Source organism: Gobio gobio (assembly GCF_949357685.1).
Source record: "Gobio gobio genome assembly, chromosome: 12".
NCBI classification, from domain to species: domain Eukaryota; kingdom Metazoa; phylum Chordata; class Actinopteri; order Cypriniformes; family Gobionidae; genus Gobio; species Gobio gobio.
In genome coordinates, this window is record NC_137105.1 from 7,725,863 (window position 1) to 7,866,944 (window position 141,082).

General features: G+C 40.0%; 13 protein-coding genes across 15 annotated transcripts; 1 reads left to right on the forward strand and 12 right to left on the reverse strand.

Annotated features, from left to right (window-relative positions):
- The first annotated feature begins 2,297 nt into the window (after positions 1-2,297).
- bmf2 (BCL2 modifying factor 2) lies at positions 2,298-8,637 on the forward strand. Its single transcript, XM_079831049.1, has 4 exons — positions 2,298-2,443; positions 4,103-4,446; positions 5,834-6,036; positions 7,829-8,637. The coding sequence occupies exons 2-4, from the start codon at positions 4,125-4,127 to the stop codon at positions 7,928-7,930; spliced, it is 627 nt and encodes a 208-aa protein (XP_079687175.1). The 5' UTR covers positions 2,298-2,443; positions 4,103-4,124; the 3' UTR covers positions 7,931-8,637.
- Positions 8,638-11,945: 3,308 nt separating this feature from the next.
- flvcr2b (FLVCR choline and putative heme transporter 2b) lies at positions 11,946-49,750 on the reverse strand. Of its 2 annotated transcripts, XM_079831656.1 has the most exons (11): positions 48,874-49,747; positions 40,729-40,870; positions 32,140-32,280; positions 29,687-29,754; positions 29,358-29,461; positions 27,150-27,260; positions 26,946-27,051; positions 23,738-23,849; positions 22,485-22,540; positions 13,102-13,212; positions 11,946-12,596 (listed from the first exon to the last, which is right to left on the reverse strand). In XM_079831656.1, exons 1-10 carry the CDS (start codon positions 49,420-49,422, stop codon positions 13,144-13,146), a joined length of 1,458 nt encoding a protein of 485 aa, XP_079687782.1. In that variant the 5' UTR covers positions 49,423-49,747; the 3' UTR covers positions 11,946-12,596; positions 13,102-13,143. The 2 variants fall into 2 exon arrangements, with proteins under 2 accessions (XP_079687782.1, XP_079687783.1); XM_079831657.1 differs by lacking the exon at positions 13,102-13,212 and having other exon boundaries at positions 48,874-49,750.
- Positions 49,751-52,567: 2,817 nt separating this feature from the next.
- Positions 52,568-53,554, reverse strand: LOC307134552 (trace amine-associated receptor 13c-like; the record flags this gene model as incomplete). Its single annotated transcript, XM_079830362.1, has 1 exon — positions 52,568-53,554. The coding sequence occupies one exon, from the start codon at positions 53,552-53,554 to the stop codon at positions 52,568-52,570; it is 987 nt and encodes a 328-aa protein (XP_079686488.1).
- A 7,660-nt stretch (positions 53,555-61,214) lies between these two features.
- Positions 61,215-62,198, reverse strand: LOC307134932 (trace amine-associated receptor 13c-like; the record flags this gene model as incomplete). Its single annotated transcript, XM_079831022.1, has 1 exon — positions 61,215-62,198. One exon carries the CDS (start codon positions 62,196-62,198, stop codon positions 61,215-61,217), a length of 984 nt encoding a protein of 327 aa, XP_079687148.1.
- Positions 62,199-66,028: 3,830 nt separating this feature from the next.
- LOC307135354 (trace amine-associated receptor 13c-like) lies at positions 66,029-67,012 on the reverse strand (the record flags this gene model as incomplete). Its single annotated transcript, XM_079831706.1, has 1 exon — positions 66,029-67,012. The coding sequence occupies one exon, from the start codon at positions 67,010-67,012 to the stop codon at positions 66,029-66,031; it is 984 nt and encodes a 327-aa protein (XP_079687832.1).
- A 3,666-nt stretch (positions 67,013-70,678) lies between these two features.
- Positions 70,679-71,662, reverse strand: LOC307134556 (trace amine-associated receptor 13c-like; the record flags this gene model as incomplete). Its single annotated transcript, XM_079830366.1, has 1 exon — positions 70,679-71,662. One exon carries the CDS (start codon positions 71,660-71,662, stop codon positions 70,679-70,681), a length of 984 nt encoding a protein of 327 aa, XP_079686492.1.
- A 10,954-nt stretch (positions 71,663-82,616) lies between these two features.
- LOC307134615 (trace amine-associated receptor 13c-like) lies at positions 82,617-83,600 on the reverse strand (the record flags this gene model as incomplete). The annotated part of the gene is made up of 1 exon (XM_079830496.1): positions 82,617-83,600. One exon carries the CDS (start codon positions 83,598-83,600, stop codon positions 82,617-82,619), a length of 984 nt encoding a protein of 327 aa, XP_079686622.1.
- Positions 83,601-93,734: 10,134 nt separating this feature from the next.
- On the reverse strand, positions 93,735-94,730 carry LOC307134614 (trace amine-associated receptor 13c-like; the record flags this gene model as incomplete). Its single annotated transcript, XM_079830495.1, has 1 exon — positions 93,735-94,730. The coding sequence occupies one exon, from the start codon at positions 94,728-94,730 to the stop codon at positions 93,735-93,737; it is 996 nt and encodes a 331-aa protein (XP_079686621.1).
- Positions 94,731-98,226: 3,496 nt separating this feature from the next.
- Positions 98,227-100,681, reverse strand: LOC307135642 (zona pellucida sperm-binding protein 4-like; the record flags this gene model as incomplete). Its single annotated transcript, XM_079832215.1, has 6 exons — positions 98,227-98,325; positions 98,717-98,864; positions 98,934-99,126; positions 99,213-99,370; positions 99,458-99,568; positions 100,668-100,681. The coding sequence occupies 6 exons, from the start codon at positions 100,679-100,681 to the stop codon at positions 98,227-98,229; spliced, it is 723 nt and encodes a 240-aa protein (XP_079688341.1).
- Positions 100,682-102,329: 1,648 nt separating this feature from the next.
- On the reverse strand, positions 102,330-114,856 carry stx7l (syntaxin 7-like). 2 transcript variants are annotated; one of them, XM_079830497.1, is made up of 11 exons: positions 114,549-114,617; positions 113,611-113,718; positions 112,697-112,766; positions 112,489-112,579; positions 112,044-112,181; positions 110,499-110,551; positions 109,159-109,215; positions 108,382-108,478; positions 106,954-107,026; positions 105,876-105,958; positions 102,731-105,444 (listed from the first exon to the last, which is right to left on the reverse strand). In XM_079830497.1, the coding sequence occupies exons 2-11, from the start codon at positions 113,687-113,689 to the stop codon at positions 105,349-105,351; spliced, it is 837 nt and encodes a 278-aa protein (XP_079686623.1). In that variant the 5' UTR covers positions 113,690-113,718; positions 114,549-114,617; the 3' UTR covers positions 102,731-105,348. The 2 variants fall into 2 exon arrangements, with proteins under 2 accessions (XP_079686624.1, XP_079686623.1); XM_079830498.1 differs by lacking the exon at positions 109,159-109,215 and having other exon boundaries at positions 102,330-105,444; positions 114,549-114,856.
- Positions 114,857-116,975: 2,119 nt separating this feature from the next.
- Positions 116,976-117,735, reverse strand: taar15 (trace amine associated receptor 15; the record flags this gene model as incomplete). Its single annotated transcript, XM_079832216.1, is given in 2 exon segments — positions 116,976-117,432; positions 117,434-117,735. Coding segments are annotated over 2 exon segments (759 nt in total).
- Positions 117,736-121,760: 4,025 nt separating this feature from the next.
- Positions 121,761-122,786, reverse strand: LOC307134550 (trace amine-associated receptor 13c-like; the record flags this gene model as incomplete). The annotated part of the gene is made up of 1 exon (XM_079830360.1): positions 121,761-122,786. The coding sequence occupies one exon, from the start codon at positions 122,784-122,786 to the stop codon at positions 121,761-121,763; it is 1,026 nt and encodes a 341-aa protein (XP_079686486.1).
- A 12,817-nt stretch (positions 122,787-135,603) lies between these two features.
- LOC307134554 (trace amine-associated receptor 13c-like) lies at positions 135,604-136,617 on the reverse strand (the record flags this gene model as incomplete). Its single annotated transcript, XM_079830364.1, has 1 exon — positions 135,604-136,617. One exon carries the CDS (start codon positions 136,615-136,617, stop codon positions 135,604-135,606), a length of 1,014 nt encoding a protein of 337 aa, XP_079686490.1.
- Positions 136,618-141,082: the final 4,465 nt, after the last annotated feature.

A 141,082-nucleotide genomic window follows, 5' to 3' on the forward strand; every position in this document is an offset into this window, starting at 1 on the left:
CACACTTCAAAACAACAACTTCCTTTCATGACAATCAGCACATTCTTCAGAGTTTTCCAGAACAGTAATTAATCTTTAAATTAGCCATTGCAATCTCACGGTTGAGTAGCGCAGCAACAGTGTGTGTAGGAATGCTGAGCCCAACGGCTGTCGGAAAGGATGATGTCATCGCTAGCGGGCGAGAACAGGAAGACTGTAATATTCAGGTGACTCACTGCCCGTTTAGAACAAGCGCACTTGAACTGTGCACTTGAATTCTGGCTTAGGCAGAAAATATGCATGCACAAAAATGTGGAAAATGGAAAAGCGTACAAATCGATCACAATGGATCCTAATAACTTGTAAGTTAGTGTTTTTGCCCACTACAAAACAACAAACTTTCCTGTGGATGGCATGGACAATTTGGAGACAAATATTCCTCATATTCAGAAAATGTTCTCTATTGGTGGGATACAACATGACTTCCTTTACATTTGTGTTTAAGTAATAGTGCGTACAAAAAATGCAAATTGCACAATGCACATGCTGTTCTTTCTTACTTTCATGAAAACATGAAAGGTGAATATATTCCCAGCCAACATTTTTGATGGGCTGTCACTTGGGAGAAATTTGTCCATCGGCTCCACGTTGGCCCCATGTATGTTAGCCAATAGGGGCACATGATGGATCCATATAAGAGGGGACCCTTTAGATGTTCATTATATGGGCTCACCTGGGTCCCATATGGGCGCTAATAATGGTGCCAAGGTGGGCTACACACAAAAACTTTATGGGGCCCACATGGAAATGTTGGCTGGAATACTGCTGTCTGATATTCATTTTAATGTATTTATTGTTTTCAGCTGTGCCTATTAATAGATAGTAGAATGTTTGCTTAAAAAGTTGAGTCTGCTATTTGTTATTTATCTGTATATAATTATGTTGTGGCATTAAAATCCCAGGCTAAAAATGGGCCCCACTCAGGCCCTATATATATATATATATATACACTACACTGCCAAAAGTATTGGGACACCCCTCCAAATTCAGGTGTTTTAATCACTTCCATGGCCACAGGTGTATAAAATCAAGCACCTAGGCATGGTCGCTCTCAGGAGCTCAGTGAATTCAATCGTGGTACCGTAATAGGCTGCCACCTGTGCCGAGCAGCTGCATCCAAGCCTTACATCACCAAGTGCAATGCAAAGTGTGGGATGCAGTGGGGTAAAGCACGCCGCCACTGGACTCTAGAGCAGCAGAGACGTGTTCTCTGGAGTGGCCAATCACACTTCTCTGTCTGGCAATCCGATGGACGAGTCTGGGTTTGGCAGTTGCCAGGAGAACGTGGTGACTGCATTGTGCCAAGTGTAAAGTTTGGTGGAGGGGGGGAATATGGTGTAGGGATGTCATTAAAGTTCATGTGCATGTAAAGGCAGGCGTCCCAAAACTTTTGACAATATAGTGTATACTGGGTCCTCTGGATGATGCATTATCATGTTTACTGTAATTACCTTGTCAATTCATAATAAAAAAGCCATGTTTGCAGTTGTGCCACGCTGACATACAAATTGCTGGACGAAAGTTTTTAAATTATCTCAATAGCTTTAAAACTACTGATATTTATTAAATGTTTATATGAAAGGTTTCAAAACTAAAATGATACCATAGTATTTAGTTTTTACTTTTTTATTATGAAGACACCATTTTAAATAGTTTCTTAGTCTGTCAATAGTTTCTGACAGTTGCACTGCCTGACATTTTAGGGATTTAAGATAACAAAACACAAAATAATATGTATTATTTAAATGTACTAAAAATGTATTCAAACTAAATAGGTTTTTAATAGACTAAAGATAATAAGTGTATTATTTATATTTTAGATAACTTGCAAAAGGCAGACATTTTATTTTACGCATCTATAAGTCCTCCAAAAATAATCTATCGCTGTTAAGCATCTGCAGTAATATAATGAAATAGCCTACTTGCAATTTTCCATTTGGTGACAAAAAAGGCTGTCAATGGAAGGATGCTTTTCACTCATTCTGATTAGTTTAAAGCACTTTAAAGTTATTCAATAAATACAACACCAAAAGCGCCATTAACACGGTTTCTTTTAACACAACCACTAATCTTAACAGTTTGAATTGTTTAATCTGAAATAAAATTGTTCGTAGGCTACATTGACAGAGTCAACACACAAACCCTAAACTGACCTTTTCCCTCGGGCACCAACAAACACCGACTCCCGCCTCTTAGACTAATTATCATATCATGTTATGTCAGCGGAGATGGGCGGGACTGCCGGCGCGCTCGTGTCCAATACAAACAACTCGAGCGGAGGAGCAGAATGAAAACGGAGCGAGTCCCTGTTAGTAAATACAGGCAGCGTGAAGACGGAATAAAAGAGCGCTGACATAAAAAGCGGAATAAAAACATCACTGACAGACACATTCAAGCTCTGGCGGTGAGTGTCTCCTGTTTCTGACTCATTTGCTCCAGTTTCATTCTGTAGTTTTGGATTTCTGCGGTTTACTCTATTGAAATTAGTGAAGTGACTGTTTTTGTCAGTAAAAACAAAGTTTCAGTGTTTTGATCTGTGAAAGAAGGTGTTAAATTACGGAATAAAGATCATAATCCACTGAAGTACGATATTCTGATTCAGATTTAAAAATCTGAAATATCAAAAGAGGGTTTCATGATGTGATGTTTTTACGATATGCATTACTTTATGGTATATGTGTTATTTTGCTTTGTATTCCCTGCTGAAACAACACATTAGCCCAGTCTAAAATGGTTTTCTAAGTAGTAGAGTAATTTACGATGGTCTTCAATGGCTTTCAAGCTGGTCTGACAAGTGACCAGCCCCCCCCCCCCCCCCCACACACACACACACCCCACCCCCCCTTTTGGAAATAAGATTTCCATTGATGTATTGTTGGTCAGGATAGGACAATATTTGGCCGAGATATAACTATTTGAAGAAAAAAAAAAAAACCAAAATATTGTCCAAATTAAATATTTCCAAATGATTGTCTTTAAAGTTGTCCAAATGAAGTCCTTAGCAAGGCATATTACTACTAATAATGATTTATTTAGATAATTTTGACCCATACAATGTATTGTTGTATTGTAATGTAATGTATTGATTGCCACAAATATACCCGTGCGACTTATGACTGGTTTTGTGGTCCTGGGTCACATAGAATAATCAATCTATTAACGCAATTATACTTCAGAAAATGTAATATATACTCATAATGTGGGAAACACATTATGCTTAGTCAGTGTGACCAATTTCACTGTAACTGCATCTGTACTGTAACTCTCAGACTTCATAAACTGACTTGTTATGATGGTACATTTGAAATGTATTGTTTTCTGGGAAAACTCTTTTGAACACAGGCCGGAAACTTCCGCTCATTTGTATGAGGCTCCTTTGAAATGTTGCCATATGACGTTTTGGTGGTTTTGTTCGTGACCAGCTTATCTCAAGTCATCATCTCACTGCACTTTGATGCCAGAAGTTGCACTTACGTGCTGATCTACTGTGTGATCTTAAAGATGCATTGTTAAACCAAATAAAATGCATGTAATAACTAAAACCTATTTAGATCAGTCGTGGTTGGTTGTTCTTGTGAATGTGGGTGATAGTCAGTGTTTGCATAAGGCCAAGTGTTCCTAAAATGCTCTGGATAGAGAGAGGAAAAACAATGCTAAATGCAAATGATAAAAGCCTTAGATAATATGATAAATGTACACGGATTGGGATAGACAATACATAAACTTATCAACTTTTAAAAGGGGCGGATAAATCGCCATTTTGTTTCATGTGTTTATGTCCTGTGCGTCCTATTCAATTTTGGGACATATTCATCTGTCCCAAAGTAGTAACCCAACAAATAAAGATTATATTTAAATGTTTGATTGCTTACTTTTGTAGCACATTAACATTTTTGCCATTGTGTTTGGTCACCACTTAATGTAAAATATGGGCTCTGAAGCAAAGCCACTGCACTAGAAAAACAGGAAAAGGCCCGGTGTCTCATATTATAAAACACCAAAAATATAAACAGCATGTGAATTGTCACAGTTGCACAGAGTGACAGTCTGTGGTATATTTCAGGACAGTTTTGCTGACTCCGCCGATGGATGATGAGGAGGAGGAACAGCTTCCTCGCTGCTGTGAAACACCACTAAGAAACAAGAGCTCAGAGAACAGAGACGCCCACCGTCGAGCGGTTAACAGACACAGACGCTTTGAAGACAGATCCACACAGACAGTGAGCTCTGTCCTGAATTCAGTGAGAGACCGAGATATGGCGCCGTTCCAGGGTTCAGGGAGAGACGCATCATCTCCCTGCGGAGCTGTGGAAGCCAGGACTGCATTTAGGGCTCACTGTGGATCCAGGGGCCTTGCGTCACTTACTATGGCCTCTGGGGCTCCAGGGCCAAGAGCACTTTTTTATGGTAGGGACACACAATATGCATCATATCCATGGTTATGAGGTTGTGTTATGGACAAACACAAATTTAAACTTGTCCACACTAGAGCCAGACAGTTTATTAAAGGGCCCATTATTATTAAATAATTATAAAAAATATATATAATTATAATTATTTAATTTTTAATACATTTTATTATTATTTTATTATTATTAAATAATAATAATAAAACATATATATATAATTTTTGTTATTTTATTTGTAATAAATTGTATTTGTATTATTATTTTATTATTATTAAATAATAAAAAAATATATATAATTATTTTATTTTTAATAAATAGTATTATTATTTTATTATTATTAAATTATATATATATATATATATATATATATATATATATATATATATATATAATTATTATAATTTTATTTTTAATACATTTTATTATTATTTTATTATTATTAAATAATAATAAAAAAAATATATATAATTATTATTATTTTATTTTTAATAAATTGTATTATTATTTTATTATTATTAAATTATATATATATATATATATATATATATATATATATATATAATTATTATAATTTTATTTTTAATACATTTTATTATTATTTTATTATTATTAAATAATAATAATAAAAATATATATATATATAATTATTCTTATTTTATTTTTAATAAATTGTATTTGTATTATTATTTTATTATTATTAAATAAAAAATATATATATATATATAATTATTCTTATTTTATTTTTAATAAATTGTATTATTATTATTTTACTATTAATAAATAATAATAATAATAATAAAAAAATATATAATTATTCTTATTTTATTTTTAATAAATTGTATTATTATTATTTTACTATTAATAAATAATAATAATAATAATAATAATAAAAAATATATATTTATTCTTATTTTATTTTTAATAAATTGTATTATTATTTTATTATTATTAAATTATATATATATATATATATATATATATATATATATATATATATATATATATATATATATATATATATATATATATATATATATATATAATTATTATTATTATTTTATTTTTATACATTTTATTATTATTTTATTATTATTAAATAATAAATAAATTATATATATATATATATATATATATATATATATATATATATATATATATATATATATATATATATATATATATATATATATATATATATATATATATATATATATATATATATATATATATAATAGCATTTTCAGTGATCATTTTATGTACTGACCATGGATCGCATGTTAAATTAGGTTGAAACTGAAGCTAAAAATTAAACCAAAGTACTAAACTGTATTAAAGTTTTTGATTTTCATAAATTATATAACATTAATATTTTTTATATCTTCCAGGAAATGCTGGATTCCGTGCACACTTCCCCGCACTGTTCGAACCTGTCCCGCATGGCGCACAAAACGGCGAAGAAAGGGAGGCTGACGAAGGGAGACCAGAAGAAAAAGAAGACGAGCGTGATATGGGAATTAGCGTGGAGATTCAGATCGGGCGTAAATTGCGTGAAATGGGGGATCAGTTTCAGCAGGAGCATCTTCAGCTGGTAAGACTGATTTCAGATCAGACTAGTTAGTTTCCTCTCCTCAAGGCTGATGTGAATCGAAAGAGTTTCACAGAGATGGCGGTTTCATTGCAGTGGTTTCTGTCACAATGTGCAATGACACCATCGTCTGTTGTTATTTCAATGCTGCATATGCAAATGCTCAGAGGCAGCAATGACATCATTATTGGTTTGCTCATCCTGTTTACTCAAGTTCTCTTAGATTTTATCAAATGTTTATTTACTTAAAATGAGGAATACATACATACAGTATACCAATAACCTTTCAGTAAATGAAGTTTAATCACTAGATGATGTATAGCAAACTTATTTATAAAGGCTGCATGACTATTGAAAAGATTATTATTTGGTTTTAATTAAGGTTTGCGGTAAAATCACGGGGAAAGGTTTATAATTAAACTTTTTATTATATAATTTTGAAAAGTGCCACATCTTCTCATGTAAATATGCCAATTGGAGGATTTATTACAGTAGATGTATTTGAAAAAAAAGTCAACATCAGATGAAGATGAACGTGGTCTTGTTCAATAATATGTGGCTTTTGGTAGAGGTAAACATTTTCCATGTGTGTGACTAAGTTAACATTTATCTAAAGTGACTTTTACATTTATAAGAGAGGCATATTGACTCACACCCTCTAATCTACATGATTGTTAACAGAGATAAGGGTTTGAAAGTCGTGTCCAGCATCTACCCAGGCCGTCTGTAGTTTGTGTGTGAGCCCAGAAAGAGGATGTGTAGTGTGTTTATACTGCAGGCTAATTTTAGACTGACTAAAAACTCCACGTCAGCAGACATGTGACCACAATCTCAAATGTAACACCTTCTTTAGTAACACTCTGTGTGTGTTAAACGCTGAGCCGCTACAACTGAGATGAGTTTTAATGAACATGCAGATTATAGATTTATAGACCACGGAAATCTGCCGTCATGCGCTCAGAAACAATCAAAATCTGAAATTTCATGTTCTCACACATGGCCTAAGGGCGGTTGAATAATTTAAACACTTGAAAAGATGACAATCCAATTAAGAATAAATGGGTCAGAATAATTTAAATAAGTTCATCCATGCTAACTCTTTTACATCTAAAATGCCTTCAGTAAGAGCGGTCGCTTATGCAACATACTGCAATAGTCAAGGCTGAACTACAACACCCACCTACAACACAGATGGCCTGACAGCGGATTGGCTGCTTTAACTGTCCATCAGGGGGATTAAGAGGGAAGGGGAGGAGTCTGAAGTGAAGCTTGAGTCCAAAGCGCCATCTCATGGCAGATACCTGCCATTAAAAAACAAACATGAAATCAAGATTGACCCTATTTACATTCTTAAAGGGAAAGTTCACACAGAAATGAAAATGTAGTCACCATTTACTCACCCTCAAGTTGTTCCAAACCTGTATGAGTTTCTTTCTTCTGTTGAACACAAAAGAAGATATTTTAAAGAAGGTTGATAACTAACCAGTCAGTTGACGGCACCCATTTACTTTTTTTCCTACTATGGAAGTCAATGGGTGCCGTCAACTTATTGTGCAGTCTTTATTTAAACGACTTTGCTTTTTGGCTGACAGAGAAAATTCAGTAATTGATGTAAGCAATGCGGGAAATATGTCACATTATTAAAGTAAAATGGGTTGTGAATGTCAATTCATGTGGACTTTATTTATAATAAAACGGCTAGTTTCATAATAACGACTCTCCTGAATGCAATATCTTTCATCTACGACAGAAATTTCACCTGATAATTAATTATTTTTGCTTTATTTTTGTGCAGTTCACTCACAGGGGCCAGTTTGGTTTGTTCCAGCTAGCGACGTCGATCTACAACTTCCTTTTTCCTCGAGAAGGAGCCCAAAATGCAAGAGCCCAGAGATGAGAGGCCACAGCTCTCCTGTTCAGGACCCGAATGAGTTTTACACCGTAAGATGTGCGCAGATCTGGATTTATGTGGCTCAAAAACTATTGTGGAAAGAAGGTTGCCGCTGGTCAGAGACTTCCCTCCTTTTCCCGAAGAAGCCATTCTCAAAATGGAGCATTGGAGTAAATTTTCTGCAGGTTGCATATCAATATAAAGATGTTAATATTCTGCCTTATGTTTTCCAAACATACGTTCACGAGCGGATCTCAGCGCAGTGGATGCCTTAATAAAACCCCTCAGAAGGAACAACTGCTTTAATAGGCAACAAGCTGTGAGAATACTCAAGGTCCACGCATAGGTTTGAGTATTTGTGCTGACTTTAATACACCTTCTGAACTCTGACGCATCCCAGAACCGAATCGCGATCTTTCCCTGCCGTTGTATCACGGATGGTGCTTGATTCACTGCTGTTATCAGTGTTATTGGGACAGAGTTGAAGGACAGAACAGACGTGACGATACGTAATCCAGAAGCCAGTAACACGCTTCAGAAAGAACTGAAAAAGTTGTGTTCAAATGCAGAAAAACAACTTGAACATCAGGTTTTACTACCTGTATATCAATAATGAGCCATTTTTTGAGAACAACAAGGAGACAGATATGGTTTTTTGTGATTTTAAAATGCGGAAAAGCATCATGTTTTCTCATTAAGAGAGAATGTACCACAAAAAAAAAAAAAATTCAATTTACAAAGATTTTACCTTTCTGAAATATTAGTTTGCCTTAATTAATTAATTCTGCTGTCATACATCACAGACATCGCATAATGAAATGTTTTCTCTCAGGCACTGAAGTATTACTTTAGATATCAGTGTTTAAAGCATCTTTTTAGTAATTGGTGATTATCAAAATGTGCTCAGAGAGCAATACACCAAATCAACCTGTACAGTTCAACTCAAAGCGATAAATACAATCAATAATATCTTAACAAATACACAAGTTACCTAATGAGAACCTATCAAAGTTCTAGGAAGAGCTGTGTTGGTGTGTATATCTCAATCAATAGTTATTATAAAGAGTTTTTTATTACTGTAAATGTCTTAAGAGGGGAAAGTGTTCTATGGATAGCAAAAATATGCTTTAATTAGAGGGATAGTTCGCCCTAAAAGTAATATTACGTCATCATTTACTCACCCTCATTTTCATTCTGAACATTCCTGTGTCATTATTGCTAAATGTTATAGATAAATCGCCAGGGCGGCGCCATTTTAATTTTGCTGCGACTAAAAACAAGGCTGTAAGTAAAGACGATTCCATAAAACATTTTTAAAAGTTGAGAGTTTTAAAAATGACATCGTTTCATCCGCGTAAAAGTCTATACAACGTCGGTTTGTATATGATGACATATTTTGCATTTTTAAGTGAACTGTCCCTTTAAGGATGAGGACAATAATGAACTCAGATGTTCGATTTAAAGCGGCGCTGCGCAGACCGATCGGGACATCATCTAAGTATCGCGAGAGCGATTCGAAAACGTATGCTTTCGAATCGCTCTCGCGGCACTTTGATGTCAGTCTGCGCAGCGCCGCTTCAAATCGAACGCGCTAGTAGATTTGTACAGAAACGTCCAATGAGACGGCCAGATCGCATCACGTGACTGGCTCATGATCTGGCGCTTTAAATGAATATTTAAGAGTTTGTATATGATGTGCGATAAAGGTGGACAATTTATTTTCCATATATATTTGTAAACCCATATTGTAAAGTGAAATTAATATAAATATGAGATTAATAATTTAAGTTATAAAAATAGATATCGTTCCATTGCTGGTTTTCTTAAAACGCTTTCTTTTGTGGTACAATCTACTGAGGTGCCTGTACTTTGCGGTTTACAATTTTACATGGTTTGCTTGTGCATTATCGATAGATTTTTATAACGTAATGTCGTCAGTATCGTGTTAGAGACCATGAAGACGGTGTGAATATAACACAAGCTGTCCGAGTCCACAAATCCACATGATTCCTCTGCACTTGCTCCGATTTCAGACCATTTTATTTCCTCACCACATTCCACGGAGGTGATGTTCCAGTGCTGTGATGTACTATTCTCGTCCCGTTGTTCTTCTGACAGGTGTGCCTCAAATGCTCGTGTGTTGGTAACGATGACACTTGCAGACAATCAAACAGCTGAAGGTGCCTTAGATAGAACAGCAGGCCAACGATGAGGACTTGATGTTACCAATACCATCACGCTGGGCTTCAGTCACGAGCACCCAAACAAACACGTGAACACATATTGCAGTTGGATGATGAATAAACACCTCCACACAAACCACAGAGCTCAAACAGACTATCAAGAGAACAGGCTGCTACTGCTGCCTCATTTATCTGAAATGCCCTTTCAAATGCACTTGTCTCTGAAAAAAATTAAAAAATGTTACGCTGTTTTTACTTTGTTTGGAATGTGTACGGGACGTTATTGCTGGTTCTTTTTTTTTAATTTTGCTACTTAAAATAATTATACAGTTTGATAAATATATGAAATGCTGTTATAAAATTGTGAAATAAGATGTCTTTTTTACATACAGTATATTATAAATGCTGTCATACAAATGCTGACACCTTTTCTGCTACGTTTACTGCATTAAAATATTTATGGATACTCATTTGAGAGTTCTATTTGTGATTTATATATATATTTATATACACACCTGGCACCTGCATAACATTGGCCACTTTCCTAATATTGTGTTGGTCCCCCTTTTGCTGCCAAAACAGCCCTGACCCGTCGAGGCATGGACTCCACTAGACCCCTGATTCTGAAGGTGTGCTGTGGTATCTGGCACCAAGATGTTAGCAGCAGATCCTTAAAGGGTCATGAAACCCCCTGTTTCAGCAGCAGTCAGTTCTCACCACAGTTTTGAAAAATGCTATAAAGGTTGGCGTGGTTTAGCGGCTGAGTGGAGGGGATGAGGGGAGACTGACATCAACGCCTTCTGATTCATACAATTTTATTTCGCTCTCATTAAAAGCATCAAAGCTTCCCACAAATACATGCTGCAAATGACCATTAAAGGGGTGATGAATTGAGAAATCAACTTTCCCTTGAGCTTTTGATAAATAAAAGGTCATGGTAATATAAGAATATCCTGTAAGTTTCAGAGCTGAAAACTTCCTTGTTAGTCAAAGAAGAGTTTTATTGACACCAGGCCCAGAAAAGATTTTGCGGGCCCTGGCTTTGGGCTGGGCGATTCATTCTGGTTGCCGGTGTTACAATATATTCGGTTCCTGAAATATTTGGTTCCAGTGGGTGGTGTTTTCATGAATATTCATAAGTTTCCCGTGCTATGGGCGTGTCCTTGAGACTACGCGCAAATCAATGGAACAGAAAATATTAGCACACACTCCGATTAATTATTATTTCAAAATAGTAAAAAAAGTTTAATAAAAAGTGTTTCATAATAAACAACAACTGTGCAACAGTTTCAAAACAACTCATAGTTTGATAAATCGTCAGAGCTGTTTTGCCTGATTGACTGCAGACATTCAGATAGCCTAATGCAGAGCAAATATGAGCGAATAGCTGGTGAGGCTAGCTTCTTTTAACTCTTTGATCTGTTTGGCCTTTTTTTTTTTATGTGTGAGGATTTAAAATTAATTTGAATAGTTTCCTTGTGCTATAGTTGTCATTCAGTGATACACGACTGAAATTAATCTCCTGCATGGGCACCCTGACTGGTCTACGGCTATGCAGCCCCATACGCAACAAACTGCGATGCACTGTGTATTCTGACACCTTTCTATCAGAACCAGCATTAACTTCTTGAGCAGTCTGAGCTACAGTAGCTTGTCTGCTGGATCAGACCACACGTGCATAATGAGCCTTGGCCGCCCATGACCCTGCCGCCGGTTCACCACTGTTCCTTCCTTGGAGCACTTTTGATAGATCCTGACCACTGCAGACCGGGAACACCCCACAAGAGCTGTGGTTTTGGAGATGGACATTTTAAAAATAAAACAAATATAACAGAAATGTGCTTTAGGTGTTAGAGTTGTTTTATTCATTACAGTTTGTTCAAATTAACTTAGTAGGGTCAAAATACAAACCAACTGTATAAAAATACCCGAAACAGTTATTCAGTACATCCTAACTCATAGATGGAAACCAACATTGCATATTCAACTGTGTTGAGCTTCGGTTTCTATTTGGAAACGGATTCGGTTTCTATTAAGTACAAACAATACTGAAACATTCCACAGTCCAATAGGTTTCATTGTAGAATATTTAGAAGTTTCCATAAAAAAATCATTGCGAGACAAAAATGTTAACAATAATTTAAATCAAAAACTGATAGTTTAAAATTAGAACATGTCCTAATGAGATGATTAGTGATCAATTAAACACAAATGATCACAGCAAATGAACAAACAAACACACACTTGATCAATCCCTGGCTGTTATAGACGTTTGACACAATGCAAATAAACACACAAACACACACACATAATACATCCTGATTCAAATGTCACAAAATAACTTTTCGGTTTCAAAATTCATCTGGTTACAAACTATAAAAAGATAAACAGTGACAAAAAAAAGCTACACAATCCACTTCATGATCACATTAGAGTTTGGCTTCAAAAGCTTGTGCTGGTGATGTTGTTGTGCTGGTTTCCAAATGGCCCTACAAACACAAAACACATCATTAGTAATAGATATCACAGTGAAGCGGCGCCCCCTGATGGCATCAAACCAGTTTCATGCACACATCCCCTGGAGGACAGTTAGTGTGTTAGTGGATTAAATGAAGGTTAAATGTTAGTACAGACAACAACCAAACTAGTTACACACACACACACACACACACACACACACACACACACACACACACACACACACACACACACACACACACACACACACACACACACACACACACACACACACACACACACACACACACACACACACACACACACACACACACACACACACACACACACACACACACACACACACACACACACACACACACACACACACACACAGCTCAAGGGCGAAGCATTCACATAGAGCAGACAAAAAACACTGAGAATCAAAAGCACATCTGAATCACTTTACAAGGGATATTTAAAATGAATCTCATTGAGTGTGATCATTGAGCGGCTGATCACATGTGCCGCCCATACCTGAACCACAGTGCACAATAAAATCAGGCAGTGATTGATTGGTCACATGTGTGTGGAGGGGAAGAGAGATGTTCCACTGTGAACCGGAACCTCTGTCTTGCCCAACGCTGCCTGTAGACACATACACACACAGATCTGTGAACACGAATAGATTTGAACAGATATGAAACTACAAGAAAGAACAGGAGGAGCAGAAATTGGAGAACAAACAAGGTTGAGTTACAAAAAAAACCCCTGTTCAGAATCAGGATGAGTGGAAAACAGAATGGGATAAATGGAAAATTGGAAAGAGAAAAAAGGATGAGTAGAAAAAGTGGGATGAGATGAGTGGAAGTTGTGAACATAAGCAGAAAGAGGATGGGATGAGTGGAAAGAGAATTTCACTACCACTCAAAAGTAAAAAAATAAAACCTTTTATTTGGCAAGGATGCATTCAATTGATCAAAAGTGACAGTAAAGACATCTATAATTTTACAGAAGATATTTATTTCAAATAAATGCTGCTCTTTTGAACTTCCTATTTATCAGAGAATCCTGAAAAAATGTATCACAGTATCCACAAAAATATTAAGCAGCACAACTATTTTGAACATTGATAATAATTAGAAATGTTTCTTAATAATCATGTTAGAATGATTTCTGAAGGATCATGTGACACTGAAAATTCAGCTTGGACGTCACAGGAATAAATTTCATTATAAAAATAGAAAACAGTTATTGTAAACTGCAATAATATTTCACAATATTACTGTATTTTTGATCAAATAAATGCAGCCTTGGTGAGCAGAAGAGACTACTATTGAAAACATAAAAAAAAAAAACCTCACAGACCCCAAACTTTTGAACAGTAGTGTTGTTAAAAAGGCCCATTGGGACTTGTATTTTGAAAGTTGTGTCTGAGAGACTTGCTCTGGCAATCAGCCAATGTCAGAGCGCACTGTCTGAGCAGCAGACACTTTGCTCCGCCCATCTCCAGCAGGTGGCATTGATTAATGTTAGTGAATAGCTCAGCATGGCATGAGTGTTTCAAACAGACTCTGTGCTTGCTTCACCTTTGATGTGTGCGTATATAGTATGAAGTAAGTTGATTTATGTACTTACTATGAAGTCTATGTTAACTGTTTGATGAACTGAGTTTATTATGTTTGGTTGATATCCCTTGTTTAAATGATACTTTCCATTGAAGTAATGATTCATTTGTGTTCATGTATTCACATGATGGTGCTTTAAATGTTTCTGTTACCTCTCAATACATTTATCTAGTTGATTAATTGTTTCTGTTATGTTATATTGATTATGTATTGTATGCTTTGTTTTAGACCACACACATAGACAAACATATGGAACCAGCAATGTGCTGGAAATAAAGAGCAAAGAAATTGAACCCCTATTGCTTCTTCATGTCTCTAACCGGACATCAGTGGTGAACTAGTCCCCAACTGGCAACCCCAAACTGATTGAAATTAACAGTTTACTATATGGTCCTTCGAGCCGGAGCCAGAGTTTTCCACAGTTATGGAGAAGCAACCATCAGCTGAAGTCCTTGAGCGGCCCAGGAGACAATCATCTCTTCCAGCACACTTGCAGGATTATGACTTGACTGGTTATAACCTACCTGAACCCTTAACACCACCCAGCTATTCCCGAAATTCACCTTGTGCTCCATCAGCCGAAGAGGATGCCAGCATGGAGACCCCACAGGCAGCAGCATATCATGGTGATTATCACAGTCCACAACGATGGTTTACCACAGATCGGTGGGACCAGCATGTGGAAGCACTACGTGAGGAAAATGCTGATTTAAGGAAACTCCATAGTGACCTGATTACCACAGTTCAGCAGCTGAAGGAGGAAAGAGATGATTTCAAGCAGGTCAACAGTAAGTTCACGTCACAGATGTCTCAACTACAAGCAGAGGTAAAACAGTTGTTAAGTTGGCAAACTCAGCAGCCACAACTCCCTCAAAGATTAACTTCACTTCCTGTACCCGGTCCATCAAAGACCCTAGACCGCCCTAAACCAGTACCAGCCCCACGGAGGCCAAAAGTAACGGGCCCGGGGTCGAATCCAAGCGATGCACAAGCCTCTCATGATACATCACAATGTAGTAGCTCAGTGGAAAGTTGGGGAAGCTCTGAGGATTCAAGCAGTCAAGAAAGTATTTTCTCTTCTGTCGATGATGGCATGAGAAACCTGCACCTGAGCTCAACCAGGCAACAAAAGGTTAACCCCGGTCCACCAACTGGAAGAACGATTAGTAGGAGGCAGGATGGGGGACATGAAGCCAACATGGTTCCGAGAAGTCATGTCCGATCTCCGCCTCAACAATCTTCCTCCAGAAAACAGCATAAGCTATCATCTAAGAGTAGGAGAAGGCACCACCACTCTCCAAGTTCATTGGTTGACCAAGAAAGAGTATATCGTGGACCTACTCCTACGATTCCCGACCTGATTCACCCAAACCCCAGAGAGTTTGCAAGGCTTAAGATTGCTTTGGAAAACATTCTGCCAGCTGATACCACAGAGCGCTTCAAATTCCATATTCTGCTAGAACATCTGAAGCTTGAGGAAGCACAGCTAATTGCTGAATCATACAGCAGTTCACGTCATCCTTATACCCACACCATGGATGCCCTCAATAAGCAGTATGGCCAGCCACATCAATTGGCGTTACAGCGCATAGTGGAATTGATGGAGGGACCGAGCATCAACACTGGAGACATCAAAACTTTCCGGATGTTTGCTCTGAGGGTGAGATCCTTGGTGGGAATGTTGCGACAATTAGGTAAACCTGGCAAAGTGGAATTAAGATGTGGATCTCATGTGTCCAGACTACTGAGTAAATTGCCACATGATCTGCGAAGCAGTTTCAGAAGATTCATCTATCCCTTGAATGTGAAGATTCCTAACCTCCTTGACTTCTCAGACTGGTTAGAATATGAAATCCAAGTGCAAGAAGATTCCACAAGATATACAAGCCGCTCCGGTAGAGGGTACTCAACCAGATCATCTTGGGACCCACCAAGGAAGGTAAACCCATTCCACAAAGGGACCGAAGTCCTACTCAGCACTGAGAAATACCCTTCTGCACCTCCATCACCTGTCACAGTTAAGACCACAATGGCAAATCCTTACTGTCCTTACTGTGATAACAACAAACACTCTTTGAATAACTGCGCCAATTTCTCTCAACTCTCCAAATCTCAGAGGCAAAATTGGATAAAGGGGCACAACAGATGCTGGCGCTGTGGACGGGGCCATAGATCATCAGAGTGTAACCTCAAGATGCGCTGCAAATCATGTAATGGCCGCCACTTGCTTGTTCTTCATGAGGTTAATGTAAGGAACAAGGACAAAGTAGTGGAAGGAGAGGATTCATCTGCAAACCCTATCATGGGGGAGGCCGCCAACGATGTATTATTCATTGACAAGCCCCTAGGAAGTCAGAAGGTACTGTTGAAAATGTGTAAAGTCATTCTGAGAAATGGAGATCGATCCATAAATGCTTATGCCATTCTTGATGATGGCTCAGAAAGGAGCATCTTGTTGCACGCTGCAGCTAACCAGCTGAAATTGAAAGGGAAGCCAGAGGACCTGCCCCTGCGCACAGTCAGGCAAGAGTTAAAGGTCCTGCATGGGGCGGCTGTTTCCTTCAACCTTTCACCAGCCTGTCAACCAAACAAGGTATATCCAATCAGTGGAGCTTTCACTGCATCAGAGCTGGGGCTTGGAGTACATTGTCATCCTGTTAAGGCTCTACGGGAAAGGTACCGTCACCTTAAAGGACTTCCCCTCCAAAACATTGAAGCAGCTCATCCAGTTTTGCTCATTGGATCAGACTGCCCTCATTTAATTACCCCAGTTGAACCGGTTCGCTTGGGACCACCAGGTGGTCCTGCTGCAATTAGAACTCTCCTTGGATGGACTTTACAAGGACCAGTTCAAGCTTTGCAACATCGCTTCACAGAGCAGCAATGTCTGTTCACAAGTTTGTCACCTTCTGCTACTTTGCATGAACAAGTCGAAAGACTCTGGCAAATGGATGTCCTTCCATGGAGGGATGCGAAGACGAGTACTCGATCAGTACAAGACCAGCAGTCACTAAAATTGCTGGAACAAAAAACGATCAGAGTTGAAGTCGATGGGATTCAGCGATATGCTACCCCACTGCTCAGAGTTAAAAATATGCCCCCTCTTCATGCACCTAAAGCAGCAGTAATGCCTCATCTTAGAAGCCTAGAGCGTCGCCTCAGTAAGTCTGTTGATCAAGCAGCTATCTACCAGGCTGAAATTAAACGACTGGAGCAGGCGGGTTACATTGCTGAACTACAGTCAGGAGCAGAAGACACTCCAGTGAGTTGGTATATCCCACACCATATGGTTGAACATAACGGGAAACATAGGGTGGTTTTCAATTGTTCATTCCAGTTCCAAGGAAACAATCTTAATGAACTGCTACTTCCAGGACCTACTCTGACTTCCTCGTTACTGGCTGTGCTACTAAGATTCAGAGAACATTCAATCGCCATCAGCAGCGACATTAAAGGAATGTTCCACCAGATAAGACTCCTTCCCGAAGATCGACCCCTTCTCCGTTTCTTATGGAGAGATCAAGAAAGAGAAGTGCAGCCCAGAGTCTATGAATGGCAAGTCCTTCCCTTTGGGACCACTAGTAGTCCATGTTGCGCTGTCTTTGCTTTGCAAAAGAATGTCCTGGACAACAGTCAGCCTGGTGAAAAGGTACATGATGCTGTACACAAGGCATTTTATGTCGACAATTACCTGCAAAGTCTGCCCTCTGTAGATGAAGCAAGGCACATGGTAGACCAGTTGCAGAGTGTCTTGGCAAAAGGAGGATTTGAACTTAGGCAATGGGCCAGTAATGCACCTTCCACCATCAGTCACTTACCAGTGGCATCCAGGTCTGACAGTGCTGAGCAATGGATCGCCATGGGTAATGTTTCAAATCATGAATCAGTGCTTGGACTCCAGTGGAACTGTCAAAATGATACCTTGTCATATAAGCTCCGTGCTATAGAGTGCCATAAAGTTACGATGTGTAACATCTATAAAGTGATCGCCAGCCAATATGATCCTCTTGGGTACATCATCCCATACATCACACGTGCCAAGGTAATAGTGCAGCGACTATGGGACAAAAAGAGAGATTGGGATGATCCCATGTTACCTGAGGATTTAGTGAATGCTTGGAACAGATGGGCAGAGGAGCTCGGTAATCTACAAACGATAGTTTTATCCAGATGCTATTGCAGTGCACCAAAGGATGATGTATCCAGCCAACGAGATATCCATATCTTCTGTGACGCGTCAGAGTCAGCTTATGGGTCGGTCGCTTATCTTCGAACAGAAGACCAGCAGGGAGAAGTGGAAGTCACATTCATTGTGGCCAGATCAAGAGTGGCTCCCAAAAAACGTCTGTCAATCCCTCGTCTAGAACTATCCGCAGCCCTAACAGGTGCCCAGTTGGCCAGGATCCTGCAGAATGAACTGACTTTGCCCATTCGACAAGTTTTCCTTTGGACTGATTCCACCACAGTTTTAACTTGGATTAAATCAGAATCCTGTCGTTTCAAGGTTTTCGTTGGTACACGAGTTACTGAGATTCAGGAGCTTACCAGCCACTGTGAATGGCGCTATGTGGACTCCGATAGTAACCCGGCAGATGATATCACCAGAGGTAAAAGGCTGGCAGAACTAGGGCCACAAAGTCGATGGAATACAGGGCCACCATTCATTCATCTCTCACCTGACCAGTGGCCGGTTACACCCACATCCTCTCTTATTGACAGTGATGAACTAAGAAACTCTACATTCTGTGGTCTGATGAATACTGCACGTCGCTTGTCCATACCAGATCCAAGCAAGTTTCTGACCTTTCAAGAGTTACTGACAGCCACTGCAGAATCTCTCAAGGAAAATGGGGCCAATCTCTCAGCTGAAGACTTTCGACGGGCTGAAATAGCTATCTTTCAGCAAGCTCAATGGGAAAGCTTTCCCTCCGATGTGACACAGCTGACAGCGGGAAAACAACTGCATAACCACAGTCGACTCCTTAGCCTCGCTCCTGAACTTGACTCTGCAAATCAACTCCTTAAGATAGGAGGGCGCCTTCGTCGTTGTGAAGAGATTGAGCCTGAGTTTATGCATCCTATTGTGCTTGACCCCCATCATCCTATCACTCCTAATTCGCTCCTTATGGGGCGGCCTGATTCGTCCCTTCCTCAAGTGATATACCCTCAAAGTGAACTATTGAGTCGACGTAGGTGGCGTCATAGCCAAGTCCTAGCAGATCACTTTTGGAAGCGGTTTATCAAGTTTTATTTGCCTGGTCTTCAGACTCGTAGCAAGTGGCAGGTAGAGTCACCCGATATAAAGGTGGGAACTACAGTTATGATTGTGGACCCTCAATTCACCAGGGCCCTGTGGCCCATTGGGCAGATCTCTCAAGTATTCCCTGGGGTGGATAACAGAATCAGGACTGTTGAAGTGAGAATTAAGGACAAGTTTTATGTGCGACCTGTGGCTAAGGTGATACAGCTACCTGAGATTCCAGACTAAAATTGGACTTTGACCTTTTTATAATGGGCAGATTTCCTCAGTCTTTAGAAATCTGGGGGCGGCTGTTAAAAAGGCCCATTGGGACTTGTATTTTGAAAGTTGTGTCTGAGAGACTTGCTCTGGCAATCAGCCAATGTCAGAGCGCACTGTCTGAGCAGCAGACACTTTGCTCCGCCCATCTCCAGCAGGTGGCATTGATTAATGTTAGTGAATAGCTCAGCATGGCATGAGTGTTTCAAACAGACTCTGTGCTTGCTTCACCTTTGATGTGTGCGTATATAGTATGAAGTAAGTTGATTTATGTACTTACTATGAAGTCTATGTTAACTGTTTGATGAACTGAGTTTATTATGTTTGGTTGATATCCCTTGTTTAAATGATACTTTCCATTGAAGTAATGATTCATTTGTGTTCATGTATTCACATGATGGTGCTTTAAATGTTTCTGTTACCTCTCAATACATTTATCTAGTTGATTAATTGTTTCTGTTATGTTATATTGATTATGTATTGTATGCTTTGTTTTAGACCACACACATAGACAAACATATGGAACCAGCAATGTGCTGGAAATAAAGAGCAAAGAAATTGAACCCCTATTGCTTCTTCATGTCTCTAACCGGACATCAGTGGTGAACTAGTCCCCAACTGGCAACCCCAAACTGATTGAAATTAACAGTTTACTATAAGTGTATATTAGAGGAAAGAGGGAATGAGATGAGTGGGAAAGCAAAACTGGATATTTGGAAATTGGAGTGTGAATGGGATGCGTGGAACAAGGGAACGTGATGTAGCGTGTAACGATGAGCATGAGTGATAGGGAAGAACAGGATGGAATGTGTCTATAGGGCTGGTATTTCCCACATATCATCCAATCACAGCGCTGGAATGTCAATAAAATAAAAAGTTCAAAGCGTGACAGAAGCTGCCGGACCGCAGACCCTCGCAGATACTGCTGTGAACCTTTGAAACAAAAGCTAACAAACCAAAACGACCATGTAGTCCACCGAGCGAAATGACTGGAGTTCAGGTTAAAAACACAACAACACAGAAACATGAGGAAGAAACAACAGGAGAGTCATTTTCTCTAGTATCTGCAAGACATGTTAGTGGTTGTTCTGCTGCATCAATCAAATCACATTTCAGAAAACACAAAACTTATTACTGGATAAGAAGGTCAAGTAAACCTTAAAGGGATAGTTCACCCAAAAATGAAAATTAGCCCATAATTTACTCACCCTCAAGTCACCCTAGGTGTATATGACATTCTTCTTTCAGACGAATAAAATCGAATAAAAACGAGTTATATTACAAAAGTCCAGGCTAATCCAAGCATTAGAATTGGATTTATAGTTGCTCTGTTTTTGAAGTCCATAAAAAGTGCATCTGCCCATCAAATAACTGCTCCATGCGGCTCTGGGGTGTTAATAAAGGCCTTCTGAAGCGAATCGATGCATTTGTGATAGAAACATATCCATATTTAAAACTTTATAAAGTAAACTTTCGGCCGACCGCCTTCCCTGTTCAATTTTGAAAAATCGGAAAAAGACTAACGCGACCAGGTCGGCTCGTCATGACGTCACGTACGCATCTTGAGTTTCACTTTCAACATTCAACACTTTTCCACGGAAGCCGGTTGGCCGAGAGTTTACTTGATAAAGTTTTAAATATGGATATTTTTCTTACACAAACGCGTCGATTCGCTTCAGAAGGTCTTTATTAACACCCCGGAGCCGCGTGGAGCACGTTTTTTGACGGACAGATGCACTTTTCATGGACTTCAAAAACAGAGCAACTATTACTGCTATTTTAAATGCTTGGATTAGCCTGGACTTTTGTAATATACCTACGATTTTATTCATCTGAAAGAAAAATGTCATATACACCTCGGATGACTTGAGGGCGAGTAAATTATGGGCTAATTTTCATTTTTGGGTGAACTATCCCTTTAAAGGAACACTACACTTTTTTTGAAAATAGGCTCATTTTCCAACTCCCCTAGAGTTAAACAGTTGAGTTTTACCGTTTTCGAATCCATTCAGCCGGGTCTCCGGGTCTGACGGTAGAACTTTTAGCATAGCTTAGCATAGATCTTTGAATCTGATTAGACCGTTAGCATCTCGCTCCAAAAATGAACAAAGAGTTTCGATATTTTTCCTATTTAAAACTTGACTCTTCTGTAGTTACATTGTGTACTAAGACCGACGGAAAATGAAAAGTTGCGATTTTCTAGGCCAATGTGGCTAGGAACTATACTCTCAAGCGTAGATATTACGCAGCGCCTGAAAAGGCTAACTTCCGTCAACATAACCAACGTCACAACCTGCTTGCACATTTTCAGGCGCTGCGTAATATCATTGCGCCGGTACGGGAGCAAAGTTCCTTGATTATTATGCAGGAATGAGAGTATAATTCCAAGCCATATCGACCTTTTCATTTTCCGTCGGTCTTAGTACACGATGTACCTACAGAAAAGTAAAGTTTTCAATGGGAAAAATATCCAAACTTTAGTCATTTTTTTGAGCGAGATGCTAACGGTCTAATCAGATTTAATGATCTATGCTAAGCTATGCTAAAAGTGCTACTGCCAGACCCAGAGATTCAAAAACAGTAAAACTCAACTGTTGAACTCTAGGGGAGTTAGAAAAGGAGCCTATTTAAAAAAAAAAAGTGGAGTGTTCCTTTAATCTGCTTTCTATCATAAAAATATATATCATATAATGTTATTCTGCTCATGTTGCGGAGGAGACATGGAGGGCAGGTGTAATTGCGTAACTGTTTTGCAGGTTTGGATTGATACTTACAGCTGCCAGTGCTTGCTGGTTTGCCAACTGCCTGCGCAGATCTGACTTAATACAGGCTGAGATAAAGAACAGAAACACAAGACACACATTATGATGGCTTTAACATTCACAGACTATCTACTGAGATGACTGATGCAACCTGTGAGCTCTAGTCTATTCAATCAGTATTTGAATTGTGAATATCAATGGATTTATAACAAATAATCTTTCGATTAAGTTTTCGATTTTTTTTATGATAACGTAACTGCCATAGCCACACCCAACTTATTCACATTTTATCATTCATGGTATTCATTTAGTACCATGTTTACTAAACATGTTAGTTATTCTTGTTTATCTTTTTGTTAGTAAAATATTTGATTACACCTGTGTCTTCCTTGTGCTGACTTTCAGATAAATCAGCTGACCAACTCCCTCCAGTTTACATTCCTTCTTAATGGTTGAACAGCCTCCTGTTGTGAGTGTTCTCATACTGCCAAGGGAAAAGTCCTTGACTGGTGCCCCGAATTAAGAAGGCTGGAAGTGGTCATCGGATTTACTCCATAACCACACCTGACGTGTGATCCAAAAATCACAACATCAACCGTAACGTGAGTACCAATCACTACATAGCTGGCATTTATTCCATATAAAATCACTACACTTTGCACTTCTAAACGTCAATGTTATATAAAAGGACTATATAATTTCTCCACATGAACTCTTATTGCCTGGAAAATGTGTTGAATATTAACTAGGAAGTCATAACTGCAGAGAAGATTACTCTTGTAATTAATGAGTTGTATAATTTTATAACATTTAAAACATGACAATTTGCTATGTCTTGAGAACACAGTTCAATCATTTGATTAAGATCTACCTTCATTTGTTAAGTGTTTTTTACATGTAAAACTCACTATTTAATGGGAAAGGCGAGTCACTGAATAAATACAGAGATCCGGTTCTATTTTTGTACACTGTTTTGGCACAGTTACAGCCAAAATCCTTCAAAGTCTCTTATTCTATATTTTGTTTTTTTCTGTGTTTAATAGCTCATACATTAACTGAAACATCAGAGGACACCGCAGCTTTCATAATGTCACTCATGCAGCATGAACAATGTTTTCCAAGAAGCATTATCATCACCAGGAAAAAAAACGTTTGAATGCAACTATAGTTCATGGGACCAAAGTAAAAAATTCAACGTTTCACAACTCAATACTGGAATAAAGAGGAACAACTAGTCAGGTAGACGAGCAGTGAGTGATCTGCACCTGTAATGAAGGTTCCTATCAGCAGGAAGGCACATAGGAAGAGATTTCCAGCCAGCGTATTGAACGAGTCCATTATTTTCCCCATACAGATCGTAAATATGATCCCAAATACCTGCAGTAAGAAACACAATGTTCATTAAGGTTGTTGGTAACTCCATATAAACTCAAAAAAAAAAAAAAAAAGACAACTGGAGCCTTTTATAAAGAGTTTATCAAACGGATAGTTCTGGTCCTTGCTGCTGATTGGTCAATACACGTGTTTTATTTACCACAAAGCATTACTATGACCGATTCACAGAAAATATCTGTGCATCACTCTTAAGCCGGGCTCAGACTACAGGAGTTTTAGGCCGAATTATCCCTGATTTACTACTCCCGACATTAGTGAAGAAAATCTTGTCTATGACCCTGGGGTCAGGTTTATGTTTTGTTTAGTTGTCTTTTCATTCCTATGAGCTTGTTTGTTGTGCTTCAGTTCAGTTTAGCCTTGATTTATTCCTAGTTATTCTCCTTAGTTACTGATTACGTTCAGCTGTCAATCATTGTTTTGTTCTGTTCCTTGTCGGTTAATGTTGTTGCTTAAAGGCACAATATGTAAGATTTTTGGATTAAAGAGCACCTATTGTGAAAAATTCACTTTTACATGGTGTTTGAACACTAATTCGTGCTGGCAGTGTGTGTACACAACCACCCTATAATGGTAAAAATCCACCCACACCTTTTTTTTAATCCCCATAAATCATAAACACTGTCTCAGAACAAACCGTTCGCAGATTCCTGGCAAAGTGACGTCACATTTCACAGGCCCCGCCCGCGAGTGTTGATGGACACTGATAGACCCCGCCCTCAGAGAGCTGTACAAAGTCGGCCATGTTTATCTCCTCGCCAGAGCATTAACAGCAGCATTCAAGTAAGAAATGTGTGTAGCAAAGCTACTAAAGTTATTCAGTCAAGAGCAGTGAGTGATTTTCTGTTTATCTCTTGTTGTTTGATTCAGATTAACAACAGATATAGCAGTAGGTACTGTACATTACACTGCTTTCACTTTAATACACAGATCTAATATACACACGGGATTTCTGTACTTGCTGCATACGTGCACAGACATAACCAACTGTTTTCATGTGAACTTTGTGTGTTTCTGACATAACCTTGTGTGTATTTGACAGTTTAATCGCAATAACACATGAAAGTCTAGTAGTTTATTACTCCCAGAAGCACATCCAGCTCTCTGTGCGCATGCGTCAGGTGTGTGTGCTCAAGTAGAGAGTGATAAGGCTTTAAAACGCATGCAGATGATAATATTTCATGAGGATGAAGAACTGCAATGTCACGTAAGCGTGTCCGAGATAGAGATGATCATAACCAAACAGATGTATCATGTTTCAGTTTTCATTCGCATATTCAGGAGCTGTGAAGGCTCCGCCCTCTGGGGTGGGGAATAGCAGCTCATTTGCATTTAAAGGAGACACACACAAAACAGCTCATTTTTATCAAACCCAAAAATTGCCATTTCCAAAATGGTATATTCAATTATCTGTTGGGAATTTGATTTGAAACTTCACAGACACAATCTGGGGACACCGGAGACTTATATTACATCTTGTAAAAAGGGGCATTATAGGTGCCCTTAAAAATATCCAAAAACCACTAGAACAATGTTATATATTTTGTTGATTTGAGTACTTACATTATCCAAAATGTTTCCAAGAATGTTTAAATCCAGAGAAATAAGCAATTTTAACCAGGACACAGATCGTGTCCGTGTGTCGTCTATCAATGACATCATACCCGCGTTACCCTTGATTTCCGAAACCATGGAAACAGCAAAGACGCTTTAATATATTATGCGTTTCATTAGACAGGTGAGCAACTGTTTGTATACATTCATCGACATAAAACAAATCATTGTTATAGCTCAACCCAGTTAGTCTTATTGTCTAAATCTAATTTTCTTGATTTACAGCGAGTACCATGTTTTACCATGACTAATATCGATCTAACTTACTGGAGTGTGCAACAAGTGTCTCATAGCAGCTGCTGAGCAAACGCACAGAGTATCATTATAACAACTTTCAACACACTCAAATGTATCTAATATGATAAAACGAAGCGGAAGCGCTCATCTGTGACATAACAAAAGCTCAGCGAAATCCAGGAGTCATCAAGCTACGCCTTTGTTTTGAATAAGCGACCTCTAGTGGCGAAAATTACATATTGTGCCTTTAAGTGTTGTTAACGTGTTTATTCTCCTGTTTAATTCTGTTTGTGGATTAAAGACTATTTGAGTGTATTCCTGACTCCTTTGTGTTGGATTCAACCATGCAAACCCTGACAGAATAACCAACCCTACATTTTTTTTAAATTGAATGGTTTTCAAATCTTTGTATTGCGAACATTTTTGAGATTTGAGAGAAGACAATCTGTAAAAATTCTCCTTACGTGCATGATGCAACCCGATTTCATAATTGGTTAGGATTTCAAAACTTCTGTGGTCTGAGCCCGGCTTTAGCAACATAATACACATAGAACAGTTTTGACAGCATATATTTTTTGTTTATGTATTTCAGCAAAAGTAACCGTTTATTGTTTATTTAATTAAGTATAATTGACCCCTGCGGACCTTATGTCTCCGTCATTCACCTTGAAAGAGTTCAAGAGTTCACAAGAGTCATTATTACTCACCCTCTGTCGTTCCAAACCCATAAGACTTTAATTTATCTTTGGAACACAAATGAGGATCTGTCCCTTCATTGACAGTCTCTACTACGACTGTCAAGCCCCAGAAAGGTATTAAAGACATCATAAATGTAATCCATGTGACTCCAGTGGTTTAACCTCAATTTTATAAAGCACCTCTAGTGCACTGTTTGGCAAAAACACTTTATTTACAAAATATATTAAGCTCCAACCCACGGTCACGAGTTGTGTTGTGTTGACGTTGTTACGTGAATGCAGTTGGAGATTAATATTTTGTAAATAAAGTGGTACATTTTATTTATTTATTTAAAAAAAAGTTGTTTTGCGCAAACAAAGCACTCGCATCACTTCATAAAATTGAGGTTAAATCACTGGAGTCACATGGATTACTTTAATTCATTTATGGGTAAACTAATCCTTTAATTTAGATTTTCTTCTGTAATTCATATGGATATTTATTTGGCTAGCGTAGTCTTTTAAAAAAAATATATATATATCACACATATACCTGTGCAGAGCAGTTCAAAAGTCCTGAAGACGTCCCCTCAGACTCTGGGTAAGTCAATTCGACTGCAAACTCAAAACCGAGGGGAAGATAACCCGTCATGAAGAACCTGCGTCAGAAGCACACAAACAAAAAGGTTTTAAAAGTGAGAAAATCTTTTTTCATCTGGCCATGCACAGCATGAACAACAATAAAATCTTCTCATACCCGAGGGTTCCCGCTGTGATAAAGACCACCCACAGGTGACCCAAATCCAAGGTAAAAGCATAAACCACCATACCCACAAGGGACATCAGATACACAGCTAGAGTGGTTTGTCTGTGGAGACATCACAAAACAGAGACATGGGACACAGGTCAAATCTTTCATCTGGATCCAACATGTCCTAGTATGACTGAACAAGTCTGATCATATTATTTATAGCAGCTGTAAATACATGTAGGTCCAGAAATACCCTTTCAGCTGCTTTAGAAAATAGCATCTGCTAAATATCTGGGTGCTTCTTAAACTATGTGCACTTTTTACAAAATGTTTAGTTGTCTAAAAGTTTTTAGTGATTAGTAATTAGTGAACCAAAAAATGTATATATGCGTCACAAATTATATACATTTTTCACATAATAAAATGTGAAATAATTTATGATTGGTTCCGTGTTCATTCGTTTTTTTATTTAATATTGAAAGTTGAAAAATTGCTCATTTATTCGTTTTTTTATTTTTATTTATTTAAAAACGAGAATTTGGCTTGACTTTATATTTTTAGGTTCAGGGGTAGAAAATGGATAAATGCCTTGAATATTTGATACCCACATGGGAATCAAATGCTGGACGGATTCTTTGACACAAATCATGCTGGGGAGGGACTAGAAAGGGTTTTCTTTTCTATAGGCATAGGCAACAACCTACGTGCCAGAGAAATATTAACTGATTATTTCAGAAATATTAATGTAGGCTACCTCGCATCTGAGGCCCCGTCCACACGAAGCCAGAGCTTTCCCAATCTGATCTTTTGTCCCCTCGTTTCAAGAAATATCTGTGTACACATGAGAGCACTGAAACCGACTCTAAACGATGTAGTATACATGCCAGGCCAGTATGTGGCGCTGTAATTCTGCCACAGAAATACACTAAAAACGGAGAAGAAGAGTTGTGGCTAGAAGGGGTACAGCAATGGTAGGAAGTGAGGCAAAAACTCACAATAAAATAACAATAAATAAATGTGCTACTTACCAGATGTGTTTTATTAACGCATACACCTACCCCAACCCTAAACCTACCCTTACAATAATGCAAATAGAGTAATTAAATGACGCAATATTGATGTGCGTATGCCCAGTGCCCATTGTTGTATCCCATCTAGTCTTTCCCATGTGGGACGTGGTGTGATGACATCACTGTTTCACAAAATATACGGATTGGCTGTACACACGAAAACACAAGGGTGTCGTTTTCAGATTTATCCACTCTGGGACCCGGTTTAAAAAATATCGGTTTCATGCTCCCGAAACGCCAGATCTGTGTGGACGAAACGCTGATACGGTACAACATTTTTACGTATACAGCTAAACGTGTCTCCGTGTGGACGGGCCAAATTAATAGAATTCTTAATAGAATTCTGTTTTTTTTTATTTTTATCAGGGTTTCCACAAAAATATGAAGCAGCATAACTGTTTTCAACAACAACAATAATAATAGTAAGAAATGTTTCCTGAGCAGCAAATCATTATATTAGAATGATTTCTGAAGGGTCATGTGACACTAAAGGCTGGAGTAATTCAATATTGCATTACAGGAATAAATTACATTTTAAAATCTATTCAAATAGAAAAGTTATTTTAAATTGTAATAATATTTCACAATATAGCTTTTTTTTGTATAGCAGTATTTTTGATCAAATAAATCCAGCCTTGGTGAGCAGAAGAGACTTCTTTCCAAAACATTAAAAACGCTTACTGACCCCAACATTTTGAATGGTTGTGTATATAAAAGGCATTTAAAAAAAAAAAGTAAAACTGTTCTAAATTAATTCCAGTGACACGAAACGGCGTGAAGTTGAAGATACGCCCATTATTGTATTATTAATCGGATAGTTCAGTTCAGTAGTGTGAGTGTGGTACATGGTGGTAAGTGAGAACAAAGCTGAGTAAAAGAAACATTACAATGCCCAGGAGGGGAAGACATGCTGCGAGGGGTCAAATGCACTTAGACAAAAAGTCACTGAGGTCTAGGTTCATGGGTCAAAGAGGCAAACACCTGGAAAAACACACTTAACCAAAGCATATGAACAGACTCACAGGGGGGAAGAACTCAATAACACACTTATCTTCAAGGAAGAATGAAGACAAATGTTTATCGAGCACTGTCACTGCCTGAATGACATTTCGAGATTTGTTAGGATTAAAGTCCAGCTGCTTACTTATATGTCTTAGATCGGTCTAACCAGATTCCACAGATGAGGGAACCCACCATGCCAGAGATCACAATGGTGAGGCCGATCCTGCCGGCGTTCACCTCCTCTCCCTGTTAAAACCAGAGCAAACTTATAAACATATTCTCTGTTTAACCACAATATGTCAGACTAAGATCAGTTTTCTGGATTAACAAATAAAAGTAGAAATGAAAACACACAAACACGAACTTCCACCAATAATGACGTTAAAAATCACTGGAATCACTTCAGTTATGTAAATTGAGTGTAGGTCACAGGCTCTCATGATTGGTTGGACAGGCCCTAGAGGGACTTACAGGATAGTGTTCAATGATCATTCGGTTGAGAAGCGTACTGACAGCATAGAAACAGCCAACATTCAGCCCTGAGGACAGACAGAGGTCAAAAACATAAAAAAAAAAGCATTTTAAAAAGCAGAAAAATGAAAATCTTCACACTATTGATTTGATGTGTATCTACTTTAAAGGATTAGTTCACCCAAAAATGAAAATTATGTCATTAATTACTCACCCTCATGTTGTTCGACACCCGTAAGACCTCCGTTCATCTTCGGAACACAAATGAAGATATTTTTGTTGAAAGCTGATGGCTGAGAAAGGCTTCAGATAGGCCTCCATTGGCATTCAGTACATTTACACTCCCAAGACCCATAAAAGGCACTTAAAACGTCGTTACAAAGTCCATCTCACCACAGTGACTCTACAATAATTTTACGATAAGACGACAATAGTTTTTGTGCGCAAAAAAAAATCTAAATAACACCTTAATCCAACTTGTATTGTCTTCCGTGTGTGTGCCTCCACGACGCATGCGCGAGAATATGACGTAGCGCCGGGGTTCGGGAATACATGAAATGCACACTTTAACCCCATTTTGAGAACTACGCCGAGACCTAAAGCAGGATCAATGTAGAATTCAACAGCTTAGATACGCGCGTCTTCCTCTGCTTGTTAACAAATCGCTTCTGGGTCATGTGTCCGAACGCCGGATCTGCGTCATATTCTCACGCATTCGTCGTGGAGGCACACACGGAAGACAAGAACAAGTTGGATAAAGGTGTTATTTAGATTTTTTTTTGCGCACAAAAACTATTGTCGTTGCATCGTAAAATTATTGTAGAGTCACTGTGGTGAGATGGACTTTGTAACGACGTTTTAAGTGCCTTTTATGGGTCTTGGGAGTGTAAATGTACTGAATGCCAATGGAGGCCTATCTGAAGCCTTTCTCAGCCATCAGCTTTCAACTAAAATATCTTCATTTGTGTTCCGAATATGAACGGAGGACTTACGGGTGTCGAACAACATGAGGGTGAGTAATTAATGACAGAATTTTCATTTTTGGGTGAACTAACCCTTTAAGCAATAAATGTCATGCTGTAAAGACATAAAGAGCTCTGCATTCCTGCAGGATTATTTCTGTCAATGTTCAGCCAGGTTAAATGCAGCTACAGTCTTCCCGTGCCATTCTTACACAGGCGTGTGTGTGTGCAGATGGATCATAAACTCAGTGTACAACGGTAATGTAGTGTATGCTCACCATGAAAGCAAAGCGATGATAATTAATTCTGTTCAGAACTAGCTTTTTAATTATTATTATTTTTTTTTTTTAATTGACTAGCTGAAATTGATCTTCATTCCATCACAAGCTAAACATAAGTATATAAATCAATCAACCAATCAATCAAATATATAAATAATATATTTATATAAAATATCATTCAAGTTTTTTAATGTTTCATCAAGACGTCTCACACTCAGAGGCTGCATTTATCGGATCAAAAATACTGTTAAAAAAACAACATTAATAATGTGGAATAATTTGTATATATTTTAATATATTCCTGTGATGCAAAACTGAATTTTCAGCATCATTACTCCAGTCTTCTGAGTCACGTGACCCTTCAGAAATCATTCTAACATGCTGATTTGCTGCTCAAGAAACATTTCTTATTATTATCAATTTTGAAAAGTCGTGCTGGTTAATATTTTTGTGGAAACGGTGATACATTGTCTTCAAAAGTACTCTTTGATGAATTTATTTGAACATTATGAAAGTCTTTACAGTCACTTTTGATCAATTTAATGTGTACTTGCTGAATAAAAGTATTCATTTCTTTCTTTCAAAAAAAAGGGGGGGGGGGGGCTTATTGGCTGCAAACCTTTGAATGGTAAGTGTATGTATATATCACTTTTTATATTTGGGTATCACAATGTATATTTGGGCTTAAATATATGAATATATGCAATCTAGCTTTCTGGTTTGGGAGTAGCAGGTTTAAGGAAAACAACTGGTGCAATAACTATTTTTCTGGCCCATTACTGCCTTTTTAGCACCAGCACCTTGCTTACAATATTCTGGTCCCTATGTATGGATTGAGTCCCTTTAATGTAAGACTATGGAATTACGCCTTTAATGGACTATGGACTATGAAAAGTTGTGCCTTTTTTTCCATTTTATAGTGCACCATGTGACTATGATTATAAATAACAGCACATGCATGATCTGAGGAATCTCAGTAGCAGGACAAATTATGTGCAGAAGTTTAATAATTAGTGTTAGGAGCATGTTCGAATCACAAACCCTGAGTATGAGCAACAGAAATAGAGATGCTTACTTTAGCAAACAGCACTGACTATATAACTGTTAATGTTCACAGCAACAAACTATGACTGTGTTTAGATGGCAGCGAGCATAATGAACCCCAGTTCGAGGTCCTGAATGGCTCCGTTGTGCGCAGAGTGACATTTACCGTAAGTGATGACGAGGAGGATGAAGGCTTTGTTGCGGAGCAGCCTGACGATGGAGGCTGTATACGAGTAGCTCTCTGGAGAGATCTGCCGAGCCGAGGCCTGAGCGTGGGTGGGAGGGATCTCCGGACGCTCCTCAAACACTGAAATGAGCATAAAAACACAAACTCGCCCAATCACCAAAAATCACTGTATTTTCAGGCAATCCAATGCACTGTAAACCCTGACACTCAAAATATTTTACATGTAGTAGATCAGCACTGATCTGAGTCCAAAATATCACTAAAATCTAATTTGTTATTATCCTTTAATTAAAAAAACAGGGACAATACATTTTTGAATGTTTTTGTTGTTGCTGTTGTTGTGGGCTCCCTATATTATTATTAAAATGAATAATTATTATGATTTAGTTTGATTATTAGGATTTTTGGTCTGGATTTAATACAATTCAACACACCCGCAAAAAAAAAAAAAAAAAAAAAAACTAAGAACAGTTAACAGTAACCATTGTAAATAACAAGCAGTTCAAAACAATATTATAACATGACTTGACAAAAACACAATACAAAAACAAAACAACATAAATATGATAAATAAAACTATTTAACAAATATTTTAACATTTCATAATTTTATTTAGTATTTAAATTTTCACAAGTTTACACTATATATTATTTCTTTCTTTTTTTTTACCTCAAATGTTTTGTTACGTTTGTGCTTGAAATTTTAGCATTTTAGGCTTTTTTATAGTTAAGATGTGTGTAGTGTAATCACTGCTTTGTGACTGCAGAACTTTTGGGGACTAAACAATCCCGTACCCTGTTGAGTTGTTTGTTGACATACACACAGTATTACTTTAATTTAACATGAATGGATAGTATGTTACTCCCTTGAAAGCGATAACGATGTTTCTTTTGATATTTGACGATAATGGCGCTCTGCTCTCGGTTAAGTTCTTCATGAAGTAGTAGCGGCGCGTGCGGCGTATCTCACAGCGCCATCTGCTGGTGAAAATAATCACTACACAATTGCTCCTATAACCAGCAGCTGCTGTGTGTTTTTTTGCAATATATCTGCGGGTTGTTTTGAACGAGCTGTAAAACGGGGACATTTCCGGGGACAGCTCCAGTCCAGGAATTACGAGATGAGTTGAGTATGTTACGAGCACCTCCCGACAATTTTTAAACATGTTAAAGATTTTCACCAGCGTATAGGCTGTCCCCTATTGCCATATCATACACAACTATGTCACATAGGCTAGATTGATGAGTATTATTATTAGGCTATAGCTCAGTGCAATCATACAGCCAGAGGCGTAGCAAGCTTTTCAAAAGTGTGGGGGATGGATGTGGTTTGTTTGTTAACAATAAAAACGATGAATACAATGACAGAAGGGTACAAAAGGTATAACATACAAGATATATAATATATATATTATACATACCTCGTTTTTTTTAACCACGGTGTTCGGTTGGGTTCTGATGGCTAGTCACATCAGTTTTTTGCTATTCTATTCTTAGGTGACGGGGACAGAAAGAGGTTGAGGAGAAAAAAAATGCTATTTTTTTATTTTACTTAAAAGACTTGAAAAACCTTACTTAAACTTAAAACTTTACTTAAAAAAAACATTGTACACATTCCTAGTGAATAGTATAATATATAATAAATATACATAAAGATTTACACTGGCAGCTCAAAGCTGTACAGCAGCATTTAAGTATGACATTTAATGAATAAATGTAAAAATAAAACACTACATAGACTTCACTATAAAATATACATTGATTCTTATTAAAGCTAATGTATTAATGTTTTTTCAGTCAAGAACAGAGCAATTTTCTATGTCTTTTGTAGTTTTATTAACATTAACATCCCCATAGTAGGAAATAATATGAAGTCAATGGCTACCATCAACTGTCTGGTATTCAACTGTCTGTGTTCAACAGAAGAAATGAATACAGGTTTGGAACAACATTAGAGTGAGTAAATAATGACATAATTTTAGAGGTGAACTGTCCCTTTAAGGACAGCGTGTTCTCCAAAGGCTGCGCTGCTGTCAATGTAAGACGTGCATCTAATATACAGACACACACAAATTTACTTTCACTTTACAAATTACCGACTGTGTTTATGTTAACCTTGTGTGTATTTGACAGTATTAGCGCAGTAAGACTACTTAGTCCAGTAATCAAGTTAAGTGCGCGCGCTCTGCGCGTTAAAATGGTGCATAAGCACGCGAATAACCGGCAAGGCTTTAAAACGCATGCAAATAATGAACTTTCGTGATTGTGAATAACTATAGTGTTCCGTGATTATAACTCTCTGACACCAGCATTGCAAGCGTGTCTAGCACTGTGTATAGTGATTTAATATTTGCTCATATCAGCGCGTAGACTATGCACACTGCAAAAAAAACAAAACCAAAAACATTGCGAATTGACCCGTGAATGCCATACCGAACGGTTTAATATTATAATGAGAATTGTGGCATCCCGAAAGCGTTTGTGCAAAACTGCGGGAAACTGCAGAAAAAGTGTGGGTGTTGAACCCTCTCACCAGGAAAAGTGTGGGTGTTAAAACACCCACATCCCCCACGGGTGCGACGCCCCTGCGCGTGCGCATACACTGTCACACACGCACTCTCTCTCTCTCGTAGTTGTTTCTGTTGAAAGGAAATGCTGCTGTTCTCTGCTTTTCAACAAATCATTTGCACTCAAATCATTTTTTCTTTCTTTTCTTATCCGAAGCTATAGGTGCAACATTAAAAGCTCCGGTCTCGGTGTTTAGCGTGAAAGCTCACGTGATAGGACTAGGGGTAAAACCAGTACTGATTACCAGGGCCCCAAGAGGAGAGAGGGCCCTTGAAAAGTCGGGAATATATTTTATATAACTAGGTTGAGGAATATGGGGGCCCACCAGGACTGCTTATGCATAGGGCCTGGGATCTTGTGCTACGCCCGCAGCCGCCCACCATGCAGTACAGCCGTGTTGTGTAACAGCTGCTGTACTTGACTCGTAGAGATGACATTTTCAACTAAATTACTGATCTACCCGCATTGTCACTATATGATAATTGAAATGAGTTTTCTCCAGAGCGGCTGTACAGCCGAATCAAATTCTGTTGCATTATTTACACTGAGAAGCTGCTTTGAAACAATCAGCATTGTAAAAATCGCTACATAAATAAAGGTGACTTGACTTGACAATATCTCACGACCTCCCGAGTGTCCAAACTCGCACAGAGTACGTCCGCCTTAAGATACACTCTATCTGGGCAAAATGTAAGACAAAAAAAATGGCAATCCAATGCACTGTAAACGCTGAGGCTCAAAATATTTAACTGGTTTATAGGACAAACTTAAACTAAACAAATTAGCTCAGTCAAATTAACTTTTATGAGTATTTAGCACTTTATTTTTCTTTCAATATAAATATGAACAGATGCATCAATATGGGTGCAATAACAGTTTAATTTATGATTTTCAATCAGGTTTTAGAAGATCTAATAAAGAAAGTAAATTGATGGAGGTAAAATTTGTGGATCTCCAAAAAGCTTTTGACACAGTGAATCATTCAATATTGCTAAATAAATGAAGTGTTATGGGTTTTTCAAGTATGGTCATAGCCTGGTTGAACTCTAATTTAACTGGGAGATTTCAAAGGGTAGAAATTGATGGTATAATCTCTGAGGAAACAATTATTAATAATGGAGTTCCTCTGGGAAGTGTCTTAGGCCCCCTTTTATTTCTCTTATACATAAATGACATGCAAGCTGTTTGTGACTGTAATTTGTTTCTATATGCTGATGGCTCGGCCTTACTGGTTTCAGAACAGGATGTTGGCAAAAGTCAAGTGATATTAGGTGAGGAGCTTTGCAAAGTAAGAGACTGGCTCTCGGAAAAAAACAAACTCTTATTGCATTTAGGTAAAACTCAATCAATATTATTTGGATCTAAAAGTAAACTGAACAAAGCTCCTAACTTATCTATCAAGGTAGGGGACTGTGCATTATCAAATAGAACCACTGTTAATTATCTTGGATGTCCTCTTGACAATGATTTAAGTGGTGCAAGTTAGGACAACATTTCTTGCAAGATGTGGTATTTTTTTTAATAAGCAAAATTAAAAATGACTTGCATCACGTCTAGTGCAATGCCATTTTGAGTATGCTTGTATTTCTTGGATGTCTGATTTGTCTTGTGCATGCATGGCTGGACAAGTTACAGAAATCTCAAAATAAATTGATAAGGTTGGTTTTAGGTTTTAGTAGTTTTACACATATTACTCACCCCCATCTCATCCAAGATGTTCATGTCTTTCTTTCTTCAGTCGAAAAGAAATTAAGTTTGTTGAGGAAAACATTCCAGGATTTTTCTCCACATAATGAACTTCTATGGCAACCAAAATGTTGAAGGTCCAAATCAATGCAGTTTCAAAGGAAGGGCTTCAGAGGCTCTGCGCGATCCCAGACGAGGAATTATCTAACGAAACCATCGGTCATTAAAGAAAAGAAAAAAGAACATACTTTTTAACCTCAATTGCTCATCTTGCGCTGATCTGCGGCTCGCCATGGATTGTGTAATCACGTCGAAAACGTCACGCTAGACGTAGGCAGAAGTACCGCCCCTGTGTTTACAAAGTGCACAAGCGAAAACTAATACAAACGCCCTCCAGCAAAAAGGTAAAACAACGATGTCGGACGATTTTGAAGTTGAAGATGGAGTGTATTAAAGGGCGTTTGTATTAGTCCTCACATGTTCGCTTGGGGCGGTACTTCCGCCTACGTCTAGCATGACCTTTCCAGCGTGATTAAGCAATCACTGGCGAGCCGCAGAGCAGCGCAAGATGAGCAATTTATGACCGATGGTTTCGCTAAATAAGAACCTTTTCCTCGTCTGGGATCGCGCAGAGCCTCTGAAGCCCTTCCTTTGAAACTGCATTGATTTGGACCTTCAACATTTTGGTTTTTCTCAATTATGTGGAGAAAAATCCTGGAATGTTTTCCTCAAAAAACTTATTTTCTTTTCAACTGAAGAAAGAAAGACATGAACATCTTGGATGAGATGGGGGTGAGTAAAATATCAGAATTTTCATTTTGAAGTGAACTCATCCTTTAAGTGGTTACCTATAGAAAGCAGAGTTGTACACCTTAAATTATAGATGGTACACAAGCTAATTAATAAAAGAGCTCCTACATACTTTAATATATATTTTTCTAGGGAATGTGAGAAACATTGTTATAATACTAGGTAGAGTCTAATGGATATCACATTATCATTTTAAAACAAAGTATGGTCGTAGATCTTTCGAATACCCAGGAGCACAAGAGTGGAATAAGTTGCCTCTAGATGTAAAGAGTATGTCAAATATGATTGGATTTAGTATGAAAGTTAAAAGTTGGCTATAAGATAGGTTGTTTTAATGATGAATTTGTATTAGTATTTTTGGGTGGATGATAGAAAATTTTGGAAATGTCTGTTTGTAATGTTGTGTTGTAATCATAATAGTATGCAATGCCTTTATAACCTGTCACCAGGAGTGAAGTTGTGCTTTACAGCAAGAACCACAATGGAAACAAGTTTTGTTTAAACTTTATTGTGCTATCCTTGACAAATGAGTGTATTTTCAGTCTAATAAATCAAATCAAATCTAAAATGTATTCGGGTTTACAGTGTACATTGGAAAAAATTAATCTAAGAAGCAGAGTTTTTGACACAAAGCTAATAGGTTTGCTAATTTAGATAGTTTAAGAAGAAGAGACGATAAAGAAAAACTGCTTAGTTTCTAAAAGGATGAAATAAAGGTCAGTTGTGTCTACGTGTTAAAGCGAATGAATTGACCATGTTATGTGACATCTGGGAATGTTTGTGTTTGAGTAAAAATTTAGCCTGCTGTCCCCAAAACTGCAGGTGACTGAACTCTGTCATATTTGCTTTATCAAACATGCACAAGATATTAAGAACTGCAGGACTATTAGACAGAAACACTAGAATCTGCTGGGCTTGTTCTTTTCTAAAGAATTAAATAACAAACCCAGCTAAACTGTTTATTTTAAGGGAAATTAAGAGAACAGTTAAACTAAAAATAAAATGTACGTCATCATAACTCTCCATCATGTTGTTGCAGGTTGAATGAGTTTATTTTCTACCATGGGACACAAAAGGGAATGTTATCAGAATACCCCAGGTGTTTATTGATATAAAATACAAAAAAGGAAGGGAGCTCCAAAAATTACAAAAAGCACCATATGATGACTTAACAGATAGACTTTGAATATAGTGCACAAGCCATAAGGGAAATTAAATTTGTAATGTTACATTTGTTGAACTTTTAACAGGCCATAACATTTTCTAAAAGGCCTCTTTTTTTGTTCCATGGAAAAGTCATACATGTTTAGAATGACAGGGCGAGTATGCTTTTGGCATGCAAATATCTTGCGATTTTCAACATTTTTGCTTTTGAGAACAGAACTGAATGCACGTGAGTGTTGCTCATAATGTGACAGGAGGTTTTGTGGTCATGTCAAGGTTAAAATGGGCAGCTCAGCATTTAAACGGCTGAAACAAAGAGCATAAAGACCGAGCAAAATATGTTGGAAGCGAAAGAAAAAAAAAAACTCATTTCCCCTTCAGTCATTTGTGCTAAAGGTCAGATAATAATCAAGCACTAGCATCTACACTCTTACAAGCAGACTAACAACATAACAGACACATTGATAATCGATATAGTATGTATAGAAGCTATTAACAAATTTGTGTTTTTGTACATTCAGGAAGAACACAGCAAGACTCAACAAAAAGAGGAACAGACACACACTAAAAGAGAGTCAAATACCAACACACCAACCTAGTGAGCGATCTTGCAGCCTCCTACCTACATAGGCATCTGCCTTCTAAGATAGCATAATCTTCACTAAAACTCTCTATATAGGCAGCAACTCCCCACACACTTTTTTTTAATCAAGTTTGATTTTAGCATTTAAGCAAGATAGTTGCACAATACTCAAGCTATTATTTTCAATCAACATTTGGATTACTTGCTATCTTGGATTTATGTTTCACTGATTTCATCATAATGCATTCTGGGATTGTCTTTTCTGTGAAGGACACATGCATTATTTTGGCCAAAAGAAGATATAATGCATCATTATTAAAGGGTTAATTCAACCAAAAAAGAAAATTCTGTCATCATTTACTCGCCCTCTTGTCTTTCCAAACCCAAAACACATTTGTTCACCTTTAGAACACAAATTAAGATTTTCTTTTATAAAACCTGAGTGATTCCTGTCCCCAGGGCCGTAACCACCATATACACTATTGCCAAAAGTTTTGGGACACCCCTCCAAATCATTGAATTCAGGTGTTCCAATTACTTCTATGGCCACGGGTGCATAAATCAAGCACTAGGCATGCAGACGCTTCTACAAACATTTGTGAAAGAATGGGTCGCTCTCAGGAACTCAGTGAACTCAAGTGTGGTACTGTGATAGGTTGCCACCTGTGCAATAAGTCCATTGGTGAAATTTCCTCACTCACTACTAAATATTTCACGGTCAACTGTTTGTGGTATTATAACAAAGTGGAAGCAATTGACCGTTCGCAAAGACCCGCCTCCTTTAGTTACTGCTGCTATGTCCGACAAGCAATGGCGCTCTCCCATCACACACACGTTCACACGTAGAGAAAATGCATAGTGGAGCAGAGGACACTGACACCACGCCGACAGACAGGACAGAGCAAATTACTTTTGATATGAAACAAAGACTCAACTTTAAAATTGTGTCAATTTAAACAATATACAACACTTTGTGGCTCTTTAATGTGTCGTGACCGCTGTAGCGCCTCAGTTAAAGCTGCTCGTAAAACTTCTAGTTCATTGATAAGCATCAAATAAACATGAATGAACACTAAAAGAAACGTTGTTTCAACCGCGGAAAGAAGTCAGTACACACCGTTTTTCAAGTTCAAGAACACCGACGTTAATGTACTACAACTCCTGACTGCTTTGTCGGACAAAAACGGCAGATGCGGCGATGTGATTGGTCAGATCGCCTGTCAATCAAACTTAGGCAAAGGGTGAATTGGGAACAACAGCAACTCAGCCACAAAGTGGTAGGCCACGTAAAATCACAGAGCAGGGTCAGTGCATGCTGAGGCGCACAGCGTGCAGAAGTCGCCAACTTTCTGCAGAGTCAATAGATACAGACCTGCAAACTTCGTGTGGCCTTTAGGCTCAAGAACAGTGTGTAGAAAGCTTCATGGAATGGAAAGTCTCTTCTGATGAACAGACTTAAATGATGAATGAGAGTTTTGGGGGAATAGACTTTTTAATAGAAGGACAGAAATCTCTCAGATTAATTAAAAATATTCATGTTTCGAAGATGAACAAAAGTCCTATAGGTTTGGAACGACATGAGTGTGAGGAACTGATGGCAGAACTTAAAATTTTTTGTGAGCTCTCCCTTTCATTTCTATATCTTTTGGAACAATTTTCATGTCAGAAACCCGTTTTAAAACACTGCCTCAGTTAGCAGCTCACTGCTTTTGAATAGAACAATATAGTGACATTAGTATAACTAACATTTGCACTTACCAATGACAACCAAAGCAAAGAGGAATGTGGCCACACTGGCTGTTATGTAGAACATGACTCTGATGCGAGCCGCTAACTCGTCCAGATCGTCCACATTTGGAACCAGTATTGGTGGAACGAGGAAGCCAATGGCAATCCCCAACTAAAAAACACAAACATCTGTGAGGTTCAAAACGAAGCAGCACATGGCACACATACTGAACACAAGTATATAACTGCAGCACTTCCTTGTAAAATTGCACTCGCTAGCAAGAGCCTTGTTCCACTTAGGACTGAGGATTCTGTCATGCAATTACATGGTTGCACATTAAGCATCACTCAATCATCCTGCGCTCATTCTCCATTTTTCTTGGCTTAAAACAGAGGTTTTCAAACTGGGTTTCAGGGACCCATGGAAAAGTTTAATCTTTAGAGGAAAATAGTGTGAACAATGTAAAAAAAAATATAGTATATATAATGTCTGTGAAATCTACGTATGAACGTTATCACAGATTCACCAATAACTTTCGTACTAAAATGTATTTTAAATTTACAAAACATGTACAAACAATTAAAACCATATGTATTGTTTCCCAGCCTTTTTTTTTTTGCCACAACACAATATTATAAAAAAATATGACAAAATTACACAAACATGTATGGTTTCAAATGGCATATTAAAACGAAATATTATTATTTAATGTGAAACTTGAGCTTAAGTCAGATAGGAACAAAAGAAGGTCATATAGGTAGCTACTTGATGTTGTTGGTGATGATGATAAAAAACATATACATACATATCGTCCCTGTCAAGCTGAAACCTCTTTTTTTATTTATTAAAAACTGTCGTCGAAGTTGGTATTGGCTTTATACATGATCAGACACTTGCATTTGTCATGGTAATATTAACATTTTATGAAAATCAAGCTCAAATGGAGTTAAGGGGTTTTTGACCAGCGAATGAAAGATAATTTGTACACTGTAAAAAAATGCTCTTCTTATTTAATATTTTTTTTCTTGTTTCAAGTACAAATGTCTAAAAATTATTAAATCAAGATGCATTTACTAGATAAGTAAAACGACATAAGATATTTTTTCTTGTTTTCTTGAAAATAAAATCAAGATGAAGTGAATTTTTGCTTAAAACAAGCAAAATGATCTGCCAATGGGGTGAGAAAAATAATCTTGTTTCTGATTGAAATCTTGTTTCTTGTTTCTGTCCCAAACAGAAATAAGATTATTTTTCTCACCCCATTGGCAGATCATTTTGCTTGTTTTAAGCAAAAACTCACTTCATTTGGATTTTTTCCCCCAGAAAACAGGAAAAAATATCTTATGTCATTTTACTTATCTAGTAAATGCATCTTGATTCAATAATTTTTAGATGCTTGGACTTGAAACAAGAAAAAAATACTAAATAAGAAGAGCATTTTTTGCAGTGTATGTGACTGGAACAGACGCATCTTAGGCATTACGTTTTCATCAAAAGTAACAAAAGATGCAAAAGATGGAGCGCTATGCAAACAGGATATTTAAAACAGTATATTTGCTTCAACTAGACAACAAATACTAGCTTAAGATTTTTCTCCGCTGTTCAAATACAAACAACTTTAGCCTTGGAGTTTCTTGAGTAAAGAAAAAGCTGTACTTACTCAAACATCAGTTCTTTATTTACCCTTGCATTGCAAACAAGCAGAGATCTCCGACTGTGTGCGGCACATCATTCTAAATGGAGGCGGATGGAGTTATGAGGTTACTCACAACCTTTTTTTAATGCTTTTTATTGGTTAAATATTTGTAAAACCCACATACAGACGTAAGTGATGACCAATAGCATTCATTTTAGGAATGCGCCGATATGAAAATGTTGGCTAATACCGATATTTCTTTATATTTGAAAGCTAATAATATAATTTTTGAGACCTTGATTTCACCATTACAAGCATGTCCCAAGCACTTCAACATAAATCAAACCAATACAGTAGGCCTACAGTAGCCTGGTTTGAACCAGTGTAAGTTCTAGAATTAATCTTACACTCCTATGGCCAACTTTCTTTATTAAAAGAAAATCTATTGCATTACAAATAAATAAATAATACAAAAAAAGTTATTGGACAACAGTTCATAATCCAAATGCATGTGCCATGGATAAATAAAATATCCTATGCTTGCACGGACATTAGGCCTAATTAAATTATTTTAATTAAACCATATTGTTGATGAAAATGATACAAGAAAAATAAAAGTGCTAGCTATTATTAATAATGCATCAGTGTTTTTGAAAAAGAAACATCTAAAATTAATATTAGGCTACAGTTTCAAATGACAGCATTGCGTGCACTGAAGCTGAAGAGCTGAATGAACACCGAGAAAATTAAGAGCTTTGCTTGCTGTCTAATTAACTCAACCAAATGCATCCTATATGAGATTAATAAGACATGTATGCAACATAAACATATTACAACTTATATCTGCACAAAATGATGCAAATGAATGCACAAATAAACTTGTACTAAAGTTAAAGGTCCCATGGCATGGCATTTTTCTATTATTTTATAGTGTTTCCTGAGGTGTACTTATATTGTTAGTATGATTTTTACATCATAAAATGTCATAATTTAGAAATAAAAGGCATTTTGTCTATACTGCTGTTTGCCCTGTGGCTGAATGCCCTGTTTCAAGAGGCGTGTCTGCTGTGAGACTTCAGTAAAAACGCCCACTGTTGTGATTGGCTGACATCTTTGCATTTGAAATGAGCGGAGGGGGCGTGGTTTAACGAGGTCTATGACGCACGAGCTGCTGCCAGAGAGACGGATGGACCTGAGTTCACTTCTCATCAGTTCTCTCAGCATGTCTCAGTTCAGGGTGAACTGTTGTAGTTACTAGAATATACTTCAGGTTATTAGTTTATTTCTAGTCGGAGGGGCTGTCACTCATGTCAGAAAGTTAGTAACTTTAGTAAATTATGGATCAGCGCTGACTCGAGACGCGAACCGTTTAGAACGATTCAGTCCGATTTGGTGAACTGGTTCGGTTCACTAAAAAGAACCGATTCAAAAGAATGATTCGTTCGCGAACCGGACATCACGGAGACGAACGATTGCTAACAAAGTTATTTATAGTAACTACTGAGTTATGAGAGCGCTGTCTGTCAGCGCGAGTTTATTGTGTTTGTATCTGAGAGTTCTGAATAAACACGAGTTCCAGTCACACCGAGTCCGTCTTCATCATTATTCTACCAACTTTGTAACACATGCAATATACCATTACAGCTGTCGAGATGAACGAGTTAGTAAGTTTGATTAAAGCAGTATTTCTAGATGTTCCAATCAAATGAAAAGCGTCAGTGACGCGCATTGAGTAACTTACACAGCGCAAACAAAGACACAACAGCAGTAATCGAATGTAATCCAGTTTATTGTGGGGAAAGCTGGCTAGCCTAGCCGGATACCCTCACGCTTACCCCCCTTCTGCTTAATCTCACGCCGCGTTTGGTGCCTCCGCTGTGGGCCAGATGCAGTACTGGGGGTCGGGGATGTTGGAGGCCGAGCTTCGGCGTGCGTTAGGTTTATCTCTAAAGATGTGGCTCTGCCGATGTTGAGCAGAAACTCCCGACTGTACGAGGACGCGACGAGGACGTACAAAAACACTGACTCACAAGATAGAAAACACCGTTCTGTCGGGAGAGAGAGAAGCCGCAGCGTGTGCACGAATAATAAATAATTAGCTACACATAAGAAATCACTGATCACAGATCAGAAGGAACTGAAAAAAGACTTCTGTTTTCATTTGTACATCCAAACACTGAGAAACTGCCAGCATTCACTCGTTCACAAGCAATGATCTCTGGAGCGTTTGCATGGGCGTGCCAGATTCTCTGGGTGGAGGAAAGGGAGGTAACCGTTCCTGCTTGGACGTCAAACCAGGAGACTTCAGGATTGGCTCGTCTGGCCTGTCATTTTCTCAAAGGCAGAGAAAGACAGCCAGAACTCGGGTTTACACCGATCAACATTTCTATCCACTTGGGGACAATATTCAGGCTAGGGGAACTCATATTAATGTTGAAATACCTCATAAAATGAAAATTTCATGCCATGGGACCTTTAAGAGCTAGTCAGAATGTGTAACTCCTGTAGTGGATGTGCTCTTCCCGTAACAACACGCTGAAACAAGGCAACTAAACCCAAATAATTCACAATGTTTTATTACTATATTGTTCTCTAATATTATGTAATATGGCAGTCCCAATCATAGTTATTGTCGTGCATTGCTTTTTTAGCTGTATGCACTGGATCTGAAGATGATCACCGGCGTGTTTTATACCACTTTAATTCTTAACCAAATGCATCCTATATGAGATAAATCAGATATACACAAAATAAACACAATATTACAACTTAAATTTGCACAAAACAAAAAGCTGCGAAATGCACACGCAAACTTATAGTCATGAAGGTGTAACTCCACTGTGGATGCGCTCAAAGCATGCAGAAACACGGGCGTACAAAGGATTCACAATATTCTTTTACAGTAGCGTTTTCATTTTAATTATATGTGGTATATATAACAGACTTGCGCTGAACATGTTGCAATTAACTGTGAATTCCATTAAGTGATTCCAATAGTATTTCAAGCAATTCAAACTATCAAACTGTGCACATCTGAAGGAAATAATCCATTGTTTATCAGTTTTAATATATATTGGCCAAATTTTCTTACTGGGTCAATAAGGATAACATCAAAAATGATCATATATTGGCCAATACCAATATGGTGGTCAATATATCGTGCATCCCCATTTAACTTTATAAAACAAAATATGATGAAATATAGAGATACTCGGGGTCCGTTCTTCGTACCTCGCTAACTCAGTTAGCTGGATTTGATTGTTGACGATTTGGCATGATCTTGGATTGTTTGGTTCTTCGACGCTCATCCTGGACTTAAGGTCCTTAAGCTTAAACCTGCTCACGAGCAGCTTATTTCATGTAAACAGGATTAGATTGCATCTTTTTAAGTGCCGTTGATACTTAAAATTTGTTCCATTCACTGATATTTTATAACAAGAGTTCCTTACTGAGCCTGGGGCAATAATAATAAAAAAAATAAAAAAATAACATGTATTTGAAAATAATATTGTGTATAATACTATAGACACAGCCACTTGATTAAGAGATTTATTTGTGATGGAATAATTACTTTATAATTTTATTGGAGGTTTACACACACATGTTGTACTGTTAATCTGAGCCGTGCATTAATTTTAGTGATGACAGATATTATGGGAGTGGCTTGATGCAGCAGGAGATGCAGAGAACTTGATCTTGACCCTTAAAGGGATAGTTCTAGGGCTGCAACGACGCGTCGACGTCGTCGATGACGTCGACTACGAAAATACGTCGACGTGCGTGAAATGCGTCGACGCGTCAGCGGCACATTATTTACGTTCTCGAATGGAACAGAAGATCTAGAATAATGGCAGCTTCTGCTCCCGGGCATAGTGAAAATGATCATTTATCATATAAAGCCAGACCGCGACATTCAAAAGTGTGGGAGTACTTTAAACAGAAGCTGAGTAAAACTGTGCTTTGTTCGCTCTGTAACGCCGGTTTCACACTGCGCGCGTGGAGAGCGGGAGCTTTCACACTGCAGTCAGTGTTGCCAAGACCGCTTTTTTCCGCGGAATTGGGCTAACGTTACTTCTACACTGTTGCCGCGGGCTGTGTCTCATGTCCGCGGGTTGAAGCAAAAAAACACACATATTTAACCCCCCGAACGCGATGTTTACCAGAGAACCTCCCCGAAACGCGATTGGGCTTGTTTTGGGCTAGTTTTGAGCAGGTTTTGAGTAACGATTGGGTGGGTTTTGTTGTGTAAACCTGGCAACCCTGCTGCCAGTGTTCTCTCGAGCAGCTAAACCGTGGCGCGTGTATTGCAACAGACGGTCACATTTTCCTGGGTTCTTCTCCGACCCCAGTACGTCTCTTGCTTTTATTTATTATGGGCTGCATATATCTCCTGTTAATGCGACCTGGTTCCGCTCTGTCCCAAACACATATGCATAATAACATGCTGTATATAGGTAGTTTACATGATTAAAGTAACATTAAAGTTAAGATATGCCTCTAGCTTTAATCATTTAAATGTGTCTTTGAAGTTTGGGCAAAAACTTCTGGCAGCTTTAGTCGTTGTTTATGCACATGTATTTTCAAAATAGACGACTAGTTATACATTAACACTATGCTGAAAGCTCCTGTATGTGAACCTTTTGCAGAAAGTGCATTTTCGTTTACTATTGACACAAATCAATAAGTAAATCATACTCAACTACTATAGTAAACAACTTTTCCTAATTAGGCCTACTCTGTATACATTTTATGATGAATAGTATCATTATATATTATGTTTAAAAAGCTTCTTTTGTTCATATATTTCATTATAAAATGGCATACTATGTACACTACCCTTCCTGAAATACAATTAATATTGTCATCATTCATTGATTTCATGTTAAAATAATATACAAATTCACTACCCTCTTTGAAATACAATAATCAGTAAAAAAGAATAATAAGATTAATCTGGAAAAATAATCGTTAGATTAGTCGACTAATCGAAAAAATAATCGTTAGATTAGTCGACAGAAAAAATTATCGTTAGTTGCAGCTCTAGATAGTTCACCCAAAAAATTATTTTAGCCCATACTTTACTCACCCTCAAGTCATCCTAGGTGTATATGATATTATTCTTTCAGATGAATAAAATCGGAGTTATATTACAAAAGTCCAGGCTAATCCAAGCATTAGAATTTGATTTATAGTTGCTCTGTTTTTGAAGTCCATAAAAAGTGCATCTGCCCATCAAATAACTGCTCCACGCGGCTCTGGGGTGTTAATAAATGCCGAAAGTTTACTTGATAAAGTTTTAAATATGGATATTTTTCTGACACAAACGCATCGATTCGCTTCAGAAGGCCTTTATTAACACCCCAGAGCCGCGTGGAGCAGTTATTTGACGGGCAGATGCACTTTTTATGAACTTCAAAAACAGAGCAACTATAAATCCAATTCTAATGCTTGGATTAGCCTGGACTTTTGTAATATTACTCAGATTTTATTCATCTGAAAGAATAATATCATATACACCTAGGATGACTTGAGGGTGAGTTAATTATGGGCTAATTTTCATTTTTGGGTGAACTATCTTTAATACTGTCACGTAACAAATCTGCTTCGAATTGAATTAAAAATTAAATTACAACATTGAAATAAAATGTAAAGGGTGTACAATAAAATTGTGAATATAAATAATTGGGAATCATCATCAAAACAGTGCAAATTTCATTTATCTATTATAACTTTTATGTTGGTTTGGTCGTTTGGCTGTTTCTTTATAAAGGTCCAGAAATTAGTTTTTTCTTTTTTTGATTTGTCAAGTGTTTTTTGCCAGGTCAGGTGGCTTTTTTAATTATATGATGTCATTACGTTGCTGTCTTGACACCAGCCAATCGCTGCATTGCTGATCGTGGTTTCGAGTATCGATGCGTCTGCCCTCTTCAGTGAACACAAGAACGCGCAGTGATATTAGATCATTTAATCCAGATATTTTAATCCAATCCGCAAATTCGTTCGGAGAACCAAATTAGCCAGAGGTCAGTTATCACGATTAAAAGATCTGGGATCTGTCAAATCATCTCAGATGTATTAAGCGAGGTACGAAGAATGGACCATTGGTTTCAACCAGACAGCAATGATACATTCTTATTTGTAGCATTTATTTTTGGATCATTTTCCATGGCACATCTGACAACTAGTATATACGAAAATATATAGTTGCCTTTTACATTTTAGTAAGAGGATCATCTGAAGGTCAGTGGCATTACAAGTTTGAAAACTCCTTGCTGATATGACACAAAGACTCAATTTAGACACAAATGAGAAAAATTAACTTGGCACAAACATTGGCTCAACCAATCACGAGAGATTGGGGGCGGGACTATCTGTTTGCCGACCAATTGCAAATGGGGCGTGTTCAGGATACCTGTGTGGAAACAGTCATTATTTTTGTAGTTACGTTTAATGCCTCAAGCGACGCAGAAATTACATACTTCCGCTTTAATTTTCACAGTTAAATGAGCAATGATATTATTATTCTTTTGAAACCCACCTGATTTCCGAAGACACCGATGGAGCACGCAGTCGACACCTCATCCGATCCGAACCACACCGATGCGATGCGCGAGGGCATCCCGAGTATAAACACCTGAGCCACGGAGCACGTGAACTGACCCAAAAAAGTCACGGGAAAAAGGTCAGGTCTCGCGCTGGCCACCTTGATCCACGTGCCCGCGCAATTCAGAGCCGCGGCCACGAGCGCGATGACCCTCAGACCTTTTTTATCCAAGAGCCACGACACGGGGAAAATGAGAGGAATGTACGCCAACATGTAAATCATGGACATCCAGTCAATGGTGAAAGAGTTCACGCTGTAGAAGCGCATGAAGATATTGTTGATGATTCCGTATTGGATCCATTGATACGAGTTACACAGCGAATATGAGCTGAATAAACACACTATGATCCATCTCTTTTTATATAAACGCGTTTCCGGCATGGGGTTATGATGTTCAATGCCCACCCCATCGTTCACGGCTGTTTTGGAGAAATATGTATTATCATTCACCTCTCCGTCCACTGACTTTGATTCATCTCCCATTTTCACTCGATTCAACCGCGTTCAGAACTTTTTCGAGTCTAAAATATTCATTCATTCAAGTTGAATTACAAATGTCATGTTGAGGAGACGCCGGTCAATCTGCTGGACCTCAATGCGCTACTATAAGTCATGTCAAACTGTTCTAATTTAATACTTACTTGACATGACATACTAATGATATATCACCTGAGTTTAAATACTCGTGGATAAACTTCCCATAATACTTCGATGTTCATCCGCTGCTCGGATAGCCTATAATAAAGTATCCGGCTCCCGCACCAGAAACTCTATCAACATTCGTTGAAAGTTTCGCCACCGTGATGAAGCTTCTGACGTAGAAGAATAACTGACTAGACGAGAAACTACAAACGATTGAAATGCCAGAAGGGGGCGGGGCTTAACTGTAATGCAGTTGTGTCGGTCATGTGACATTCCTGAGCGAGACCAGTAGAACAACTTAATTAGCCAAAATATACTTTCTTTCTTATTGTAAATAACACACACACACACACACACACACACACACACACACACACACACACACACACACACACACACACACACACACACACACACACACACACACACACACACACACACACACACACACACACACACACACACACACAATATTATTAGTGCTGTCAAACCGATTATAAGTTTGTGTTTACATAATATGTGTGTGTATTGTGTATAATTATTATGTATATATGAATACTATGAATATACACACATTCATGTACCGGTATATATTTAAGAAATATTTGCATGTATATACTGTATATATATTTATACAATTAATATTATATATAAATATTTTATATATAAATATAAAAAACATTTCTTAAATGTATACATGAATGAGTGTGTATTTATATATACATAATAATTATACACAGTACACACACATATATTATGTTAACACAAACTTTTATTTTGGATGCGTTTAGTCATGATTAATCGATTTGACAGCACTAATTAGCCCTTATATATATATATAATTAGTGCTGTCAAAAACTCGAAAAGTATCATTTATATAATGTTTTTGTTTATATATATATATATATATATATATATATATATATATATATATATATATATATATATATATATATATATATATATATATATATATATATATATATTATATATATATATATGTGTGTGTGTGTGTGTGTGTGTGTGTGTATGTATACATACAACATACACACAACATATATCATATATATGTTGTTTATTATTTATTATTATATATATATTAGGGCTAATAAACAACACACTCACTCACACACGCACGCACGCACGCACGCACGCACGCACACACACACACACACACACACACACACACACACACACACACACACACACACACACACACACACACACACACACACACACACACACACACACACACACACACATATATATAATATATTAAAAACAAAAAGTTTTATTAATTTTGTTAATTAGTTTTAATTACGAATACAGAGATGAAGCTACATCACAATAAGTATAAAAACTTACTTGTTGTTGGTGGAGAAAAATGTGCCATTTGTATAACAAATTAAACATAATCTACTTTTACAACTGAAACACTTTAATAATAATTTGAGCTGTCGCTGTTGTAGAACGTCACGTGGTATCTGTTACTTTTCTCAGTGTGGAACAAGTCGTTTGTGAGGCCACAGCAATTTATTCAATTATTTCACAGAAATGCCGGGAGTTTATTTAACTTTTTTATCCCAGATAGCAATCTTTTAAATTAATAAATTTAAGATTATCATTATAAGTTTGCCAAACAGTAAGGCAAAAAACATCCTGACCTTTGAATGCGACTCAGAGTAGGATTAGAATGTATGATCCATCGAGCGCCTCCTGGAGGAGAACAACAGTAATCACATAGAAAACGTTTCAATCGCTTCAGTTCATTGGTGAAGCTGCTTCCTCTAATGCCTCCGTTTAGGGTTTGTGGCGGATAAAGTGGAGACGGCGCCCTCTGCTAGGCTGGAGTTACTGGTGGAGTTTGTCTATTTGCTTTAACCTCCTGGGACTCAGGAATACACTTTTTGTTTGTCCTCTGTAGTGGACATTATATTTTAGTGAATTTCTCTGACAGCATTCATGTCACAGTTTTAAGTCTGGATGTTTAAGTTTCACCAGGACACCTGCCTCTCCTTGGACTTTGACATGAATTTAGTGATCAAATTTAATCATATTTTGTAATTATAGTTTACAAATCTGACAAATTTTTGAATTGTTTGTCATAAATCAAGATCTCTGGAAAATGTTATGGGGTTTCAAATCAAAATATGACTTTCTGTTATGAAACAGGACACAGATTTCATACATGTTTACTATAGAGGACACTAAAGGACTTAAAGCATGTTTATCAGGCATTTTGAGAGACACAACAAGTGAATAGGGAAATAAATTATATTTTAATATTCCTATGAAATATTAGATATTATCTTAGCCCCAAGAACACACTTATTGCCATTTTACACACATATTGCATAAAGCAAAATGGTATATCAAAGCCTTCTGTTATATCTTTTAAATTATATACATGATATAAATGAGAATTATCTTTATACAAAGTTTGGTATAAAAAAATCCCGATACCTAAAAATTAATTGGTGATAAAAAAAAAAAAAAAAAAAAAAAAAAAAACAATCACATCGTTTTTTCCTATTCATGTCTATTCCTGTCATGTTTTTAAATTGGTGTCCACTACAGAAGACATAGCATAACGTATGAATAAAATATTATTTTTCAAAAATGTAATTTTTCCATTTTTTTCTTATGCTCTAAACAATGTAATGACACGGAAAAAATACTAAATTCACCAGTCTTTATTTTATGGTTCTCAGGGGGTTATATATAATAAATTTAAACAATTTATCATTTGCGATTGCAAAAGCAATTTTTTGTTACTTTTGTTCATTTTATTTCATAATTGTTTTGCTCTTCAACATTTATGTTTATTACAAAATGTAAAATAGATGCGGTGTGAAATAAAAGAAATGAACACCCCCCCAGTCATTGAAAACATGATTGAAAACAATATTGTCTTTGCAGCCATGTTTAATAGATGACAAAACAAAATAATAATGTAATAATGAAATTCTGTCTTACATGAAGCAACTTACAGCACATTCATCAGGGAGGAGTCTTTATTAAACACTTTAAATGTAAAAATTAATTTTAAGCTTTTCTGAAACCAGGGATAGAATAAGGCATAAATGATGGGATTAATGCTGGAATTCAGGAAGAAAATCATTACAGTAACATCTCTGACATGAAACAAGTCATCATTACTGTACGGGACCACTAAAGAACAAATATAATATGGCAATAAACACAGGAGAAACGCAAAGACCAGAATCCCCAGCAGTATCGCAGCTTTTCGCTCTGATTTGTCACTGACTCTGTTTTTAGAGGATTTTTTGCTGTTGTGAACATGAAGGGCTCTTATAGCAGTCACATGTTTCTTAGCAATGACAAAAATATGAGTGTATAATATTATGATGAGAGAACATGGCACAAGAAACACAACAAGGAGATCAATGAGGGATGAAACCCCATCAATAATAGCAAGACATACTCCTGGACACACAACATCGGTAAAGTTTCCATTAATGAAGAGAAGAGTGAAGTTATAAAAGAGTGAAAACAGCCAGTTTAATAATGTTGCTATGCAGATCACAGTGGGTGAGATTTTCTCTGAGTAAAAAAAAGGAGAATGTAAAGCTAAAAACCGATCAACTGCGATTAGAGCCACAGTGTGAACAGAGACGCTTGTCGCTTGAAAATTTACCATTTTTAAAGCAGAGCACATCACTGGGCCAGAAATCCAACATGACTCAATGACCCAAGACAAATGAAGTGGCATCACAAAAACTCCGACCAGCAGATCAGACACAGCCAAAGAGAGGATGAGGATGTTAGCAGGTGTGTGGAGCTGCTTGAAGTGACTAACAGAGATGATGACCAGCAGGTTTCCACACACGGTCAGAAGAGCCACAGCTGCTGCGGCCACATACAGAATCACATAGACAGATAAAGAAACAGATCTCTCTGGACAGAAATATTCCTGACAGCCATCAGTTTGGTTCATTGCTGTAATATTCATTCTGAAGTACTTGGAAGAAACATACAAACAGAGAATCGTTCCCTGTGACTTCCTTCATATAACCACATGCGTAACCACAGATAAAGGTCTCTGAAGATGCTATTTGTCTCTTCAACAGCTCTGAACGGCTCCTCACTGAATCACATTCACTCCTGGAGGATCCACAATAAAGACGTGCTACAATCTATGCTGCCTTTTATACACTTGACATGTTGACTCTTTCCAAGACTGGCAGCATCAAGGGAGAAGAACATACAGCTGGGAGATCATAAGAAGAACATATGGGGTTATATGGGCTTTTAATGTATAAAAACAAAAACATAAATACGCAAAACATACAAAGTCATTAGTGAATATTGCCATTTAATTGGCAAACGTAGACTATGGTGCTTCTTCAACGGAAGGCTGTGGCTGCATACGAAAGCTTAAAAATGCTGCCTTCGAAGGCTGCATTCCAAGATAGGAAGGCATCAAGGCACATCCGAATCCAATGTTAGCTTCACTTCCTGTCTCCTGAGATACATTAATCTGATCAATTATTGAAGGCAGCAAAAATGTATCCTTTAATACCTTTGATATCCCACAATCCTGTGTACTCCATTCTCTAGCTGTCTTTAATTTCGAAGGCTGCGTTCTTCGGAGGTCGCATTTGTCGGCTGCGTACATCATCACATACTGTAGGTCTTATTTCAGAAAAGTAACCATTATATAGTTGTTATTGTTATTAGTGGTTATTAAATGCCCTCTCCCACATCCTCAAACAGCCAGGTCCTCTGCCCCAGGGCTGAGTCGAAGGTGAGAGGTGCCATGTTGGAGACGACTTGAGGGAGGATGACACCCTGGGGACGACCGAAGAAGATGCAGCCAACAAAGATTGAGACACAGGTGGAGCTGATGAGCCAAAGAGCCCACCCGAGACCGATGGCATTGGAGACTGAGGTGAAGTCCAACCAAGGCAGAGCCTTGAGAGAGGGACGGGGGAGCCTGGTGGAGCCGTAGGGCTGATGGTTTCTGGTGGAGCCAAGGGAGGGAGGAGCCAGGGTGGAGCCAATGTGTCTATACAGGCCGAGGTGGAGCAGTGGGCACAAAGGGGATCCTCTGGGCTGGGTGGAGCAGGTTGCCTGAACATGCTAGGCCAGTGGTTCTCAACCTTTTGTATTCCAAGATCCCCCTCCTCTCCGAAGTATTTTCTGTTTCTTTCTGTTTCTTTTCTGTTGCACTATTTTCCTGTTACCACTGTAAAGTTTCTTTGAAACAATCTGTATTTTAAAAAGCACTATATAAATAAAGATAACTTGACTTGACTTGACATTCTCTCTGTCATCAGTGAACAGTTCCTCTGTCAGAACATGCAATTGTGTCCATGTTTGGAGCGTCTGATGCCCATGTGTACATAAACACCACTGATCCTCAAACTTCTTCAAAACACTCTCTCACAAACTCACAAAAAAAAATCTCACAAAACACGAGCTTCTTCAGCAAGCATGCGTTTTAAAACACAGTACATAAGTTTTGACTATATGAATATATATATTTTTTATTTATCATAATAATAAAATGTATGAATTATATTAATATATTTCAATTAATTTTACGTTAAGTTATCTCACAGCCCCCCTGGAGGAGGATCACTGAGTCCCCCTATTGGGCCGTCCAGTACCCCCCCCCCCCAACCCCCCGGTTGAGAACCACTGCGCTAGGCAGATCCTTGCAGCGTGTTGGAGATCCAGAAGGGCTGAAGGACACCAGCAGAGGCAGGGTAGAAAAACTGGCTGTTTAAGGAGGTGGGAGAGGGAGGCTGGACGTGCATTCTGGAGAGACAGGGGGCGATGGAGAGACAGGGGGTTCTGGAGAGACTGGGAATACTGGAGATACAGGGGGCGCTGGAGAGACAGGGAATACTGGAGATTCAGAGGGTGCTGGAGATACAGGAAATGCTGGAGAGACAGGGAATACTGGAGATACATGGGTCACTGGAGAGACAGAGGGCCCTGGAGAGATGGGGTGCTGGAGAAACAGGGAATACTGGAGATACAGGGGTACTGGAGAGACAGGGAATACTGGAGATACAGGGGGTGCTGGAGAGACAGGGAATACTGGAGATACAGGGGGCGCTGGAGAGACAGGGAATACTGGAGATTCAGAGGGTGCTGGAGATTCAGAGGGTGCTGGAGAGACAGGGAAAACTGGAGATACATGGGTCACTGGAGAGAGAGAGGGCCCTGGAGAGATGGGGTGCTGGAGAGACAGGGAATACTGGAAATACAGGGGTACTGGAGAGACAGGGAATACTGGGGGTGCTGGAGAAACAGAGAATACTGGAGATACAGGGGGTGCTGGAGAGACAGGGAATACTGGAGATGCTGGGGGTGCTGGAGAGACTGGGAATACTGGAGATTCAGAGGGTGCTGGAGAGACAGGGAAAACTGGAGATACATGGGTCACTGGAGAGAGAGAGAGGGCCCTGGATAGATGGGGTGCTGGAGAGACAGGGAATACTGGAAATACAGGGGCACTGGAGAGACAGGGAATACTGGAGATACAGGGGCACTGGAGAGGGGAATACTGGAAATACAGGGGCACTGGAGAGACAGGGAATACTGGAGATACAGGGGCACTGGAGAGACAGGGAATACTGGAGATACTGGAGAGACAGAGAATACTGGAGATACAGGGGGTGCTGGAGAGACAGGGGGCGCTGGAGAATCAGGGGGCGCTGGAGAGTCAGGGGGCGCTGGAGAGTCAGGGGGCGCTGGAGAGACAGGGGGCGCTGGAGAGTCAGGGGGCGCTGGAGAAACAGGGGGTACTGGAGAAACAGGGAATACTGGAGATACTGGAGAGACAGAGAATACTGGAGATACAGGGGGTGCTGGAGAGACAGGGGGCGCTGGAGAATCAGGGGGCGCTGGAGAGACAGGGGGCGCTGGAGAGTCAGGGGGTGCTGGAGAGACAGGGGGCGCTGGAGAGTCAGGGGGCGCTGGAGAAACAGGGGGTACTGGAGAAACAGGGGGCGCTGGAGAGTCAGGGGGTGCTGGAGAGTCAGGGGGTGCTGGAGAAACAGGGGGTGCTGGAGAGTCAGGGGGCGCTGGAGAGTCAGGGGGTGCTGGAGAGACAGGGGGCGCTGGAGAGTCAGGGGGCGCTGGAGAAACAGGGGGCGCTGGAGAGACAGGGGGCGCTGGAGAAACAGGGGGTGCTGGAGAGTCAGGGGGCGCTGGAGAAACAGGGGGCGCTGGAGAAACAGGGGCGCTGGAGAGTCAGGGGGCGCTGGAGAAACAGGGGCGCTGGAGAAACAGGGGCGCTGGAGAGTCAGGGGGCGCTGGAGAAACAGGGGCGCTGGAGAAACAGGGGGCGCTGGAGAGTCAGGGGGCGCTGGAGAAACAGGGGCGCTGGAGAGTCAGGGGGCGCTGGAGAAACAGGAGTTTCTGGAGAGACAGGGAATACTGGAGATATAGGGGGCGCTGCAGAGACTGGGAATACTGGAGATTCAGAGGGTGCTGGAGATACAAGGAGTGCTGGAGAGACAGGGAAAATTGGAGATACATGGGTCACTGGAGAGAGAGAGGGCCCTGGAGAGATGGGGTGCTGGAGAGACAGGGAATACTGGAGAGACGGAGTGCTGGAGAGACAGGGAATACTGGAGATACAGGGGGTGCTGGAGAGATGGAGTGCTGGAGAGACAGGGAATACTGGAGATATAGGGGGCGCTGGAGAGACTGGGAATACTGGAGATTCAGAGGGTGCTGGAGATACAAGGAGTGCTGGAGAGACAGGGAAAACTGGAGATACATGGGTCACTGGAGAGAGAGAGGGCCCTGGAGAGATGGGGTGCTGGAGAGACAGGGAATACTGGAGAGACGGAGTGCTGGAGAGACAGGGAATACTGGAGATACAGGGGGTGCTGGAGAGACGGGGTGCTGGAAAGACAGGGAATACTGGAGATACAGGGGGCGCTGGAGCGACGGAATACTGGAGATACAGGCAATACTGGAAATACAGGGAATAATGTAGATACAGGGAATACTGGAGATCAGGGAATACTGGAGATACAATGAGTGCTGGAGAGATGGGGCACTGAAGAGACAGGAAATACTGGAGATACAAGGAATACTTGAGATACAGTGAATACTGGAGATGCAGGGAATACTGGAGATACAGGGAATACTAGAGATGCAGGGAATACTGGAGATCAGGGAATACTGGAGATACAATGAGTGCTGGAGAGATGGGGCACTGAAGAGACAGGAAATACTGGAGATACAAGGAATACTTGAGATACAGTGAATACTGGAGATGCAGGGAATACTGGAGATACAGGGAATACTAGAGATGCAGGGAATACTGGAGATACAGGGAATACTGGAGATGCAGGGAATACCGGAGATACAGGAAATACTGGAGATGCAGGGAATACTGGAGATACAGGAAATACTGCAGATGCAGGGAATATTGGAGATGCAGGGAATACTGTAGATACAGGAAATACTGGAGATGCAGGGGATACTGGAGATGCAGGGAATACAGGAGATGCAGGGAATACTGTAGATACAGGAAATACTGGAGATGCAGGGAATACAGGAGATGCAGGGAATACTGTAGATACAGGAAATACTGGAGATGCAGGGAATACTGGAGATTCAGGGAATACTGGAGATACAGGAAATACTGGAGATGCAGGGAATATTGGAGATACAGGAAATACTGGAGATGCAGGGAATATTGGAGATACAGGGAATACTGGAGACGCAGGGAATATTGGAGATACAGGGAATACTGGAGATGCAGGGAATATTGGAGATACAGGAAATACTGGAGATGCAGGGAATATTGGAGATACAGGGAATACTGGAGACGCAGGGAATATTGGAGATACAGGGAATACTGGAGATGCAGGGAATACTGTAGATACAGGAAATACTGGAGATGCAGGGAATACCGGAGATGCAGGGAATACTGGAGATGCAGGGGGACTGGGAATAATTTCTCCAAAAAAGTCAATGAAATCCTCTTAAGTTCCTCCAAATATATACCAGAGGCCACAAACATCTCATCCACCGCAGTTGGGTAGTGGGTGGGGCTTTCCTCCCAGCCCTCAAGCTCCACAAGCACTCCCTCAGCGATCCGCTGTGTTTCCGAGATAGGCCTATCTCAGCTGCCACATCATCAAGCACCTCCGAAGGCCGTCTCAATTTAAGGGATCCTTATGGTGCGTTCACACCGGACGCGATTTGCGCGAGTGATTTACATGTTAAGTCAATGCAGAGATGCGAAATGGCATTCTGCGGCGCGATTCGCGAGAATGAAGCAGCAAGATTTGTGCGATTGAGGTGGCGCGAATGACGCAAATTGAGTGTTTTGAACGCGCGATTCGCGCAAATTGATCAAGTTGAAAAATCTGAACTTTGGCGGATATTTTGCACCACGTTAACCAATCAGGAGCTTGCTCTAGTAGTGACAACAATGAGGAGAAAATCTGTATATTAATATCTGGTTCAGACAATATGATTATCACTGTGATAACATTAAATGACATGAAACACAACCCAGTCTCTTTTTGTTAAATGCAAGTTTATGTATGATCAATAATACAAAAGTATAAGTAAAAGGTATAATAAGCTATACATGAAATAAAGCAAACAATTCAGTCAAACATTCAAAGTCAGTGCTAGTAGGCTAACGTTACAACTGCACGTACAGTTATAGCCTAAAAATATAAAGAAATTAAACTTCTTTTTGCCTTCAGCCTAAACGATTTGCCAGGGAACAAATTATAGATCCATGAGACCAAAGATCGGCCGTTACAAGACAAATTATAGCTCGAGACACACCACAGAGACATCAGAGCCAGCGGCAGACGGCAGAAGGACTGGCCGAGGAAAGGTTGCCCTCGCCGGCTTTGACGAGCGCTGAGCACCGCTGTCCGCTGGAGCTCACAACTCCGAAAATGGCAGATAAAATGTTCAAATAGGCACTCTTTATATAAATGAACCACATATTTGAGCTTTAAACAACTACATTATCGACTGAAAAAGTCTTAAAACTACATTTTGTCACACATTAACAGTAGATTTTAGCAAAAAAAAGACATGTAAACACAGCCCATGTCAGCCATTTCTCAACGAGACGAGCCGCTGGCAGAAGCCCCGCCCATGACGCGAATTCACGTCTGTTGTGCAGTGAATGTCACGCGCGATTGAAGCGAGTAAACTCAAAATGTTCAAGCGTCCACCTTCGCGCGATTAGTGCAAATTTTTCGCGCGAATCGCGTCCGGTGTGAACGCCACATTAGGCCCCCGTCCACACGGAGACGCGTTTAGCTGTATACGTAAAAATGTTGTACCATATCAGCGTTTCGTCCACATGGATCCGGCGTTTTGGGAGCATGAATCCGATATTTTTTGAAACCGGGTCCCAGAGTGGATAAATCTGAAAAACGACACCCTTGTGTTTTCATGTGTACAGCCAATCCGTATATTTTGTGAAACGGTAATGTCATCACACCACGTCACCCACGGGAAAGACTTGAAAGGGATACAACTACGGGCACTGGGCATACGCACATCAATATTGCGTCATTTAATTACTGTATTTGCATTATTGTAAGGGTAGGTTTAGGGTTGGGGTAGGTGTAGGCGTTAATAAAACACATCTGGTAAGTAGCACATTTATTTATTCTTACTTTATCGTGAGATTTTACCTCACTTCCTACCATTGCTGTACCCCTTCTAGCCACAACTCTTCTTCTCCGTTTTTAGTGTATTTCTGTGGCAGAATTACAGCGCCACATACTGGCCTGGCATGTATACTACATCGTTTTGAGTCGGTTTCAGTGCTCTCATGTGTACGCGGATATTTCTTGAAACGAGGGGGAAAAAAAGATTGGATAGGGAAAGTGTGGATGGGGCCTTAGAAGGCAGCCTTCGATTCATATCCATCATTCAGCTAATTTTGAAGGATGCATTGAGTGTCCTTCGTGTAGCTAATGCATCCACAATCCTTTGCACACATTCCAATTCACGAAAAATTCATTATGAAATATATGACAAAAATAATGTTTTTGGAGATAAAGGCATACATGTAATCTTTTGTTTTAGTTTAAATGAATCACTTAACACCAAAATGCCAATAATGTAAGCTACTGGGAGATCACAGACAGTTGTCATTCACTGTATTGTAGGCTATTAGTAGAAAGCCAGTTAAAATAAAGAATTTTAATACAAAGTATTTTTCCAAAATTAAGTTTTAATAGTGACCGTGGGAGTGGGAATATGTGTGACGTAGCCATCTGAACTGAGCCTTGTGAGGCTTGAAATAAAGCTATATTCAAAATGTTCACAAAACAACATGTAGTTAATTACAACCTTTAATCACTAAAAAATCACATATTACATTTTTTTTGTAGTTAAGACTTTGAAAAACACTTTTGTATTCATAGGCTATAAATGAAGCAAACAATTCTGTTTCTTTCATTAAGTGAGATTAGTGCACTAAAACATAAAAGACAAAAATACTTCCCCACTTGCATTGTCATACAGTGAACATATGGACAGTGTCAGTAAATATACTGACACTGTCCATATGTTCACTGAAAAAAAAACCTGAACCTATGCAAAGTACATCTGAAAAATAGACAACAGGAAAAAAGAGTCTTACATTCAATGATTTACATCACATTCATCAGGGAGGAGTCTTTATTAAACACTTTAAATGTGAAATATATTTTTAAGCTTTTCTTAAACCAAGGGTAAAATAAGGCATAAATGATGGGATTAATGGTGGAGTTCAGTAAGAAAATTATTCCAGTAACATCTCTGACAAAAAAAAAGTCATCATTACTGTCCGGGATCACTAAATAACAAATATAATATGGCAGTAAACACAAAAGAAACACAAAGACCAGAATCCCCAGCAGTATCGCAGCTTTTCGCTCTGATTTGTCACTGACTCTGTTTTTAGAGGATTCTCTTTTGTTGTGAACATGAAGGGCTTTTATAGCAGTCACATGTTTCCTAGCAATGACAAAAACATGTGTGTATAATATTATGATGAGTGAACATGGCATAAGAAACACAACCATGAGATCAACGAAGAATGAAACCTCACCTACAATATAAACACATACTCCTGGACACATGACAGTGAAGTTTCCATTAATGAAGAGAAGAGTGAAGTTATAAAGGAGTGAAAACAGCCAGTTAAATAACGTTTCTATGCATATCACAGTGGGTGAGATTTTCTCTGAGTAAAAAAAAGGAGAATTTAAAGCTAAAAACCGATCAACTGCGATTAGAGCCACAGTGTGAACAGAGACGCTTGTTGCTTGAAAATTTAACATTTTTAAAGCAGAGCACATCACTGGGCCAGAAATCCAACATGACTCGATGAGCCAAGACAAATGAAGTGGCATCACAAAAACTCCGACCAGCAGATCAGACACAGCCAAAGAGAGGATGAGGATGTTAGCAGGTGTGTGGAGCTGCTTGAAGTGACTAACAGAGATGATGACCAGCAGGTTTCCACACACGGTCAGAAGAGCCACAGCTGCTGCGGCCACATACAGAATCACATAGACAGATAAAGAAACAGATCTCTCTGGACAGAAATATTCCTGACAGCCATCAGTTTGGTTCATTGCTGTGAGATTCATTCTGAAGTACTTGGAAGAAACATCCAAACATAGTGTTGTTTCTTCATATAAAGTTCAATACATGACCACAGATAAAGGTCTCTGAAGATGCCATTTGTCTTTCCAACAGCTCTGAACGGCTCCTCACTGAAACACAGTCACTCCTGGAGGATCCACAATAAAGACGTGCTACAATCTATGCTGCCTTTTATACACTTGACATGTTGACTCTTTCCAAGACCGGCAGCATCGAGGGAGAACATCATACTGGGAGATCAACTGATTAGTGTCACATACAATTCATACAAAACATAAGTAGGCTTATATGAAATGTATAAAATAAAAAACTATAAAATAGTAAAAAATGCAATAAAAAAATAAAAAAACAACAACAACCATTTAACCATCTCCATGTTTGAATATACCTACTTCCATTTGATAAATGTGAAAAGTATAATTACTACTCATTTCAATGCCATGAAGCCACAGGAAATGATTTGTAAATGGCAGAGAAGCAGCGTAAAAAATGTTTGCCACATTAAGCCATTTGTTAAAAATATATAGCTATTATTAGAATTGGAACAAATACAGTCACTCTGCCAAACAACGATAAAAATGACATGACAAACATGCAGCCTGAAAAGGTGCATGCACAGCCAGCAAATTAGAGGTTCCAAATATAATTATGTGAAGCATAAAAACTGTTTATTGTGTTATTTCGGGAATTGCACACTTTGCTTTACTTGTAGAACGTTCTGTGCATGCTCTGGAGACAGTACATACACAGGACAGTGTAGAGCAAATGAGCAGTAGAGACACTTGAGGTTGTTCAGAAAGTAGGGCTGGACTGAAAATATTGATTTCTCGATTTTGATTGAAAACTTTAACTAAACACTATTTGTAGCATGCCTCACATCCAATAAATCGCTTTAAGCTTTGTACTTTATCTTTGACATGAAAAAAGCTTAGCTTTCAAATTCTGTCAATTTCATTAGGAAATTCAAACAATAAAAACAGTTTTGGCACTGCACCTCAGTTCAAGTTGAACGGATCATCTCTTCCTCTTTACTACTAGTTATGTTATAAAGGCCTATCATGATTGGATTTTGACTTGTGCCTTCATGAGACGAGTATTGGTGATCAGTCAATATCAGAGCGCGCTGTCAATGCTGCAGCGTAAAGATGCTATGCTCCTCATATTTCCAGCAGTTGGTGTTGATTAGCGATTGTGGAATATAGCTCCTCATGAATTGGATGAAAACGTAAGTTATAAAAATAACTAAGGATCTGTGAGACCAAAGGATGACACCACTAGAGTCTAAATAGAATGAAACCTTTGTTCCGCCTTCTCTCGAGACCTTATGTAAACAAAGTCATGCCCATGACCCTGGAGGTGGAGCTTCCTGCACTATATAAGCAGAATGAACTTCCAGATTGTCCACTTACCTTGAATGCCTTGGTGTTCCGAGCGACAGAGATAGTGATGGTTATCCTTCTGTCTCACCTACCCATAGTTATATTTATAACTTACAATCTGTTTTGACCTCACTACAGTCTAAATGGATGACTCCGACCAAAAGGGTCACGAGGAACAGAAGAATTTGGATCATCTGAATCTCGCTGGGCAACAGACATCAGAACTGCAGTACTCTCAGGTGTTGTGTAGACCATGACGCTGCAGCACAAATATGTCCCACAGGAACTCTTGTTGAGTGGGCTCGTATTCCTGTAGGAACCGGAAACCCTCTGAATACTGAGAAAGTTCACTTATTGTCGAGGCTGGAGACTGCTCTTCTTCCAGTTCACAGTGAAACCCAGGGATTGAACATGGGTCAGTACTTTCTCTGTGTCCAATACTACTTGATTTAGAGAGGGGGCGCAGATAAACTAATCGTCTAGCCAATCAATACCCTGTAACTGAAGGGGGGGCTAAGGCTGTCGAGACTACTCGAGTAAATACTCTCGGTGCCAGGTACAGTCCAAATGGTAGAATCCTAAACTGGAAAACTTTGCCTTGGAGGGCAAAGTGGAAAAAGGGCATGTGGACAAAGGGAAATACAGTATGCCTCTTTCAGGTCGAGGGAAGTGAACCACTCTCCTGCTTTTATGGACTGCATTACTGTTTTTGTGTGAATCTTTTTGAAGGGAAATACCTTTAAGAATTGGTTGAGATGCCTAAGGTCAAGAATGGACCGATAACCGCCATTTTTTGTTTGTTGGAATTATGAAGTATGGGGAGAAAAACCCAGTTTGCTCTGTGCTGGGGGGCACCTCTGAAATGGCTAAGTTTTTTTAAACAAACTTTGCACTTCCTCCAGCAATACGAGCTCCAGAAGGGTGTCCTTGACAATAGTCATTCGGACCCCTGAAAAGGGAAAGGGGCGCCAACGAAACTGTAGTCGGTACCCATGAGTTACTGAGGACAAAACCCATGGGTCCAACACAACTTCCTCCCAACTGGCCCAAAAAAGTTGGGACGAACAATCAACAGTTGGCCCCTGACCCCTATGCAGGTCCGCCATTGCGGCCTGCACCCCTACCTGAGCTCCCCCCCCCCCCCTCCCTCGGGACTGAGATCTCCTCCTGGGAAGTGAGGTGGAATTATGATTGCTGGCGTGAAAATTGGCTCTTGAACACTAGCAGGGCCAATATTTTCATGTCTATACCAGGCAGGCTGTTGCTGCCTTTGAGGTGCTCTAGGCCTTTGTCTGAAGGCCGGGGCTGGTTTGCGACAAGCCCTTTGAACAATTTCCCTCAATGTAATGGAAAGCTCAGCTCTGTCCAGCACTTCCTGAGAATCTGGATGAAAGACGTGATCAGGAATTACTGGCATATTTTGTTAAAGATGTATGATCCATTTATGAGCATCCTGAAATTATCCATCCATCCATCATGCTTTATGTTGATATTTGTTGTTTAAAGGACACTTTACATAATAGTGATTTTTATTGTGTTACTAATGCTGATTATTGTTCATGGAACAATGAGTATCATTTAGTTTATTTAATGCCGTGTGCTTATCCTAATTTTGTGTATTATTGTTAATTATTTCTATTATATGTTGTGTTTCAGACCACACACTTAAATACAAAATGTCCTCATTTACACTGATGTGCTCAAACTTTATTGCCTGTGTAATGAGTGTGTTGCAGGTCTGTGTTTTATTGGTTGTTGTCTCCCCTTTTCCCACCTTCTACACTCCCAATTTTCCACAGCTTTACTTTTTGTGCACATAAACCATACAAAATGATTAATGAATACAGTCCATTATTCTTGAATGATTATACCAAGTGATAGCATTTAAGAAACATTAAAGTCTCTGAATGATTATGCGACTTATACGGAACTGAACCGGTATTCCTATTATATGTGCAAGCCCAATGTAAGGTTTGTGACACTTGAGACAGCTATAAATCACATGGTGTTCACATCACAACATGTTAGACGACAACCTTTAAACATTATAAAATCATATATAAACCTTTCTTGATCCAGTAAGGTTTTACATTTTCTTATAGTTTTAAAATAAATTAATTATAGAGGAGTGACTATTTGTCACATTGAGAAGTTGTCACAAGGGCTCATATCGAGTGAAAGCCTAACAAAGCTCCAGACCTAAAGCTAATATCTCAATATTTTAGTACTCTGCTATCGGAGACTGTCAAAAATATCAATGCATGATAAATTAACTGTATCTCTACAATAATTGAGGAAATATTCACTAGATATTGTATAGTCAAGAGAACCTTGTTTAATATGATAAAATAATGTAGAAGAATACATTGACCTAGACAAAGTATATATGAAAAACAGGGACAAAGGAGAAACATTTTCATCTTACATTCAGTGACTTACATCACATTCATCAGGGAGGAGTCTTTATTAAACACTTTAAATGTGAAAATTAATTTTAAGCTTTTCTTAAACCAAGGGTAAAATAAGGCATAAATGATGGGATTAATGGTGGAGTTCAGGAAGAAAAATATTACAGCAACATCTCTGACAAAAAAAAAGTCATCATTACTGTCCGGGATCACTAAAGAACAAATATAATATGGCAGTAAACACAAAAGAAACACAAAGACCAGAATCCCCAGCAGTATCGCAGCTTTTCGCTCTGATTTGTCACTGACTCTGTTTTTAGAGGATTCTCTTTTGTTGTGAACATGAAGGGCTTTTATAGCAGTCACATGTTTCCTAGCAATGACAAAAACATGTGTGTATAATATTATGATGAGTGAACATGGCATAAGAAACACAACCATGAGATCAACGAAGAATGAAACCTCACCTACAATATAAACACATACTCCTGGACACATGACAGTGAAGTTTCCATTAATGAAGAGAAGAGTGAAGTTATAAAGGAGTGAAAACAGCCAGTTAAATAACGTTTCTATGCAGATCACAGTGGGTGAGATTTTCTCTGAGTAAAAAAAAGGAGAATTTAAAGCTAAAAACCGATCAACTGCGATTAGAGCCACAGTGTGAACAGAGACGCTTGTTGCTTGAAAATTTAACATTTTTAAAGCAGAGCACATCACTGGGCCAGAAATCCAACATGACTCGATGAGCCAAGACAAATGAAGTGGCATCACAAAAACTCCGACCAGCAGATCAGACACAGCCAAAGAGAGGATGAGGATGTTAGCAGGTGTGTGGAGCTGCTTGAAGTGACTAACAGAGATGATGACCAGCAGGTTTCCACACACGGTCAGAAGAGCCACAGCTGCTGCGGCCACATACAGAATCACATAGACAGATAAAGAAACAGATCTCTCTGGACAGAAATATTCCTGACAGCCATCAGTTTGGTTCATTGCTGTGAGATTCATTCTGAAGTACTTGGAAGAAACATCCAAACATAGTGTTGTTTCTTCATATAAAGTTCAATACATGACCACAGATAAAGGTCTCTGAAGATGCCATTTGTCTTTCCAACAGCTCTGAACGGCTCCTCACTGAAACACAGTCACTCCTGGAGGATCCACAATAAAGACGTGCTACAATCTATGCTGCCTTTTATACACTTGACATGTTGACTCTTTCCAAGACCGGCAGCATCGAGGGAGAACATCATACTGGGAGATCAACTGATTAGTGTCACATACAATTCATACAAAACATAAGTAGGCTTATATGAAATGTATAAAATAAAAAACTATAAAATAGTAAAAAATGCAATAAAAAAATAAAAAAACAACAACAACCATTTAACCATCTCCATGTTTGAATATACCTACTTCCATTTGATAAATGTGAAAAGTATCATTACTACTCATTTCAATGCCATGAAGCCACAGGAAATGATTTGTAAATGGCAGAGAAGCAGCGTAAAAAATGTTTGCCACATTAAGCCATTTGTTAAAAATATATAGCTATTATTAGAATTGGAACAAATACAGTCACTCTGCCAAACAACGATAAAAATGACATGACAAACATGCAGCCTGAAAAGGTGCATGCACAGCCAGCAAATTAGAGGTTCCAAATATAATTATGTGAAGCATAAAAACTGTTTATTGTGTTATTGCGAGAATTGCACACTTTGCTTTAGTCGAAGAACGTTCTGTGCATGCTCTGGAGACAGTACATACACAGGACAGTGTAGAGCAAATGAGCAGTAGAGACACTTGAGGTTGTTCAGAAAGTAGGGCTGGACTGAAAATATTGATTTCTCGATTTTGATTGAAAACTTTAACTAAACACTATTTGTAGCATGCCTCACATCCAATAAATCGCTTTAAGCTTTGTACTTTATCTTTGACATGAAAAAAGCTTAGCTTTCAAATTCTGTCAATTTCATTAGGAAATTCAAACAATAAAAACAGTTTTGGCACTGCACCTCAGTTCAAGTTGAACGGATCATCTCTTCCTCTTTACTACTAGTTATGTTATAAAGGCCTATCATGATTGAATTTTGACTTGTGCCTTCATGAGACGAGTATTGGTGATCAGTCAATATCAGAGCGCGCTGTCAATGCTGCAGCGTAAAGATGCTATGCTCCTCATATTTCCAGCAGTTGGTGTTGATTAGCGATTGTGGAATATAGCTCCTCATGAAGTGGATGAAATCGTACGTTATAAAAATAACTAAGGATCTGTGAGACCAAAGGATGACACCACTACAGTCTAAATAGAATGAAACCTTTGTTCCGCCTTCTCTCGAGACCTTATGTAAACAAAGTCATGCCCATGACCCTGGAGGTGGAGCTTCCTGCACTATATAAGCAGAATGAACTTCCAGATTGTCCACTTACCTTGAATGCCTTGGTGTTCCGAGCGACAGAGATAGTGATGGTTATCCTTCTGTCTCACCTACCCATAGTTATATTTATAACTTACAATCTGTTTTGACCTCACTACAGTCTAAATGAATGACTCCGACCAAAAGGGTCACGAGGAACAGAAGAATTTGGATAATCTGAATCTCGCTGGGCAACAGACATCAGAACTGCAGTACTCTCAGGTGTTGTGTAGACCATGACGCTGCAGCACAAATATGTCCCACAGGAACTCTTGTTGAGTGGGCTCGTATTCCTGTAGGAACCGGAAACCCTCTGAATACTGAGAAAGTTCACTTATTGTCGAGGCTGGAGACTGCTCTTCTTCCAGTTCACAGTGAAACCCAGGGATTGAACAATCCTAAACTGGAAAACTTTGCCTTGGAGGGCAAAGTGGAAAAAGGGCATGTGGACAAAGGGAAATACAGTATGCCTCTTTCAGGTCGAGGGAAGTGAACCACTCTCCTGCTTTTATGGACTGCATTACTGTTTTTGTGTGAATCTTTTTGAAGGGAAATACCTTTAAGAATTGGTTGAGATGCCTAAGGTCAAGAATGGACCGATAACCGCCATTTTTTGTTTGTTGGAATTATGAAGTATGGGGAGAAAAACCCAGTTTGCTCTGTGCTGGGGGGCACCTCTGAAATGGCTAAGTTTTTTTAAACAAACTTTGCACTTCCTCCAGCAATACGAGCTCCAGAAGGGTGTCCTTGACAATAGTCATTCGGACCCCTGAAAAGGGAAAGGGGCGCCAACGAAACTGTAGTCGGTACCCATGAGTTACTGAGGACAAAACCCATGGGTCCAACACAACTTCCTCCCAACTGGCCCAAAAAAGTTGGGACGAACAATCAACAGTTGGCCCCTGACCCCTATGCAGGTCCGCCATTGCGGCCTGCACCCCTACCTGAGCTCCCCCCCCCCCCTCCCTCGGGACTGAGATCTCCTCCTGGGAAGTGAGGTGGAATTATGATTGCTGGCGTGAAAATTGGCTCTTGAACACTAGCAGGGCCAATATTTTCATGTCTATACCAGGCAGGCTGTTGCTGCCTTTGAGGTGCTCTAGGCCTTTGTCTGAAGGCCGGGGCTGGTTTGCGACAAGCCCTTTGAACAATTTCCCTCAATGTAATGGAAAGCTCAGCTCTGTCCAGCACTTCCTGAGAATCTGGATGAAAGACGTGATCAGGAATTACTGGCATATTTTGTTAAAGATGTATGATCCATTTATGAGCATCCTGAAATTATCCATCCATCCATCATGCTTTATGTTGATATTTGTTGTTTAAAGGACACTTTACATAATAGTGATTTTTATTGTGTTACTAATGCTGATTATTGTTCATGGAACAATGAGTATCATTTAGTTTATTTAATGCCGTGTGCTTATCCTAATTTTGTGTATTATTGTTAATTATTTCTATTATATGTTGTGTTTCAGACCACACACTTAAATACAAAATGTCCTCATTTACACTGATGTGCTCAAACTTTATTGCCTGTGTAATGAGTGTGTTGCAGGTCTGTGTTTTATTGGTTGTTGTCTCCCCTTTTCCCACCTTCTACACTCCCAATTTTCCACAGCTTTACTTTTTGTGCACATAAACCATACAAAATGATTAATGAATACAGTCCATTATTCTTGAATGATTATACCAAGTGATAGCATTTAAGAAACATTAAAGTCTCTGAATGATTATGCGACTTATACGGAACTGAACCGGTATTCCTATTATATGTGCAAGCCCAATGTAAGGTTTGTGACACTTGAGACAGCTATAAATCACATGGTGTTCACATCACAACATGTTAGACGACAACCTTTAAACATTATAAAATCATATATAAACCTTTCTTGATCCAGTAAGGTTTTACATTTTCTTATAGTTTTAAAATAAATTAATTATAGAGGAGTGACTATTTGTCACATTGAGAAGTTGTCACAAGGGCTCATATCGAGTGAAAGCCTAACAAAGCTCCAGACCTAAAGCTAATATCTCAATATTTTAGTACTCTGCTATCGGAGACTGTCAAAAATATCAATGCATGATAAATTAACTGTATCTCTACAATAATTGAGGAAATATTCACTAGATATTGTATAGTCAAGAGAACCTTGTTTAATATGATAAAATAATGTAGAAGAATACATTGACCTAGACAAAGTATATATGAAAAACAGGGACAAAGGAGAAACATTTTCATCTTACATTCAGTGACTTACATCACATTCATCAGGGAGGAGTCTTTATTAAACACTTTAAATGTGAAAATTAATTTTAAGCTTTTCTTAAACCAAGGGTAAAATAAGGCATAAATGATGGGATTAATGGTGGAGTTCAGGAAGAAAAATATTCCAGCAACATCTCTGACAAAAAAAAAGTCATCATTACTGTCCGGGATCACTAAAGAACAAATATAATATGGCAGTAAACACAAAAGAAACACAAAGACCAGAATCCCCAGCAGTATCGCAGCTTTTCGCTCTGATTTGTCACTGATTCTGTTTTTAGAGGATTTTTTGCTGTTGTGAACATGAAGGGCTCTTATAGCAGTCACATGTTTCCTAGCAATGACAAAAACATGTGTGTATAATATTATGATGAGTGAACATGGCATAAGAAACACAACCAGGAGATCAATGAGGGATGAAACCTCACCTACAATATAAACACATACTCCTGGACACATGGTAGTGAAGTTTCCATTAATGAAGAGAAGAGTGAAGTTATAAAGAAGTGAAAACAGCCAGTTAAATAAAGTTGCTATGCTGTTCACAGTGGGTGAGATTTTCTCTGAGTAAACAAAAGGAGAACGTAAAGCTAAAAACCGATCAACTGCGATTAGAGCCACAGTGTGAACAGAGACGCTTGTCACTTGAAAAGTCACAAAATTGAAAACAGAGCACATGATCGGTCCAGAAATCCAACATGACTCAATGACCCAAGACAAATGAAGTGGCATCACAAAAACTCCGACCAGCAGATCAGACACAGCCAAAGAGAGGATGAGGATGTTAGCAGGTGTGTGGAGCTGCTTGAAGTGACTAACAGAGATGATGACCAGCAGGTTTCCACACACGGTCAGAAGAGCCACAGCTGCTGCGGCCACATACAGAATCACATAGACAGATAAAGAAACAGATCTCTCTGGACAGAAATATTCCTGACAGACATCAGTTTGGTTCATTGCTGTAAGATTCATTCTGAAGTACTTGGAAGAAACATCCAAACATAGTGTTGTTCCTTCATATAAAGTTCAATACATGACCACAGATAAAGGTCTCTGAAGATGCCATTTGTCTTTCCAACAGCTCTGAACGGCTCCTCACTGAAACACAGTCACTCCTGGAGGATCCACAATAAAGACGTGCTACAATCTATGCTGCCTTTTATACACTTGACATGTTGACTCTTTCCAAGACCGGCAGCATCGAGGGAGAACATCATACTGGGAGATCAACTGATTAGTGTCACATAAAATTCATACAAAACATAAGTAGGCTTATATGAAATGTATAAAATAAAAAAATATAAAATAGTCAAAAATGCAATAAAAAAAAACAAAAAAAAAAAACAACAACCATTCAACCATCTCCATGTTTGAATATACCTACTTCCATTTGATATATGTGAAAAGTATCATTACTACTCATTTCAATGCCATGAGGCCACAGGAAATGATTTGTAAATGGCAGAGAAGCAGCGTAAAAAATGTTTGCCACATTAAGCCATTTGTTAAAAATATATAGCTATTATTAGAATTGGAACAAATACAGTCACTCTGCCAAACAACGATAAAAATGACATGACAAACATGCAGCCTGAAAAGGTGCATGCACAGCCAGCAAATTAGAGGTTCCAAATAGGATTATGTGAAGCATAAAAACTGTTTATTGTGTTATTGCGGGAATTGCACACTTTGCTTTACTTGTAGAACGTTCTGTGCATGCTCTGGAGACAGTACATACACAGGACAGTGTAGAGCAAATGAGCAGTAGAGACACTTGAGGTTGTTCGGAAAGTAGGGCTGGACTGAAAATATTGATTTCTCGATTTTGATAACACTTAAAAAAAACTTTAACTAAACACTATTTGTAGCATGCCTCACATCCAATAAATCGCTTTAAGCTTTGTACTTTATCTTTGACATGAAAAATTCTTAGCTTTCAAATTCTGTCAATTTCATTAGGAAATTCAAACAATAAAAACAGTTTTGGCACTGCGCCTCAGTTCAAGTTGAACGGATCATCTCTTCCTCTTTACTACTAGTTATGTTATAAAGGCCTATCATGATTGAATTTTGACTTGTGCCTTCATGAGACGAGTATTGGTGATCAGTCAATATCAGAGCGCGCTGTCAATGCTGCAGCGTAAAGATGCTATGCTCCTCATATTTCCAGCAGTTGGTGTTGATTAGCGATTGTGGAATATAGCTCCTCATGAAGTGGATGAAATCGTACGTTATAAAAATAACTAAGGATCTGTGAGACCAAAGGATGACACCACTACAGTCTAAATAGAATGAAACCTTTGTTCCGCCTTCTCTCGAGACCTTATGTAAACAAAGTCATGCCCATGACCCTGGAGGTGGAGCTTCCTGCACTATATAAGCAGAATGAACTTCCAGATTGTCCACTTACCTTGAATGCCTTGGTGTTCCGAGCGACAGAGATAGTGATGGTTATCCTTCTGTCTCACCTACCCATAGTTATATTTATAACTTACAATCTGTTTTGACCTCACTACAGTCTAAATGAATGACTCCGACCAAAAGGGTCACGAGGAACAGAAGAATTTGGATAATCTGAATCTCGCTGGGCAACAGACATCAGAACTGCAGTACTCTCAGGTGTTGTGTAGACCATGACGCTGCAGCACAAATATGTCCCACAGGAACTCTTGTTGAGTGGGCTCGTATTCCTGTAGGAACCGGAAACCCTCTGAATACTGAGAAAGTTCACTTATTGTCGAGGCTGGAGACTGCTCTTCTTCCAGTTCACAGTGAAACCCAGGGATTGAACATGGGTCAGTACTTTCTCTGTGTCCAATACTACTTGATTTAGAGAGGGGGCGCAGATAAACTAATCGTCTAGCCAATCAATACCCTGTATCTGAAGGGGGGGCTAAGGCTGTCGAGACTACTCGAGTAAATACTCTCGGTGCCAGGTACAGTCCAAATGGTAGAATCCTGAACTGGAAAACTTTGCCTTGGAAGGCAAAGTGGAAAAAGGGCCTGTGGACAAAGGGAAATACAGTATGCCTCTTTCAGGTCGAGGGAAGTGAACACTCTCCTGCGTTTATGGACTGCATTACTGTTTTTGTGTGAATCATTTTGAATGGAAATAACTTTAAGAATTGGTTGAGATGCCTAAGGTCAAGAATGGACCGATAACCGCCTTTTTTGTTGTTGTTGGAATTATGAAGTATGGGGAGAAAAACCCAGTTTGCTCTGTGCTGGGGGGCACCTTTGAAATGGCTACATTTTTTTAAACAAACTTTGCACTTCCTCCAGCAATACGAGCTCCAGAAGGGTGTCCTTGACAATAGTCATTCGGACCCCTGAAAAGGGAAAGGGGCGCCAACGAAACTGTAGTCGGTACTGAGGACAAAACCCATGGGTCCAACATAACTTCCTCCCAACTGGCCCAAAAAAGTTGGGACGAACAATCAACAGTTGGCCCCTGACCCCTATGCAGGTCCGCCATTGGTGATCAGTATTGGTGATCAGTCAATATCAGAGCGCGCTGTCAATGCTGCAGCGTAAAGATGCTATGCTCCTCATATTTCCAGCAGTTGGTGTTGATTAGCGATTGTGGAATATAGCTCCTCATGAAGTGGATGAAATCGTACGTTATAAAAATAACTAAGGATCTGTGAGACCAAAGGATGACACCACTACAGTCTAAATAGAATGAAACCTTTGTTCCGCCTTCTCTCGAGACCTTATGTAAACAAAGTCATGCCCATGACCCTGGAGGTGGAGCTTCCTGCACTATATAAGCAGAATGAACTTCCAGATTGTCCACTTACCTTGAATGCCTTGGTGTTCCGAGCGACAGAGATAGTGATGGTTATCCTTCTGTCTCACCTACCCATAGTTATATTTATAACTTACAATCTGTTTTGACCTCACTACAGTCTAAATGAATGACTCCGACCAAAAGGGTCACGAGGAACAGAAGAATTTGGATAATCTGAATCTCGCTGGGCAACAGACATCAGAACTGCAGTACTCTCAGGTGTTGTGTAGACCATGACGCTGCAGCACAAATATGTCCCACAGGAACTCTTGTTGAGTGGGCTCGTATTCCTGTAGGAACCGGAAACCCTCTGAATACTGAGAAAGTTCACTTATTGTCGAGGCTGGAGACTGCTCTTCTTCCAGTTCTGCCAGAAAGACTCGGGAGAATAAATACTGTGACAATTATCCATTTATTAACAACCCAGCAAGCAATAAAGTATATTGGCATAGGCCCCGTCCGTAGCTCGCAATCTGAGGGTCCGGACTCTGCATATCCTGCCTGAAGACGAAGGCAGAGGCGCAGCCGACCCCCCCGTGAGGTATGGAAGGGACCATCCTGGTGGTGGTGGGGTGGATGTAGGGAAGGATTTGACTTGGAGGTGGTGGGGAGGATGGCGGTGAATTGGAGCGTCAGCATCTGCGAACTCAGACGAGCGTAAGTACCGATCTTTTATACCCAGTATTAGAATGTGATTGGATAGATACATTTAAAGTGACATGACAATTAAGTCTTCCCGGCAGAACTTATGCTAAAGCTTCCATTTCTGCCAGAAAGACTCGGGAGAATAAATACTGTGACAATTATCCATTTATTAACAACCCAGCAAGCAATAAAGTATATTGGCATAGGCCCCGTCCGTAGCTCGCAATCTGAGGGTCCGGACTCTGCATATCCTGCCTGAAGACGAAGGCAGAGGCGCAGCCGACCCCCAAAAATGAGGTGGAAGAATTCTTCCACCTGGACGGAGCCTATCCTATCCCCCAAAAATGGTAAACAAAATAGACCCACCGGTCTTGTATCCTGGAGTTCCTACAAAGAAGAAGAGCAAGAGTTAACATGTTAAGCGTGAACATGGAATGCCGCCTGCTGATGGCTAAAAAGGCCACTTCATGATTAACAGAACTTGAAGTTATCATTTGTAGAGAGTACTACGCATGAGCAAATCATATCTGCTGCATAAATGTAAACATTTGGCTGTTGTTGTGTTTTTTTTTTTTTTTTTTTTTTTTTATATATAAACGCATGTATAAACCATCGAGACAGCCGCAGGGCCACACGGTCTGCTAGACCACGGAGACAAGGCCGCAGGGCCGCACGGACTGCTAAACCACGGAGACAAGGCCGCAGGGCCGCACGGACTGCTAAACCACGGAGACAAGGCCGCAGGGCCACAAAGATAAGGCCGCAGGGCCACACGGTCTGCTAGACCACAGAGACAAGGCCGCAGGGCCGCGCGGTCTGCTAGACCACGGAGACAAGGCCGCAGGGCCGCACGGACTGCTAAACCACGGAGACAAGGCCGCAGGGCCACATAGACGAGGCCGCAGGGCCACACGGTCTGCTAGACCACGGAGACAAGGCCGCAGGGCCACATAGACGAGGCCGCAGGGCCACACGGTCTGCTAGACCACGGAGACAAGGCCGCAGGGCCGCACGGACTGCTAAACCACGGAGACAAGGCCGCAGGGCCACAAAGACGAGGCCGCAGGGCCGCGCGGTCTGCTAGACCACGGAGACAAGGCCGCAGGGCCGCACGGACTGCTAAACCACGGAGACAAGGCCGCAGGGCCACAAAGATAAGGCCGCAGGGCCACACGGTCTGCTAGACCACAGAAACAAGGCCGCAGGGCCGCACGGACTGCTAGACCACAGAAACAAGGCCGCAGGGCCGCGCGGTCTGCTAGACCACAGAAACAAGGCCGCAGGGCCGCGCGGTCTGCTAGACCACAGAGACAAGACAAGGCCGCAGGGCCACACGGTCTGCTAGACCACAGAAACAAGGCCGCAGGGCCGCGCGGTCTGCTAGTCCACAGAGACAAGACAAGGCCGCAGGGCCACAAGGTCTGCTAGACCACATAGACAAGGCCGCAGGGCCACACGGTCTGTTAGACCACATAGACAAGGCCGCAGGGCCACACGGTCTGTTAGACCACATAGACAAGGCCGCAGGGCCACACGGTCTGTTAGACCACATAGACAAGGCCGCATGGCCACACGGTCTGTTAGACCACATAGACAAGGCCGCGGGGCCACATACACCACCACCAGTAGTTGCATAGGGATTTACTTAGATTTTAGACCATGTACGATTTGGGTTAAGATGCGAACCCACCGGCCATCGTAGTTCCTGACGCGAGATTCACAGCTACCATGACGTACAGATATATGGGCCACAGCCATCTTTTGATATAGTAGAAAGACCATGCAATCATAACGTACCGAGCCGAATTGGCCGGAACACCACCACCAGTAGTTGCATAGGGATTTACCTGAACCATTACTGGAGAGCTTGCTGAGCTTCAAGTTGATTTTAGAATCGGTCTTGTATAAGACTTGAATGCAGAAAAACACCATCTCCCCAGTAGCTAAATGCTGGCCTGGAATTTCCGCGGTCGTAGCTGTAGGAAAGTCTGATACGAAGAGAAGGAGGTAAACTGCAGCTTTTAATGTCAGTATAAAAGTGGGTCGGAAACCAGGCCTTAGAGAGAGGTGCTCCATTAGATAAAATATCGGTGTAAGTGGAAGAGCGACTTTTACGATTTAAGTGTTAGGAGTTAAATTAAAAGCTTTGAACTTTCCAGATGTTTGTTAAGACAAGTAGGTAATCTTAGTTTTACCTTTGGAATTATGGGAGAGTTTACTGAACATGCCTGATGGTTTGAGCATTGCTGAAGAAAACCATCTTGACCATCATGGAATCCCGCATTCAGATGCTTCTTGATAGGGGAGACCTTGGCAAAGGATGCCAACTCCGCGGGTTGAGCTATGTTCGTAGCAACTCCAATCTGAAAGAATGGCCCATGCACAGGTGAGTTGGAGTTCGCATTTCTTTCCATCTGCAGTTAGGAGGATTCTAAACCCCTGGGCGTAGCTCCTGCTCACATCTTGATAGAACACCATCTAACCGTCAACCTGCTGAGAGAACCCCCAAAAGAAAATTAACCAGAACAGCATGACAAATACATAACATGCGCATGTGGTTGAGAACACCGGACGATGCCCTTGCAAAAAGAAAATAAGTGTTATATGGTTTAGCTTTACTAGCTAATAAAACCATAACTAGCTATATAGGACCCGACACAGCTACCGAACCTATGAAAGGGATCAAAGCGAGATTCATAATTTGATAACCCAAGCCAGGATAATACTGTGATTTTTGCCACGTTTGGCAGTATGACAATATCGCAATCCTAAAAATTCCTTTGACCCTAGAATAAAATCTGATTTCTTTAATAGTTAGTTGACATGTTCACCCACACCATGATAAAAGTTTTGGCCTGAATGATTTCGCTAAGTGAATGGGTTGATGTAAAACTCCAGACAAGTCCTCGTGCATCTGATTAACATACAGCCTGCCGTAAATGCCCTGAGATCCCACAGGGTGGCATCGGGATCGCAGTCTGAAAAGCAACAAATCACAATGTCTAAGCGCACCGTGTGTGCCAGCTTTAGTGAAGAGAAAAAAAAAAAAAACTTACTGCGAGAGACCTATCAGTTTGCGGTGCAGCCAGGCATCAATACGCATATGCAGACTGTGTCAACAGTCAAAGTTATATTTATCCCCCTGTATATTGTGTTAGTCACGATAGAATTCAATGCGAGTGTAACCGGTCACAGACATGCATTTTCTGTAGCTCAAACAGTAGAGCGTGGCACCAGCAACGCCAAGCCACAGGCTCGATTCCCAGGGAAAGCAAGACCCGAAAAATGTGCACCCCGAATGCAACTCAAGGTGCCCTAGACAAAAGCGTCTACTGCCAAAAGCGTTACTGCCAATTCTGCCTTCTAGTGCATACTATGGTGTACTATGGTGCAGACCAACGAATAGTAGAATATGCAATCGATCATGATCCGGTGCAGTCAGATTGACCACAGCAGTTTCCACTGGAGTTTATCTGAAATGAAGCATTGACAGTTTCATGCGTTTATAAAGGAGTGCACTCTGTTCACTGTATTCATAAAAGATTTGAATAATTGTATTCCCGTGCTGCGATTTAGATGCTGAACGATCCAATCTTTATGTATACGGGTCGGATTGAGTACGGAATTAAATTATTGCTGCTATCGAATATCAAGTCAAACCTTGTTTTGTATGCAAACCTTACCCGACATATGGTGCTGAGAGTACAAGCGAGACACAAATGTGTTTTATTCATAAATGTAGCCATGGCGTCCTAGCACAGAAGGACCAAGTGAGACATAACACCAAATTCTAAGTTTCTAGAAATATAAGGGTGATTCTTCAATTGGGGGCTATTTTGCCATCTTACATTTTGATGTATGAAATTTGGTTGAATTTTGTTAAAATTATGTCAAGACAATGTTTACATGCTTTGATGTAAAGATATAATAATGGCCACGACTGAGCTTAAATGTAATTTGAGCATTTTATATCTATTTGCCAACTGGCACTGCAAAACGTTATTACCATCACAACATCAAAAAGTATCATAATGCAAAGAATGTATCAAGGAGATAATTTAAACTCATTTATCTTGCAAACATTGTTAACCTTCAACAATACGTATAAAAAACTAAATGTTTCCATTCAGCGAATTACATATATTTTCTTGTTCTCACCATCAAAATGTGTTTTCTGTGTTCATCAAAGCACACTTTTGTTTAATTTCTGGAAAATTAATTTTAGATGTTTTTCTTTGAATAGGTGGATGAGTATTTCATTAGGCTTTCCATGTAGCACCTGAAGATTGAACATAAAACAGCACCTTTATATGAGCACAGAACGCTACAGATCTTCCTCATAGGGAAGGAAGCCATATCGAATCATTAAAAGGAAGCCAGTCCAACGCTTGGTGCCCCGTATGTTTGAGCAAAATATGTACTCTGCTGAATGACAGCCAGCACTTCAAGCTTGAAACTTTGTTGTGACAGTTAAATTGCATATGTGACGAACTCACAACACTTGGAAGATGAATCTAACGCCATTGAATCAGACCGGATCAAAGCAATGATGTCGGTGCTGTACCTAAATATGGTTATTTGCTCAGCATAGTTTTTAAATTCAATTTTAGTGATCTGATAACACTGAACCCAATCGCGATTTCAGCTTAACTTCAGTTCAACATGAAGCCCCGATTAAATGGGTGCATGTTGCTTTAAAACCCGTGTTAATTTTCCTTGCATTCGTAGGGAGAATGATAGAGTCAAAATATGCTGTGCATATCTGTTCTGTTTCAGTTTTATAGCAAAATACTATCTATAGCGGTAACCGGTGTCATGCGAATCATTTACGAGCACTATGGCCACAAACGAGTCACAACGAGAGATCACGTTGCACGAGCAGACCGGCAAACACCTGTGCGCGTCTCACACGATGCATGTGTGTGCGCTATAAAGACATGCTTGCGACAAAGTTGAAAAACAGTAATATACTACACCCAATCGGCATCGGAATGCATAACCATATGCATATCACTGTGATAAATGCTGATGTAGTGATGTCGCCAGAATGGTGATGAAAACCACAGCCGTGTCTTTGATAACATGCCCAGATAGTCCTCCATGAAGCGATTGATCTGAGTCTGCCGTGAGACTTGCTCTTGTTAGTGAAGCACTCGCGTCTGTTACTGCGGTAACCCATTGAACAGAATGAAAGGCTGACATGGACTTAGAACGCCACGGTAAACACATTGTTAGTTATCGTAGGACCAGCGATCGACCACTACGGAACGCCCGGATCGTCAAGTGAATTGGAGCGTCAGCATCTGCGAACTCAGACGAGCGTAAGTACCGATCTTTTATACCCAGTATTAGAATGTGATTGGATAGATACATTTAAAGTGACATGACAATTAAGTCTTCCCGGCAGAACTTATGCTAAAGCTTCCATTTCACAGTGAAACCCAGGGATTGAACATGGGTCAGTACTTTCTCTGTGTCCAATACTACTTGATTTAGAGAGGGGGCGCAGATAAACTAATCGTCTAGCCAATCAATACCCTGTAACTGAAGGGGGGGCTAAGGCTGTCGAGACTACTCGAGTAAATACTCTCGGTGCCAGGTACAGTCCAAATGGTAGAATCCTGAACTGGAAAACTTTGCCTTGGAAGGCAAAGTGGAAAAAGGGCCTGTGGACAAAGGGAAATACAGTATGCCTCTTTCAGGTCGAGGGAAGTGAACACTCTCCTGCGTTTATGGACTGCATTACTGTTTTTGTGTGAATCATTTTGAATGGAAATAACTTTAAGAATTGGTTGAGATGCCTAAGGTCAAGAATGGACCGATAACCGCCTTTTTTGTTGTTGTTGGAATTATGAAGTATGGGGAGAAAAACCCAGTTTGCTCTGTGCTGGGGGGCACCTTTGAAATGGCTACATTTTTTTAAACAAACTTTGCACTTCCTCCAGCAATACGAGCTCCAGAAGGGTGTCCTTGACAATAGTCATTCGGACCCCTGAAAAGGGAAAGGGGCGCCAACGAAACTGTAGTCGGTACTGAGGACAAAACCCATGGGTCCAACATAACTTCCTCCCAACTGGCCCAAAAAAGTTGGGACGAACAATCAACAGTTGGCCCCTGACCCCTATGCAGGTCCGCCATTGCGGCCTGCACCCCTACCTGAGCTACCCCCCCCCCCCCCCCCCCCTCCCTCGGGACTGAGATCTCCTCCTGGGAAGTGAGGTGGAATTCTGATTGCTGGCGTGAAAATTGGCTCTTGAACACCAGCAGGGCCAATATTTTCATGTCTATACCAGGCAGGCTGTTGCTGCCTTTGAGGTGCTCTAGGCCTTTGTCTGAAGGCCGGGGCTGGTTTGCGACAAGCCCTTTGAACAATTTCCCTCAATGTAATGGACAGCTCAGCTCTGTCCAGCACTTCCTGAGAATCTGGATGAAAGACATGATCAGGCATTACTGGCATATTTTGTTAAAGATGTATGATCCATTTATGAGCATCCTGAAATTATCCATCCATCCATCATGCTTTATGTTGATATTTGTTGTTTAAAGGACACTTTACATAATAGTGATTTTTATTGATTTTATTAATCCTGATTATTGTTCATGGAAGTGTTCATACTATACTCCATGTGTATCATTTAGTTTATTTAATACCGTGTGCTTATCCTAATTCTGTGTAGTATTGTTAATTATTTATATTATATGCTGTTTTTCAGACCACACACTTAAATACCAATGTCCGCATTTACACTGATGTGCTCAAACTTTATTGCCTGTGTAATGAGTGTGTTGCAGGTCTGTGTTTTATTGGTTGTTGTCTCCCCTTTTCCCACCTTCTACACTCTCAATTTTCCACAGCTTTACTTTTTGTGCACATAAACCATACAAAATGATTAATGAATGTAGTCCATTATTCTTGAATGATTATACCAAGTGATAGCATTTAAGAAACATTAAAGTCTCTGAATGATTATGTGACTTATACGGAACTGAACCGGTATTCCTATTATATGTGCAAGCCCAATGTAAGGTTTGTGACACTTGAGACAGCTATAAATCACATGGTGTTCACATCACAACATGTTAGACAACAACCTTTAAACATTATAAAACCATATATAAACCTTTCTTGATCCAGTAAGGTTTTACATTTTCTTATAGTTTTAAAATAAATTAATTATAGAGGAGTGACTATTTGTCACATTGAGAAGTTGTCACAAGGGCTCATATCGAGTGAAAGCCTAACAACGCTCCAGACCTAAAGCTAATATCTCAATATTTTAGTACTCTGCTATCGGAGACTGTCAAAAATATCAATGCATGATAAATTAACTGTATCTCTACAATAATTGAGGAAATATTCACTAGATATTGTATAGTCAAGAGAACCTTGTTTAATATGATAAAATAATGTAGAAGAATACATTGACCTAGACAAAGTATATATGAAAAACAGGGACAAAGCAGAAACATTTTCATCTTACATTCAGTGACTTACATCACATTCATCAGGGAGGAGTCTTTATTAAACACTTTAAATGTGAAAATTAATTTTAAGCTTTTCTTAAACCAAGGGTAAAATAAGGCATAAATGATGGGATTAATGGTGGAGTTCAGGAAGAAAAATATTCCAGCAACATCTCTGACAAAAAAAAAGTAATCATTACTGTCCGGGATCACTAAAGAACAAATATAATATGGCAGTAAACACAAAAGAAACACAAAGACCAGAATCCCCAGCAGTATCGCAGCTTTTCGCTCTGATTTGTCACTGATTCTGTTTTTAGAGGATTTTTTGCTGTTGTGAACATGAAGGGCTCTTATAGCAGTCACATGTTTCCTAGCAATGACAAAAATATGAGTGTATAATATTATGATGAGTGAACATGGCACAAGAAACACAACCAGGAGATCAATGAAGAATGAAACCTCACCTACAATATAAACACATAGTCCTGGACACATGACAGTGAAGTTTCCATTAATGAAGAGAAGAGTGAAATTATAAAGGAGTAAAATCAGCCAGTTTAATAACGTTTCTATGCAGATCACAGTGGGTGAGATTTTCTCTGAGTAAAAAAAAGGAGAATTTAAAGCTAAAAACCGATCAATTGCTATTAGAGTCACAGTGTGAATAGACACGCTTGTCGCTTGAAAAGTCACAAAATTGAAAACCGAGCACATGACCGGTCCAGAAATCCAACATGACTCGATGAGCCAAGACAAATGAAGTGGCATCACAAAAACTCCGACCAGCAGATCAGACACAGCCAAAGAGAGGATGAGGATGTTAGCAGGTGTGTGGAGCTGCTTGAAGTGACTAACAGAGATGATGACCAGCAGGTTTCCACACACGGTCAGAAGAGCCACAGCTGCTGCGGCCACATACAGAATCACATAGACAGATAAAGAAACAGATCTCTCTGGACAGAAATATTCCTGACAGACATCAGTTTGGTTCATTGCTGTAAGATTCATTCTGAAGTACTTGGAAGAAACATCCAACCAGAGAATCGTTCCCTGTGACTTGCTTCATATAACCACATGCGTAACCACAGATAAAGGTCTCTGAAGATGCTATTTGTCTCTTCAACAGCTCTGAACGGCTCCTCACTGAAACACAGTCACTCCTGGAGGATCCACTACAAAGACGTGCTACAATCTATGCTGCCTTTTATACACTTGACACGTTGACTCTTTCCAAGACCAGCAGCATCAAGGGAGAAGAACATACAGCTGGGAGATCAACTGATCTACAGATCTCTCTGGACGGAAATATTCCTGACAGCCATCAGTTTGGTTCACATCTGTGAGAAGTGTTGTGTTGTATGTGGGTAAAAATGGTATTTCCAGCAGAATGAGTCTCATTCGATCCTCAGTGTAAAGGGCTTGCATTGCTCCCAGGATGACACCATTATTTAGGGCCCGAGCACTGATGGTGTGAGGACCATATTGGAATTGCTGAATTTCAAACTCAATGCACAAGTGTTTCCAACACAACTTTCCACTATGTAGTTTCCACAGTTTGAAGGTCATTTTTCACAGTTTTAATCTGATCTTTGTCGATTTAAAACGTATATTTACGTAATCGGGCACTTTCATCCAAAGCCGTTTGAGAAGAAATAGAACAGAATGATATAAAAGACATGAAAGTGACGCAAATATACAGTTATTCCTGAAAGCTGTGTAGTAATACGTTATGTGTAATGTGTTAACATTATGGACATGTTTTGTCTCTTTTTGAATATTAATCTTTGCATTAGCCTACTTAACAACATTTACTCATTTACCCCAAAGTGAGTTTCACTGGCATTTCAGAATTAAAAGAAAATAAAGAAACACCTCTGGATTATCCACATATAACTTGTATTTGCCTTAATTTATCCCCACAGCAGCATTTCAGCTTTTGATTATACATTAGTTACATAAATTAATGCAAAATGTGGAATAAATCATGGAAATTACATTTTTCAAATATAACTAATGACAAAAAGATGAATTATTGCATACACAAATTAATGATGCAGCTCTTTAGCAAGCATTTTGCATTTGTTACTCATATTAGTAAGTTATGGAAAGCAACCCTGTGTGTGAGCAGGTCAAAGGTGAACGGTCTCGAATATGCAACTCCACATTTGAAAATGTCTCCATCTAGTGGTTAATTCCTCTGAGTGAGTTCACTGGGTAAACCTGATGTATCTCCCTTTAGTGACTACCCATTCAACACTGTACTCTTTTTAGGTTATATAACATTTATGTAAAACAATATAATAGAGACAGACAAAAATGTAGTGACATTGTAAATTGTAAATCATTGCAGCATCCATTCCCGGATAATTTTACAAAGATGTTTTGGCACAGTGAGACGAGATACATGGCTCATGTTGAATAAGATAAAAAAAATTAGGAAACACGATGTGAATTAAGAATTAATCTAAATATCATCAGCAGTATCTTTACATTCTCCTGGATATGAGAGACTGAACATACATTTCTGTAACCCATAAAAATGTTCTGGCTTTGTGCTTGAGATTCACATATATGTATAATTAATCATTTGTAAAACAACAGAAGTTGGATATAAGGCAAATTGAAGTTTACTTAATCCGTTTGTGTTGAGATTACATGAATGATTTGTGTTGCATTAACTGAAGCTGGGTGGGGCTTGTTAGTTCCCAGCATGCTTTGCATATGGCTAAATAAAGATAGAGTAAAGGCCTGTACACACCGGGACGAATGTCGCGCGCGCTTATCGCCAGCGTTTTTCGTGCCGTTTTTCGGCGCGTCTTGAGTGTTCACACCCAAGCGATTTTCACTGGCGCTGCGCCGAGTGAACGTGCACATTCGGTCGATGCGCTCCCGGTACACAAGATGGTGCTGCGGCACTTTAAGCCTCTGACACTCGCTTGTCACACAGAAGGAGAAGAGAGACAGTATTTACGTGCTTGCCAAAACCATAGACATATTATGTATATGGACAAAACCATTCACACACTTTTTGCTAACTGGCAAGCAGCATTAGCAGTTCATCTTCTTCTTTGTCTACTTACTACTTCTTCGTCGTATCAATGCGTGCTCGGCAAGACCGTTTTGTGCTTGAGCGCCACCAAGTCGTGTTTTACTGTCACTTCAGCAGCTCCAGGCACGTGAACAAAAGCGCCGATCTCATTGGTCGGCCAGTTTTTTACGCGCCGCGTCAAAATAAAAAAACGAACCCGAGGCGTTTTTTTAAAAATTACGCTTTTACGCTTGCCGTTTTGCGCGTCGGTGTGAACACTCACATTGGCGCCCATTGTTTAGTCCCTAGGCGTTAAACGTCGGCGATAAACGCGCGCGAAAATCGTCCCGGTGTGAACAGGCCTTAAGGCCCTGTCCCAAATGGCACCCTAAACCCTAAACCCCTAAACCCTCAGAGGTCTTCTTCTGAGTCTGCACTTTCACAACGTAATGTCGCTTTGACCGCCGGGTAGAAGTCCTCTGCGCTCACGAACTTGCGGGCTCAGCTGAAGTGTGCATCGAGGGCACATAGCAGCCGCAAAGGGGGCGCTCACGAGCACCCTTCTTTAAGCTTAAATGATGAATGGGACACCCTACCGCCTTGTGGACTTAACGGACACGCGCATGCAGCGCCCATTAGACCAAAAGTGCACATGAAGTTGGGACAGGGCCTAAATGTTTTTATTTTAAATGTAAAAGTGTTATTTTATGTATTTTTGAGCAAGATGAGAAAGGGGGAGACTTTATTGTGTTTAATAGTGTTTAATATTCAGTTATGTTGGAATGATTAGAACAATTTAAATTACAGCGGGTTACCATTGTGGAAAAGAGTGGAGCATTTGCTTAGGCTGTGGACTAAAACAACTAATGTCATAACAGCTTTGCTAAAGCTTAGCATTTAAGATGCTAATGTATGCTATTGCTAACTAAAAGTTTGTCAATTAGCTAGTGCAGTATTATAATTGATTTGTGTAACAATAAAATACAACCCCAAATCAGAAAAAGTTGGGACAGTATGGAAAACGCAAAAAAGAAAAGAAAAAAAGAAGTGATTTCTAAATTTACTTTGACTTGTATTTCATTGCAGACAATATGAACACAAAATATTTCATGTTTTGTCTGGTCAACTTCATGTCATTTGTAAATATGTATCCTTTCCTGTCATTCAGACCTGCAACACATTTCAAAAAAAGTTGGGACAGTAAAGCATTTACCACTTTGTAATGTTGCCATTCCTTTTCACAACACTTAAAAGACGTATAGGGACTGAAGACACCAAGTGATGAAGTGTTTCAGGTGTAATTTTGTCCCATTCTTCCTGCAATCAAGTCTTAAGGTGGGCAACAGTACGGGGTCTTTTTTGTCGCATTTTGCGCTTCAAAATGCGCCACACATTCTCTATTGGAGACAGGTCGGGACTGCAGGCAGGCCAGTCAAGTACCCGTACCCTCTTCCTCCGCAGCCAGGACTTTGTAATGTGTGCAGAATGTGGTTTTGCATTGTCTTGTTGAAATATGCATGGACGTCCCTGGAAAAGATGTCTTCTTGAAGGCAGCATATTATGCTCCAAAATCTCTATGTACTTTTCAGCATTAATGGTGCCTTCACAGAAGTGCAAGTTACCTTTGCTAAGGGCACTGACACAACCCCATACCATGACAGACCCTGGCTTTTGGACTTGTTGCTGGTAACAGTCTGGATGATCCTTTTCTTCTTTGGTCCGGAGCACACGGCGTCCATTCCTCCCAAAAAATACCTGAAATACTGATTAATCTGACCACAGTACACGTTTCCACTGTGTGATGGTCCATCCAGATGCCTCCGAGCCCAGAGAAGTCGACGGCGCTTCTGGACACTGTTAACATAGGGCTTCCTTTTGGCACAGTACAGTTTTAACTGGAATTTGTGGATGTAACTACGTATTGTGGTACTTGACAAAGGTTTGCCAAAGTAGTCCTGAGCCCATGTGGTGATATCGCTTATAGATGAATGACGATTCTTGATGCAGTGCCACCTGAGGGATCGGAAATCACGGTTGTTCAGCTTAGGCTTGCGCCCTTGTCCTTTACGCACTGAAATTCCTCCAGATTCCTTGAATCTTTTAATTATGTTATGCACTGATGAATGTGAAATATCCAAAACTCTTCCTATCTTTCTTTGTGGAACATTGTTTTGAAACATTTCAATAATTTTCTCACGGATTTGTTGGCAAACTGGCGATCCTCTGCCCATCTTTGCTCCTAAAGGATTAGACCTTTCTTGGATGCTGCTTTTGTACCTAATCATAATTACAATCACCTGTTGACATCCCCTGTTTCAAATCACATCATTATTTAACCATTTTACCTCATTACTAGCCCTAAATTGCTCCTGTCCCAACTTTTTTTGAAATGTGTTGCAGGTCTGAATGACAGGAAAGGATGCATATTTACAAATGACATGAAGTTGACCAGACAAAACATGAAATATTTTGTGTTCATATTGTCTGCAATGAAATACAAGTCAAAGTAAATTTAGAAATCACTTCTTTTTTTTATTTGCGTTTTTCATACTGTCCCAACTTTTTCTGATTTGGGGTTGTATATGAAATTGAAGTGAATGAATGAATATATGAAATTGGATGCCTGAATCAAGCCATGGATTCAAGTGTCTAATGTTTTGATTGGCAGTGTATTATTATCAGTGATTAAATAAAGTGTTTGAGAGCAGTTTAAAAGTCAAGTGGTCTTATACATCTTTATAGCAGCAGCTTTATACTGACCGATAGAGATAAAAACATTAATTTGTGCCATTTTCATCCATTGATATCTTATCTTTAGGCCATTTTACCAGAAGGAATGCTTGCTTCTGCAAATCAGAAGGGTGGAAGATGCACAGAGCTGGCATCATTATTGGTCAACAGTGGCAATGTTAAAATCATTTGCTAGGTTAAACAAGTCAAAGGGATTTTTCACCCAAACACAGAGAACTGATCAAATATTTTGACTCCGTTATTTGCATAAAAAAATTAGGATTCTCTGTTTAAAACAAAAAAGGATAATGTACAATCCCTCAGATCCTCATTCAAAATCCCTTAGTGAGCAATATTTCATCATTCATTCAGGTATGCATCTCAAAGTTTTGGAGGGCAGCACAAATAAAGATGTTTGTACTTACTGTTGTAAATTGTCATTAAAAGTTTAGCGCTTGAACAAACAGTCCCACTGAGCTGGTGTGTGTGAAGCCTCGCAGGTCTTCATTATCAGCATCTGCTTTTCCCTTTAACACCTTTAATTGCACTTTCCTGTCTAAGAGTTGCATCACTAAACACACACACCCTCAAAGCCAAGTCTAAACAATTGCAATTATACAGTGAAAAAAAAGGGCAAAATATTGTTATAAAAATTACAATTTCCTAAAATCGTATGCAGCATCTTGTTAATAGACAGATGTTGTAGAGATATGGGAAATAGCACTGACACTGACTGAAGCAGAGACTTATTTACTGCCCAAAAAATTGTGGCTCATTAGTATATTTTTCAATAATTATAGTACACATCAGCACATTAAAGCATTTGGTGTGAGCCAAGTTGGTTAGACATCAGCATTCAGTTTGTTTAGACGGAGAAATGCTAAATGTGCCGTGGTGGTGGGGGGATCCTGAGGACAGGTTTGAGAACCACTGCTCTAGAGGACACTATGGGGAACAAATACCCACACCCCCATGCTGAAGGGATGAGTGCCCATTTAGCTGACCTAAAGTCAAGACTCAAAGGAGTTCCCATCCTTAAGTTACACACCAGCATTGTGACTAATTCCCTATATCCAGAGCCTGAGCTAAAAAAACCCTTTCAGGCAAAGCTCAAGAGCTTGGTATACAAACACATTAAAGGGAATATCGTCATAGACCATAGCTATAAAGAATGGAGGCCTCAACAGGATGACTCTAAAAGACAGGAGGCCTAACTACATTCTCTATTCAGGCCAGAATCCAAGGAGGCTCACAGAGAGCCTAATCACGCAGAACTTCAGTTCAGACAGAGCCCTGAAGAGCAGATGCCTCAAAGAAGACTACTCTCAAGTAAGAGGCCTAGCAACGCTCTAACCAAAAGGCAGCAGCCAAAAAAGCTCAGCAAGAGCTAGCAACCTGACACTACTACCTATTCCGGATCTCAGGACGGAGGCCTCAACAAACCTAAGAGGAAGCCTAACCTCAACAAACCTGAGAGGATGCCTAACCACATCCTAACACAAAACAGCCTAACAACCTGATCCAACTGGCCCGCAAAGCTCTGCAGAGTCATGGTCTCAGTACAATGACTCTCATAAGGAGAGGAGGCCGAGCAACACTCCCCACTAAGGTCAGTAGCCAAGGAGGCTCACAGAGAGCCTAGAGCACCTGCCAAACTACCTGCCCGAGCTATAGGGACGAAGGTCCTTGCACAGGGAAGCAGAGCCCTCAACAGGACTACTCTCTATAGCGAGGGGAGGCCTAATAATGCTCACTTTTTTTTACAAACGTTATTCAAGGCGGCTCACAGAGAACCTAACAACTTGGTCCCTAGCTGAACTCAAAGGATGGGTTTCCATGTAGTATGTCCTACACCCATTTATCATTAATAACAGGCAGAGCTCAGGGGAACTGATGGCCAAAAATAATTAAAACACTCCCAACCCAGGGGCACCAACGAAGGTTCACACAGAGATTCTACAACTCAGTGCTACTGCATAATTTGGTCCTGAGAACAGAAGCCTCAGTATGACAACGCTCTAAAGTGAGAGGAGGCATAACGACATTATATGCTCAGGGCAGCTTCCAAGGAAGCTTAAAGAGAGCATAACAACTCGGAATTGCTATTCAGGCAAAGCTCTAGGGGGAGCGGAGGCCTTAATTTGTACAATTCACTTAGGAAAGAGAAGGCCTAGCAATGGTCAACTCAACATGATGACTCTCAAAGTGAGAGGAGGCCCAACTACATCCTACATCCTACACAGAGAGCCTATCCTCTAAATTATCTCAGCGAAGCTCTAGAAAGCGAACGCCTCAAAGGAAGACTCTCATATTGAGTGAAAGTCTAACAACGCTCCAGACCTAAAGCAGTGGCCAAGGAGGCTCACAAAGAGCCTAACAACATAGGCATCACTGGCCAAGCTCAAAGGACTGAGGTCTCACCGTGACGACTATCTAAAGCGAGAGCAGACCTAGCTACGCCCAAAACCAAAACAAATTCCCAAGGGAGGCTCAATAGAGCCTAACAACTCAGATTCAGGCGGAGCTCATAGGGAGTGGAGGCTTATAATAACTCCCTAGAGAGAAAGAGAGAGAGAGAGAGAGAGAGAGAGAGAGAGAGAGAGAGAGAGAGAGAGTAGGCCAAACAACGCTTCCTTTCTAAAGCATTGGCCAAGGAGGCTCACACAGAGCCTAACAACTCAACACCACTGCCTGGTTGAGCCCTGAGGACGGAGGCTTCAGCATAACGACTCTCTAAAGCAGGGGTCTCAAACTCACGGCCTGCGGGCCACTTGAGGCCAGCGGGATATTTTGTGGTCCCCTACTTGACATCAAAGTTTAGTTTTAGTGTTTGTTGGTTGACACCGCGTGATTGACAGGAACAGAATGTGAGGCTAATTGAGATGTCCAATCAAATCAAAGTAGGTGGGGTTCACGTTCGCTTTTGGCTCATGCAGTTTTCACAGAGACGTACTATTTATCGATTAATGCAGTTGCGGAAAGAGACTCTATTCTTTCCGGTGAAATCACAAACCACACAAACGTGTCCAAGCTCTTAATATACAATCATTGATGAACATCTTTGATTTTAATGAAGAAAAGAAAAAACTATATGAGAGCGGATTAGAACTTGGAACCTTTAACACGGTTTACAAAAATTATACCACTAGACCACAAGGGAACTCAAATGTTGACAGTGAATATATGTATTTATTCACTCATGCGAAGAATCTCGGGACTAATAATATATTTGTTATACATTAACACAAATTAATGCAAATATTGTTTGCAAATAGTCCCCAAAAGATTATGTCCCAACTACAATTAGACCTAGAATTTCTTTCACTGTTCTGTTTGATATGGTTACGGCCTGGCTTTTAATTAGTCTATTATTTTAAATAAAATTAAAAGCATTCATTATTTCATAATGATTTAATTTATATAGGCTATATTTAAAAAAATAGGCAGGAGAAGCCTATGTTCTGAAGAACCGTTCATGTTCAGAAGGAAAGTTCAAATTGAGAGGAACAGTTCATGTTCAGAAGAAACTGTTAATAATAAAGATTGAGGAGATCGAATCAGTTGTTTTCCTTTTTTTTTTTTTTAATACTTTGAACACTTTTTTTGTGGAATACTTGATGCGGCCCAGCCTGACCCAGAGTCTACCTCCAGCGGCCCCCAGGTAAATTGAGTTTGAGACCCCTGCTCTAAAGCGAGAGTAGGCCTAACTACGTCAGAACAGCTCACCAAAGAGGCTCACATAGCTCTGGGGAGCTCCGCTCCTCATCGAGCACATCACTGGTCCAGAAATCCAACTCGATGAGCCAAGATAGGTGAAGCAGCATCACAAAAACTCCAAGCAGTAGATCAGACACAGCCAAAGAGAGGATGAGGATGTTAGCAGGTGAGCTGCTTGAAGTGACTAACACAGATGATGGAATATTTGCAATGAGTAGCCTATATGTTGCTTGCAAAAAATGAATTAAACTACTTTTAAGTAGCCTTCAAATAAGACTTCATTCACTACCTAGATAACTGACACAGCATTATAATTCAGCCCACATACCACGTGGAATAATGGCACTATGGCAGTCTGCTCCTGTTTGCCAGATCATATAAATAGTTACCATTAGCAGTTAGCCAACATCACCTGATCACATTTTGTCTTGGCTTTCTGTGCTATTGCAAAGTGTTTTATAAAGACACTGTTACGGCTGGCAGAGAAAACCAAAATATAAAATCCAGAGCCCAACTAAAGGAAACACTAATCACCATAACGGTGACTTCAAACCAAACTAGAGCTTAACCCCTGTTAATTCTAAATAACTTTTGAATAATGATTCCAAAAATGTGTACTTTGCATTAATATTTATCCTAAATTTACAAATCCAAATAAATTGAATAACTAAGCTTCTCTTAGTAATGATTAGTTTCTGAGTTACAAATAAATCAAATATAAATCATATGAAGACAAATGTAGTCTATGGACATATGTACAGCCAACAAATTACAATTCACGATCAAGATCACATGGGCTTTGAAAATGGCATGCTTTGGTTTACTCAAAGATCTTGCTGCGCTTGCTCTCAGAGACGTGAATTTAACCGTGACCATGACTTTAAGGTATACTATTAATTGTTCACCTAGTAGTTGGTAAAATGCAGGGTAGAAACACATGACGGCGTGCAGGCTGACTGTCCTTGGCTTTAAGATGCATTTGAACAGTTAAGGGTCAATATGTTTTGTACTTTTAAAATGAATGTATGAAATGAAGTGTCATTTAAATTGGCCTACACATTATTTATTCTTATAAAACAAAGAAATGCTGTTGAAGAATGTGAATTTTACATACATTCGTCTCTAAACACACTACTCTTTGTAAAAAAGAACAACTGATCCACAATGGAGATTGCACAATTATACATTTATGTATGCGCATATAACTTTTTGTATGGCTTTTTTGTCTGCTTTTTGTAAAGCCATACAGTCTTATCTGATCTGTTCCATCTTTAGTATGACAGCCTAACACACTCATCCCACAATAAATGGACATTCATTAGATACTTATAATAATGATAATTAGACTACTAAACATTAAATGTTAATAAGAAGGAAAGACCTGATAGCCAAAGTAGGTAAGGACATTGTAAATCTAAAATTAAGCATCTGTATTACATGATCAAAAATCATAAAGAAATAGAAAAGGTTATACTATATATATTTAGAATGTTCTCAAAAAACTTACCAACCAACAAACATTTTACTTTTGATAAATAATGCAGATAATAAGCTCATGCTTCTTGAATAATTGTATTTATTCATCAAAATATAATATAATAAGATTTTAACAATAATGATGAAAAACTAAATAAGAAGGAAATACATCATTTTGACAGTATTCCTTATTAAGAGCTTAAAGAGAGTACATTCATTAGAGAGGAGTCTGTGTTAAATACTTTAAGAGTTACAATTACTTTTAAACTTTTCTTAAACCAAGGGTATACAATAGCGTAAATAAGCGGATTGATAGAGGAATTAAGGTAAAAGAGAATCAAAACAGTGTTGATAACATTAGAAAATGAGTAATCTCTTAAGAAATTTGTTAAAGAACAAATATAATATGGCAGTAAACACAGAAGAAACACAAAGACCAGAATCCCAAGAGCTAATGCAGCTTTTCGCTCTGATTTGTCACTGACTCTGTTTTTAGAGGATTCTCTTTTGTTGTGAACATGAAGGGCTCTTATAGCAGTCACATGTTTCCTAGCAATGACAAAAACATGTGTGTATAATATTATGATGAGTGAACATGGCATAAGAAACACAACCAGGAGATCAATGAGGGATGAAACCCCATCAATAACATAAAGACATACTCCTGGACACATGGCAGTGAAGTTTCCATTAATGAAGAGAAGAGTGAAGTTATAAAGAAGTGAAAACAGCCAGTTAAATAAAGTTGCTATGCTGTTCACAGTGGGTGAGATTTTCTCTGAGTAAACAAAAGGAGAACGTAAAGCTAAAAACCGATCAACTGCGATTAGAGCCACAGTGTGAACAGAGACACTTGTCGCTTGAAAAGTCACAAAATTGAAAACAGAGCACATGACCGGTCCAGAAATCCAACATGACTCGATGAGCCAAGACAAATGAAGTGGCATCACAAAAACTCCGACCAGCAGATCAGACACAGCCAAAGAGAGGATGAGGATGTTAGCAGGTGTGTGGAGCTGCTTGAAGTGACTAACAGAGATGATGACCAGCAGGTTTCCACACACGGTCAGAAGAGCCACAGCTGCTGCGGCCACATACAGAATCACATAGACAGATAAAGAAACAGATCTCTCTGGACAGAAATATTTCTGACAGCCATCAGTTTGGTTCATTGCTGTAAGATTCATTCTGAAGTACTTGGAAGAAACATCCAACCAGAGAATCGTTCCCTGTAACTTCCTTCATATAACCACATGCGTAACCACAGATAAAGGACTCTGAAGATGCTATTTGTCTTTCCAACAGCTCTGAACGGCTCCTCACTGAAACACAGTCACTCCTGGAGGATCCATTACAAAGACGTGCTACAATCTATGCTGCCTTTTATACACTTGATATGTTGACTCTTTCCAAGCATCAAGGGAGAAGAACATACAGCTGGGAGATCAACTGATCTACCGATCTCTCTGGACAGAAATATTCCTGACAGCCATCAGTTTGGTTCACAGCTGTGAGAAGTGTTTTGTTGTGTGGGTAAAAATGGGATTTCCAGCAGAATGAGTCTTATTCGATCCTCAGTGTAAAGGGTTTGCATTGCTCCCAGTGAGGTAGATGACACCAACTTTGGCAAACATGTTTAGCTGATTTTATGCATAATCACTATCACTTTTTTCATTATTTAGGGCCCGAGCACCGATGGTGTGAGGACCCTATTGGAATTGCTCAGTTGCTCAGCTCAATTGATTCTCCCAAATAAATCACATATTGGAGGGCCTAAACATGCTTGAAAACTCATGAAACTTTGCACACGCGTCAAAAGTGGTGAACATTTACGTCCAGTACTGGTTTCAGAATTAGGCCTGGCAAAATGGCTCTATAGCGCCACCTAAAAAATGTCAAATAAGCGCCGTTCAAGCTGCCTTTCACGTACAAGTGTAACCCTGTATAAAGAAATAAATTAAGTTTATAAAAAGGAAATTATTAAATGGTCTGTTAAAATAATAAACTAACTAGAAATTAGTAAAACATGTAAGAAAAATTGTGAAATCAAAGTGAAATTCATGTCAGTGTGATGATTGACATCTTAATGATTGTCCAATTACGTGAGATTTACATTGAAGGCCCGCCCCACCACACTAGTTGCGAATGGGAGAAGCCATTTTCTTTTCTGTTCGATTGGTGAAACGAGCAGCAGCATAACTTTGTGTAAAAGTTTACCAATGTGCAGAGAGGATTAGAAGAGAGACGTTTATGTTCAATTTTCTTTGGATTGGGTCGGGTTTTTTGCCTACGCTGGAATTGTTCGATTCAGCGTGATCGTGACGATTCATTCGAGATGGCGAGCCTTTCCCAGTGAGATGAACATAGTGAACTGTGAGATTTGAGTTCAAACAAACACCTGAGGAATTGGGTAGGAAAGATCTGATTGCCTGTTTGATTTTTGCTCGTGAACTAATGAATCGTTTTCAGCGAATTTACGGATTTTTGAATCTTTGAACCGAATCTTCGATTCGAATCTTTGAAACGAATCTTTCAACTGAACTTTTTGAACTGGACTTTTTGAATTGAACCCTTTGAACTGATCCTTTCAACGAATCTTTCAACTGAACTTTTTGAACCCCTTTTCTTCTGAACCATTATTTTTGCACTGTTCAATACCAAGGATTTCATTTTGAATATGGTTTTGGGTGAACTGTCCACCTTTACAATTGTGAATGTTTGTAATTGATATTGAAGGTGTGTTATTCTAGATAGATATTCATAGCTAGAGGGTGCACCCAATCAAAAGGAGTCAAGTGAACTTGTTAAATTACAGTCAATTTAATTGAAGGTTCATGTAACTGTGATTTATTATTGAACAAGTATTGTGACATGGATTGAGTTTTATTTTATTTTCCTTTTAAAAAGAAATTTCAATTTCACTAAAGATTTACTTTTAATTCAACAGTGTTGTTTTTATTACACCTCCATAGTCGAACCTATTGGCCTATGATTAATACTAGCTGCAAGTGCAATATTAATTGACACGTGTGCTACACAAGTATGAAATTCGGTAGACACACGTAAAAGCCCAATACATACAAAAAAGGCCCTAGTGCAAAATCTGAAAAACCAACAGGAAGTGAGATATTTGGAATTTTCTCTGCAAAATATTTGCAGTTTTTGCCATTTCCAGACGTTGTACTATAACGAACTCCTACTAGAGATTTAATCAGATCAACATATTTGCACAGTCTAATCTAAAGGCCTTAGCGATGTTAAATTGCGAAGATCGAGTTTTCCATGAAATGCATGTCAGTGGCAGCCTCAATAAGTTTAATGGTTTGCCTTAAAACAGGAAGTTGTTGTTACTCGGGCATACAATTTCCGATCTGCCCCAAACTTCACATGATATGAGTCCTGACCTGAAGACATCTACATGTCAATATTCAGTTCCAGTCATAGTGCCATTTGCGGGCAACAGGAAATGCAACAAGCACAGGCAGTTAAACAAAGTAGCTTATTATTCAAATCTACAGAAGCAATATGGTTTAGACCAGTTAAGGTCACGCTCTGGAAACGGTTTATAAAGACCCCTTTCATGAGTGAAGGATACAATTGTCAAAAAAGGACAAGTTCAAAACATTTTAGACCCCATTTACACCTGTATTTAGCATAATCCACTTGTGATTAGACTGATAAAAAAAAATTGTACCAGGTGTAAACAGGGCCTTAGAAAGGAACCCAGGTGGGATACACCAGTTAAGGGACTAAACCAGCTTTTATTAAGGGCCCGTACACACGGAGACGCGTATCACTGTATACGTATACATTTTTTATCGTATTGGCGTTTCGTCCACACGGATCCAGCGTTTTGGGAGACTGAAACCGCTGTTTTGAAACCGGGTCCTAAAGTGGATAAATCTGAAAACGACACCCTTGCGGTTTTGTGTATACAGCCAATCCGTATATTTTGTGAAACGGTGATGTCATCACACGTCTTGCGAGGGGAAGACTAGAAGAGATACAACTACAGGCACTGGGCATGCACACATCAATACTGTGTTGTTTAATTACTGTATTTGCATTAGTGTAAGGGCATGTTTAGGGTTGGGGTAGGTGTATGCGTTAATAAAACACAACTGGTAAGTAGCAAATTTATTTATTATTTTATTGTGAGATTACCTCACCTCCAACTGTTGCCGTACCCCTTCAAGCCACAACTCTTCTGTTTGTGTATTTCTGTGGCAGAATTAGTGCCACATACTGGCCTGGCATGTTTACTACATCATTGAGCCGTTTTCATGCTCTCATGTGTACACAGATATTTCTTGAAAAAAATAAAAAAATAAAACCAGGATAGGGAAAGTTCTGGCTTTGTGTGGACGGGGCCTAAAGCGCCAGTCTACTTTTCAATAAACATTGGGGCTAGCCTAAAGAAAAAAGGCTGGTCACAATTTGGGATTATAAAAGGACAATGCAGGTTGATACTGATTTTACTGCAGATGCAATGCTATACTTGCATGACTTCGGGGGCTTTCAAATAGCATTACCAAAAAACAGGGACTTGGCATGCTTGAATAGCAATACAGTTATTCAAGTCCAGCCATAAAGCCACAAGTAGAGACCAAAAAAAAAAAAAAACCTAATTTGATACCATTAAGAACAGGGACCCAGGTTAGCAACTGGAACTTGGCCAATAGGTCAGGTTTGGGCAGAAACTTTGCTTGTTTCGTTCAAGTCAAGCACAACCTTGAAGCAAAAAGGGGACTCTGGTTTAGTAGTTTGGCCCAATAAATCAAACTGAGAACAGTCATGAAAGATCAATACCAAAGAGACAGTTGAGTTTAGAAGTTTATTGAAACTACTAAAGTCACATAACCAGGTTAACTTCTCCACTAGACACAACCGTTTGCCCACTAGAGGTGGTCTTGACGTCAGCATCTCTTCCTGGAAAGAAAAATGGTAGAATCGTGAGGCATTTAAAAACCAAATTCTCATGGTTCCTGGAGTGAGTTTACAACAAGCACTCACTTTTCCTGGCACAGCTTTGCTCACAGGAGCCAGAAGAGGGATGGCACACTGCTGTACTACAGTGGATAAAGATCTAACAGAGGGGGGAAAGGGTTAAGCCACAGAAAAATCACTAATTAAATTTTTTTTTTAAGGATTCAGGTAAGGCTGCAGAGCATACAGTTTCCTGTAGAGGAGCCAGTGATGCTGGATCCACAAATGTGAACATCTTCACAACAAAGCGCTTGTAGTGGGTTGGGAAGTGAAGACCAGAAGATCCAGCCACCGGAACCAATGTGGTCAGGTAACGGTCATCCTGGTAAGGGCATCTGAAAGGTAAAGAGGCAGTCAGAAACACCTTACAGCACACTAGATGGATAAAGACTAGCCTTACTCACCCATCGACCAGAAGGTCCCACTGGGGTAGACTGAGTGGACTGGGGGTTGATGTCGCCCAGCAACGTCCCAGCATTAGGACAATGTTGGGGTCGGTCCTCTCCAAAATGCGCACCTCAACATACACTGGCTCCCGCAGGACTTTTGTGACTGGATAATCAGCATCGCTGTAGTAGGACATGTATGCCTCATCACCTGAGGAAGAAAAGTAGCGTTTAACCAGAAACTGCTGCAATCTGGAGTTTTAGAAAATACTTATGCATATGTGGACAGACACTTACCTTCTGCACAGCCTTTGGTGACACATTGACCATTTGCCAGTCTAAGCTCCACCCTGAGGGGTCCAGGAGCTGCTACTGGTGGAGGTGGAGGAACAGTGTTGACCTCCACAACCAGAGCTTCCACAGAAGTAGCAGAGTACCTACACTGGAAAAGAAGCCTAGAGAACAAACAGTGAGCTTGTAGTCTGTTAAGGATTAATATTTTCTTAAAAAAAAAACAAAAACAAAAAAGACAAATAACCTACTCAAAATGGCTGTCCCTTGTGATGGAACCAAGTGGTCCGACACCCACTTCATACGAGGTGGTAATTCGGTTCTCATACACCACATATTCACTGTCCTCCTGCAAATAGTAACTGTTGGCATCCAGTCCATTATAAGCCACACAGAACAGAACCACAAGCAGCTACTCACCATCATGCCTGTGCCACATGCAGTGACAGGGAACTGGTATATAGCAAAGGAAGGTGTGGATCCCACAGGACTACAAGGTGGGTCATTTCCACCAAGGAGACGGACTGAATCCAGGCTCAAGCGAGGTAGTGTGACATCTTTAGCCACCACTACCACAAACTGACCATCTCTTATACACTGGACAGTCACTGGAACAAGGTAAAAGCAGGTTATTACTGAGGAGTGGTTTGACATGAACACCTTTACCTTGACTAACACTTACCTGCCTTCCCATAGAAACACTGTTGTCCATTAAAGCAGCAGTTGATAGATTCACACTCAGCACCACTGATACCAGGTGGGCCACATTGAATCTGCTCATAATCAGCTACAGCACATTTGTCAAGGGGCTCTGCCTGCACCACTGGCTGCTTAGGCTGAAACTGCTGAGAAAACTGTTGACTAGCTTGAACCTTCTGAGGAAACTGCGGACTAGCTTGTTGTTGAACCTTCTGAGGAAACTGCTGACTAGCTTGTTGTTGAACCTTCTGAGGAAACTGCTGACTAGCTTGTTGTTGAACCTTCTGAGGAAACTGCTGACTAGCTTGTTGTTGAACCTTCTGAGGAAACTGCTGACTAGCTTGTTGTTGAACCTTCTGAGGAAACTGCTGACTAGCTAGCTGTTGAACCTTCTGAGGAAACTGTTGACTAGCTTGTTGTTGAACCTGCTGAGGAAACTGTTGACTAGCTAGCTGTTGAACCTTCTGAGGAAACTGTTGACTAGCTTGTTGTTGAACCTGCTGAGGAAACTGTTGACTAGCTTGTTGTTGAACCTTCTGAGGAAACTGTTGACTAACTAGCTGTTGAACCTGCTGAGGAAACTGTTGACTAGCTAGCTGTTGAACCTGCAGAGGAAACCGTTGATTTCCATGTTGTTGAACCCACTGGTCAGTTTCCTGTAACATCAGAGCTTGAGGATTCTGGGGCAGATTAATCCACTGTGGAACAGCATGACAAAAAGCACAAAACCACACACAAAGTGCCAGCGATTGAATAGCACACCAAATTCCTGCCATTGTTCAACAGCTAGTCACACTGTTAAGCTGATGCTCTTTGGTCTTTTTGTATTCTACAGATTTTGGCTAATTAACGATAATCCCTCCCTCTTCATTAACAGTCATGATTCTCCAGACTTGCCCAAATGGGAGCTTATGCTACCAGAAAATTCTCATTGGTTCTCAAAATTATACGTATGTGATGTTTCTTGACTCCAATTAGTCCGATTTGTCATATTGAAGACAAATAAAGGCAGTTCTACAATTCCTGCTTGACACAGGACTGTATGTAAGAATCTAGTTTAAATCTTGACCTGTGGAGTGCAGTAATACGCTTAGTAGCGTCTACACTGCCGGAATCCCACACGAAGAAGAAGAAGACAAATAAAAAGGTTAATGCTAAGGTTTGCTTCTGGAGCTTGCCCAAAGTACTTTGGGTAGATGTTTGGTGCATTCTGCTTTGCTTGTAGACTTGAATTACTACTTTTACAATAACTTTATATGGCAGAAATAGTAAGAGTAGTCTGTAGTTCCGAATTTAGCCTAATAGCAATTAGTTTAATATTAAACATCCAAAGTGCAATGGTCTTGTTTGTATTTTCAAATTTGTAAATTGTACTTAACACATTGTGCGCATTGAACACACATTATAGTTGTTTGTGTTCTTCGATACACATAGACTAATCAAGTTTATTCTTTAAAACATGATTGCTTTACTGTAAGTGTTGTATGAAACACTTAAGATAAAGGCTGTAAATGCTATGCATTCTAGGCCATGTATCTTGTGTAAATTGGAATAAGTTTAATACTGGAATTGTGCAATTTCAAGTTGCATGTGTGTCTATGTTGAATTTGTTAGTCTCCCTAAGTGGAAACTCTGCTATTTCCTATATAGCTGCAGTAAACCATGTACGGGAGCACAGAATTGCCATGTGGCTACAGTGTGAATTACAATTGCATTAACCATGAAAATGCTTACGTAATCTGGCACTTTCATCCAAAGCCGTTTGAGAAGAATTTGAGAAGAGAACAGAATGATGTGAATGCAGGGGCGTAACTCACGGGGGGGACAGGACCCCCCAATCTGTCCCCCCCTAAAAACCATGCTGAGTATTGTAAATAATATAATGATAAATGTGTAAGTAGTAAAACAATACAAAAGCAAACGGGACAAAAAATGTGTTTAAGTTTAGATTTAAGTTTATAATATGACTGCGTGGTGAACCATACTCATATTTAAACAACTATCGCTTTGTGTTGTTGGTCAGATAAAATGACAGAGAAAAGAAAAACGGACATTAGATAATTTTTCAGTGCACCAAAACGCCAAATAAGCACAAAATGTGTTTTTTTTTTTGGGTACACATCCTTACAAGTACGATTTTGGCTGTATTATTTGTGTCCCCTTCAAAAATTGCTCTTGAGAAATTTCATGTTTATCGTCCCCCCCAAACTGTTAGATGAAATTTACGCCCCTGTGTGAATGTGACACAAATATACAATTATTCCTGAAAGCTGTGTAATAATACGTTTTTGTTAACATTATGGACATATTTTGTCTCTTTTTGAATATGAATCTTTGCATTAGCCTACTTAACAACATTTACTCATTTACCCCAAATTGAGTTTCACTGGCATTTCAGAATTAAAAGAAAATAAACAAACACCTCTGGATTAACCACATATAACTTGTATTTGCCTTCATTTATCCCCACAGCAGCATTTCAGCTTTTGATTCTACATTAGTTACATCATTTAAATTAGTGGAAAATGTGGAATAAATCATGGAAATTATATTTTTCAAATATAACTAATGACAAAAAGTTGAATTATTGCATACAAAAATTAATGATGCAGCTCTTTAGCAAGCATTTTGCATTAGTTACTCATATTAGTAAGTTATGGAAAGCAACCCTGTGTGTGAGCAGGTCAAAGGTGAACGGTCTCGAATATGCAACTCCACATTTGATAATGTCTCCATCTAGTGGTTAATTCCTCTGAGTGAGTTCACTGGGTAAACCTGATTTATCTCCCTTTAGTGACTACCCATTCAACACTGTACTCTTTTTAGGTTATATAACATTTATGTAAAACAATATAATAGAGACAGACAAAAATGTAGAGACATTGTAAATTGTAAATCATTGCAGCATCCATTCCCGGATAATTTTACAAAGATGTTTTGGCACAGTGAGACGAGATACATGGCTCATGTTGAATAAGATTAAAAGAATTGGGAAACACAACATGAATTAAGAATTCATTTAAATATCATCAGCAGTATCTTTACATTCTCCTGGATATGAGAGACTTTTCAGGGGAATATAATGAAATGATCATACACTTCTGTAATCCATAAAAATGTTCTGGCTTTGTGCTTGAGATTCACAAATATACCGGAATGTATAATTAATCATTTGTAAAACAACAGAAGTTAGATTTTTTTTGCTATATATATATACACACACACACACACACACACACACACACACACACACACACACACACACACACACACACACACACACACACACACACACACACACACACACACACACACACACACACACACACACACACACACACACACACACACACACACACACACACACACACACACACACACACACACACACTGGATCTGAATGAATCTGACACTACCAGTCAAAAGTTTAGCCACATTTACTGATTCTTTATGACTATTTTATACATTTTAAATGAATAGTAAAGTCATTATACCTATGAAACAACACATGGAAGTATGGGAATTATGTAGTGACCATAATGTTCAACAAAATAAAACTTTATATTTAGGCATATTTTTGTCGCATAGATTCCAGATTTGCTCACTATGGACATTCTCTCAACCAACATCACAAGGTGCTTCCTGGGAATCTTTTAAAACACTATTTGAGAGAGCTATTTTTATTTGAGCGACACTTGTTACTGATTTTCCTTTACTATCTACTCCAACTCGACATTTTATAAAAATGTTAGTATTGCATAAATATTTCTATATACACGATTTGTATTTGTCTACAAAACACATTTTGAGCCTTTAAGCAAAAGCCTTCAGATCAAAAAGTGTTTAAGATGATGAGAAATGGATTCAAGTGTCTAATGTTTTGACTGGGAGTGTATTGTTATCAGTGTCTTTCATTAAATAAAGTGTTTGAGCAGTTTAAAAGTCAAGTGGTCTTATACATCTTTATAGCAGCAGCTTTATACTGACCGACAGAGATAAAAACATTAATTTGTGCCATTTTCAACCATTGAAATCTTATCTTTAGGGCATTTTACTAGAAAGCTTCTGCTTCTTGCTTCTGCACATCAGAAGGGTGGAAGATGCACAGAGCTGGCATCATTATTGGTCAACAGGGGCAATGTAAGAATAATTTTAAAGCCATAATATGTCATTTTTCTCTGCTAGAGGTCGCTTATTCAAAACAAAGGTGTAGCTTGATCACGGCTGGATTTTGCGGAGCTTTTATTATACACTACCGCTTCTTCAGCTCATGCGTATGTGTGGTAACGCAGCGCTGTTTTATCATATTAGATACATTATTTGAGTGTGTTGAAAGTTATGTTATAATGCTACTCTGTGTGTTCGCTCGGCGGCTACTTTGAGACACTTGTTGCACAATCCAGTAAGTTAGATGGATATTAGGCACGGTAAAATATGGTACTCGCGGTAAATCAAGAAAAAAAGATTTAAACAATAAGACCAACTGTGTTGAGCTATAAAACAATGATTAGTTTTCTGTCGATGAATGTCTCCAAACAGTTGCCCACCTGTCTAATAAAACACATAATATATTAAAGAGTCTTTGGTGTTTCCATGGTTACTACAAAATAAAACCGGCAATCAAGGGTATAAGGATAGGCGACGCACAGACAGGCACAGACAATTTCTCTGGATTTAAACATTCTTGGAAACATTTGGGATGATGCAAGTACTCAAGTCAACAAAATATATAACATTGTTTCAGTGGGTTTTGGATATTTTAATCCAAAAATCTTACATATTGTGCCTTTAACCTAGAAAATTATTTAAACCATCCCTTTTAACTTATTGGGACCCACTTTATATTAGTTGGCCTTAACTACTCTGTACTAACATTTAAATGAATCATTTGATACAAGGCACTTATTGTGTACATACATGTTTTTACATTGTACTTACATTTAAAAAATGTCCTGCATGTAATTACATCTTTAATTAGTTTCTGTAGTTACATTTATAATTCCACTGTTGACACTTCCCTTACACCTAACCCTACCCTTAAACTTACCCATACCACCACACCTGTCCCTAACTTTAACCGTATCCCACCTCAATATCAGCAAAAGTGTTTTGCAATATAATATGAGCACAATAAGTACATTGTACTTATTTTTTGATGTAAGTACATAGTAGTTAAGGCCACCTAATATAAAGTGAGACCAATCATTGAAACTATCCCTTTAAGCTTAATGTACAATCTCTGTGGAAAGTTGTAACTCACTGCATTTTTTTTTGCTTTAAAAACTAAATTATTTTGTTCTGTTCATAGTTGAACTGTTATTAAATATCTTTAACTGCAGTTAAAAAGTCGTCAAGGCAGTTTCTCTTGGTGACCAACCTCTGTAAGTCATTAAAAACATGTCAGTGCAAAGGCTGTGGGGCATCCAATGGAGTTGACACACGCTTATTTTTTCACAGAAGCCCAGATAATCAAACCAATAACGACAGCCAACGCAACCAGAACAGCGATGAAGATGAGTATCTTCTTGCGGAATGACGTCTACAGGGAGGAGAAGAAATGAGACACTAGTATAATAATAATGGTTGTCATTTCAATAAAATAGTACATAATGAAACTATAGTAATTTAAATAAATAATACAATTTACTTGACCTGAAATATATAAAAAAAGTAAACAGATACAAGTAGCATAAGCATAGGCCATACAAGTACAACAAATCAAACACATCAGTGCAAGGGAAGCTTTCAAGCAAATTACAACTTATTTGCATCTGTTTCTCACACAAAGCTATTGTATGCCTTGGAAGCTATTGTAAAGAATTGGAATATAGTGCAGAAGTCATCTAGGCTATTTTCATGGTGCTTTTTTGTCTATCTACTTTCATTTGGCTAAATTTCTCCTTTTGTGCTCCACAGAAGAAATAAAGCCACACGGGTATGAAATAATGTGAGTGTGAGTGAATGATGTACCTGGTAACTTGCTGCTCTATTCAGCTGTTGTGTTGCTGACTGCACATGGATCTCTGTGCTCGATACATTAGCCTCTATACTGTCTGCAAAACGGGATGGAGATAAAACACCTCAGAGTTAAACACAGAATTCATTTCTTTCCTACAATTTTGCACAGAGAACTGATCAAATATTCTGACTCCGTTATTTGCATTAAAAAATTTGGATTCTCTGTTTAAAACAAAAAAAGGATAATGCACAGTCCCTCAGATCCTCATTCAAAATCCCTTAGTGAGCAATATTTCATCATTCATTCAGGTATGCATCTCAAAGTTTTGGAGGGCAGCACAAACAATGATGCAAACTGTTGTAAATTGGATGAAATATCACATATGTAAACAACACCAATAGGTGCTCATGTCATTAAAAGTTTAGCGCTTGAACAAACAGTCCCACTGAGCTGGTGTGTGTGAAGCCTCGCAGGTCTTCATTATCAGCATCTGCTTTTCCCTTTAACACCTTTAATTGCACTTTCCTGTCTAAGAGTTGCATCACTAAACACACACACACCCGCAGAGCCAAGTCTAAACAATTGCAATTATACAGTGAAAAAAAGGCAAAAAATTGTTGTAAAAATTACAAATTCCTAAAACCGCATGCAGCATCTTGTAAATAGACAGATGTTGTAGAGATCTTGAAAATAACACTGACACTGACTGAAGCAGAGACTTATTTACTGCCCACAAAATTGTGGCTCATTACTATACTTTTCAACAATTAAAGTACACATCAGCACATTAAAGCATTTGGTGTGAGCCAAGTTGGTTAGAAATCAGTGTTCAGTTTGTTTAGTGAATGCTTTAGTCTTCCAAACTCGAGTGTCCACCAGCAAACAGTTTATTTGGGCTCACTATTTCGAAGAAAGCAATATAGGCCTAATATAGATTCAGGGGTCAACTATTTTGACCTGGGTCAGCAACCATTTATCAATGCCCTGGCAACCTTCTCATATATCCTAGTATCGTGCCAGAGAGTTCTGCATGGTTGACACTCATTTTTGAAAGTGTAAAAATCTAGTTATATCTCTCTGAGATCTTACCAATCATGTCTCCCTGCTCATGCACCATCATGCCCAGATCTCTGAAGATGTCATTAATATTTGTGATGTCCGACTGAAAAACAAGAGAGTGTTTTACACATGCCTAAACTTTGCGCAAAAAAACATCCATTTAAAAAGTATTACATTATCAGAATGCTTGTCACATGTAAGATTAGAAGTTCTTTGAGGAATTGATTAGCCGTGTTTCCACTGTCGGGCCCAAATCGGGCGTGCTAGTGCGTGCCAGGGCCAGTCACGCTTCCACTCGCACTTCTGGGGCTTGATCGGGCCTCGTATGGGCTTCCTCGGGGCCAACGGCCAGGATTTTTTTTGGCCCACCGAATACCTTGTTCCAAAGCGGGCCAGCTCGGGCTTGAAGAGTGGTCATGAACAAAGGCAGAGTTTATCTGAGACTGGAGAGGGCAGTGCTGCAGGCGCAGATGATTTCATATACCAGCTAACATCAGCATTAAAGTAATATTAAAATCATTTTAGCTCACAACTCACTTTCAGACAGCAGCGAGTATTTTAAATAACTTCTGTTTGTGATCTGATGTGGATTCTAAACACTGTATAAGGCAGAAAAATGTATATGTGATGCAAAAGACTGTGCGCTAACCATTACCATGAACATGGTAAATATGACAGCTTGAAGAACCCAGACAAATCATATAGGCTATCACAATCGTGTATTTATTTTATCTGTCAGTACGTCTCATCTTTTTATACCGGACTGTCTGATATCCATATTAAGCGCCACATATGTCATAAAATAAAGCAACTCGTGAGCTTCCTCTGTTTCTCTGACTGAAAATATAACTGTATTGGGACTATCACTGGAAATAGAGTGCTAAAACTCTTCAGGTCGTATTTTTGGTGGAAAATTTGTAGAAATGATCATTCTTCCTAAATGTGATGTAAACATACTGCCCTGTGACTACAAATAAACAGAAACAGGCACGATTGAATAAGTATGTGTGTCCTCTTTCTTTTGAGAAATAACAGTAAATAGCACTTTATTTTTGTGTGACTAATGTGCAATATTGAAACAACTTAATCGTGATTAATATGATCAAAACTGTTATAAAAAATTGATGCTTGGATTTCAAATCTTTAAGTAAGCAACAAAAATGCCAACAAACGGGCGTTTTTTTTTATCATGTTGCGATCTCGCTAGTTTCCAACAATGTCTTTCTGATTAGTTTTTTAATTAGTTTTCTGATAAAACTTCCATCTATTGGTGAAATGATGGGCTTGTGTGACGTTGTTCCAGAGAGGCGTGTTACGGGCGGGTTTTAATGAAGTCTGGAAACGCAGCGTGGTTTTGGGTTCGGTGCTACAGGTATAAGGCTTTTAGCCCAGCCCGGCCTGTTGAAAGCCCTGGCTCGCACTGGCCCGACAGTGGAAAAAACGGCTAGTGAGTCTCACCTCCAGCTGTCTGATTGCTGATTCTCTCTCCTGAATGAGCTGCAGATCTTCTTCTGTGATGTTCTCCTCATAACTCTGAGTTTGAGCTGGAATATCACTAAAAACACACACAGAGAACAGTTGGAGACACACATTCAAGTTAAATTTTTTTTTTTTTTTTATGCATAAATGTGACAGGTCAGCAGAGATGTTGGAAAAGCATTTAATGTGCCCCTATTATGCTATTTTAAGGGTTCTTCATTTTGTTGAGATCTCCTACAATAGGTTTACATTCATCCAATCCAAGTCCACTTTAATTTCCTCATAATATACACTCACCTAAAGGTCAAGACAATCTACTGAACTCCAAACTGAATGTCAGAATGGGAAAGAAAGGTGATTTAAGCAATTTTGAGCGTGGCATGGTTGTTGGTGCCAAAGGGGCCGGTCTGAGTATTTCACAATCTGCTCAATTACTGGGATTTTCACGCACAACCATTTCTAGGGTTTACAAAGAATGATGTGAAAAGAGAAAAACATCCAGTATGCGGCAGTCCTGTGGGCGAAAATGTTGATGCTAGAGGTCAGAGGAGAATGGGCCGACTGATTCAAGCTGATAGAAGAGCAACTTTGACTGAAATAACCACTCGTTACAACCGAGGTATGCAGCAAAGCATTTGTGAAGCCACAACACGCACAACCTTGAGGCGGATGGGCTACAACAGCAGAAGACCCCACCGGGTACGACTCATCTCCACTACAAATAGGAAAAAGAGGCTACAATTTGCACGAGCTCACCAAAATTGGACAGTTGAAGACTGGAAAAATGTTGCCTGGTCTGATGAGTCTCGATTTCTGTTGAGACATTCAGATGGTAGAGTCAGAATTTGGCGTAAACAGAATGAGAACATGGATCCATCATGCCTTGTTACCACTGTGCAGGCTGGTGGGGGTGGTGTAATGGTGTGGGGGATGTTTTCTTGGCACACTTTAGGCCCCTTAGTGCCAATTGGGCATCGTTTAAATGCCATGGCCAACCTGAGCATTGTTTCTGACCATGTCCATCCCTTTATGACCACCATGTACCCATCCTCTGATGGCTACTTCCAGCAGGATAATGCACCATGTCACAAAGCTCGAATCATTTCAAATTGGTTTCTTGAACATGACAATGAGTTCACTAAACTAAAATGGCCCCCACAGTCACCAGATCTCAACCCAATAGAGCATCTTTGGGATGTGGTGGAACGGGAGCTTCGTGCCCTGGATGTGCATCCCACAAATGTCCATCAACTGCAAGATGCTATTCTATCAATATGGGCCAAAATTTCTAAAGAATGCTTTCAGCACCTTGTTGAATCAATGCCATGTAGAATTAAGGCAGTTCTGAAGGCGAAAGGGGGTCAAACACAGTATTAGTATGGAGTTCCTAATAATCCTTTAGGTGAGTGTACATTTCAGCATCACCTCTTTTCTCAGTGTCTGAAACTGTATGATAAAGGATTCATTCTCTCTAAACCTCTCCTTTCTGACAACCTGCTCTGTTCTGATTGGTCAGATGGCTTAGTCTGTTGTGATTAGTCGAACACTAGTGCGTGTTGAAAACGAAACGGCCATTACCATATCTGAATTTTGACTCCAGAGGCTTCCTCAGCACTTGTAAACACAATGTTAGGAACAGTAATGATTAGGTTGGTTTTGCCGTATCAATTAGAGCGCAAGTCCTCATCATTTTTAAGTGCATGCAAAGTGGATTTGCTTTCACAGCTCAGAAAACTTCTCGAGATGTGGACAACAAGAACCAAGCTCTTCCAGGCCTCAACTACAACTGCAGTGTTTGAGGGTCAGTGTTTGAGGGTTTTGCGGGTCAAAGTAAACGTTGTTCGCGGGCAGCCAAAAAAGACCATAGGCGGGCATTATGCAAATCTGTTACGGACCTACGTAGGTTCGTGCAGGAAGTGAGACTGGAATTACTCGGTTCTTTCTTTTGGGAGACTAAAACTTGTACCTTTTACATTCACAAACAGATATATTTCGATCAGGGTTGGATCTGAACTCGGAACAGGATTGGGCCCTCCTGCACTACATGAAAGGTAATATCCAAAAAAAAGCATAATAGGGATCTTTAAGTGTCTAACCTTTTAAAGGGTGATGCAATTCCTCCAAAGCCATGATCATCTAGATCACCACCCTGTGGGTAGAAAGAGAATCGTGAGAAACATGCCAATATGCCACCTTTTATTACTCAAAAAAAAACAAAACATCATTATACTTCAAACAAACTATCATCTGCAGTATGGAATGGTACTGCAACTAAATTGTGATTCTCAATCATACTATATTAGATGCATCCTAGTCTCAGCCATCACACCCACAGACCGTTGGGTGAACGTCTGATACATAAAGCGCACTAAATGGGAAACACTTAGAGAGTTTTGTCATCTGATTGGATGAGTTCTACATGATTTCCAGGAGACGTGTGTGTCGCGTTCTTTAATGGTCTGCCTGGAAACAAAGCCGTCGTGATGCCAAGCCCTCTTATGGAAGAAATAAGCCGTTGTGCTTACAACTGTGACAATAAGAGCTTATCAGTATCAATTAAACACTGGATTTCCAAAAAGTTTGTGGCACCATTGTTTCAGTAAACTTGCTCAACATTCTTAAATGAATAATTTAATAGATGCACTCCGGTCTGTATCATAAGAACATTGACTTTTTCACGCCCTTAAACATGACGCAAAACAAAACGAACTGTGGTTGCTCAGGCGGTCCTTGGCCAATGAAAGCTGCGATGGAGTCCAGACCTTCTACTGTCAGTCTATGCAAGACTAGATGTATCCTAACTGGAGAAACATGGATTTAAGTATTGTGTATAACTATCAAAATAATGTACTATTAGGGGTGAAGCGATCTCTCGTCGAGTGAAAAGCTGTCTTGCGATATCGCCATGATGGAGCGTAAGGGTGAAATTAGCATAGAATATGCCACCGCTATATTTACATTACATCCTCCACTGTCGTTTTTCTTTCTTTTTTATTAGAAATAAAAAAACATTTAATTCAGTTGGATAACGGCCGCTTTAATTTGAAACTATTTTAAACATCTGCTCTGCTCTGCACTGTGTGCGACTGTGTCTTAGCTGCAGTCGCACACAGTGTACTTGTACTTTATGTTCAATTTGCGGAAAGGAGTTCAATTAGGAGGTCACACACAGCCTCAGTCAAAAGTTCTGGAAGCTCATAATTCATGTACAATAAGGTCTGAAGAGACTCATGTGAAATAATACTGGGGAGAAGCCAGTCAGTTGAGTTTGCGGCAAAACCTTTTACAGTGCATGTATATTGTTGTCTTTCAATGCATTTGATCATTCATACTCAGAAAGTAGAACTGAAATGACATTCATTACAAGATGATTAGTTAAAACGTTTCAAAATGCACCTGCAGACTATTTTTCCAGTCATGAATTTTGTCATTGAAGATTTCTTAAAAATACTGTGCAAAAATCTCGTTCTCGTGAACCCAATCTCGTGTCTCGTCTCACCCCTATGTACAATAGAAACTGGCCCATTCACTTAAGATATTAGGGTCTGTATTAATCAATTAAGCATTTGACCTATTTTGGGTGGATTATATACATTTATTCATGTAATTCTTTCACTAAAATTCTAAAAGATGAAACTTACTGAAACTCTTGAGCTCGCACGGACACGCTCCACAAACTCCTTCTCTTTATTTGCTACTTCGCGCTGAACTTTCTGGAAAATGCCCAGTGCGTTGGAGAATTCAGTGATGAGACGCTCTCGCTGGATTTTTCTTTGCCGCTGTGTAAAAAGAGAGGAACGTCACATCTGAACAGTACTGTTAAAGGGATAGTTCACCCAAAAATTACAATCTGTCAATGGTAACCAAAACATTCTTCAAAATAGATTATTTTGTGTTGCACAGAATAAATAGTTTGGAACAACATGAGGGTGAGTAGATGATTTTTCTTTTTTGGTGTGTTTATCTAATGTGTTAAATAATAACAAATAATGTTTAAGCCCTATCCTAACATCCCAGTGCTTTCATGGGAATAATTGTATGTGGTGAAATATGAGGTAATATGGTTGGACAGTTTGATTTGTGTACCTGTTCTGTGGTCACAGGTAAAGAGCTGAAATCTTTCATGTATTTATCAGTCACTTTAGCAAGATGATTGACATTCTGCTGTTTCTCCTGTCTGTATGTTTTGACAAATACAAACAAGTATATTTGCATTTACATATATAACTGTTTATTAATTTTATGCGTGATAAATTAAAGGGAACTGAACTAGCTGCTTGTATATTCGACTCACAATGTTTGTCGCAGGACAGTCGTGTCTTGTGCCGTTCCAAAATGTCTCATCATCTGCTGGATTTCATTAGCTGGTAAAAACAAAGGCAAGACCTAAACAAACTGGATAACCACTTTTAAAGGGATAGTTCACCTAAAAATGAAAATTACCCCATTATTTACTCACCCTCAAGCCATCCTAGGTGTAAATGACTTCTCTCAGACAAATACAATCTGGGTTATATTAAAAAATGTCCTGTCTAATCCAAGCTTTATAATGGCAGTGAATGGCAGCCCAAAAAAGTGTATCCATCCATTACAAAAGTAATCCACATGGCTCCTGCCATTCACTGCCATTATAAAGCTTGGATTAGACAGGACATTTTTTTTTATATAACCCAGATCGTATTCATCTGAGAGAAGAATTTCATATACAATAGTATATGAGTAAATTATGGGATAATTTTCATTTTTGGGGCAACTATCCCTTTAAGCATATCTCCCTGCTATCAGGTTATGTAAAAGTGTGTATTATGGTTTTTCATAACCATCCATTTATTATTGATTCCTCTTATATTTGATATGTTGTGGTTTGTAGATGTGGCTATTCTCATTAAATTGCATTACATAATTACGGAGGACATTTAAGTGCAATGCACGCTAACTGCACAAGGAACTTAAGTTGTGACAATAGAAACAGGACAACTAAACTTTCTGGCAGGGTTAAAGACCCAAATGAAGACTTCTCTAGACATACAGAAGGACTTTAAGAAGGACTTAACCAGCAACCTTCCAGTTAGTTTTAGGCCAAAATGGATGGTTATGTACAATGTATTTGGCCAAATCAGTGATTCAAACTCACACTTTTTATGTAACATTTATGCAAACAGTCCACACATCACACACACAAGTAGGTATTAAGTAAAATTGACTCACTCAGCAGTGTTATTCTCTGGATATTTGAACTTATAGACTGTGCCAGCAAATTTGCATCAACTCCGCTTAACCCAGACATGATGGAGATCACAGAATGAGTCACGAAACCTAGAAAGATTAGATTACTGATGTTAAATCACATTTACTCTCAGGGCTAACATCTCTTTTTCTGTATGTATATGAATACATAGTAGCTGTTTTATATAACACATTACATCATATAACATTTCACATATGTTGCATTTAAATGCCAATTTTAAAATATTGTTTTGTGAATTCTGTCCTCCAATAACATTCAACTATATTTGTGTACTGTAGTGCATACATTCAGACAAGAGTATAGAGAAGATTTTAACTGTAATGTTGAAATTTGTCGGGACAGGCGGTCACAAATCGTTTGCTATTTTTATCATAATTATTTCACTGTTGACATTTGTTTCAAAGCCTATAATGTGTTACTTCATGGTTCCCATTGTGACAACTTAACCCACACAGTGTGACTACGTACCTCGCTTTACTTAAAAGTTCAATAATGATACGAAAAAGCTAAAATAGTGTTGTTTATACGTTAGCAGGCTAACTAAGTCAGTAATGTTTCCCGACCTCTGCACCTGTAAAACGAAAGAATGCGGAAATCACAGCGCCCAAACGCAAAAACACATTCATTTATAAAACTAGACCGTTTTTATATTCACTGACACACACCAAACATACACCAAGAATGGTCATGAATGTGAAATTGTCGTATTGTGTTAAATACATGTTCAGATCACGAGCTGTCAAAGACTTTCACATTGAATGAAGTTAAGAAACAGCGACGCTTGTTAATTTCATCACTGACTTTCCCCCCGTAAGATTATTCTTAATTAAGTCAACACACTTGCACCGTGTATAATGAAGTCTTTTACTGTGATATATACTTTCGTTGTTCAGTTTACCTGGATTTCCTAAGTGAAACTCCGAGCCCTCAGCTGATTTCTTGACGCCTGAGTCACGTGATTTCTGTTCAATCTTCCGCGTGAAACATGAGCATTTGTTGGCTACTAGCTGTCTCTAAATATAACACTTACCTTAGTTAAAAAAAAAAAGCATAACTCTGTTAATTGTTGTTTATTTTAAAACATTTGTGCAAACTAGTTACACATATAAAGCAGACTTCACAGACAGCTACTCTTCACACTCTAATATCGGCTAATTCTAATGTTTTTTTGTTGTTGTGTGAATTGTCATTCTAAACAAAGTGAATGAAGGATGTAGGCCTATCCAGATAGAAGATAACTTTTTATCAAAAGATCACCAATGCAATACAATTGTTGTAATTCATATTAGGGAAATTCTACCAGAAACGTAGCCTACATTTCCACTAATAAAAGATCTTATTCTTAAATCTGAACATTGAGTCATATGGAGGACATGTGACAGACGCATATCATGCCACCTCAGCATGTTTTTATGATTGAATAAAATAAATTTTTATAAGCATTGCACCCCTAAAATGTCAGGCCCTGTCACAGACAAATTTAGAATGGTTTCCTAATGATTTTTTAAATATATAAATAGCATTTTCTTATTGGTCACATGTCGCTGATTGTATCTAACATGGTTTTGTAATTCCTATAAGAAATACAAGCAACTTTTTAGTCAACTGTCAACTTCGGTCAAGCAAGGGATTTCATTAACCTTTTAGACATGTTTTAGATTTAAAACATTTTCATTATTTTCTGGGATGTTTTACCGTGACAGGGCCTGACCCTTTAGCTCGTCCTCCTAAAAAAAACAAACAAACAAAAAAAAAAACATTCAAAAACAAGTTTAAAATCATCAACTCATCCTTGATCATTGTCAGCTTCTCCTCAGTCATACCTTTAAAGGCTTATGGCGAACACATTGGGACAGTTGTAAAATAGTATTTATTTGTAGAATTTATGTATAATTTCATGTTTTTAATCAATTGATATGAATGATAACAATTTTTTTATTTTTTTTCATAACAAAAGTTTTTAGCATTACAAAAGAAAGCTGCAGCTCCAATTCGCCTGAGGACATAGACAAGGACATGATTTGAAATTTTAAAAAGTGTTTTTAATAAAGAAAAAAATATCTGAGAACCTAATGGATTGCTCGCTGATCGATTGCTCCTGTCTGCCTGCTGTGTCTGTTGCTCTGTAGCTCAAGTCTGTAGCTCTGTAGAGCCTTGCTTACGTTTGAATCTTTATTTTGATATTTCCTCTTTCTTCTACTGCTAAATATAACTTACTCATCACCATACATTGTTTAAAAATTGCCTATCACGTTAAATTTGACATCGCTAGCTTTTAATCTAAATCACCATCACACGTTAGCATTTTGCTAGCCTGTTAGCTTGTTATCTCTGCACCCGGGCCTCCCTTTTTCTGAGTTCATAACTTGGATTAGTAAATTGTGTCCAGCAAACGATTGTGGTAAGTGGTAAATTGGATTAATCAACAAACACGGTAAGTCATGTCTTCTCCTGTCATTATCACCTGCAGTGCATGCCACATGTTCAGTATAGGCTTCTCCGCTGGCGAAAAGGGCTTCACATGTGATAAATGTAAGGAGATAGTTAGGCTGACGGAGAAGATTTCAGAATTAGAAACACGCATCCATACTTTATCTGAGAGTAGTGAGGATGTAACAGCTTTAGACACTGATTTGGATGCGAATAGCTTAGTGAACTCTGTACATTCTTCGGTTCCGGCTGCAGGGCCCTCGCAGCAGGGAAACTGGGTAACAGTGAGGCAGCATAGTCGCAGACCAAAGAACCGCTTTTCCGTTCCGGTTAGAACATCAAACAGGTTCTCCCCTCTCAGTGAGGCACCCACTGAGTATCCTGTTGAAAGTGCCCTAGTCATTGGCGATTCTATTACACGGAACGTGAAGATAGAGACACCAGCTACCATAGTCACTTGTTTACCGGGAGCCAGAGCACCTGACATCAAAGCAAATTTAAAAGTGCTGGCTAAAGCTAATCGTAAATTCTCTAAGATTATTATTCACGTCGGCACTAATGATGTTCGACTTCGCCAGTCGGAGATCACCAAAATTAACATTAAAGAGGTGTGTGAACTCGCTAGTACGATGTCTGAGGCTGTTTTTTTGTTCTGGACCGCTCCCGGTAAAAAGGAGTGATGAGATAGTTAGCAGACTATCATCACTCAATGGCTGGTTGTCTAAGTGGTGTCTGCAAAATAACATAGGGTTCATAGACAATTGGAAAAGTTTTTGGGGCAGACCTGACCTGTTGAAGAAGGATGGCATCCATCCCTCTTGGGGTGGTGCCGCTCTTCTCTCTAGTAATCTGGCACATAGTCTTAGAGCTAAACCTTGACTCACTAGGGCCCAGGTCAGGAAGCAGACAAACTTTTGATACTTTGAAACATCTCTGATTTCCTGGATGATTTTAGATTTTTCTGAGATACTCTTTTCTTTGCAAAGTTGGAGATGGATTTTGCTTGTCTCAAGGCCACTACGAGAATTCTTACATACAGAATTAGCATCACTATACATGGAGCAATGAAGCTCACTATTAAGTCAGCTGGACCCCAGGCGTTGCTGACAGCCACTGCACATTCCCTTAGACAGATCACAATTGCCCCTGTCAGGTTTGAGTTTCCCAAAAACACTGGTACAAGATTATAACAGATGGATGCAGTCCATCCTAAACTTATGCAGATCAGTGTTTTTCTCATTGTCATTTTGGACATATACAGAAGTGGATCACATACAGCAAAATAACGGTCAATACCCACAAGCATGATGTTAAAGAGGGACGCAGACCCAAGAATGGACATAATTATGTGAGATAGTACAGTGTGATTTTCCCATATAAAAACACGAGTTAATGCTCCTAATGCTTTCAACCGGCATCACACAAACTCCCACCAAGAAGTCAGAAAAGGCCAGTGAGAGAATGAGGAGGTTGGTCGGTGTGTGAAGCTGCTTGAAAACTGTTATAGAGATGATGACAAGGAAGTTTCCACACACAGTCAGCACAGAGATTGCAGATATGTACAAAAACAACAACACATTGACATAATTCAAATGAAAGTCAAGTGAACAGCTTGTATTCCAGAGGGGAAAGCAGTGATGCTCAAGAAATTCCATGGAGAAAGTTTAATGTTCAGTGCCCATGTTTATGATAAGGCTGCAGATCCAAAATCCTAAAGATGATTTCACTGCCAGTTTGCTTATATAAGTAAAATGAAGGGTATTGTTTATGGGAGTGACCAAGAATGACATCAGCCAGTCATGAGTTTACGGCCTCCTGATTTTGCTGAAGACACACAAACTGTTGTAAATTAAATGTGACTATTATGTTGATTTAGAGTGTAAAAAAGTGTGAAAAATATATATAAATAATATTAAGTTAAAAAATATTGAGAAATAAATGTCAGATCTTTTGAATTCTTAAATCGCAAAAATAATCACCTAAAGTAAATGTTAAAAGTAAATATTTTGCTCTGGGTTTAGATTTAGGCAAATTTGTTTTGTGATTAATCGCGATTAATCGCACACTTAACGTGAAATTAAACATACGCCATTTATCTCATTAAACACATTCATTTTGTCATAATTTGCTATATCCAGCAAAGTAAACAATCAGATTGAAGGGTGATTCTCACAGAACTGTATTTTCTGCAAGCTTCAAGGATCATTGGAGACTCAAAAAGGACACCAAATAACCAAATATAAGGAGTCCATATCATTTTATTATATAATAAATGTATACACACCTAAGCACCCATGAAAAAAAACATTACAGAAATAAACTACAGAATTCAGTGTATAGTATGTGTACAGAGCAACAACAACGAGATTGTTTTCATTTCATTTTAGACAAGTGAAGCTGCGATACCGAACAGGACCACACGGAGACGCCAAAAAAACTCCTAAATCAACCGCTTTGACTGCATAAACCTTAATAAAGTGATTAGTGATTACTAAACACAACAATGTACACATGACAAATCAAACATTATCCTTGCTGAGTGTGTGTGGAAACAACGCGAATGTACTGAGATGTGTCTGTATTTTTTTTTACAGTCTATGGTCTGTACATGAATGCAGCGTGCAATCAGTGATCGAGTGCGCGCACATGGTTTGTTCTTTGTGCATCAATATAACAGAGTCTCGCGCGCTTACTGTACGACTCCTATAAGTCACCAACATTGCGCTCTTCAAAAACAATCGCAGAATACGACTTTTTAAAGCAAAGCACACACTGGAATTAATCATTTATTAAAAACGCAATGTGAGTCTCTATTCTCTCTGATATCTCTGCTGTAATCAGCCTGGGCTTCTTTACATTACCGCTGTTTTGGACTGTTTGAATGAATTTAATGACTGGATCACTGAAAACTTTCCCAGAGTTTAATGGCTTAAAATAGCCTGATCACAAACAGAGAAGCAAAATCGGGTTAAAGAGTTAAGGCCTGTTCACACCGGGATGATTTTCGCGTGCGTTTATCTTCAACGTTTAACGCCACGTGACTAAACAAAGGACACCAGTGTGAGTGTGCAAACTGATGTTTGCACGGCAGGCGTAAAATCGTAATTTAAAAAAAAGCCATGGGTTCGTTTTTTTGTTTTGACGCGGCGCATTAAAAACTGGCCGACCAATGAGATCCGCGCTTTAGTTCACGTGCCTGGAGCTGCTGAAGTTACAGTAACAACGACTTGGTGGCGTTCAAGCACAAAACGGTCTTGCCGAGCACACATTGATACGACGAAGAGGAAGTAAGTAGACAAGAAGAAGATGAGCTGCTAATGCTGCTTGCCTAGCCTTGAAATCTAGACGCACCCTAGCGGCAGAAAATTTATTTTGCCGCGAGTGTAGTCTAGCAACTCTCGGTAGACCTGAGAGCTGGGAAAACCAAACTCTGGTCAGGCCAATCACAGCTTATGTAGAGTCGGTGGGCGGGCTTAACATAATGATGGCACGTCACGGCAGCGTTGCGGAGGTTCTGCGTGCTACTCGTAAACAAAGCAGCTGGTGAACAGCGGTCTTTTGAATCGGCTTTGGCCGCGACTCTGGAAGACTTGGAGTTAAGCTTTTCTTTGAGAAAAGAACAAAGAATGGCACTGAAGTCATTCTTAAGAAAAGAAGATATGTTCGATTTTCTGCCTACCGGATACGGCGAAAGTCTATCAACTAACATTAGCTCGGCTTCACCTTCTTCATTGCTGTGGTTGGTTGTAGTGCCATCCAATTGCGTGCAGAGGGAATTTGAAAGACAACCGTTTATCCCGCCCCACGGATTGAGCCCTGTCAATGATGAGTTCCCAGACCCAAAATCTTGATGTGGGTCTGGCTTGTCAGGCTACTGCTTGCCAGTTAGAAGTGTCAGAAGCGTAAAGTGGCGCAGCACCACCTTGTGTACCAGGAGTGCCATCTACTGAATTTGCACGTTCACTCGGCAAATCGCTAGTGAAAATCGTTTGGGTGTGAACACAAAGACGCCGAAAAAAGTCTCGATAAGCACACGTGAAAATCGTTCCGATGTGCACAGGCCTTTAGAATGAAAATGTCCTCCTACCAGTGTTACAGGTGCTGTAGATGCTCAGTGTGATTGTGATAAAACTCCCGACTTCTAACGATCATCTAACTGAGTGACGAAAATTATACGTTATTGACGCAGCTTCACGTACTTCTGTTATTTATTTGCGTTAATTGCGTAAAATTATTTTAACACGTTAAGGACTTTAAATTAATCGCATGCGTTAACGCGTTAGCGGTGATAGCCCTAATTCAGATGCATTCAATTATCATGCAACTACAATCTATTCTAATGTAATCCTAACCTTATGTTGTCATGTTGATTTAAAAAAAAAGTGAGGTTGTAGGCTAATTAAAATTATACAAGGTTTATTTTGGGCTTACTTATTGTGATCTTGGTTACATAAATGCAATTTAATTCTTGAATATTCTTTCCTAAAAAAACAGAATACAGAAAAAATTCAGGGACAACAACTTTTTTTTTATTTTTCATCTTATGCCACAAGAAAATAACACAGAATACAATATTATAAATTAAATAATGTTCACTGAGAAGAAAAAAAAAGATGTCAGCTACTTATAATAATATGAGCTATAAGCGCTATAAAAAGAAAGCAGAGGATCACAGTCTTTTTAATTTTCATATATTAGAATTGTTAGGTTTTTCATTTTCAAAAACAATACATGCTTTTGGTTACTAAATCAGGAACATATTTGTGTGAATATCTGTTCTTTCATCAGTGTGTAACGTCTATCAGAGGGTTGAATTCTGCCCAGATGAAATAGGAAACAGGAGGTGAGAAGGAAAACCTGAGGCAAATGAACTGGTAGTCCCACAAGTCTTTAGAATGGTTTGCACAAGCACACTCTTCACATACATGTAAAAGAGCGAGTATAAACAGGAAATAAAGCACTGATAAACACTACAAATCAAAGGGGAAATGAACACAAGGATACTGTAACAGCAGTCAGCGGTAGAGCAGCCATCTCTATCTCCACTCAAGCTCTCTCTCTCTCTCTACCTGTGCGTATGTGCTCACATAAGAACAGCGTACATACAATAACGCTCTGTACACCACAGACAAAACCATCTTAAAGGCACATCAACATTTATGTCATGAACAGTATTTAACATTAGGCGGCCGTTACAAGTGCATGAGATTTGACATTATATAAAGCTTTTAATTAAGCGTATTTGTTAAGCTTTTATGTTTTCACTTCAAGTGGCCATGTGGGCCTATATCCACTTTTGACACATTCATCTCACCTTATGTTGACCTGCTTTTGTTTGTTAATGTTACAAACTTGTGATGCAGGCCACTAGTTGGACTGACTGACTAATCTTTGCCAATTTATTTATATTTATGATTTTAGATCACAATTTAATCTTACACAGATTTAAACACTATACAGGGATCATAATATTTAAAGTGTTTGTTTAAGCCTAAATGGTCATTTTTTTCTGAATGCTGTGCTTTATAGTTTATATATGGAGAAAAATGTGTAACCGTGTTCCTACTTTTTTATTCATCATTTGTGAACAATTCAAAAATCATTTCAGTAAGAAAGCATGTGCTAGTGGAAAACAATGTGCAAGAGCAAAATAACAAATCAAAATGACATGAAAAAGAAGTCAAACAGTGAATAGATTGATATCTGATGAGTTTGATTCACATATTCTCATTGTTATAATGAGAGAAAGGGTTTTTCTAAACCATGGATAGAAAAGTCCATATATGATGGGGTTTATGGTTGAGTTAATGTAACATAACCAGACAAACACTTCAAAAAGAGCAACTGGGGTGGAAAAGTTGATGTAGGGATCAATCATAGAGTTAATAAAAAACGGTAGCCAGCAAATAATAAAAGCACCCACTACAATACCGAGAGTTTTTGCTGCTTTGCGCTCAGATCGTCTAGAGCTCTTAAACGTGCTCTCATTTTCATGCTTGTTTGCATCACCTATTGTTCTAATGTGCTTTCTTGCAATTACAAAAATTCTTGCATACAGTCCAATCATGACAGAACAAGGCAAGAAAAAAGTTAGTAATGTGTCCAAAACGGACCAGAATGCATTGAAAAGCAGAGTGCAACTTCCCATACAGTACATGGATTCAATAAATTCCTCCAGTCCTTCCACATTAGCTTTTGAGTACACTAAACCATATGAATATAACGCAGCCACGCTCCAACTTATCAGCACCATGACCCATGCAACAGGTATGGTTATTCTTGAAGGGTATCGAAGTGGGTAACACACAGCCTGATGTCGATCGATAGCAATAAAAATTAGATGAAAAATAGACACAGATGTGAGAAATATGTCAAAACTGGAGTGGAGCAAACAGAAGGCATCTCCGTAGTACCAGCAGCCATTGATAGTACGGATCATACTGAAAGGCATGACCACCAGTCCAAGCAGCAAGTCCGCAAAAGCCAGAGACATCACCAGGATGTTAGTGGGAGTCTGGAGCTGTTTGAAGTGCGCTATGGAGATGATGACCACCGAATTTCCTAGAATAGTCACAGTCATCGCAGACACCAATATGAGATACAACACAGTCTGAGTGGACACAAGGTGTGTGCCTTTAAGACAAGAGTTGTTCGCTGCAGGAAAACAAAACTCAGTGGGATCGTATTCTTGTGAAGATAAATCCATCCTGCCCGTCTGAGAAACCAAGAACCTATCAAATGAACTTATAAAACCTATTAGGCCTTTAAATACTCTTTATGCTCTTCTCTGACCCTCCCACATCAGCAGAGCAACAAATGACAATCAAGCACTCATAAAAAATTGAGAGTTAAAAAATATACAGACTGAAATTACATTATTTAAATGTCAGTGTTTTGTCCATTACTCAATAATCATTAATTTCAAATATAATTGTGTAAATGACAGGAGAAATGAAAGCTATACAGTTTATCTCATGGCAAATCAAAAAAATATCTGCAAAGATGGCAGCAAATAGGTCACGTTGTCACGATTCCCAATGCTGCGTCCCAATTCAGAGGCTGCATACTTTGAAGGCCGATTGCGTCACAGTTGCGTGACAAAGGCAGTCCCAATTTAAAGGCTCCTTCAAATGCTGCCTTTGTTTCCCGTGAAATGAAGGATACAACAGATGGATCTGTGTGGCCTTTTACCCCAGAATTCATAGTTTTTTTGACAGAGAAATAGCTGAAATACACTTTTAAACATATTGGGTTCTTTTTCTTGAGAATATTGAAGCCACAATTTTCCTTATAATTTTTTATATGTAAAACGCAGTGCAGCTGCACAGCAGGCCTCAGCAGAGCTTACTAGCGTGCTGATTGGCTGTGCTGCGACAACTGCATGGGCCTATGATGGGACTGTTGAGACGCACGAACCAATCAGGTCGCTTCATGCCCTAGTGCTTCAGAGCCCGCCAAAATGGCCATGGTCTTGGTTATAAAAGCCCCCCTTACGCCATAGGATTCATGGCCCATAGAGAGAATAGTTATGAGTCCCAAAAAGAGACCAACGAATGGTGAGCCTCATATAAGTTTATATTGTCATGATCCTGGGTTTTCTCTCCCCTTTTCTCTGTCTCCCTCTTCTGGTCAAACCCTCACATGCACACTCATCCTCTCCTCCGCTCATTATCTCTTACAGCTGTTTCCCCTTTCGTTCCTATTTCCTCACCTGTTCCTTTTCCCCCCTTGATTGTCTCAGCTTCTTATTCCCTCTCCTTCCCTGTCTTGTTGTCGGATTATTCAATCACCTCATATGAGAAGCGTCCGTGATCTCACACTGTACTGTACTGTACTGTACTGTACTGTACTGTACTGTACTGTACTGTACTGTACTGTACTGTACTGTACTGTACTGTACTGTACTGTTCTGTTCTGTACTGTACTGTACTGTTTGACGCTACACCGTCTGTTCGACTGTGAGTTATATTACCATCAGACTGTGTATTATTCAGCTGTGCCTGTTTGCAGAGTACCTGGTCAGCGCCTGCTCATGGCTGTTCACCCTCTCTGCTGCCTTAACTTTCCCTGACTGGCTATAGGCATCTCTGGGTTCCTGGCCACCATCCTCGTGGGAATTTGTGTTGTTAATATCCAGCCATCTGGCAGTTTCTGTTCTTATTAATGCCTGTGACTTTTGTTCTGATTATTCATTGAGGACTATTTCTTTTATCTATTAAAGACTGTTAATTGCACCCCGCCCTGGTCTTCCATCATCCTTACCCATAACAGAATAATCCGACCAGAAGATGGACCAGGCGAGTCGCAATCCCCTTCACAACGCCGTCAAGCTCCAGGGTGCCCTGTTGGGCAAACATGAAGAGGATTTATCCGCCACGAGACTTGCCGTTGACTCCTTGACCGACCAGCTCTTGGATCTTAACTAGCAGTTCCAATACTACCGTCATGAAGCCACTGGTTCAGCTGGACAGCGCGATTCTTCTGAGCCGCGCATTAACAACCCGCCATGCTACTCGGGTGAGCCCTCACAGTGTCGATCTCTCCTCACCCAATGCGAGGTTGTTTTTTCCCTCCAGCCATCTACTTATGCCAAGGAACGGTCTAAGGTGGCTTATGTGGTTTCTCTCCTCAATGGACGGGCTCGAGAGTGGGCGGCGAACTGGGAGGCAGAGGTAAACTGTGTATTCAAGTTTTCTCTTTTTAAGGAGGAGATGATCCGAGTCTTTGACCGGTCTGCACACGGTGACGAAGCATCCCGCCTCCTATCCACTTTGTGCCAGGGTAAGAGGTCAGTCACTGATTACTCGATTGAGTTTCGAACCCTGGCCACCACGAGTGGATGGAACGTCTGACACTCCTCGACCGCTTTCTCGAGGGTCTGAACTCTGAGATCAAGGATGAGGTCTTTGTCCGAGAGGTTCCGGACAGTTTCGATTCCTTTGTCGAGCTGGCTCTTCGCATCGAGAGACATTTTGATATGCGACGAAGGGTCCGCAGAAAGCTTCATTATTTCCCGCCTTCGCGGCGACACAGCCGTCTCTATCATCTACTGCTGATCCTGAGCCGATGCAGCTAGGGGGGCTTCGTATATCCATACGGGAATGCCAACGCAGGATTATGAATCGCCTTTGCATGTACTGTGCTGCCACTGATCATTTTGTCTCTAGGTGCCCAGTAAAAGCCAGTGCTCGTCAGTAGGCAGAGGGTTGCTGACGAGCGCAACATCATGGGTCTCTCCATCTAAGTCCTGTACTTCCCTTCCCGTACACCTCCGCTGGCTGGGATCGTCAGTTTCTTGCTCTGCATTGATTGACTCAGGGGCGGAGGGGAACTTCGTTGACGAGACTTGGGCCTTGGAACGAGGTATTCCTCTCTTAGATTTACAGGACTCAGCAGCTCCCTTCCTAGGGTGCAGAGAAGAACTTTTCCATTGACTCTTACTGTTTCAGGAAATCATAGAGAGACTATTTTTTTTTTTTTTTTTCATTCCCCTTTTTCTCCAGTGGTTTTAGGCCATCCATGGTTAGTTCTCCGCAACCCCCAGCTTAACTGGGCGGAGAGATCTATTCTCTCTTGGAAATTGTCTTGTCATGTTGATTGTCTGTCTTCTGCTGTGCCCCCTGTCTCGTCTGTATTTGTTTTTCAGCAGGAGCCACGAGATTTATCTGGAGTGCCGGAGGAGTATCACGATTTGCGGGAGGTATTCAGCCGTTCCCGGGCCACTTCTCTCCCGCCTCATCACCCGTATGATTGCAGTATAGATCTTCTCCCGGGTACCACGCCCCCCCGGGGAAGACTATACTCGTTATCCACTCCCGAACGGGAGGCGCTCGAGATATACCTTTCTGACTCGCTCAATGCCGGTACTATCGTTCTACTATCAGTATCTCCAGCGGGAGCCGGCTTCTTCTTTGTAAAGAAGGACGGCTTCCTGTGTCCATGTATAGACTATCAGGGTTTAAAGGACATCACTGTCAAGAATCGTTATCCGTTGCCACTGATGTCATCTGCCTTCGAAGTCTTGCAGGGAGCAAGGGTTTTTACGAAGCTCGATTTACGTAACGCCTATCACCTAGTGCATATAAGGGAGGGGGATGAATGGAAGACCGCGTTTAACACGCCCCTCGGGCACTTTGAATACCGAGTCATAGCTTTCGGGTTAGTAAACACCCCCGCGTTTTTTCAAGCCTTAGTCAATGACGTCCTATGGGACATGCTCAACGTCTTCGTGTTCGTCTACCTCGACGACATTTTGATCTTTTTGCCATCAGTCCAGGTGCGCGTCAAACATTTTCGTCGGGTCCTTCAGCGGCTACTGGAGAATCGACTTTATGTAAAGGCTCAGAAATGTTCTTTCCACGCCTCCTCAGTTACGTTTCTGGGTTCGGTCATCTCGGCAGAAGGGATCAGTATGGACCCCGCTAAGGTCCAGGCGGTCACTGACTGGCCCGTGCCCGCGCTACAACGTTTTCTCGGGTTTGCTAATTTTTACCGTCGTTTTATACCTGGTTTCAGTCAAATGGCCGCTCCCCTTACTGCTCTGACCTCAGTCAAGTCCCAGTTTAGGTGGTCAGATTCTACGCAGACTGCGTTTGACGTTCTAAAGTTTCTTTTCACTATAGCACCCATCCCAGTGTTGCTAGTAGAGTGCCAGCAAAAGATATAGAAGTTATATTTGAGAGCTGTATTGCTCGCTGTATGGAATACAGTTTTTTAACCTCCCAATTAAAAAAAACAAAAGTGGTCGTGGGGCAGGGTTAGGCCATCTTTCGTACAAATACGAAGAGATTGTATGCGTAGCTCAACCCTGCCCTCCAGAGCTAGTTTCCTAAAAAGCCGCCAGTTTTTGGCTGGCTCTGGCCCTGTTTATATGTTTTGGCCAGGTGGCAGTACTCCTCTGATAAGGCAGCGTAGATTTGAGTTTCCCACTCCTAGCTCTGTATCATTCTGCCTCACCCATGGCTCGGGTTGAGCAGCACTTCGTAACCTTTGTCATATGTTGGTTTGGTAGTGAGCTCCCTTGAAGCCAGAGCATTGCCATGGCTGACGCCCTCGCATGGAATGATAGGCCGCTATTGAAGCTAGGCCCTCATGAGGTGGGTGGCGTACGTGATACTTCCCCCGCTTAGGGGGTCCAGGGCGTTTTTGCCGAGTACCCTGTCATGAGCAATGTAATTAGGTTCCAGAGCTTGTAGGCGCTGCCGGTAAGACTGCACGGTCATACAGTAGGCCCAAAGGAGGCCTCTGGGATAGATTAGCCCCAGGTTGGGACATCTGGGAAGCCAGTTGGCTGTGAGCAGCCAACTTGGTCAGTCTGGGCAGTAGACAGGTGGTAGGCCTCAGCAGGCCTCTTTGCGAGTGAGTCCCGACGTTGGGGAGGTTAGCGATTTAACTTCTTAACCCGCACCGGTTCGTGGACGGGGGGGTTGACGGAAGTGGGGGGGTGTGTACTTTTATCTACTTTTGTTTTATACAAAATATTCAATCAACTATCACAAACTATGCATCATTTGAAAGCTAAAACACTCAAGATTCATGTTCTGAACTTGTTTTTGCAATAAATACACCAGAGAGGAAAGGGTTAAATGAAACACTAAAGGACCGGCCATGTAAACATTAGAAAAATATCAGCGTTACTCATCTTTCATCTCCTGTCGTTCAGATCAGATCGGACGAATCCAATAAACACCCGCATACATCTCTGTGTAAGAGTCCATTCTTCAAAATGCATCCCACTTTTTAATCCAAAACAACGAAAAAATAGGGAAAAAACTAAAAATCCTCCGTTGTTTGCAAGAGAGTTTTGAGTTAGCGTGATCAATCATGTCCATTTTCAATGAAATATCGATTCTATTCCGTGTCTGGCAAACTCCCCCTGCTAGAATGGCTTCTCCCACGTATTTTAAACCCTCCCCCGTCTCTCTCCTTCAATCAGAGACTCTTCTGGGATGCATCATATAGAGGAAGTGCCTTACAGGCTTGGTGAGCTGTCAATCATTGCGCCCATGGTTTTCGTTGGATAAAGGCACTCGGTGCCCAGCCAATGCCTTTTCAACAAAGGTTTGATTGATGGACTTAGTAACCAATCAAAAGGCATTATCTTGCGCAGTTTGCGTAAGTAGGCTTTGGTGAATACTGTTTGCGCGCTGGCTGCACGTTCTCCATGGCGCAACTGCAGTGGAGCGCGCTGTCTCTCACTGACACTTATTATCAGCTAAATGAGTTTTTTACACTTTGTAATCTCTGTAAATAGTTGCTTTAGTTTTTCAGTAACTATTTATCCATTATAATTAGTAGTATATTGCAGTTTATTGCAGATTTATTTGAATGAAAAACTACTCTTTACAATAGCAAATGTTCTGAAATAAATGGCCTTTTTGAAATGACGCCTAGACTTTTCTTGACATAAAAGCTCACAGAAGCTACATTACTGAGAGAATCATCCTCATATTTGAATCATGACATGATTAGACATTCAGTTTTATATTTAAGTTATTTTCAGGCTCTTAACATTAAATTATAATATTTTTTTCCCTAATTGAAAACAAAAAACAAAAAACGTGAGTCACTTACATGTATATTTACATGTATATTACTCTGTTCCCATATTACTTTGAGTTATTATGACTCTTGGGTAGCAATATTTCAAGTGTCTAGTTTAAAATAAGACCAGGTTTATGAATATAGACCATAGGGTTTAAGAGCTGCAGACATTTTCATTTGGGTATATCGTTTTCAAAAAATTCCACAAAAATGGGGCGCTTGTTAAGAGGTTAATAGCTGCAACCTAGATAGGTAGTCAGCCTTGGAAAATAGGCCTTTCTTGCAAGTCGCAGTTGCAGTCGGCCCTCTTTTGTACTGAAATATGTGTTTACTCCCCAACGATGTCGGCCTCAAGTAGCAGAATTCCCAACTAATAACCCTTCTTAGCAGTTGGATGTTATCTTGTCAGCCAGCAGAGAAGCTACTGTCAGTCCAGGAGTTATAACAGCCAGTTTTTCCTGCCTGCCACCAGGAAGCCATCCCTGCAGGTCTGCTGTAAGGTAGTAGGCCCCGACAGGCCTCCCTGAAGATGGGCTCCACGGACGCCAGTCGCCAGTAGCCGTGACGGTCAGCATGGATTGCTAGCAGACAGCGGGCCCCTCCAGGCCTCCTTGTGGGTTTACCACCGGGTATTAGACCTCACCAGGCCTCCCCAGGCCTCCCCTGGATGCGAGTCCCTGGTCCGTCCTTAGGGGTGAGCCCTGGGACCAGGATGCCTCTGGCAGCAGGCATGTGGGACTACCAGGTAGTAGGCCTCACCAGGCCTCCCTGAAGGTTTGCCATTGGGTAGCAGGCCTCAAGCCGGGCTTCCCCTGAGGGCATGTCCCAGGGCTTCAGTCATGTGGCAGATTAGCATGGACTGTGGCAGGTGGTAGGCCTCACCCGGCCTCCCTGAAGGCTCGCTACCTAGCGATAGGCCTCACTAGGCCTCCCTGAGGGGTTGGGTTCTCAGTTCAGGAACTGTTAACTGGCATATGCTGACAGCTAGTGGGGATCTTGCTATCAGTATCTGGCCCTTATTCGGCAGCATCTGAGGATGGTCTTACCCTAGCGCGACTGAGGTCGCTTCTGCTACTTGGTTCCCATGGGAGGGAATTTAGCCTACAACCTGGCTTACCAACCGGGCAGCCCCTTTAAGCTCCCCTCTCTCTGAGGGTCATATGTGAGCCCGAAGCTGCCTGGGCTTGATCAGATGGTCGTAGGCCCCTCGCGAGGCCTCCCAATTAGATCAGCTTATAGGCCAGTCCGGCCTCCTGAGTGTTTCTAGCCTGATAATAGCTCAGTAGATCCTAGGATTGAGCAGATTAACTCCCCTCGCTGGCAAGGGTCGAAAGCGCTATGCTGAGTACTGCTCTCCAGAATGCCCATCTCTGAGATCCGGCCCAAGGAGGACACTGCCAGCTCGCAGTACCTTTGGCTGGATGCCTCTCCTGGAGGCGAGTATCCAGAGTGTCCCATATAGAGGTCTCTAGGCCAGGCCTCCCTGGTGGCATTCGGTGATTTCTTCCCGAATAGTGGCTGGCTGGGGCGCCCTAGGGCCCCCTAGCCACATTCCCTTAAAGGAGCCCCTTCTCTCGAATTGGTTGGATCCAGGCCTTTGAGCAGCCTGAATAGGACCTCATGCAGTCGCACTAAAGTTCCTGACAAGGCTTATAGCTTGGGCTATGACCGTATTGAATGCTGTCACTGACAGCCCAATGTGACCGGAGGGGGAGTGGTTTAGGCATTTCAATTGAATTTGCTTGTCCTGACAGTTGTCTCTGCCAGTGGGCATGCACTCCCCTCGGCATGGCGGCGTGGGTATATCGTTCCCCGTAGCGTCAGCTGACGCAGCGCGAGTTCCCTTTCGAAAGGGAACGTCTCCGGTTACGTATGTGACCTAGGATCGTATGTAACCTAGGTTCCCTGAGAACAGGGAACGAGACGCTGCGTCGCTTTGCCATGCCTCAGGGCTTGCCTGCCGAACAGTCTCATCACATCATGGCTGCCATGGCTGTCTCACCTTGTCCTGGATGCCATGCCAGAGTTTTATTTGTCACCTCGTGGCCAGAGTCTCATTGTGTCATGGCTGCCACATCTGAGTCTTGTCATGTCATGGCCGCCACACCAGAGTCTTGCCATGTCACGGCCGCCACGCCAGAGTCTCGTCTCATCACGTCATGGCCACCACGCCAGAGTCTCGTCACGTCAAGGCCGCCACACCAGAGTCTCATCTCATCACGCCACGGCTGCCATGCCAGAGTCTTGTCACATCATGGCCGCCAAGCCAGAGTCTCGTCTTGTCACGGATGCCATGCCAGAGTTTTATTTGTCACCTCGTGTCACCTCATCATGTCATGGCTGCCACACCTGAGTCTTGTCATGTCATGGCTGCCACATCAGAGTCTTGCCACGTCATGGCCGCCACGCCAGAGTCTCATCTCATCACGTCAGGGCTGCCATGCCAGAGTCTTGTCACATCCTGGCCGCCAAGCCAGAGTCTCGTCTTGTCACGGATGCCATGCCAGAGTTTTTTTTGTCACCTCGTGTCACCTCATCATGTCATGGCTGCCACACCAGAGTCTCGCCATGTCATGGCTGCCACACCAGAGTCTCACCACGTCATGGCCGCCACACCAGAGTCTCGTCTCATCACGTCATGGCTGCCATGCCAGAGTTTTGTAACATCATGGTCACCAAGCCAGAGTCTCATCATGTCATGGCCGCCACTCCAGAGTCTCGTCTCATCACGTCATGGCTGCCACGCCAGAGTTTTGTAACATCATGGCCGCCAAGCCAGAGTCTCACCATGTCATGGCTGCCATGCCAGAGTCTCGTCTCATCACGTCACGGCCACCACAGCTGAGTTTCATCATGTCACGGTCGCCACACCAGAGTCTCATCACGTCACGGCCACCACGCCAGAGTCTCGTCACGTCAAGGCCGCCACACCAGAGTCTCATCTCATCACGCCACGGCTGCCATGCCAGAGTCTTGTCACATCATGGCCGCCAAGCCAGAGTCTCGTCTTGTCACGGATGCCATGCCAGAGGTTTTTTTGTCATCTCGTGTCACCTCATCATGTCATGGCTGCCACACCTGAGTCTTGTCATGTCATGGCTGCCACACCAGAGTCTCGCCACGTCATGGCCGCCACGCCAGAGTCTCGTCTCATCATGCCACGGTCGCCACGCCAGAGTCTCAACTCATCACGTCACGGCTGCCACACCAGAGTCTTGTCACATCATGGCCGCCAAGCCAGAGTCTCGTCTTGTCACGGATGCCATGCCAGAGTTTTTTTTGTCACCTCGTGTCACCTCATCATGTCATGGCTGCCACACCTGATTCTTGTCATGTCATGGCTGCCACACCAGAGTCTCGCCACGTCATGGCCGCCACGCCAGAGTCTCGTCTCATCACGTCATGGCCACCACGCCAGAGTCTCGTCTCATCATGTCACGGTCGCCACACCAGAGTCTCATCACGTCACGGCCACAACGTCAGAGTCTCGTCTCATCACGTCAAGGCCGCCACACCAGAGTCTCGTCTCATCATGTCACGGTCGCCACACCAGAGTCTCATCACGTCACGGCCACAACGTCAGAGTCTCGTCTCATCACGTCAAGGCCGCCACACCAGAGTCTCATCTCAGAGTCTTGTCACATCATGGCCGCCAAGCCAGAGTCTCGTCTTGTCACGGATGCCATGCCAGAGTTTTAGTTGTCACCTCGTGTCACCTCATCATGTCATGGCTGCCACACCAGAGTCTCGCCATGTCATGGCTGCCACACCAGAGTCTCACCACGTCATGGCCGCCACACCAGAGTCTCGTCTCATCACGTCATGGCTGCCATGCCAGTGTTTTGTAACATCATGGTCACCAAGCCAGAGTCTCATCATGTCATGGCCGCCACTCCAGAGTCTTGTCTCATCACGTCATGGCTGCCACGCCAGAGTTTTGTAACATCATGGCCGCCAAGCCAGAGTCTCATCATGTCATGGCTGCCATGCCAGAGTCTCGTCTCATCACATCATGGCTGCCACGCCAGAGTCTCGTCACGCCATTGCAGTCACACCAGAGTCTTGCCACGTCTTGGCCGCCACGCCAGAGTCTCGTCTCATCACGTCATGGCTGCCATGGCTGTCTCATCTTGTCACGGATGCCATGCCAGAGTTTTATTTGTCACCTCGTGGCCAGAGTCTCATCATGTCATGGCTACCACACCTGAGTCTTGTCATGTCATGGCTGCCACACCAGAGTCTTGCCACGTCATGGCCGCCACGCCAGAGTCTCATCTCATCACGTCACGGACGCCACGCCAGAGTCTCGCCACGTAATGGCCGCCACACCAGAGTCTCATCTTATCACGTCACGGCTGCCACGCCAGAGTCTTGTCACATCATGGCCGCCAAGCCAGAGTCTCGTCTTGTCACGGAATGCCATGCCAGAGTTTTATTTGTCACCTCGTGTCACCTCATCATGTCATGGCTGCCACACCTGAGTCTTATCATGTCATGGCTGCCACACCAGAGTCTCGCCACGTCATGGCACCCACACCAGAGTCTCGTCTCATCACGTCACGGCCGCCACGCCAGAGTCTCGCCACGTCATGGCCGCCACGCCAGAGTCTCGCCACGTCATGGCCGCCACGCCAGAGTCTCATCTCATCACGTCATGGCTGCCACGCCAGAGTTTTGTAACATCATGGCCGCCAAGTCAGAGTCTCGTCTCATCATGTCATGTTCGCCACACCAGAGTCTTGTCTCGTCACATCAGGCAGTTTTTATAATACTAACCTTATAATTATAATTTTTTTAAATTATATGTTTATACTCTAATTCGTATCTCTAATCTCTAATTTTTTCTTTTAAATATAAATATTGTGAACAGTTGCTTATTAACACTTAATGTCATGACATAATTCCCATATGAAAAAGAAGTACATTTCAAGTTAATTTTATGAAATATCCATAAGTAATGTTCAGGTATATTTTTAAGTATACATTATGTTGTAAGTATACTAATATCAATGTACTAGTAGTAAACTTGTAAGTGTACTATTTCATACTGCCTGAGACTAAATTACCCCACTTTTAGTATATAAAAGTAAACGTTTAAGTCTACTATAAGTGTAACAGTAGTAAACTTTAAGTGCACAACTAGTTCACAAATATATTTCTCCTTTAGTAGTGTAGTTTTATACCGCAAGTATACTTGTACGTTTTCTTTAAGTTAACACAACATCATACTTATAGTTTACTTTTTATAAATTATTATATATTGCACTTATACTTAAGGATACTACTATGTTCCTATTTAGGTATTAATTTTTTACACTTAATATATACCTTTAACTGTAACTCCATAAAAAAAAAAAAAAACTCTAGCTCTGTGCTTCCTTTTTTTTTTTACCAACACTTGAATATGGTTAAGCATTTTAAACAAAAAGCTGAGAAAATCACATTTTTGTCAAAGACTATGTCCGGATCGGATTCAGAATGATGATCAAAACACAGATGGAGAATATCGAGTTCATCAACACCCAAAGCTTCACAGTTGTTTCTTCTTCATGGGTTTGATATTTCATTCGGTAACATTAGGCAGTTTATATGCTGTTTAATGTTTGATGATATTATTATTTACATTTGCATAAGCAATCTTATATAATTTGTTTCTGCTTCTTCTTTCCTGTGTTTTGATTCAGAGATTCTGTACTGTTTCAGGAGATGCATAAGAGCAAGATGCATAAGATGCATTCTTCACAGGTTCTTTGACTAAGGTGCTATAAAGCACCTTTGAAGAACCGCTGAAGAACCACTGAAGCACCAAAATTGGTGCTATATAGCACTAAAAAAGGTTCCCCTATGATTACGAGCCAAGAACCATTTTTGGTGCCATATAGAACCTTTTTTTTTTTTCAGAGTGTATAACAGTAAAAACATTGAAACCAGGAAAATTCAGTCAACGGCGGGGAAAGAGTTAAGTAGATTTGAAGTAAATTCCTATGTATACTACCAGTGAACTAGCCTCACAAAAATTCAGATACTCTATAATTAGGAACATATATGTTTTCTTTAAAAATCAATATTTTATGCAATTTTAATGCAAGTTTATAAGACGTAAAACTATGTGAAAAAGTATTTATTAGGCTACTCAATTAAAAAAATAAACAACTACAAGCCAAGTATACATACAATAATTAATTATACCTTTAAGTATATTTTGATCAAAAGACTGTGTACATGTATAGGCCAAATATACTTAGACATTTCTGTCTGTATAAGTCAAGTATCCTAAAGTGCTTAAGTAAGTTTCTGAGAAGTATATAATATATCGAGATGTGTTTATAATCATGCTCTTGCAAACTATTATAACTCTAAATGTCAGAGAAAATGTTTTTAAACAAAGACTGAAAGAGTTCTCGGAAGCCGGTGGTCATGCGACGATGGTGTAGTTTAGGTTTTAACTTCTGCCGACTGGCTTTACACTTGAAAATGTATAAAAGTCGGGTTCATTTGTGAAGATTATCATGATGAACAAAACATGAGAATCATAAACTTTTTTTGTTGTTGTTAGTCACAGAACTTATTGTCTGCAATAATTCAAAAGCCAATGGAAAAAAATCCTATTGAGTTTTTGTGAAAGGAACCAGGGTGATACTAACTTACGGTTGGCCTACAAAAATACATCATTACTGAAGCACTCTATGCAAATACTGTTTATAAGTGTGCATGATTTGTTCTTTTTTTCTCATATAGGCTACTAAATGAGTGGGCTTACTATATGAGTGAGTTTGTGGACATGGTATTTTTGTATATTTACATGTCATGTCTGCTTCACAACTTCACAACCAAACTAAGATGGACTGCTTTTTTTTCTTCAAAACATTGAAAAATTTTTAAATTATATAGGCCACTGTTTTGATGTTTTTCACAGATAAAACACATGGGATGTTATACTGTTCTTTATTTATGTGAGGTCAGATCGCAATGAAATGAAGTCAAACAGTGAAAACAGTGATGTCAGATGAGTTTGGTTCAAATATTGTCATTGATATAATGAGAGAAAGGGTTTTTCTAAACCATGGATAGAAAAAGCCATATATGATGGGGTTTATGGTTGAGTTAATGTAGCCTAACCAGACAAACACTTCAAAAAGAGCACCTGGGGTGGAAAAGTCGATGTAGGGATCCATCACAGAGTTAATAAAAAACGGCAGCCAGCAAATAATAAAAGCACCCACGACCACACCAAGAGTTTTTGCTGCTTTACGCTCAGATCGTCGAGAGCTTTTAAACACATTCTCCTTTTCATGCTGGTTTGCCTCACCAATTGTTCTTACATGTTTTTTTGCAACTACAAAAATCCTCACATACAGTCCAACCATGACAGAACAGGGCAAGAAAAAAGTTAGTAATGTGTCTAAAACTGACCACAATTTACTGAAAAGTAGACTGCAACTTCCTATACAGTATCTTGATTTAATAAATTCCTCCAGTCCTTCCACATTAGCTTTAGAGTACACTAAACCATATGAATATAAAGCAACCATGCACCAGCTTATCAGCACCATGACCCATGCAACAGGTATGGTTATTCTTGAAGGGTATTGAAGTGGATAACACACAGCCTGATGTCGATCAATAGCAATACAAACAAGGTGCAAAATAGACACAGATGTGAGAAATAAGTCAAAAGTGGAGTGGAGCAAACAGAAGGCATCTCCATAATACCAGCAGCCATTGACAGAACGGATCATACTGAAAGGCATGACCACCAGTCCAAGCAGCAAGTCCGCTAGAGCCAGAGACATCACCAGGATGTTAGTGGGAGTCTGGAGCTGTTTGAAGTGCGCTATGGAGATGATGACCACCGAATTTCCTAGAATAGTCACAGTAATCGCCGACACCAATATGAGATACAACACAGTCTGAGTGGACACAAGGTGTGTGCCTTTAAGACAAGAGTTGTTCACTGCAGGAAAACAAAACTCTTCTTGTGAAGATAAATCCATCTTGCCTGTCTTAGAAAACAAGAACCTATAAAATGGTGTTGTATTTAGTCTAGTTAGGCCTTTAAATACTCTTCATGCTCTTCTCTGACCCTCCCACATCAGCAGAGCAACAAATGACAATCAATGACAATTAAAAATGAAGAGTTAAAAATACATAGGATATACAGACTGACATGACATTATTTGAATTTTCTGTTTGTGTATTATTAATTTGTCATATTTATACATATATACGTATGGTTTTAATCAGTGTTACTTTTTTGCCACTGAGGTAGTGTCATAATGTCTCATGAAAAGGACCTTGCTTGTTACGGTATATTGTCCCCAGCATTATACTGGGGCGTTAGGACCCACACAGACCGCAGGGTGAGCACCCTTTCCTGGCCTCACTAACACCTCTTCCAGCAGCAACCTATGCTGTGTCCGAAATTGAATACTCAGTCCCTCCAGGATTTTGCAATATTTTTGCGATCAAAATGACTGATTTTGTGGTGGTAATTTCCAGAAATTTACTTTTTCTTATAAACAATTTGACTTATAAACTTATAAACAAATGACAATAGGACAAGTAAATACAACATAAAGATACAGATACAAACAGTGCTTTAAGTTTAGGCTACTGTTTGTTTTTCCCCTATTGTTGTTGTTGTTTAATTAACATTAACGACAGACAGGACATTTACATTTACATTTAGTCATTTAGCAGACGCTTTTATCCAAAGCGACTTTTGAGAAAATCGGCTTGAACAGAAGTTGCGGGGTCAACGATGGAGCCCGACCATTCGTCACTTCGGGATGCAGCGAACGAAAGGCTGTCATCCTTGTCTTCCTCCGCTTCTGGTCCGCCAAAGGAAATAGGATCGGCCGCTAACTGAGAGGGGCGTTGGTCATCCTGGGTGAACAAGACTGGCGAAGGGGATTCCGAGAGCGAGACACGCGGGGAGTGCTCCGGTGTGGGCTCGCTCATCTGCTCTGGCATTCTCTGTCTGCTACATTCTGCGTGGCCCGAGTGAGAGAAGAGTGAGAGTGGAGGGAACGGCATCCTCATTGAAGCTGGCAAATAGAGCCCGCAGGGTCGACAGCACCATTTCGTTGCACTCCAGGCAGCCGCCAATAGAGAGTGCAGCTACGGCAAAGAATGTGACGATCCCCGTCGAAGAGAGGGCCTCTGCACAGGATGTACGAGGCATTTGAAACAAAGCCTCATCTCTTTTTGTAAATGTGTGTGTGTTGCAGCGGCGAACATTGGTTTGTGCAGTTTCTAGTAAGCTCTGTTGTAAACTTGTAAGCTTTCTTTAAGTAACACAACATCATACTTATAGTTTACTATTTGTATATTATTATACACGCACCTAAAGGATTATTAGGAACACCTGTTCAATTTCTCATTAATGCAATTATCTAATCAACCAATCACATGGCAGTTGCTTCAATGCATTTAGGGTGTGTTCCTGGTCAAGACAATCTCCTGAACTCCTGAACAGGAACTTTGGGGGGGAACTCGGTGTGTTTCGACCGCAGGAACCAGGGTCTAAATGAAGTTCCGGGTAAATATTTCCCCCTCCAAATGGCCCTGCTTGCGAGGTGGGACTTTTCAAAAGTTCGCGAACTTTCGGGGGTGGGACTTGGGCGCTGAACATGCTGATTGGTTGAGCTCTCGCAGCTATTTTTTTTTCCACCGCCATATTTACAAGTCTTTTGCGAGGTGGGTTCCGTGCGTTTTGCGTTCAGTAAATATTTTTTTTGCAACAATGGAGTTCAACAATAAATTCGACCGATGGACCGATGACGAGGTTCAGGCTTTATTGAGCATATATGCGGAGGAGGACATCCAGCGGGAACTGGAAACGGCGACCCGTAATGAAAAAGTATACCTGAAGATATCGACTCGGTTCCAGTCACACTGGAAAACAGTGCAGAGAGAAATTGAAGAAATTAAGACAAGATTACAAGAAATTAAAGGATCATAACAACCGGAGCGGTTCCGACCGGCGTATCAACAAGTGTTATGACCGCCTGGACGCGTTGCTGGGACACAGACCGTCCTTTTCTAGGGCAGCGGTAACGAAAGACTCGGCTAGTGCGTTGTTGGAAACCATCCAGGAATCCGAGTGGGTTGAAGGTAAATATATCATCTTGGTATCATCTATTAAACTCGTTGCAGTGTTTAAACACGTTGCAGTAACTTTTTTCAACGTGCTTTTCCAGACGTAACGAGTGGCCCTGATGAATCGCAGGCAACGGAGACCAGCGTGTTTTCCCCCGCGGTCACCAGTACGTTATAAAGCTGACAAAAATGTGTATATATTTAAAAACTGATGTGTAATCCTTAATGGTTTTGTTGTTTTTAATTGTAAACTTAAATTGCCCATGATAAAAATTGCACACTGGGCATTGTTCAAGCTGGCCAAACAATTGTTCATTATTTGTAGTGAAAACACTTTAAATAATTAATTGATGGTTTCTATTGTTTCATGGTTGCCTTGTGTATTAATTTCCATGTGTTTCTGTGCAATTTTTCTACTTAGAGAAAAGGAAAAGGGACTGTGACTTTTTTGATGCACTGAGGGACATGGAGGATGCTAACCGGGCCGTCCTGCAGCATGGACAAGAACAGCCTGACCAATATATGCAGCTGTTACTGGATGGCCAGGCCGAGGAGAGATGAGGAGGCAAGAGCTGGCATTCCACCAGTCAGAAGCGGAAGAAAGCAGACGGCAGCAGAGGGACTTTCAGACCGGGTTTCTGTCTGTTCTTGGACAGTTTGTCCAGTCGTTCAAGAAGTAGCCACAATGACCAGCCGCTTGAATGAAGCATTTGCTCTACCACACTTGTACTTTATATATTGTACGTGTTGGCACAGCTCTTGGAAAGGTTACTGAAAAATACACTTTTTTTTATATTGTTGTTTTCACATTTTATATTTTCATTTTATTGTTCTAGTAATTTATTTGTCTTTGCACACTTTTATTTTAATTTTGTAAGAACTAATCTGTCTAAAATAAAGTAAAATGTGTAAAATGTCACTGTGTCTTTAATTTCCACATTCTAACTATATAACCACATTCTAATTGTATTCATATAGTGTAGGAAGCAAATAAAAGGGCTGCTGCTCGCAAGTCTTTCTGAATATGCACATAAACATATCTAGAAAACCCAAATATTATATTTTTAAATGTATAACTATGTGAATGTAGTATAATAACTTATAACCACAACTTAAGTGAAGCCATAAGTGTGGTCCTGCTTCATTTCAAATTTGAGGAAGAAGTCTCTAAAATTATGCATTTAATGAAGCATATTGTAATACTAGTCATGTGAATTTTTTTTTTGTGAATGTTAAGAGATGTTATTGTGATAAAAAATAAAATACTTGCAGTCTAGTACCTAATCTTTCAACTGCTTAATTCAGTCTATTGTTTTCATTCAATTAACTTTTCACACATCTGTCATGACTGAAACCTCATTATCCTTTTATAGAAAATGTTTTGTTTTGGAATTGAGCTATTACAACACATTCAGATTTTGGATTGCCCATCATCCCATTTTGCATTAAAATGGTCAAACCAGGTGAAAGTGCACGTTTAAATAAACAGTGTTGGTAATGTGTGTACATAATCAGCAAAAGCAGCGCTGCTTGCATCACCTACACTTGTTATTGTTGCAGACAGTATCGCGCAAAAGTGATTACTGTCCGTCGGTAACTGGGAGAAGCAGTCGCGCGCATTCCCACGTCACCGGACTAATTTGCCTAATCTCCCCGGTACTTTAGACCGCGGTGGAAACGCAGATTGTAGCAGGTCTGGGGGAGAAAAAGTTCCTGGGAAAAAAGTTCCTGGTACAAATAGTTCCGGGTAATTTCGGTGGAAACGCAGCTTACGACTGAAATAACCACTCGTTACAACCGAGGTATGCAGCAAAGCATTTGTGAAGCCACAACACGCACAACCTTGAGGCGGATGGGCTACAACAGCAGAAGACCCCACCGGGTACCACTCATCTCCACTACAAATTGGTAAAAGAGGCTACAATTTGTACGAGCTCACCAAAATTGGACAGTTTAAGACTGGAAAAATTTTGCCTGGTCTGATGAGTCTCGATTTCTGTTGAGACATTCAGATCGTAGAGTCAGAATTTAGCGTAAACAGAATGAGAACATGGATCCATCATGCCTTGTTACCACTGTGCAGGCTGGTGGTGGTGGTGGTGGTGTAATGGTGTGGGGGAGGTTTTCTTGGCACACTTTAGGCCCCTTAGTGCCAATTGGGCATCGTTTAAATGCCACGGCCTACCTGAGCATTGTTTCTGACCATGTCCATCCCTTTATGACCACCATGTACCCATCCTCTGATGGCTACTTCCAGTAGGATAATGCACCATGTCACAAAGCTCGAATCATTTCAAATTGGTTTCTTGAACATGACAATGAGTTCCCTGTATTAAAATGGTCCCCACAGTCACCAGA

Bases quoted from the DNA above. Each gene is read 5' to 3' on its own strand.
- bmf2 (XM_079831049.1), top strand. From the start codon at position 4,125: ATGGATGATGAGGAGGAGGAACAGCTTCCTCGCTGCTGTGAAACACCA. The intron at 4,447-5,833 runs GTAGGGACACAC...TATATCTTCCAG, and splicing joins GCCAAGAGCACTTTTTTATG to GAAATGCTGGATTCCGTGCA. The intron at 6,037-7,828 runs GTAAGACTGATT...ATTTTTGTGCAG, and splicing joins AGCAGGAGCATCTTCAGCTG to TTCACTCACAGGGGCCAGTT.
- flvcr2b (XM_079831656.1), bottom strand. From the start codon at position 49,422: ATGGGAGATGAATCAAAGTCAGTGGACGGAGAGGTGAATGATAATACA. The intron at 29,462-29,686 runs GTAAGTCCCTCT...TGGTTTTAACAG, and splicing joins TGATCATTGAACACTATCCT to GGAGAGGAGGTGAACGCCGG. The intron at 22,541-23,737 runs GTGCAGATCACT...TCTTTATCTCAG, and splicing joins GATAGGAACCTTCATTACAG to CCTGTATTAAGTCAGATCTG.
- stx7l (XM_079830497.1), bottom strand. From the start codon at position 113,689: ATGTCTGGGTTAAGCGGAGTTGATGCAAATTTGCTGGCACAGTCTATA. The intron at 112,767-113,610 runs GTGAGTCAATTT...TGTTTTTACCAG, and splicing joins CCAGAGAATAACACTGCTGA to CTAATGAAATCCAGCAGATG. The intron at 112,580-112,696 runs GTGAGTCGAATA...CAAAACATACAG, and splicing joins ACTGTCCTGCGACAAACATT to ACAGGAGAAACAGCAGAATG.